Here is a 144,179-nt window from a genome sequence, read left to right as displayed (position 1 = left end):
CCCAGAAGTAGAATTGCCATGAAGCTGGTTCAGGACATTTGAACTTCAGGGCTCCTCCATCAAGAGCTCCTGTGAATGCCGAAGCCAGGTTATGACTAAGAGGAATATCTCCTTATAAATTTCCTCCAGTGATCTCAAAAAGAAAGGAATGTGTATCTCCAAGACTTTAGTATTTTGTTGTCTGCTTTTTAAGTGAATATTCACTTCCATACCTAAATTTGCATTATTTCTTACAGAAGAACACTCTCAGATTTTACAAGCCTCAAGCCACAAAGACTGTCTTTGGGAGGATCCTAACTGCCCTTCCAGAGACACTGATGAATTTGTTCTGAGATAGTGGATCTCAGCCAGGACTACTTTTTCTTACCAGAGGATAGATATTTAGCAATGCCCGGAAATACTTTTGTCTGTCTCAGTGTGAGGAGGCAGTTACTGTTTGGCATTTAAGGAGATCATGACTACTGTGAAACGTTTTACAATGCAGAGGAAGCACCCCACCTCAACACCGAAATTTCTAGCTCAAAATGTCACTTGTATAATATCAGAGAAGACCTGATCTGGGATGGGCTGTGAAAATCAGCATTTCTCAAAATCTTCCTCATTAGTTTGACATACCATGCTGTTTGAGAACACCAGTTCTACACATAATAACAGTTAATTTGTATCATGGGGTATTTACTGTGTGCCAGTCACTATTTTGAATGAATGAACTCATTTAAACTTTGGAATAAGATTCTGAGATAAGCACTATTATTTTTGTTCCATTTTCCATTTGATAAAGTGAGGGACACAATCTTAAGAAATGTGTCCTGGGCTTCAAACCCAGACAGTTGAGGTCTAAAGCCCACACTGTTAGTAATATTGTATAACAACCAGAACCCTTGACTGACTGGAGATCACTAGAGGAGAAGAAAGTGATTTCAGAGGATCTCGGCCTGCCTCTATAGTGAAATGGAACTGTAGATTGCAATAGGCACTGCTCTGCCTGTGCACCATACTTGGAAAAGAGAAAGGGTCCTGACATAGATGGGGAAGATGTGTAGAACTATTCCTTCCCATGTGCTAAAGGATAGGCTACAAGTTAGGAATGTGGGCATTTCTTCAAGTTTCTCAGAAATACTTGTCTAGTTCAATTTGCTGGGTGCAATTTCTTGAAAGGAAAGTTTTATCCATAAATGGCAGGCCCACGTTAACCATGCTAAAAACAGCGCTTTTATCCATTTGAGTGCAAATAATAATAGTAATTGTTGCCACCACCAACTCCAGAGCAGTAATGTGTCGATGTACTTTTACAGATAGATGTCTCTAATTGAAAGCCATGCCAAGCAGCTGTCAGAAATTCTGACTACCAGACTGGGGGAAGTGCTGCCAGATAGAAGAATACAGACAAGTATGACTACAAGAAATGGTAGAAGCCAATAATCTAAGATGGCTCTCACTTTATTCACTGTTATAAAATGCTCACACAAGGGAGCCAGTGGCTTATGCTTGTAATCCTAGCTACTCAGGAGGCTTGAGCTCTGAGGATCTGGTTCAAAGCCAATCTGGGCAGGAGGGTTTGTGGGACTCTTATCTGTAATTAATCAGCAAAAAGCTACATATGGAACTATGGCTCAAGTGATAGAGCATCAGCCTTGAGTGAAAAAGCTAAGGAACAGCACCCAGGTCCTGAGTTCAAGCCCTCGTATTGGCGCACACACAAAAATGCTGTAGCCAAAAAGGTGCCAGTACACTGGGACATCTTGGTTCAATTCCACCTTGTGGAAACTTTCACCTCAGGGATCTGTTCTCTAACTTCTTCAAGAGGATAACTTCCATGTTTGCCAGCAGCAGTAGATTCAGTTTTTGAAATGCAGTTGCCTAGGAGGAATTGGTTCATTAGCTTATCTGAGCCTCTTCTTGGGACCACAAAAAAAGCCTAACCAGGAATAAAATAAAAAATGAGGATGGACTGCTGATTCTCAATCACAAACAAAATTTTGTTCTTGAAGACACTCCTCTAGTACACTTACTCCTCCCAACTCTCCATCATATATTCAAGGATCCTAATCTCCAAGAGCCCCACTAGACTGCAAGCTTATCAAGGACCGTCAATTTTCTTTGTTACGTGCCTTCTCCTCCCATCCTGTTCCATCACTCTGGTACCCAGCACCATGCTGGGAACAATTTTCCAGTGAAAGGAAAACAGTAAATAATTTGAACAAAAATTGGATGGAGCTGGACACCGATGGCTTATGTCTATAATCCTAAATATTCAGGAGGCTAAGATCTGAGGATTGCCATTCAAAGCCAGACCAGGCAGGAAAGTATGTAAGACTCTGATTTGTAATTAACCACCAGAAAATGGTGCTGTGGCTCAACTGGTAGAATGCTAGCCTTGAGCTGAAGAACTCAGGGAGAGCACTTAGGCCCAGAGTTCAAGCCTCAGGATAGAGAAAAAAAAAGATTTGATGGAGACTTTCTATTTTCCTATTTCAAGGATGTATTTTATTCCCTTTACATCCAAAAGAAACATTGAATATCTTTTCTCTAATATGGAAAATATATTGAGAACACCAAATACATAGTGTAGGAAATTACTTGTGTAAAATGTTTCTTAGAAAAAAACAACACTTTTTAAGAACCAGAGAGGACATGTTTATTTTCAGAACCAGAAAATGTGACCCAGTCTCATCTTTCTGCTCCCGGTGGTTAGCTCTCCACAGAACTGGGAGAGGCATCATCTGTTTTGTTTCAGGCACCCTGGCAGCATTTGCACTGCTGGTGAAGTATATATCAACAACCATTCCCAGTGCCTCTGCCAGCATTCTCAAAAGCTCTGACTAAAGTCTTCCCTTGTTTAGCTCAATGATCATTGTAGCTAAGTGATTATTAGTGGCAATGGCTGTAGTCTAATTGGGGCTGTATTTCTGAACTAATGGGTCCCAGTCCACATTCCCAGCAAGAGGCTGCAAGTGTTCTGTTCTGTTTGATTGGCCTGGCCATCCCTGGGGTTGTAGCTGCCCTTCTAAGCCACTCCTCACCCAGGGGACGATGCCAGACAATGCTTTGTTCAGACTGGATTATGGATTACACAAATCCAGGAAGTTAAGAGTCTTACTCGGGCTAGCTAACATTTATTTTTGTAGCCCCTGGATTTAGTACAATGCCTGGCTCAAAAATGTTTCAATGAATAAGTGAATAGATAGAGGATGATGATAACCCTCCCCCACCCCAACACACAGGCAAATACGCCAGGATCATGAAACTCCAAAAGCAAGTCAGTCTGTCACACATGTGAGGCATTTTCTCATTCTTTGTAAAAGAAACCCCAGCTGGAGATTCTTAATTATTCCCTCAGAACACCGTGGCTTTTCCAACTCATCTTTCTTCTACTTTTTCCTTCTGAAAATGCAAATATCATCAGGCTTCATGGGGCAGAGATCTCTTTACCCTCTATCATTTTACTGTATTTGAACCCCAGGTCTACATTACTCTCTGGCCCCACAGCAATTCCTAGACAGGTCTTATCACTGGATTTAGTTCCCCTTAAAGTCTCTTTTTCAGATTTCTGTATTTCCAATCCAGGCACTCTCTACCCTAGGGCTGAGGTCACCAAGGTCTCTTAGCACACACTTTTCTGTCCACAGTTTAACAACCATCACTGTTCATTCCAGCCAAAGGTCAACTCATTCTGTCTTCAGTTATGTTAACCCACGAATCATTTGAGATTCCTGCTTTGCATAGCCAAGAGACTTTAATTTTTAACCTGTAAAGTGGCTTTGCACAACTCTGCTCTGATTTATTGTTTTTATATCCTCATAGTGTGCTTCACTGTCCAGTGTGTATAGCTTTCTCTCTGTGACTCCTAAGAATATGCATGGTGGGCTTCCTTTTGCATGCTCAGTATTGAAGATCATTCTAGCTTAGGCACAGCCTAGGCAACAAGGTCAATACATGCTAGTCATCCATGTCTGAGCTCCCCTCAGTCTATGTTCTTTCTTTACTTCCTAATTACTGGCTGCTGTGTATGAATGTGGTTTGCCACTGAGGGTTCATATGTTGAAAGCGTGATCCCCAGTGTGGCAGAAAGAGGTAGTAGGGCCTGTAATGTGAGGACTTTAGGTCACTGAGGGAATGCTCTTCAAAGGGATCAATGTTCTTGTGGGACTTCTTGAGTTATTCTCTTGTAAGAATGGAAGAGACAGGCAGTCAGCAAAATTTCTATGATACATGTAGTGTAATAGAAAGTACATAAGAGGAAAAAGTAAATCTGGGAAAGGGATTCAGAGTACACATGTAAAAGAGGAATTATTTTTTAAATATAGCAATTTAAAATATGGTAGTCATGGAACACTATTGATTTGACAGCAGCCATCTTGGTTGTAACTGCCATCTGTGTACCAGGTAACCCTGACAACATATTCCATACCTTATAGACTAAATAAAGTTGTTTGCAGCCAGCAGCGGGTGCTTCACACCTATAGTCCTACCTACTCAAGAGGCTGAGATCTAAGGATCATGGTTCAAAGTCAGCCGGGGGAGAAAAGTCCATAAGACTCTTATTGCTGATTAACCACCAGAAAACCAGAAGTAGTACTGTGATTCAATGTGGTAGAGCACTAGCCTTGAGCAAAAGAGCTCAGGGACAGTGCCCAGGCCCTGAGTTCAAGCCCCACAACCAAAAATAAAAAAAAAAATTTGTTTGCATAACTGAGTATTTCATGTGATCTTTAACATTTCACGCTAATATTTTTGAGGAATACCCACTTATATTCCAGTTGTCTGTGTCCCCACTTTGTCCAGCTTAGCATGTAAATCCTGCCTTCCTCCTGTTCTGCTGCTGCCAAGATACCCATGGACGCCTTAAATTCACCCAAACATGCTCACATTGGGATCTATCCAGGAATGAAGGGCCTTTCCAACCAGAACCCACCTAAATCACTGGAAAAGACAAATATTTTGATATTTTAAAAACGACCTTCACTTCCTGCCTGGGGGCTGGACTGCCTGCCTGCCTGATTGTGGGCCTCCTGCTTGGGGGCTGACCTGCTTGCCTGCCAGCCTGCCTGGGTGCCAGCCTTGGGGCCTACCTTCCAGCCAGGGGGCTCACTTGTCTGCTTTCCTGACTGCTTGCCTGCGGGCCTGCCTTCATGCCTGCCTGTGGGCCTGCCCGGGGTTGTGTCCCGGCCTGTAGGCATGCCTGGGGGCATGCATGGAGGACTCCCTGGGGGCATGACTGGGGGCATGCCTGGAAGATACCCTGGAGGCGTGCCCAGGGGGTGTCGTGGGGGCATCCCTGGGGAATGGCCTGGGGGCATGTTTGAATGGCCTGGGGGCATGTTTGGGACTTGGCTGGGGGCATGACTGTTGGATTGCCTGGGGGATTGCCTGGGGCATGCCTGGAAGACTGCCTGGGGGTGTGCCTGGGATATTGGCTGGGGGCATGCTTGGGCATGCCTGGGATCTTGCCTAGGGGCGTGCCTGGGATCTTGGCTGGGGGTATGCTTTGGGTATGGCCTGGGGGCGTGCCTGGTGGATTCCTGGGGGCATGCTTGATGCATGGCCTGGGGGCATGCCTGGAGAACTGTCTGGGGCTTGCCTGGGGGCATCATTGTGGATTGCCTGGGGCATGCATGGGGACTTGCCTGGGGGCGTGCATGGGGAGATTGCCTGGGGAAATCCCTGGGGGTATGTCTGGGGGACAGCCTGGGGGCATGGCTGGATAACTGCCTGGAGACATGTCTCGGGGCATGCCTCGGGCCTTGCCTAGGGCATCACTGGGGATTGCCCGTGGCCATGCCCGGAGGACTCCCTGAGGACGTGCCTGGGGGCATGCCTTGGAGAAAGCCTGGGGCATGCCTGGGGGCATCCCTTGGGGCTTGCCTGGGGTAATCACTGTGGATTGCCTGGGGGCATGCATGGGGCCATCGCTGGGTGATTGCCTGAGGGCTTGCCTGAGGCATCACTGGGGTATTGCCTGGGGCCATGCTTAAAGAACTGCCTGGGGGCATGCTTCGGGGCATGCGTGGGGATTTGCCCTGGGGGATGCCTGGCGTTGGTGCCTGGGTATGCCTGGGGGCATGTCTGGTGGACTGCCTCAGGTCGTGCCTGGGGGCGTGCCACAAGGCATCCTTCTGAACATGAGTTAGGGCATCCCTGGGGCCGTCCATTTCATGGCATTGGATACAAATGGTACAACCGGTATTGTGGTTCAAACACAGGAATTATTTTAAGATACATAAATGCTTTCAAGGAAATATTAAGAAATATGGTTGCTCAGTTAGGCCCAACATTTTAGACAGGTAAATGGTTAGTGCTAAGTAATTGAAATTAATGAACGGGCAGTGTAATGGCATCCAATAGTTATACAAATGAGCCACACATATTCTGCTTGAGGAAAATCAATTTAATTCCAAACATAATTTGCGTTGAAAGGAAATGTCACTTGTACATTGTCCATATTGGCATAAATTAAACTCATCAATTAAAGAAAGGGGGTGGGGGGACAGAGGAAGAATATAAATCTAAGGAGAAGGAAAGAGTGGGCTGAGGAAAGAAAGAAAAAAAGAGGTCAGGGAACTGTGAATTACCTCAGGCCACCTCAAAAATTACACTTCCCCAGGAGACTTCAGTAATGCATGCAAATGTGTTTTGAGAAGTTAAAGGTGTTACACAATTACTAAGTGTTGTTTTCTAAGATAGAAATGCCAGGCATTGTACCCTTTGTAAAGCAGTGCTGAAGGTTTTCTGGCAGACCTCTTCCTAGACTTTCAGCTAATTTTTTGTGGGGGGAGGGGCAGTGTACCTGTCCTGAGATTTGAACTCAGGGCCTGAGCACTGTCCTTAAGCTTTTGTGCTCAAGGCTAGTACTCTACCACTAGAGCCACAGCTCCACTTCTGCCTTTTTTTGGTAGTTAATTGTTGTTTAGAATTTAATGGACTTTCCTGCCTTGTCTGGCTTTGAACTGCGATCCTCATCTCAGACGCCTGAGTAGCTAGAATTATAGGTGTGAGCCACCAGTGCCTGGCTCTCTCAGTGAATTTTTTTTTTTTTTTTTTTTTGGCCAGTCCTGGGGCTTGGGCTCAGGGCCTGAGCACTGTCCCTGGCTTCTTCCCGCTCAAGGCTAGCACTCTGCCACTTGAGCCACAGCGCCACTTCTGGCCATTTTCTGTATATGTGGTGCTGGGGAATTGAACCCAGGGCCTCATGTATATGAGGCAAGCACTCTTGCCACTAGGCCATATCCCCAGCCCCTCTCAGTGAATTTTTAAGCCACAAATAGAATATGATTTTCTGTGAGTTATTAACCTCCTCTTCATTGCTTTGATGTTTCTTTTTCTATGTTTAATTATTAAGCATGAAGAAACTTCCAAGACAAATTAACTTGAACCCTAATCTGATTAGGAGTATCAGGCTATGTTTAGATGTTTCGCTTTTGTCTGAGTTCTTGCCTTAACTCATTCTCTTCCATTTATTTAATTTATTTATTATTTTTGTTGTTGTTCTTTCTGCTGTTGGGGAGGAGGTCCTGAGACTTGAACTTATCCTTGTTAGAGAAGCACTTGAGCGATGCCTTTAGCACTTTATACTTTAGTTGATTTTTCAGGTGCAGTCTGCTTTTGCCTGCAGCCAGCCTCAGATCACACATTTCCTACCTATCTCTGCTTCCCTCAGAATTAGTATTATAGGTTTGCCCCATCATGCTAAGCCCTGGTCTAACATTTACCGTGGCAATTAAGAAGATTCCAATAAATATCTCAATCTTGTGTCATGTTGCTTTAAATTCCTATGATAATAATTCAGTTGTGTTCTAGGATTTTCTAACCAGCAGTTCTTAAATCCTACCCAAGGCCTACCTGATATTAAAACTGACCAAAGTGACCAGTGCCTCACTCAGGAGGCTGAGATCTGAGGGTCACAGTCAAAACCAGCCCAGGCAGGATAGTCCATGAGACTCTTATTAACCACCAAATCTAAATTAGAATTAAATCTCCTTAAAATTAAATCTCCTAATTCTCCTTAGATTTCAATTAACCACCAAAGAACCAAAAGTGGAGTTGTGGCTCAAGTGGTAGAACATTGAGAAGAAAAAAAAAAAAGCTCAGGAACAATGCATAGTCCTTGAGTTCAAGCCCCTGGGCTGGGGCATGTGCACATGTGCACATACACAAGCACACACACACACTACCACCACCACCAACAACAACAAAAACAAAACCCTTACCCAAAAAAGCAAGTCTTCCCTTTTATCCTTTGGGATGAACTATTCACAAATCCATATATACCCTATCACCGTGACAAAATATCAGCTTCAAAGAGGAAAGATTTATTTTGGCTCAGAGCTCTAGAAGTTTCAGTTCATGGTCACTTGGTCCCATTGTTTCTGGGCCAATAGTTAGGCAGAGTATTGTAGCAGAGAGGTTGGATACAGTGGAGCTGCTTGCTTGTAAGAGAAGAAAAGACAGAGACAGACAAAAAGATTGAGAATGCTCCAGGGACAAGTTATAACTCCCAAGGGCATACCCTGAAAATCCACTCCTTTTAACTAGATCCCACCCACTAAGTTTTCATCACCTCCCCATAGCTCATGAAAGTATGAACTCACTAGTGGGTTCCTCCTTTGATAAGTTTAGAGACCTCATGATCCAATCCCTCCCCCAAAGTCTTGCTTATGAACATTGCAATATTGGGAACTAAGCCTTCAACACATGAGCCTTTGAGTGGCTTTCTAGACCCAACTTAAGCATTTTTATATGCATCTAAGATCTGTTTACTAGTAAACTTTCTAAGTAAATTGTTATAGGTAAGTCCAACTTGGAATTCATAAACAAAAACCAGTGAACTATGATGTTTTGAGCATTCTGATTTAGAGATTCCTCCAGAAGTTTGGTTTCTGGGGAAAACGTTGCTCAGCACAAAGCACTGAGGGACTCTCTCCTTCCTTGCCTGTTTATACATTGGGACAGGTGCTTTATCCTCAGTGTATCATCACCAGTGTTGTTGTGTGAGTCAAGGTCTCCAATTGCTATAATTCTGGCATTATAATAATAGTTTATCATTAATTTAATTCCACCTCTTGAAAGGTGACTAATGATACATATTTACTTCAGTTGTATTTTTGGCATTTAAGTTTCTAGTAATTATGCCTAAAGACAATTATGCATTGCCATTGGACTATAACCATTTATGCCCTGATTGCTAAAGCACATGTACACCCGATTCCCCCAAATGTACTTTACATGGGTCACTCAGTGGGGTCATTGAGTTATTTTTCCACTTGTATATGAGGAAGAATGGAGTAGGGTAACTGGGTTACTTTTCTAACTTAAAGTGATCTAGAGTAAGAAAAAAAAAAAAGGTTGATAACTACTTTTAGCCTATTGTCTGAAAACAGAATGTGCAACTGAATGTACTATACATTCTTGCAAATAGCTTGCAAACAGCATGTGCAAATTCTTTTCTTTTGGTAGATGCCTGGGAAAGAAATATCCATACTTACTTTTTTTCCATTTCTATTTAGCTGCAGACTCACAGTGGTTGTTGTAGGAAGTAATGGAGACTAATGACAAATTAAACAGCAGATCAGCGATCAGGAATGGGAACAAGTCAGGGCTCTTGGGAGCAAAGGTTTCAGGGCAACTGCAAATATGAGTGACAGAGTCACAAACAACACTGAGCTCTGCAAACAGTGATTACAGCTTGCAGCCATACGAGTCTCTTCAAGATTGTGAAAGCTGCTGGTTGTACATCAACAAATGGCCAATGGCCCTGAATACCTGAGGCATCTTTGGGGTTTCCTTGGATATCCAAGTAATTAGGAATTCCTTCTCTCGAACTGGATCTAGGATCACTTGAGGCAAAATTAATTCTTATATACTTTCTCCCCTGTGGACTATGCTGAATTTTGTATCTGTTATCGCCTTATGTTCTGTCTTTAGAGCTGTATAAAGCTCTCACTTGTAGACTTTGCTTTTTTGGGTCAGGACCAAGTTTAACCCATCTTTGGGAGGCAGCCTGGCAGAGTGCCAGCTGTGGAGAAACTTGAGAAGAACCCTGGATCCCTGGTGCCCTCTGCATGGTGCTTGGACAAGGGCCTTCTCCGAGCCTGTTGTAAGAACTGAAAGAATCTATCAGGATTCTCTCTACATATGAAAGCCTCAACTTAAATCACACACACACACACACACACACACACACACACACACACACACACACATTGCTAGGTTATATTATGACTTACTGTAGACTAAACAAAGGTGTCAGATCTAGGCAGGCAGGCAGACAGATAGATATAGAGTTAAATATTTCAATAACTTGCTGTCTCTATACTCACACACACACACACAAATCAATTTTGAGTCTTTCTTTTCTATAGCAAATGAGCTTTCTCTATATGAGGAACCATATCAATGGAAGTTAAATTAACCTGCAATTTAACTTCAGCTTCACAAACCTGGAAAGGGAGAATATCTCTCTTCCCCGGTAGTATTCACATAGTCAAGCTCAAGGATGGCTCTGCTGAACAACTCTGGTTACATATCTACCCTCAGTGAGGAGAGACATTTTGTGATGACTAGTAGTCATTCACAGGAATCGCTTAGACGGGAAGAGGAAACTCCCCAGAGAAAAGTGTATCTATAATGCTATTATCAAAAATAACGATTTGAGAGCAAAAGTGGATTTGGGCAGACAAAACAGTGACTGTCTTTTCGATTGATGGGACACCATCTATAAGAGCATCGTGCCTGGGACCCTTGATCCTTCTGTTCTTAGTGCTCCCTGCCTCCTTAAGTGTCCTGGACACAACTACATTCAAAGTCACTTCTGAGACTGTTGGGAAACTCCAGATTTGGGGGATGAGGGTGCTGAGAGGCCCCTGTCCCTCCCTCTTGCCTCCCTCTCCCTCCAGAAGCATGAGAGAAAATGTGACTTTGTTCAGAAATAGAAGGGTCACGGGAAATTCAGAAAGCTGTGGTGAAAAATAAAGGAAAGAGACCATTGAGAAACCATCCTGATAAAGGAAAGAGACCACTGAGAAGCCATCCTGAGGCCTGTTCTTTGAGCACCTAAGCATTACAGCTGAGGCTCAGCAAGTCCCATTCAAATTAGTGGCAGTGTTCAGACAGGTGTCCACAGAATGACATTCAGGGTTTCTTGCTGCTTCTCCTTTTCCCCCTTCTCTCACTCCTTTTTCTCTTCCTCTTTCTCTTCCTCCACCTCTTCTTTCTCTTTCTCCTTCTTCTTGTTCCTTTCTTCCACTCCCCAACACCTCCTGCCCCTTTTCTTCTCCATTGTTTTCACAGTATCAGATCTCCCCAGGCAATGTTCCTTCCCAGGCCAAAGGTTCGGTCCAGTCCAGAGAGGCTGGAGTTCAGAGCTAGTACAGAGTGGAGGGGTGCTAGCTGGGAGTGGAGTCATTTCATCCAGGTCCACCCAAGACCACTGGGGCCTAGCAGTTCTCCAGGTAATAATCTGCTCCAGGTGGCTTCTCTTTGAGTCCACATTGGAAGCATATTCCAGTAAAGCTGGAGGTGAAGAAAATGATGGATTCCTAAATTCTTGGCCATGGTAAGAGACTGAGTGGCATTTGAGATTGGGCACAGAAGAAAGTAAAGTAAATGATGAGGAGTAAGGACCCCCTTCTGTGTAATTATGATGTTTAGAAAAGAGAACAGGATGTGGAATTAGGAAATATGAGTCTAAAGCCTCACTAAACTATTTACTATATGACTGTGAGCAAGTAACTTAGCACTTTAGTTCAGTTTCTCCATCTGAAGAGAGTTGACCATGCTTCTGGTTGCTATCACTATTAATGCATCGTGCCATTTCTCTGGATCTCTGATCTTCACCAGGAAACTGGAGACTGTGATTATTTAAGAGTCCAGACTCTAGAATTTGGTAGTTCGATTTAAATCTCTGTTTTTGAATCGAAAATATAGTTGGTTGTGCATAAAATTGGTGGATGTCGAGGATTTGATTCAAAATAATATAAAGAGTGGAGAGTGAGTAGGGGAATATTGCAAAAAGATTTGCCATGAGTTAGGAATAGTTAAAGTGAAGTACTGAACACACAGGGGCATTATTTTACGAATCTGCCTACTTTGTATATACAGGTGGCCCTCACGTTGCACAGATATGATGTGCATGGATTTCAGTTACCATAGTTTAGTTAAATAACACTGGCCATCTCCCTATGTAGTTTGAATTTCAGTTACTATGGTATATACACTGGAAGCAATTGCACAGAGTAAACTATGCTGTTGGCACTTCTGTCTGCACATCACTGCATAAACAAATGCACACCATGCTCCCTGGCCAGTCATGTCACTTCTTTCAGTGCCTGTCTGACTGGTCACTGCCCTTCTGTTGTTCAGCTCAGACAGGAAGTATGTGGCTGTATTTCCTCATGATAAACCCACGTGACAGTTTACAAAAATAGAAAATTGAGAGACTTGTTTCCCACCCCCCCCAAAAAAAAATAAAACCATGAATATGAACCAAAGAAATAAAAAAAATGTTAACATTGGTCATGAAACTGGAGCTGCATGTAAATGAATGTAGAAAGTGCACACTTCAAAACTCAGCAGGTGCAGCCAGAGAAAACTCAACTGGGGAAAGTGGTTTTGATGAAAGGTCAAAAGGATGAAGAGGTCCCAGAGGAAGTGACACTGAGATGAAATTCCATATGCTAGTCACTCTTGGTGATGCATTGAAAGTGCAAAGGATAAAATGCTGGCTGCTGAGTCAAACTGAGGAGTAGGACAACTCACCAAGGCATGGAAGTAGTTCATTCCATATTGTGAGTCAAGCAATGAGAAGATGACTGCTGTTAGAACTATTTTGGATAAGCTACAAACAAATAAAGTAAGATATGGGTATTTAAATAATACTTTTGCCAGTCCTGGGGCTTGAACTCTGGGTCTGGGCACTGTCCTTGAGCTTCTTTTGCTCGAGATTCATACTCTACCACTTGAGCCACAGTGCCATTTCTGGTTTTTCTGAGTACTTTATGGGAGATAAGAGTCACATGAAATGAGGGAGGGGATAATACTGTTCAGAAAGAAACATACTTAATACCTGACTTATGATAACTGTAACCCCTCGTACATACCCTTACAATTAAAAAAAAAAAGTCTCATGGACTTTCTTGCCTGGGCTAGCTTCGAACTGTAATCCTCAGATCTCAGTCTTCTGAGTAGTTATGATTACAGGCATGAGCCACCGGCATGCGGCTGAAATATTTATTTTCAATGTTTCTAATGTTTTAGATTACAGTGTACTAAATAAATATTAGTCTTACCATTATCTTTGTTTTACATGTACTGCCAACAGTAAAAGAATGTTTTGAGATTCTTTTTTGTGTGTGCCAGTCCTGGGGCTTGAATTCAGAGTAGGGACACAGTCCTTCAGCTTTTCACTCAAAGTTGGCACTGTACCACTAGAGCCATAGATCCACTTCTGGCTTTGTGGTGGTTAGTTGGAGGTAAAAGTCCTACAGGCACTCTTGTCTCAGCTGGACAAGTCCCAGCTTGAAACCTCAGTCCTCAGATCTCAGCCTTATGAATAGCTAGGATTAGGCATGAGCCACTTGCAACTGGCTTGACATTCTTAAAACTTATTAAACAACTGTAAGCTACCCTGTGAATCATGAAGATCACTTTACATGGTTTCATCTTTTTTTTTTTTTTTTTTTTTGCCAGTCCTGAGCCTTGGACTCAGGGCCTGAGCACTGTCCCTGGCTTCTTTTTGCTCAAGGCTAGCCTAGCACTCAGCCACTTGAGCCTCAGCGCCACTTCCGGCCATTTTCTGTGTATGTGGTGCTGGGGAATTGAACCCAGGGCTTCATGTATATGAGGCAAGCACTCTTGCCACTAGGCCATATCCCCAGCCCCACATGGTTTCATCTTGCACAGCCATTTTTAGTCTTGAACTGAGAAAAGGAAGACTGTCAGCATTTGAAATTGACAATGCTATTTTTCTTCTAATCCCCATTCAACCACCTTCTTACAATAATTATTTAACCTTCCTGTGCTTCAAATAAAGACAATAATCACATCCTTTTCACTTGTAAAGATTTAACAAGTTAATGACTGTCAAGTAAGTGCTGGGGAGCATGCATGACATAAGGGGAAAAAAAAAGGAGTGAACATTGCCTGCTATTATATCTATGGATCAGAACCTGGTAGGAAATAGAATACACAAAATATTCAGAGAGGATAAAGCTGTTCCACAGAAAAAAATCTCTACCACCACCGTGAGGTGCCTTGCAGCTCTTCCTATTTGCATGTCTTTAACATGCTCGCTGATGAATGCACTCAGTCCTGCACTCTTTGGGTTGGCCAGGAGTCTTCACATCCTGATAAAGGCACACTGATATTCATCCCTGCTTCTCGACTTCCTTCTTTTCATGATCAATACGCTACGCCCAAAGAACCGATTTCAACATTTTTCCCTGACCAATTCCCTATGAAATTTTAATACCATCTTGCTATTCAGATACCCTGTGCATATTTGTGTTTTACACATCAAAAAAGTGATACCTTCCTTCAACCATTTTTTTCCCCTCTCAGGGGTGAAGGCACTGCCATTGACAATGAACTACACAGATCAAAGTGCAACAGATGTGCAGGTGGTCTGCCCAGTGTCCCCACTACCATATCTCATCTTCCCACCCCCTTCCTGTCCCACCCCTCACTCCAAACTTTTCTAAGAGAACCTTTCATTCTGTTATTGTTGTTGATGCTGTTATAGTCCACCGTCTTGTATATGGCCTTCCATTTTACTAAAGCAGTGAGACAACTCCATTCCCTTTGCTAGTGATTTTGCTAGGGGTTGATTAGGCATTGATAAGTAACAACTCTGGGTATATTTTTCTAGGTGGCTTTGGGGAAAGGTTTCTTCATGAATAAAGGGAGGGCACACCCAGGGGTTGCCTAAACTTTTCTCATGGGTTGTGTCAGTTCTTGATGTGTTGACTTAATCTTTGGCAGCTATCTTTTGTCTAGCAGGAGAGTTAGAAAGGGCTTAAGTGAGATGCTAAACATGCAGAGTGGATAGAGAAAATAAAACCAGGGCTCTTGATTACATGGAATTGCCAAAATAATCAACCCTGGAGGCTGCTCACCTTGCATCTTGTTATATGAGTCCATACTTTCCCTTATTGCTCTAATTTGCTCTATCAGTGTCATAGGTACTATAGCTTTAAGGATCCTAGGCGATATAAGAAAAAGAGAGAGCTTTGTACGACAGAAGAATTTTGAGCAAGTAAATTAGTAGTGTGTCAAAGCATTCACATAAATCGAGGACTGCTGTGCTTTGGAGATAAAGACTAGAAACACATTTCTTTTTCATTCTTGAATAGCATCATCCATGTTCACAGCTCCAGAACCAGACTCTTGAGTGTTGGTTGATAGTTAATACTATCAACTGGCTAGACAAGTCTTGGTAACCTACTCTTTTGAGAATTAGTTTCCTCTTAAATAAAATTAAGTCAGGAGTATCTGTACTGGGTTAAAAGTTGTTAGTAAAATACCTAGAATTAGCCTGGCATATCAATGGTATTTAATAATTAGTTGCTCATCTTTCATTTGATAATGGCTTCTACCATGACCTCTACAATCTTGTCTGTTCCCAGATTTCCTCCAGGTACTTCCATTTGGATGCTTTACTGTTGCTACAAATCAAACTCATGTCCTCCTTTTTCTTAGCTACCACTGTCCTAACCAGACATTATTCTGTGTTCTGGATCCCAGTAAAGGATCATGTTGTTTCCTGAGCCTAGAATGTACTTCGGTGTCTTTCAAACACCCACCTGCTGTGGCCCAGCAACTTAATCCCTGACGTGCTATAAGTAGCCTTGTCTCTAGTCTCCCATAGTGTGTATCTCACATGTCACTTTTTCATTAAGGGTAAATAACTACCTGTCTTCCCCACTTAACTATAAGCTTCTTGCAGACTCGGACTATCATGGACATGTGTAGTCTGAGTCTGTTTATTAGAAGAGCATCTTTTCTTTGTCATTTCCTGATAGTATATCAGTTTCACTCTCTGGGCATATCCTCTTCAGAGGAAGATGACTCCATTCCCCCAGCTTCAGGCAGATTTTCACTCTAGAGGGGTAATTTCATGTTCACCAAGGCAATAGGTTTATGTCTGAATTTCTGTATTATGTCTGCATTTCCCTGGACATGGGGGTTGGTTTCAGTAAGCTTGTATAATGTGGAGGATTATTAGTCTGTTTTCTTGTGGCTATAACAAAATACCTGAAGTGGGATCGTATATTAAAAAAAGAGACTTATTTAGCTCATAGTTATGGATTCCAAGAGCATGGAAGCTTGTACTCAAGTCTGGCGAAACCCTTCTAGCTATATCACATCATAGTAGCTTGTGGTCATGTGAAAATGAGCTCTTGAGGAAGGAGTAAGCCAGAGCATGAGAAAAGCCAATCTTCCGCTCCCCGCTTCTTAAATAGTAACCCTTTCCCATAGGAATTAATCTGAGTCCTACAAGAACTGTGATAATTCCTTCCTAGGGTGACACCCCTAGTAATGTAACTACATCCCACCAACCCCAATCTCCTGAAGGTCCCACCACTCTTAACAGCACACATTGGGCAGCAAACTTCTAAGAAAGGAATCCTTGGGGGACCAACTACATCCAAATGATAGCATCCACATGACAGTAAGGAAGAGGCAAACTTTGCTAGGGGTTTCTGGGAAAGAAACATTTTGGGTTTTACACGTGAACTCCATCAGAGATTTCTTCTCTTCTGTCAACCCTTGTGTCTAGAGAAGCTGTTTTGGCACAATGTGGGAAGCCAATCTGAAGATGACTGACCCAGGAGCCACAGAATTCATCCAGTTCTGAAGCCTGCCCTTCCTCTGAACTTGCATTTACATGAACCAGAAAAAAATTGCTTAGTAAATTGGAGCCAAGATCTCTAACTTGCAACAGGAAGAGCCCTCACTGATAAAGTGGCCCTGCCTGCAATGTTGTATCCATTACAGTATCTGCCATATGGCAAGCAGCCAAGAAGTGCTTGCTGGGTTGGATAAGCCCAGATTCCGTTCTGACTCTTTGCACAGTTTCTCTGTCAGCAATCTTCTCCACACAAGTTCCCATCTGCTCCCCTCCTTATTTGAGCTTGAGGCTTCTGGTAGGAGTAGTTTCTCATTTTCAAAAATGGAAGCAGAGGTTCCTAAAGTGACAGAACAGTCAGGCTCTCTTTTGGAAAACCCTTGATAAATACTGACAAATCTGAATTTATTCTCTCTCCTTTCTCTAGACTTTGGACTATCACCTTTCACATTGCAATCACAGTGATTATTTCAAAACCACTTCATGAAGTTCTACGCTTATTACTTCTTGGTAATAACTTGTAATCAGCTAAATGTAGACCAACAAACTGTCTACAAATCATGTTTAGAGTGGGTTATTACTATTAACAGATGGAGTTGCAAATATATTTTCCAGCGACGTTCTTTTGTCATCTCTGGTTGTGGTTTAAAAGCTTTGTTGCTATGAATACAATTTGTTTTTCTTCTTTTAACTTATGCCTACTAATTGAAATCATCAAAGGTGACTAATATCTCTTTAATCCTTCTACCCTACTCTCTGATAACCACCATTTTTCTTTGTTCTGTGAATTTAATTTCTTCAAACTTCACATACAAATGAGATCATATGATATTTGTCTTCCTGTGCCTGGCTTATTTCCCTTTGCATAATATCCTCCAGGATCTTCTATGCTGCTGCGAGTGTCAGGAATTCCTTCTTTTATTTTTTTTTCAAAGTAGGAATAATACTCCATCGATTTTGAAACATCTTGCTGAATCAGTGGGGAATTGCGATAGTAATCTTTAGAAAACCACACATGGGAAATGAAAATTGTGTGGGCCCATTATTCGTAATTTAGGATATATAACATTTGAGTTTTATGCTCTTAAACAGAAAGGAAGAAAACAATAAAAGAAGAAAGAAAAGCCTGGCCCAGCAAATGACATAAAGGCAGCCCTTAAAATGTTCGTTCCTCTCCCTGTGAATTCTTTCATGTATCCAGGGACGGATCTAGCTCACCTAAAGGAGGTGTTGAGATCCAGGATAGCAGAGAAAGCTGCTGCTGCTCTGCGAAGAGCCTAGAGACTCACGAGGAAAGGCAGGTGCGGCAGCAGAACATCCAGGGTTGCTTGGCAACGAGGTGGGTGCCGCCATGCAGAACAGTATCCTGAACATCCTGAGTGGATGACAGGCTGCCTAACCTCTGCAGAGCCTTCTTCTCAATCACAACCTCTCCTGGCTGCCTCCTCTTTCACCTTTCTCCCTCCTAATGCCTCATCATATAGCTTTTGGGCCACTTTTTGGGCCTTGCAGTGGGGAGGAAATGCCATCTGTAAGAACTACAGCATAGGTGAAGCAAAGGCACAGCACATATGCTCCTCGGGGAACTCAGTCATAGCACTTCGTGTACCTGCTGCGCGATGGGCAAGGATACTGGTAACCTCTCAGCAGCCATTTCAGCTCTTGATTGTTCTGTTCTGGAAAGTCAGAAAATATAGCAGTGTGGTGTGTTAGGTTTCCCTAAGTTCCATCAAGACAGCTATGTCTCTATTCATGTTTGAGTAAATTCCTACCTGGGTTTTCTAAGCCAAAAGGTCACTCGTTTGACTCTAAAGCATCTATTGAATGATGTCCACTGTCAAGAGGTGACTTAGCCACAAGGAGAGGAGGGAAAGGGACAGGACAGGAAATGAATTTCTATCTGAGAAATTCATTGCAAAAGAACAAGCACAAAGACGATCATTATTTTAGGCTCTGTATTTCAAAAACAAACAATACACACATGCCAAACCTATGAATTGATACCAATTGTATAGAAAATTTTGTGCTAGGTATGAAAAAGAGAGGAGATGAAGCCCTTTGTCTTAGAATTTTGCTGGTGAACAGGTACAAACAAGGGAAACAACTTTATTCTAAAAGAAGCAGCACCATCAGTATGTTAGGGTAAAGAGATGGTGAATGGAAAAAAAAAAAAACCAAGAGTTGGCTTAATCATTCCTTTGCTTATTCAATCATTCACTCCATAGACTCTTATTAAGTGTGCCATCTGATGCAACAGGGGACTGGAGACTACAAAACCAAACAGGACATAGACCCTGTGTTCCTGGGACTCTCAGCCAGAAGTGGCAGGCAGTTACACAAACAAGAGCAGGAATGCATCATGAGGGCTATTCCAGATGCAGGTACAAGGGTCAGGTAATGCTAACCAAGTGGAAGTCTGTGGGCAGAGGCCAAAGGTGGCTTGAACGAAAGGGTGGCAGGATGATGCTGAGGCCACTCCCAAAGTCTTAGAAGCCCAGGTTCTCTGAGGAACTGCTTTGGGGGCCTGCCACTGAAGTCTGGAAAGCAACCATATTAGAGGAAAGATCTCCATGATTAGAGGAGAATGTGATACCAGGAGACAGCTGAACTCTAGAAATGAGTTCCACAGCTGCTGGTCAACCCCTGTCCAACTCAGACATGTGTATCAGGCTGGTGACATGAACTACCTTGAAGGTCAGAGCCTGCTGTCCTACCTGACCACCTTTGAGAACTCGTTACCCTAAAACTGTCACCCTGGAACAGGCAGAAAGGTGTCAAAAGAGCCTGATGGATGATCCTCTGCAGGTAGACAAATCCAAGTCAGAAGCCTGTTTCTTTACCACTTCTATTAGTAAGCAGTGCAATAGTCATAGACACTCAGCTGACATAAGTGAAAAGGATCCATTTAACCTAAAGATATGGGGCTGACTTTTAATACTGGAGGGCAGGAAAGCAGCAGACCTCGGGTCCCAGACAGGACTAGAGCCAAGTGATGCCTCTCCTGTCTCTGCTTCTCTCTGGACATCCATTTCTCTCCTTTCCCACTCAGCATTGCAAAATACGCCACCCACAGTGTTTCCACCTTACAACTCCTGAGGCTGTAAGATCCTGTGGGAAGCTTGGCACCCCCGTCCCCCTCTTTTTACAACACAATTACAAATGTGTTGCCTCTGGGAGAGTGACTGTGTCTCAACTAAGGAGGAAATAGCTGGTTTCATGCTGAACGGATGGCTTCTGGGAACGGCCATTTATAAGCAAGGGCACTGAGGAGGACTCTCCCGAGTTTGGCAGGCACTAGAAAAGTCATCAGCCATGGTTCTTCCTATCTCTGGACTCTGTTCTCTAGAGATAATATTCATTGCTCTACGTTGTGGGTGAATTGATTTGGTGAGTGAATACATTAGGAAGACCTTTGCCCTCAGTACACAGAGGTGATTATAATTATTATAGTAGTCAATAAAGATAGCTGATGATCTATTTTTAGGAAAGCTCAACTCAAGAGACTGGCATGTAACCCTCTTTCCTGTAACAAAGCTGTCCACATTAACATGAAGATGTGGGTGAGGCCTCCCTTTCTCTGTCCTTCTTCTACCACTTCTTATGTCTCATCTCTTAGAGGTCTTCTCAAGCGTTCTTGGATACTACAAATCAATTATTTACTGTGTGAGGCCTTGTCATACTCACAGGTACTTATCCCTAATGACCATATTGAGGAATGTTATATTGATATGGTTACGGTATAACTGTCCTCTCAAACTGTAATGCTTTGGGCTGAAAGTGCTTTCTGAATATCCAGGACATTGCTGTACCTCTAGTGTTCACCTGATAACCTTTGCTGATGCATGATGTATTCACAGAGAGGGCAATATCCATTTACAAACTCATCAAAAGAATCTTAAGAACTCATTTACTGCAGGTCACTGCCCCTAGCGAAGATAAGGTGGAAACTTCTCAAACAAATGAGCAAATATTTTATGTTGTATAGACTGGGATTCTCAAAGAACATGGAAGGTCCTTTTGGTTAGTCTCCTCCTCAGGATGGGGTTTGGCTCACCGGGACCCCTGAAACATGGCCATCTGCTATCTGCTTTCCAGTTTCACCAGAAGTGTGTGGGAGGCTCACTTTCGCTTTGTTGATCATTAAGTGAGTTCTTTGTATGAAGAACTCAAGTCTGTTCTTTTTTTTTTTTTGGCCAGTCCTGGGGCTTGGACTCAGGGCCTGAACTGTCACTGGCTTCCTTTTGCTCAAGGCTAGCACTCTGCCACTTGAGCCACAGCGCCACTTCTGGCCATTTTCTATATATGTGGTGCTGGGGAATCGAACACAGGGCTTCATGAATATGAGGCAAGCTCTCTTGCCACTAGGCCATATTCCCAGCCCTCAAGTCTGTGCTTGTGTCATTGCCGTTTATTGTTGCCAGTTGGGTGGGCCTGACTGCATGCTTCTCCTCCTTGGAAGCCCTTTTTGATAAGCAGCGAGAGCCATGTGCATCCTGTCAAATCTCCTCACTCCAAGTGTCCTTGAGTCTTTACCGTAGGCCCTTCCTCTCCACTTTTGGGAGATTCTGTTACCAGCCCTGCAAATAGCACTCCAGTGCCTTCTGACTGGTGATCAGAGTGGGAGAAGGACCTTCTTTTGTTTTCTTTCTTCTTTGTTTTAGAGGTAGCTGCTGTGATTTTATTAATATCTAGAGGGTTTTTTGGTGTGTGTTTGTCATTTTCTCTTACTGGAAATATCACAATGTTGGCTCATATTAAATGTTTAAGTCTGCATGTAATTTTTCTAAAATAAGAAAAAAATTACTTTCTGTTATTATAAACATTATGTCGATTCATTATGGAATATGCAGTGGGGAGAGCTGGGCATGAGTTCAGTGGGAGAGAGCTTGCCCAGCACACACACACACACACACACACACACACACACACACACACACACAAATTAAAGAGAAAAACAGCATAACAGCTGAAGAAGAGAAGTAATCATCATATTGTAACCATACTTGTTTTTTGTTTTTCCTGGTCCTCAGGCTTGAATTCAGGGCCTGGGTTCTGTCTCTGAGCCTCTTTGTGCTCAAGGCTAACTCTACCACTTGAGACACAGCCCCACTTCTGGCTTTTTCTGAGTATTTTATTGGAGATAAGAGTCTCATGGACTTTTTTGCCCAGGCTGGTTTCAAACCGAGATTCTCAGATCTCAGCTTCATGAGTAGCTAAGATTACAGGTGTGAGCCACTGGCACCCAGCTTGTAACTGTACTTCTTAAAGATAATTATTATAGTTAACATTTTAGTACATATTCTTCTAGACATTTCCTATGCATCAACACAGTTTTACCAAAGTAGTAGTAAACTACTGTAGACTAAATGGCTTATAATCCTTTACAACCTGACATTGAGAGCTGAGGTCTGTTTCACTCTCTTTTATCTGGGCTAGACCTGGCACTTGTTGGAACAAATTGAATTATTGAAATAAACCCCGGGTAACTTCCAAGGCTGGCTGCAAGCAATCTCAGCTTCGGCTGTAACCCAATCACTATGTGAGGAGGCCTCACTGAAGGGGGGAATGAAGAGTTAAAGTAAACCCCATTTTTCAGGCAGCCCCCATTTTGTTGTCTGTTTAAACTATGAGCAAACCCAGGGCAAGCTTATTAGGGCCCAGCCGGTCAAGAACTCTAACCGCCTGGGAATGCTTAACTTTAACCGCCCCCAGAATGCCTCGAGCCCTGAGCCCTAATCTTGCTTGCTTGAACACCTGATTGCTGTAACTTTGTTCTTTACCTTTATAAGCCCTGTGCAATTGTAGTTTGGGGCTTCCTCCTGACCTCCACTGTGTCGGTGGGTAGGACGAGGCCCGAATTGTAGCCCGCCTGAATAAAGCCTTGCTTTTGCATTTCGGAATGTCTGAGTCTCAGTGGCCTTCTTGGTGGTCATTTCGTGACTTGGCATAACACTCACCAGCCACACGAGGCATCCAGAGAGAGGAAGATCAAAGCTGGATTGAGAACATGGCCAGAGCCACCCACATGGTGATCAGTACTAAACACCAACTTCATCTGTTGGAAGTATTGGCTGCCAACAGTCACAGGTAGCGTCAGGGCTGGGAATATGGCCTAGTGGCAAGAGTGCTTGCCTCATATACATGAAAGCCCTGGTTCAGTTCCCCAGCACCACATATATAGAAAATGGCCAGAAGTGGTGCTGTGGCTCAAGTGGTAGAGTGCTAGCCTTGAGCAAAAGAAGCCAAGGACAGTGCTCAGGCCCTGAGTCCAAGCCCCAGGATTGGCAAAAAATAAAAAATAAAATAAACAGTCACAGGTAGCGTAGAGGGATGTAGCCTATGGCCAGTGTCTGGCTAATGAGAAAGGATAAAGACCCAGCCCCACTGTCTTGAGTGGGTCACTTCTGAAGAGTGGTTCTTTGGGGCTGACCTGAGTTCCTTGCTGAATGCTCACTGCAGTTTGCTCCATCTCTCTGCTTTTTTCTCCTCCCTTCATTCTTTTGAAAACCTCTCCTCAACAAACTTCCAACACAGTCTCCAGCTGATTCTGTTTCCTAGGGAACCAACTGCCAGAATGACATTTGACTCACATTGAATTGGCAGATTCTCCTGAAGACCTTTTCAACTGTCTTGGACTTGAAGAACATTCTCCTTCTATTCATTTCCATTTACAGAACCACTTATCATACTAGTATTAAGTGCTGATTTGGTCTCCCACCCACACATGCAGTTTGGTTTTTTGAGCAGGATCTCTCTGTGTAGGACAGACTAGTCTTGAACCTATCATCCTCCTGCCTCAGCTTCCCAAGTGCTGGGCACAGTTTTTCAACCAATTCATTTGCATCATGTTGAAGAGCTTATTAACAAACACATGTAGCAATCTATTCTAAGAGCAGAAAGGACCCAAGTCCACCAATGCCACCATATACATAGGGAAACCAAGAAACATAAGGCCCAGCAACTTTCCAAAGGACACACACACAGGAAAAGAGGGAATCGTCAACAAGGAAATCGTACACGTATGGTATATGTGGAAGGGCTCTACCGGTGGAGGTACTAGTTTTTCAATGTTACCTTAGAGTATTATGCTTGATTACTTACCAGAGAAAACCTATTCTTAGTAGCAATGTGCTTCCCACCCCTCACTTTTTCCAGGATGGGTTTGAACTCAGGGCCTGGGTGCTGTCCCTGAGCCTCTTCGTGCTTAAGCCATAGCACCACTTGTGGGCTTTTTCTGCGTAGTTTATTGGAGATAACAGTCTCATGAACTTCTCTCTCTGCCCAGGCTGGCTTTGTGCTGTAATCCTTAGATCTCAGTCTTCTGAATAGGTAGGATTACAGGCATGAGCCACGGGTGCCTGGCTTAGCCATACTTCTTTTACCTACTATTTCTTCACAATGGATCAAGACCAAGAGCTAGGTTCCCTTTTTATTGGATTAAGAGCATAAGAAATGTTCTGGTCTACTGAATTCCACGATGTGCACTTTGGCCTCGATGATGCACTTTTAACTGCTATGTCCTTATTTTCCTAACCTGGACTTGTTCTCACAAGTTGTAGGGTATCAGACAAGACAATCTGTGCAAGATAAAGAGAATTTTGGTGTGTGAGGATTCATTTTTCCACCCTCCATGAAGGGGTAGGGGGAGTAGAGGTGGAGCCTGGTGCTTGGGCTGTTTGTTTAAACTCCTCTGATGATTTTGATACAGAGCCAAGTATGGAGACCTCTTACAGAGCGTAAAAGAAAAACAGAAGAGGTCCGCCTCTAATTATCCCATTAGCTAAAAAGCTCTTAGATTATCTGCACATTTTAAACTCTTATAGTGGCCAGAACAATGAAATTTCTTACCCTTTCAAGTCACTCCATATCCAAACCCAAGGTCATTGTCATCTCCTTAGAAATGATAATGTAGTTTTTCTCTCCCTAGTATTTCATACATGCACACACACACAAACACACACAGACAAACACACACAGACATGCACACACACACACACACACACACACACACACACACACACACACACTGAATCAACTCTGCTTGCCCATATACTGCCATTTTAATAGATTCCAAGTCCTGTCTTTTATTCTTTAGCCTCTGAGAAATTACCCTGCACCCTATTCTGTTCTTTTTGGTTCAGGAAAATAATCTGATCAGGCCCTGACAGATAAATGCACAGGAGTACAAATCTCCAGAGTGTGCTATGAACCACACTGTTAATTTATTCCATGGGGATAGTCTCTGAGAGTCCTAGTGCTCCTTTTTAATAATTGAGTGGGCCTCAAGCAAATAGCTTAATCTCTGTGGGTCTCTTCCGCAGAGACCTAGATTGTCATTGCTCAACACCCTCTCTGAGGTATTCCTTCTTGCAACAGTTCTCTTTGGAAAACCAGTTGAGCATCATTAAGAAAGTTGTTGCAATGGCCATACTATGAAAGAAAATTTGTCCAAATGAGAATGAATTTAGAGGACCTTTCATGTGGTCCATGGGACACCAAGGTGAATGGTGGTTACTTTGTTCATCTAACAACTCTTCTCCCTGTTCACTCTCTTCTGGCAATAGCACTTCCTTCCTTTAGGGGAGCCTCTCTCTTCTGCATGGTTCTGAGGAGACCGCTGATGAACATGCGGCCGATCCTCCTGGGACACAAGAGAGGGCATGTGACTCTAGCTCAACCCCAAGAACATCCTGCTCACCTGGCTATGGGACTGATGTGGGAATTGATCCAAGGGCTAGTCCAGAAAAAAAAAAAAAGGATTTTCTAAATAAAGAACGTGAGCAAAACGATGTTTCTCTCTGGTCAAGAAGCTATATGAATGTGACCCCAGAACCGCCCCCTGAGATGACTGGAGGAGGCCACGCCCAGAGAGAAGAAATGAGACAATGAGGGACGGGGTGGGAATGAGGGATGGGGTGGGAATGAGGGATGAGTACATTTTTGTATCAGGTTCCCAGATCTGGCTACTCTTCATATCTACTTCTGAGTTTTAAGCTACCTCCAAATTTCCCCACAAGTCAGTTTCTCTCCCCCCACCACAACCCCTCCTCCTCTGCCTTTTTAAACTCAATTTTAGAAACCACAGTCTTAAGGAACAACAACAAAAACCCTATGCTATCTTCCCCCTCTATCAAAGTTATGACAGTAATGTAATTATTTGTGGCTCTGTGTATTTAAGCAGTGAGTCTGTCTCTGATCAGCATTGGATATTTTTGTTCCTGGGCATTGAATTTTCCAGAACCGTCCTCCCTTGTATGGCTCTGGATTAGAGCAGCCTGAGAATGAAATTCCATGGGAGGCAGCAGTAAAGGGAGACGTTTTCCTTCCAAGTCATTGTTGGTGACAGGCGGCGAGAAACTGCTGCTTGCCTTCCCCTCCTCTGCTCTGTGACTGCCAGGCCTGTTCACTCGCAGGGACTCTGGGCCCACCTCCAGATGCTTTGCTGTGAACGCCCAGCAGTTGTCATCCACAATGTACTTCCTCCCAAAGAAGGGCCTGCTGTGGCAGCCGTCTGACCTGCTTTGCTTCCTGCAAGTTCCTCCTTATTCACCCATGTCGTGACTGTCACTGGCCCCCACCTCTCTCCCGATTGTATAAGTTTAACTCATATATCAACTTCCAAACTTCCCAAAATTCAGGGTGGCCCTGCATGAGTGGTGGATGCTAATGGAATCGGGTAGGCACTGACAAAGCAGCTTCAGTATCCTTTCTTTGATTTCTACTCATACCCTGACCTCCATCCGTTGTCCCCTCTTCTCCAGTCTCTATGTCTTTATTTTATTTTATTTTTTTGCCAGTCCTGGGCCTTGAACTCAGGGCCTGAGCACTGTCCCTGGCTTCTTTTTGCTTGAGGCCACAACGCCATTTCTGGCCATTTTCTATATATGTGGTGCTGGGGAATCGAACCCAGGGCTTCATGTATAGGAAGCGAGCACTCTTGCCACTGGGCCATATCCCCAGCCCCTCTATGTCTTTATCTTTCTCACTGTCTCCATGTTGCCTGTTGTTGGGAATACTGTGTACCGTCTCAAGCTCCTCTTCTTTCTGACCTCTACCTGGTTCACTTTCACACGATTTCCTCCTCTCTCCATTCCCAATCATAAGTTTAGGTCTGGCAAGCAGCCTGAAGGTGTGGCACAGACTGACACCAAGCTAAATCAAGTGCCAGGTCATCTTGCCCCATGCTTCCCACTTGGGATTACTAATTAGGAAATATTACAGAAGAACACTAACACCTTTGGATAGGAGTCAACGGGCACTGTGTGTTACCTAAGTGCCCAATAAACATTTTATTTATATATGATGCATTCATGTGTATATTTTCACAGGGGAGGGCACAGAACTCAAGGGAAAAAAGGGTGGAAAAGTGTAGCAGTGGAGCTCACTGGACACTGATGAAAATGAACTATACAACTTGTGGGTGGAGATGGGAGGGAGGGACTGGGAACAAGTGAGGAAACAGAAGACACTGTGTGAAAAGAAATATACTCATTACTTGACTCATAATTGTGATCCCTCAGCACATCACCTTTATAATGACAATAAAGTAAATTAATTTTAAAAAATTGCACTCTGCATCTGAGAGAGATTATGCAAGTTGCCTGGGCACCCCAAAATAAAGAAAAATAAATGTTTTATTAAATGAGTAGCAGAGTAAAAATTAGTTAAATTGAGCAGTATCAGTGGATAGTTTTTAATCAGTACAGTATATCATTGGTCAACTGGATACTTCATGCATGGATCTGAAATTTCTCCTGGGAGTTGGCTGTGTTTTTGATGGGCTCAAGATCTCTTCCAGCTCTATGGTAATAGCTCAAAGATCATAGCTACTAATCTCAGGTCAGCCATTGCTCAATGTGAGTCAGCTGGTTGAATCAGCTGGCCTTTCTAGGATTTGGCTAGGCTATTTGTATCAATGAAGTAAACAGAGATTTTTAAACCATGACATCTTAGGATTGGAAGCAAGTTTACAGACTATCCCTAATTAGGGGAGTTGTCCGTTGTAGCTTTGCTTGACTCACGACTTACCTAAGACTTCGTGGCTATATGTCACTGCTCCACCTCTACAGGAATGCTGGGAGCATGACTCTGGCCTCTAAGAAGTAGGACAAGTCTAATGGCAAGATTCTCTTGTAGAACTAGGAATGTTAATAAAAAGCACATTGTAGCCCAGCTCTCTATGAGACATCAATAGCAGAGAATAACCAGATGAAGGCTAGGAGAACTTGGAACATGCAGTCGGAAAAAACAGTTCACTATAGACAAGACTAAAGCAGGTAGCTATTGTCACTGGGTATGTAGTGGGTGCCTGTATTTTATACCCATGTTAACATTTGATCCTCACAACTCTGAGGTTCCCTTCAGTTTACAAATGAGGCACTAAGCTCCTGTGATCTCCACTACATTGTCTCAAGTTGCACAGCTTGTGGGCGATGCCAGACACCTTATAGTAACCTCTAGGCTTTATTCCCTTTCCATGCCCAACCCTGAACTTCTATACCCATCTCTCCGTTGTGCCTGATTAAGTCTTTTTCCAGTTTTCTGGTAAGAAAGGAACAGAGAGTGAATACATTTCATCATATCATTTCATAGCATATATCATTTCCTATATCATATCAATGGTTGATTTGGTAAAATTTTGATGAAACTGGAAATTATCTTTCAGTCAGTCATGCAGACTTGGTTATTCTTACCTCCTCCATACATATTTCATATATCTATATCTTTATTCATCACTGTCATATATATACATATATACTCTATCTATCTACCTACCTACCTACTACCTACCTACCTATCTCCCCTCTGGATATTTGGATTATGCTGGCCGTAGATACCAAGGCCAGGTATTCTAACCAGGTACACCAAGTGAACAGAGGCCCCTTCCCTGAAGCTGGTTTAGTAAGGTTGATTTGATCCTACTACATATCACATCTGTCTTACCTCTGTCCTCAGAACCTCCTAGTATACAGGAAAGACCAGTAAAGGCCTAAATTCAGATTTGCACAATTGTTAGCAACTGCACTCTCCCCTCTGTGTTCACAGCCTAACATATGAAGGTAATCAATGGTCAGATCTGTGTATGTTTGAATACACTTGTAAGAAAAGACAGTGCAGATTCCACATCAGAATGGATACTCACTGGGTTATTTGCTCAGCTGTACTTCTCTGGTTCTCTCTCTCTCTCTCTCTCTCTCTCTCTCTCTCTCTCTCTCTCTCTCTCTCTCTCTCTCTCTCTCTCTCTCTCTCTCATCACTATTGGATCCTTAGGTAGTTCTAGGTAGCCATAAGTGCTGTAATATGCCCAGATTCTCACTTCCAGGAATATGGAATCTGAGGCATAGAGCTCCAGATAAGGGGTTGTCTAAGGAGGCAGGCCCTCTGTGATCACCTGCTCAAGGGGAAGTCCACCACTACCTGCTACTGAAGACCACAGATCAATAAAAGATGCAGAAAAGTGTAGCTTGAAGATCACGTGACACCACACACACACACACACACACACACACACACACACACACACACACAAATAGAATACAGTTATTCATCACACAGTCACATTTTGGATAACCACAGGCCATATATACATTGGTAGTCCCCTAAGTTTTTAAGTGGAGTTTGAGTCCCTATTACCTAGTAACATCATAGCTGTCCTCACACGGTAGGGGAACACATTACTTGGGTGTTTGTGGGGATGCTGGTGTAAACACACTTACGACATTGTGGATTTTTTGTGTGTATGTCAGTCATGGGCTTGAACTCAGGCCTAGGTGCTGTCTCTGAGCTCTCTTGCTCAAGGCTAGCACTCTACCACTTTGAGCCACAGCTCCAATTCCAGTTTTCTGGTAGTTAGTTGAAGGTAAGAATCTTGTATGTAGACTGTCTTGCTTGGACTGGCTCTGAACCCAGATCCTCAGATCTCAGCCTCCCGAGTAGCTAGAAATTAGGATTATAGGTATGAGCCACCAGAGCCTGGCTGTGTTGTGTGTTTATGACTGCCAGTCAAATAAAGTACAGCACATAGCTTTACCCATGTCACAGAGGTACAGTGCATGGCACACATCCAGGATTTTCAACTACCAAACTGGCCTGGAGTAGATGTATGTCTGGGAAAAGTATAATTTATAGGCATGACCCTGCTACTAGCATTAGCCCTTGTTGAGTCCCTGAAGTCTTTATTTCTACATAGGGGAAATTTATTTAGGAAAACATAAAATACTGTTGCTGACTCATTGAAAGAATTTGATGGTCAGGATACATTATTTTCTCCCAGTTTTTATTTTGAGAGATTTCCAACATATAGAAAAGAATCTACACTGAGATCAGACAACTGCACCAAACATTTTACCATATTCTCTTCCTCTCTACCTCTGAACTATGAGAAAATAAGTTTCTAGATACTATGGTGTCTTACTGAGAGTACTCAGAACTCGTTCTCTAAGAAGGAAGTTATTCCATAAACCCCAGTAAAGTTATTAATAACTAATAAAATAATTCTATACCATCTAAAAAGAATCCACATTCAAATTTACCCAAACAGCCAGACAAAATTCATGCTTTTCATTATGTTAAACTATTGTTTTATCCTTTTGTCTACAACAGCTCTGTCCTATCCCCCCCAAAAATATGTATTTATGTATGAGTGATTTTTTTTGTGTGCCAGTCCTGGGGCTTGAACTCAGGGCCTGAGCACTGTCCCTGGCTTCTTTTTGCTCAAGGCTAGCACTCTACCACTTGAGCCACAGCATCACTTCTGGCTTTTCTTGTATATGTGGTGCTGAGGAATCAAACCCAGGGCTTCATGCATGCTAGGCAAGCACTCTACCACTAGGCCACATTCCCAGTCCCATGGGTGATTTTTTTGAAGATCCCAGGCATCTTTTACATTTGTCTGATTTCTTTTCTCATGGTGCTATTTAACTAGACTTCCATCTGCTGTGTCTTTTGCAAACTTCAAGTTAGATTTAGAGACCTGACTATGTTCACATTAAACAATTTTTTCAGGAAAAAAAGTATAGCACATACAGTGTGTATAGAACATAATACTTGATAACATCAATAAATGCCTAGGTTGAGTTATACATCTACTATACTATTCTTTTGCGGGGGGGGGAGGAGAGGGGCTTGAACGCAGGTCACACTGAGCTTTTATTATTTTGGTAGTTAACTGAAGGTAAGAGTCTCATGGACTTTCCTGCCTGGGCTGGCTTTGAACCTCCATCCTGAGATCTCAGCCTCCTAAGAAGCTAGGATTATAGGCATGAGCCACCAGTGCCCAGCTCTACTTTACTTTTATTATCATTTTAGAATGTATTCCTTCTACTTTAAAAAGTTTACTATAAGACAGCTGGCCATGATAATGCCTATGCAGCCCATCCATTTTAGGTTTACCACATGTCTTGATTCATCAGGAGGCCAGGGTGGGTAGATGACCTCCATCATGTAGGTTTGTGAACATACATACAATGACGAAATTAGCTAGTGCTGTGTGTGTCGGCACATGTTCCTGTCAGCCAGTGACACATGGCTGTTAATAATAGAATTCGGAAATGAGCTCACCTTTTTTCTCGTTGCTCTCTACCTTTCTGTGGGCATCATCACAGCTTCAGTTTTTATGTCCTATTTCAGGCATTAATATAAGCCCACACATGGGTGGGGCTCACAGAAGGCAAGAACATGTCTTACCTGTGAGAGACCCATAGGCCTAACTAATCCCTGACTCTCACCACCCTCATGAATACTGTACTTAAGTTAGATTGACTGGCAAAATGGTGAATTTGACCATTTATGGGGTAACCAATATTAGAACTACATCCAGACTTAATCACTTGCTCCTTTATTCACATAGTGTGCTATGATTTAGCAAGTAGGCAAACAATGCTCAGTGGTTGAGCAAGAGTTTAGCACATATCCACCCCTGGGCCATCCTTAATACCAGAAAGAAAAAAATGAAAGGAGGGAGGAATGAGAGGAGTCTTCTGTAGGACACTTCCAATTTCTTCTTTGGTGAGATTCCTTCTCTATGTTCTACCCTCATGCCCTTTCTCTGCCCTCTCCCTGTTTCAGATGCCCAATTCTGGATGGTGCCCTGTCCAGGAGCTTCCTCTCTGTCCCTGCCTGTGGCGGGTACTGAGTGGTATCTTAGGACCTGTTCAGAGGACAGTCCTGGGTTGCCATTCCAAACATATCACCGTACCTCAGCAACCGTGCTGAGATTTACAACCACAGGAGGGCATGGAGAATAGACAGGCTCAGGAGAGCGCTGAGAACCAGCTGGAAAACCAGAAATATGTTGGTGAACCTGGGGGTCTTTTCTTTCTTTCTTTCTTTCTTTCTTTCTTTTCTTTCTCCTTCCTTCCTTCCTTTCTTCTTCCTTCTTTTTTGGTGCTGGTACATGGGTTTGAACTTGGGATCTTGTGCTTGCTTAGACAGGGGCCCAATCATGGAGCCACACTTCTAGCCCTTCTTTTTGCACTAGATATTTTTGAGATGGGGGTCTCACTTCCTCACCACTATCCACTTATCTTATGCTTTTCCTTGCCCTCAGCTCTTAATGGAGATGAGGTCTTAACCAACATGTCTGCCCAGGCTGGCCTCATGCATTCCTCTCCACCTCAGCCGCCCAGGCAGCTCGCATTATAGACACAAGCCACCTGCCAGGTTAGGATGTTTTTATTTTTGAGACAGGGTCTTCTTATGTAGCCCAGATTGGCCTTAAACTGAGATCTTGAGTGCAAGGACCACACATGACTTTTGTAAATATGCTACTTCTTTATCTGTTATGAATGTTGTAACTATAGTTCCCATATTTTGTTCTTTTTCTTTTGTAGTTTTGTTTTTGGTGTGTTCCCCGACTTGGAAGTTTTTTTTTTAAAGTATTTGTACAATTACAGCCATATTTTCTTTGTTATAAGTTCTGCCATACCTGCTACCAGAGCCATGCTTGAAGATGGGTTTCTTCTCCACGATGCCATATTCGTGATGGTGACTTTTATTTTTCATAGACACGAGTACCTGTGTGGTTTCCCCAAGTTGCTGACCAGAGGAAGTATGACTCACATCAGATTTCTGCTTTGCAGATTTTAGAAGTGAAAAGTGGTGGCAAAAGAGTTTCCATTATCTAGAGACCCATTGGTATCATGTGGAGAATGAAAAATGAAGTGAGCTGTGCTAAGGGCAATTCTTTGCTTGTTAATGCAAAAGAGGTGGGAGTCATGGGCCTCCTTCCTACAACCCAGCTGCAGGTCCCACTCATTACGGTGAGGCAATGTCACCAAAGTGGGAACACCTGAGGGACAAAACTGGCCTGCCAAGATCCACCAAATGAACTCTCCAGCAATGCTTGGCATGGGCCCTCTCCCTCAGGGGCTGCTGATTGCTCAGGCTTTTTACAATTCTCAAGCCTCTGTTCCAAGGAGCTTTTGTGGTTTAAATCAATGTGCTTCTGGGAATAAGTGCCCTTATTATTTCCTAGTTCACATTAATTGCCTTGCTCTTATACCACTGTGACATAATACCCTTTGTACTGCAGCACAATAACAGTCCTTTCAGGAATCTGTAAGAGCTTTCTAATTAGGACTCACAACCTCAAGACAGAAGGAGAAACTGAAGTCCAGAGGCAGGGATGACAAAGCCTCACCTTGGTCACAAAGGAGAGGAGACTAAGTCTGGCCCCTACTTGGGGCCCGCTTTTCTAGTAGTGTTGGCAGCATGTGGCTGCCTAGATTCATGGCAGGGAATTCTGGGTCTTTGCAGTCCTGTGTTAGTGTCATCCGCTATTGGATTTGAGGACCCAGGAATTGATTAAGTAATAATTCTAATGTGTACAATCATTTCGCAGGGGCCAGGCTTCTAGGACAAGAAGTAACATGGAAGGCAGGCTATTTGACTATTCTACATTAAGTAAACTTTATTGACTACCTATTATGTGCCAGGAACCCTGCTGGACACCAAGAATGCAAAAACAAAACTTCCAAATCCTCCTTCAGCACAAGAAAAGGCCCATGTCTCCTTCTATTAGTATAGGATTCCTTCTTCCTTCTATCAATTAAATTACTTGTTTCAGGTTTGAAGTCTCCTTGTTTCATGTTCTGAGTTTGGGATGAGGGGTTGTGAGGATGACAGGTATGCAATGTCCGAGGCTCAGGGAACAATGTGTCTAACACGTCGTCAGTCGCTATAGTTAGCCAACATTAGTCCAAATCTTCCTGTTCTCTGAATCTTATTTTGGATGTTAAGAAGAAGATGGACAGTTGTTGCTTTTCTTGGTCTTTGCCTTATTGCTTTAACCTTGCCCTTCTCTCCATGGAGCTAAGGATCTCTCTGACCAGGGAAGATCATGTATCAGGGAGTGCTCAAAAGGAACACACGAAGATGAGTGTTTCACTTCAATGTAAGCACCCAGGGAGCAGGGAACCTCAGGCAAGGACTCAGCTGGGCCTTCCTTTTTATAACCAATGATGTGGCAGAGAATATGCCACAGGGCCAGACCCTCAAAGGGAGGCCTGGAGCTCCCAAGCTTGTTGCAGACACTGTAGGTGAAAGCAGATGAGGGTGCGTAGAGGCCTGAAGGGAAAAACACAAGCTGGCTCACAATCTAATACCTAGCCCACATGGTGGCAAAAACATCACCTTTGAGTTTTAGGAATGTGATGTGCAGCTGGCTTTAAGATCAGGCTGGATTATAGTGAGGAGAAACCAAATGCCACTTTCAAGCTTCCTCTCCCTCCTTGTCTTTCTCTTCCCTGGGCTTTCCTCCTTTCACAGGGTCCTCTGGGTAGTACTTGATTTTATTGATGTAGTACTAAAGTTTGACCTCAGGGCTTCAAGGTTTACTCTCAAATGTTCTGCCAGTTTGAGCCACACTTTCCTTTTTCCTTTTATTTTTCAAATAGTCAGGAGCTTTTTGCTGGAGTAGGCCTTGTGCTGTGATCTTCCTACCTCTGCTTCCCACATAGCTAGGATTACAGATGTGTGACTTTACACCCAGCTTGTTCTTGGGAATGGAATCTATTTTTTTTTCTTTCCCAGGCTGGCCTTTAAACCACAATCTGTGGATCCCTGCCTGTTTAAGCAGCTGGGATTACCCACCCACATCACTGTGTCCAGTCCCCGAGTGGTGCTTTATGTATCTTCTCAAAGAGAACAATGCATCATTCTCAGGTCTCTTCCCATGCACTTCTGCCACCTCTGCTAGACTGTAACATCATGAATGGTCACTGCTTCTCCTGACATGACACCGGAAGCTTCCCGAGGGCAGGGACTCTGTGTGTGCCTTGCATGTAACAGAGAATCCATGGATCCATGAAGAAACAGAGACAAAGGGAAGGAAAGATGAAGGATGAATGAGGAAGATCTAGCTGGACACTAAAACCCAAATCATCTAAAATACAATGTTCTCTAAAGAAAGATAATGAAGTCGCTTAAAAATAATTTTCTTGCAAGCCTTAACCACTCCCTTTCACCTCAGACCTCAGATCACAGCCTTGGCACCTCCAGGGCTCCACCGGGCCTCTGTGACACTGTGGGCCATGTCTACTTTTTCTCTGCTCAGCACTTGGAACCTGGAGGAGGTTTGGTTTCTGCCTCTCTCTGGTGAGCCATGGGTCCCCTCAGCAGGACAAGGGACAGTGGAGGGAGCTCTTTGATCCCACTGACAGGATATAGGAACATTAGCCACCACTGGTTCACAGATCACTTCAGACAAGGTTGAATGTGATGCAAACTCTTCTGCTTGGCTAAAGAACCGGCACACAGAGGCACAGAAAGGGTGTGTGTGTGTGTGTGTGTGTGTGTGTGTGTGTGTGTGTGTGTGTGTGTGTGTAGTAAAGAGCATTTAGGTGGAAGGAAAAATAGGAACAAAGCCACAAAGGTGCAAAGGTGAGAGAACGTGCAAGTCAGGTTTGCAGAATGTCCAAGAAGCTAGGTTTCCTGCAGTCTGGGTTATACACATAGGGGTGTCTAAGGCTGAGCTTGGCTGTTAGGCTGGCATGTCAGTGTGCAGGGTCTTCAGCGGTAGATGGAAGAATGTAGACTCTAGCAGGATCAAAGTGAGCACAGTTTTTGTTTGTAAAAACCAGAACAGTAAACCGAGAAACAATGGCAAGTAGTTTACTCAGAGAGCAAAATGAGTAGCAAGGAAACCAGGAAGTGAAAGCAATCCTCCAGGAAGATTTGAGGCTGTGAAGTAGGATGACAGATGACAGATGTGGGAACAGAAAGGGAGCATGCCGGGAAGGACAGGGCCTCCTGGCCTCCAAAGTAGGGCAGCTTCTGCCTGGACACATATCTCATAGAAACACGCAGACACACACCGTGAGGTGAGAGAAACACAGCCTCTTCACCCTCATTCCATTCTCAGCTGTCAGCCCTGACCCCAGTCCACCCCCAACACTTTCCTGTGCCCCTTCTCTTCCCTCCACCCCATCCTGGGCCATTGCTGGAGGCCTTTGCTCTAAGGACAGGAGTTATTTATATCTGCAGCTGCACAGCCAGAGCCTTCTACCAGACGAATTGTGCTTGGTGGGGAGCAGGCCCACACCCCATCTCCCAGGCAGAACCCCCCAGTAGGGAGCCTGCAGCTGTGACCACCATGTGATCCTAAGGGAATGGTGCCAAAGGGTCATATGACCCATCCATCCGCCTCCTGAGGTGCCTGGCAATGCCCCGTGGCTGGACAGACCTCCGGCTCTAAGGCTCTCAAACCACCTCTTTCCTTTAGCATATGGTTATTTTCACATTTCACCAAGTCCTTCCTCATACCCCTCCGAAACTTCTGGCTGAAGTCTCCTTGTTTTCAAGTTCCGGGGTTGGAGAACGGAGGACATGGCTGACACTCCACTATCCCATCGGTGGACAGATAACAAGTTCTGATCAGCTAGCCAAAAGTATCCATTGATTCATGTCCAATAGGTGTGATAGCACAAATTATCCTTGGAGCTAAGCCCATTTTTCAGCTGACCAAATCGTCTTACAAATGTGAGTGGGGGCTGGGGATATGGCCTAGTGGCAAGAGTGCCTGCCTCATATACATGAGGCCCTGGGTTCGATTCCCCAGCACCACATATACAGAAAATGGCCAGAAGTGGCGCTGTGGCTCAAGTGGTAGAGTGCTAGCCTTGAGCAAAAAGAAGCCAGGGACAGTGCTCAGGCCCAGAGTCCAAGCCCCAGGACTGGCAAAAAAAAAAAAAAAAAAAAAATGTGGGTGGCTCCCCATGCCAGTGATGCTTCTTCCAGCCTCAGCTCAGCTCTGGACCTGTAAAAGTTCTCAAGCCTGTGGACTTTTGGTCCTCAAATGATCTGGAACATTAGTTCTCTCAGAGGTACAGCTGACCACAAACCTAGCTTTCCAAAGGGCTCAGATAGCATCCACTTCTGAGGAGGTACCAGTCAGGTACTAGGCTGTGTGTATGTTGTCATCTCTAATCGTCACTACTTTTCAACAGGGCACTTATTAGCTCCTCTTGACAGATGAAACCCAGGCTGAGAGATGAGAAATACTCAGAAAATAATCAGGGATGGAAGTGGAGCTGTGGCTCAAGTGGTAGAGTGCTAACCTTGAACAAGAAAACCGAGTTCAATCCCTGGTACTGATACAGAAAATAGCCAAGTGTTTGCAGTGGAACAGGGGATACTAGAAGGAGCAGTCTGTTTCCATTAGCACGACATGGTGACATCTTTCACCATGTGTCCACATTTAAGTTAACCCTGAGGCTGGCTGTACACAACATGGAAGTGTATTGGGTCACAGAGGTACACAAGAGCACATACAGTTGGAGGGATTGGTGGTGTGTTCCCGCAGGGCCTGGAAGGGCAAGGTGCTTTTTCACTGTGGAATAGTTCAGAGTTAGAAGAGACCACACTCTGATCAGAGCTATTTCTGACAAGGCTTTGAGTTTTCCATCTCCCTCCAACAGATACCTGTAGCAGGTTTAATGCAGCCAGGGAGAAGCCTATTCTTCCTTTCTTCCCTGGAGAAGCTCATCAGGCACCGAAGCAGCTCCCTCGCTTCCTCGTCAGCCTCCATCCCAGTCTCCATGAGAACCAGAGTGGTACGCAAAGAACTTGCCTATCTTCTGTATTCCCAGTGCCTGGTGAGTTGTTAAGTGTCCAATAAACACTTGATGATTGAGTCTGAAACTGTGTGGCTTTGCTGGCTTTGTCTTTGGCATGGATCTGGCTACAACTAAGCTCACAAGCTCCTGCTCAGACAAATGCTGCTGACTGAGCTGCAAGGCCCTCTGATGTCAGCTGACTTAGCTTCCATGTTCAGGATGAGGAAATGTTTTCCACTGCCACTTGGGTGGGGGTGAGACTCAGTTGGGTCTCTCCTATGTCAAGGGCTCTCAAGGAGAGTGCAGAGGTGCTCCTTCCCTGAGACAGTGAACCTCGCCAGGACTAATACACTTTTGAGCATCCCAGGGGACACAGTAACCACTGAGTAGGAAAGAGCTGATGCTGCTTAAGTGATTCTGTGATTACAGTTATTTTTCCTTAATGTCCTGGTCCCTTGGAATGTGACATTGAGGCGTTTTAAGTCAGCCAACAGCCTGGCCAAAGCAGCAGCAATACATTTGTTTTGAGTATCAACTCCTAGTTCCTTTATGTATCTTATTCTTCAGAAATTTATCTTTTTTTCCAGATACTTTTTGCTCCTCTCTGATCATGCCAAGCAGAGACTGAGAAGGGACATAGGCTTTTTGTTTTGTCAGTTGTCGGGCTTGAACTCAGGGCCTGGGCACTTGTCCTTGAGCCTCTTTGTGCACAAGGGTAGCTATCTACAACTTGAGCCACTTCCATTTTTTTTGAGTGGTTAATTGGAGATAAGAGCCTCACGGGGCTTTTTCTGCTCAGGTTAGCTTTGAACTGCAATCCTCAGTAGCTAGGATTACAGGTGTGAGCCATGGGTGCCCAGCTGGGACATAGGCACTTTAAATGTTGCAAAAAGTTTCTCACTTTCCCTAATTACCGTATTTCCCTCTTCCTGTTACTAAAGGACCCTATCAAGATTCAGAGGACAAGGGTAGAGTGTCTGATGAGCAAGTACAATGCCCTGATTTTAAATCACAGCACTACTGAAAAAAGTAATTTAGAACACATGTTGGATTGTGCCTTGAGTGACAGAGGAACTGCCTAGCAAGCCCAAGTTCAATTCCTAGTACAAAAAAGAAACAAGCCAGAAGTGGCATGTTTTTGTGCTGCATTTCTCAGGTTTTATTATAGAAGCCTTCGTGATGTTCTCTGAAGTGAGAGGGCCAGTTCCATCAGGAAACTACACACCTTGAGGAATCTTCAGGTGGATTCTTCCATCTCCAGATCAGGCCTGGTTATATGCAGTTCAGAGCGGGACAGGAGCTGCTCTCTCCCCTATGGGATGGCATTTGCCTTTGCCAGTGGGCAGGGCCAAAAAAACCCAAGGGTGAGGGGATAGAAGCAATAACAGTTCACTCTGCTCAGCTCACTCATTCCATGCCATCAGGCGATGGAAGCAGAGAGCCTCCTTAGCTCCACTGTTTCACCTCTCTGGCAGATCTTGGGAAACAGAAGCTCTAGGCACTAGTAATTGTTCCCAATTCTCAATCTAATTTAGCTCTATTCTGAGAAATCCTAATCATCGAAACCCTTAGATTCACTGTCAAAAATAAGCTTAATTAAAATTCACAAGTGAAGCTGGATGATGGTGGCTCATGCCTATAAGCCTAGCTACTCAAGAGGCTGAGCTTTGAGGACTGCAGTTTGAAGCCAGCACAAGTAGGAGTCTGTGAGACTCTTCATCTCCAACTAATCACTCAAAAGCAGGAGGCAGAACTGTGGCTCATGTGGTAGAGTGCCAGCCTTAAACACAAAAGCTTAGGGACACAAGCACAAAAGCAGGTCCTGAGTTCAAGCCCCAGGATTGGCAGGCAGGTACACACACACAGACACACACACATCTCTGTAGTAAGAACAGGGTTTTGTGGGGCCACACAGTATCGCATTACCAGAAGCAAGGCAAACACACCAATCCATTGTTAGCTATATTCTTTGACATGGAACCATTACTATATCAAAAGTTTTCAGTGCCTCATTCAGTGGCCTACTTGAGGGTTTTATCTAGGTCTTAAGGTAACAGTCCTCATTTCTTCATCTTTCATTCCCTATACCATCTCATATTATTGGCAGTGGCTAAAAAAGGTATTCAACTGAACTAAAAGTAAAAGCTTGCATTTTCATTACACTAGCCACATTTTAAATACTAAGTACTTCTGTGTAGTTAGGGGCTATATTGGACAGTCTAGTCTTATGAACATTTTCATTATCCCAGAAAGTTCTATTGGCCAATGCTGCTTATACTCCATATACCAAGTGGTAGCTCATCTTAACTTCTTTCTCAACAATCCGATTTTTTTTTTTTTTTGCCAGTCCTGGGGCTTGGACTCAGGGCCTGAACACTGTCCCTGGCTTCTTCTTGCTCAAGGCTAGCGCTCTGCCACTTGAGCCACAGCGCCACTTCTGGCCATTTTCTGTATATGTGGTGCTGGGGAATCGAACCCAGGGCCTCATGTATACGAGGCAAGCACTCTTGCCACTAGGCCATATCCCCAGCCCAACAATCCGATTTTTGAATCAAAATAGAGCTCTTGAATTTTCTTTTCTTGTGGGGGAGAGAGGGAGACAGGACTGATGATTGAACTCAGGGCCCTTGGGCACTCTCCTGCTTGAGTCGTGTCCCTCAATATTCTGCTGGCATTTATTAGTTAAGTGACCTACTTAAGGATCCACGGCACATTAGTCTTATAAACAGAATTTACGAGGACATGTCAAGGATGTGCAAATCTTCAATGGTTGGTTAGTTCTTCACAGAAGAGTAACTTAGATATAGCCTCCAACTAAAATGATCTGCCATCTCAGTTAGGTGGAGCTAGTTAGGGTCATATCAGAAGATCTCCTGGTTTGAGCTGGAGTGCAACAGTATTTTCATCTCTATATGGTCAATACACTATTGCTATCATAGAAGGCAACCAGCAGAAAAGTATGTTACATAATTTTCTTTGTATGTTTACCTTGAAATATTTTAATGTGTTGTGTATGGTTTTTTGTTTTGATTTTTTTTTTGGCCAGTCCTGGGCCTTGGACTCAGGGCCTGAGCACTGTCCCTGGCTTCTACCTGCTCAAGGCTAGCACTCTGCCACCTGAGCCACAGTGCCCCTTCTGGCCATTTTCCATATATGTGGTGCTGGGGAATCGAACCGAGAGCTTCATGTGTAGGAGGCAAGCGCTCTTGCCATTAGGCCATATTCCCAGCCCTGAAATATTTTAATGATTTCCAATAAAAAATACTATTTTGGTTAGGTCAGCATTATGTTTAACATTCTATACTCAGATTGGGCATCAAGAAAAAATAGTGTGAATTTATATTTAGTAACGGAGGAAAAAGCAACTTTTTATTTGGACGAGATAAAATGGTAACAAGCTTAAGACCTATGGGCTGGGAATATGGCCTAGTGGTAGAGTACTTGCCTCATATACATGAAGCTCTGGATTCGATTCCTCAGCACCAAATATATAGAAAAAGCCACAAGTGGTGTTGTGGCTCAAGTGGTTGAGCGCTAGCCTTGAGCAAAAAGAAGCCAGGGACAGTGCTCAGGCCCTGAGTCCAAGCCCCAGGACTGGCAAAAAAAAAAAAAATAAATAAAGAACTGACCTAAAACTGAAAAATAGGAGGATAATAATACTAACAATAACTAAAATAAAAAACACACTTATCTGCTGTGGAGCAGGAAGCTTTTTGTGTGTTACACCTACTACCCTTGAAGCAACACCATTCCTATTACTGAGATATGGTAAGGGAAGGATTCCCATTAAGTAGCGTCTCAAAAGTCACAAAATTAGGCAGGGTGTGCCATCAGCTTTTAGGCTATATTAAAGTCACCAAACATTAAGAACAAATAGCCCTGTCTTCTTACATTCAATAAGTGCTCTTTCTAATCCACATTTCTAAATTCTTGGAACATGTTTCATAATTTAGAACATTTATCTTTTGTCTTTCCTGAGTAAGTAGTTTTTCTTTTTATTAATTGTGGTATTGAAATGATAAACAGCCCCCCCCCCCTTCTGATCTTGGGTCTAATGAACATACTGGGTTTTTTTTTTGTTTGCTCTCTATAGTTATTTTCATACTCTGAAATACTTGAATTTGTTCTTATTTTAATAATTCATTCCCAAACGTGCAGGGGTCCTGTAGTACACTAAGTCAGGTTTCATAATTAGTAATCAAGTCTTTCACAAAATCTGGGAAGGTCTCAAAGGAATTAGTGGCTTTCTAAATTTGTTTCTTTTTTAGAGAATTCTACTTTGAAAGTGCCAGAAACCTGAAATCCACACTGTAATATTAGATACTTAATTAAAAAATAAAGATTTTCCAGGAACTGATGGCAAAATATAGCCCAGTGGTAGAGTAGATGCTTAGCATGTGAAAGGTTCTGGGTTTAATCACCAGCATTAAAAGCTACCAAAAAAAAAAAAAAAAAAAAAAGCCAGGTGCTGGTGGCTCACGCCTGCAATCCTAGCTACTAGGAGGCTGAGATCTGAGGGTTGCCATTTGAATCAAAGCCAGCCTGGGCAGGAAAGTCTGTGACACTCTTATCTCCAATTATCTACTAAAAAATGGAAGTGATGCTGTGGCTCAAAGCAGTTGAGTGTTAGCCTTTAAAAATTTCAGGGGCAGCAGTCCCTGAGTTCAAAAAAAAGTTTTTCCAATTTTTCATTTTTAGTCTTTGGGCTACCTGATACTACAACATTGAAGAAATTTAGTTTAACTCAGTCACATTACAAAGAAAGTAAGTTTAAAGACAGAGGTAGAGTGACTTGGCCCAGTTCAAAGAGGCACATCATCAAAGCGAAAAGTAGAACCCAGGCTTTGATTCAGCTCTTTCCATACCAAAAAAGGCAAAGAATTCTGCATATCTTCCATACTACTCTGGTTGTTTTCTCCAAACCTTATGTTCCTAGATGCTCACCAAAGATGCAGATTGTATACTCTGTGAAAGAGGGGGTGCTTTCTACAGAGATGTGATCTACATGTGGACCCCGGATACTTGCACATGCTCATGAAGACATCTGGCCAGGGCAGCATAATATTCTATTATTCACACTCGAGCAATATACTGCTCACCAAGCAAAGTAATCTTGAAGGGACCAGAATAGGACCAGAAGGGACCAGGATCTTGTTCCTAGAGGCTAAAAGACAAATTTAAAAAAAATACAAAAAAAAAAAAAAAACCAACTCTCTTTTGCTAAAACTTGAACTCTAGACCTCTTTTGAATCAACATGATCTTGATGAGAAAAAGTTAAAACACAAGCAAAGAAACTGGGAGATTTATTTAAAAAGGGAACATTTCAAGGAATATGCCTTCTTCATATTAGTAGCTGCATCCAGCCCAATTGACTATTGTCAATATCTGCAACCCTACCAGCACCCTAATGTTCAGAATCCATGATTCCCCAGCACTAAATGATCTTCAGAAAGTTATGTTAACACCTACTATACTGTTAAGACAAGAAAGCATGTTATTATATGGTTTTCAACTAGTACTGTAATAGAAAAAAAAAAGGGGTTTTCTGGCTAACCAGAAAACTCTATTCCCTGAGCATCCCAACTAACTGAGGTTAAAAAGAGATTGTTCCTTCCACATGACCACAACTAGCATCACATACCTTGTCAAGTAAAAACTAGAAAAGATTTGTTCCTTTTAACTTAAAACAAGAGTAAATTTTTTTTCCATTTGTAGAAACAATGGAAAAGGTCTATACCAACCACATACATATCAGGAAATACAGCAAATTAATTTGCAATTTTCCTACATAATTGCTAGCTGCTCTTTGAGTCTATTAAATACCAAAGGTAAATAAATTAAGACTGCTTTAGTAAGGAAGAGACAGGTAGGTGGTTACACAGTGCAGCAGCATGTTTCGGTCCTCTGGACTGCAGGCCTCAGGCTGCGGAAGGCAGGGTGTTGTGGGTATGCACCGGAGCCTGTCTAGGGCATGACTGCTACCACACACAGACTCTGCACGGACTGGCCACACTTCCCAATGCCTAGCTCAGGATTCTAGGTTGGTGTCAAGCAGCAAGCCTTGTATTCTGATAGAGAGGCAGTCAAATTTACAAATTCAATCACCCCAATATGTGACCATTCTTGAAGTGAGAAGAACAAGCTCAGAAACCACCACCAGCACCCCCCCACCCCCGCCAAACAAACGAAAGAATAGCAATAAAAGGAAAATGTTAAATATGAAATAAAGGATTTCCTTTAGAAGGAAACAAGAAAATAAAATCTTTTTGGGCTAGGAAGCCAATTATTTCTCAAAATAAATTTTTAAGGAGCATTTTTTCCCCCTAGAATGTTACATCGCAGGAATCAATGAGTAAGTGGACTTCACATTATAACTTTCAGACTTGATGTGAAAAAGCAAACCCTTCTGTCAATTTGACTAGTCCCTTGAAAGTCTGCCGTGTGCTCACGGCATGGTTAGAACCGCGTGTAGGCGTTGCGCTGCTGCTGCTGCTGCTGCTGCAAGGGCTGCTGGGCTTGCTGCTGCTGTAGGCGAATCTGCTGGGAGTAAGGGTCTTCCAGAGATTTGACAAATATGGTAGTTCTGGGGCCCGTCTTCCACACGATGCCATTGGCATCTTTCACTGAGGATTCCACTGTGATGTTGTGTGTCCCAAGGATAGCAAAGTTCAACAGAAACTGGGTACTGAAGTAATCATTATGAGGCTCAACCTTCTGTTCCATCTCATTGGTCATATTGTCAATGGGTATCTGCAATGAAAGAATGTTAAATTAACAACAGTAGCTACATTTATTCAGAGCCTCCTAAGAGTCAAGGCCTGTTCTAGGTACCTGGTTCAGTCCTTGCAAACAACTAAGATACAAGGTACTATTATCAATCACCCTTGCTGTTCAGATGAGGAGGCCAAGACAGAGAGGTTAAGTAAGTTGTACAAGGTGATAAGAAAGCGGAGCAGGAATGTGCACTCAGGTGGGCTAACTCAGGCTAACCCATTCAACACTGCATCTGAACTCTCCTTAATCAGAATAAGCTCCCAGAGCCTTTCAACCCACTCCATGTTCTCTCTACCCCATATCCCAATCCCCATTTTTATTCTGTAGAGACATAGTCTAAAACCAACCAACCTAAGACATAAATAACCACCCATTTCAGGGAGTCTGAAATCTAAGAGACTAAAAGAGAACATAATACTAAGTTAGGCACCTTAGTTAGGTGCTTCTATAGCTCTAAAAGTAATTAAGATCATAACTGGATCTCTCAGATCTCTGTCTAGATTCTTTGTCTCAGCAGAGGAAAGGTAACTGTCTCCTCAAACCCCACTATCTGCTTTTATGTTCATGTGATCCCTCTGGAGGTAAACCTACCACCTGCTTATTCACAAAAGAACACTGACAAATTAAGCTTGGTAAAATTTGCATCACAATTCTGCCTGTTTTCAATATTACCTTGTAGTCTTGTCCCGATTTACTCTGTAGTGTCGAAGAAACATTCAGACAGACAGACTGAATTTTGCGGAAGAGTCCTGGCTTAGATCCATGTTGAACCACTCCCTCTACCTTTAGCGCCAGCTGCTGGTTATTCTGTACAGCAATGGGCTCTGCAGGATTCCGAGGGGATGGAGACAGTGCAAGCTGCAAGGTAAACATTAAATAAATGGCCAATAACCAAGAGCAAGCTTCCTTCTTCTAACCACTGGGAACAGACTAACACACTGGCCTAAGCACCCCACTATTCCCATGCTGGGATAACCAGGTAGAAAGACCTTCAAAGTCAAGCTTCCTTATGCCTTTTATCCCTTTTAAAGACCACAGAGCTTTTTATTCCAGACTTCAGTTTTGTTCAAGGGTAACAGGATTAGTGACTAGCTAGCTAAGAGTAGTCCTGTTAGGGCTTGTGGCAGGACTTTCCTTTGACAGTGAATTCCTTTTTGTAGGAAACGTACTGACATTTTCATGTCTAGCTGCTCTTTGCTCTTAGATAGTTTAAAATAAACTAAATTCAAAATTAAATTATCTTTAATGCTAGGATTACTTGCATAATGAAGTCATGATATAAAAATGTTAATTTCCACAGAGTACTGTCTCGGTGTGTTTTGATTAGTGGCACTGGGGGGATTGAACCTAAGGCCTTCTGTATGCTAAACAAATACAACAGTTTTTATTTAAAAAAATTAAATTTAAAAACAAAATATTTAAAGTCCCAAATATACTTTAATTGTAGAAAGCTCAAGTCTTGCCAAATGAAAAGATGATGAAAAAAATTGAGTTACAGATAATATTGTTGAGCCACTGAACTAATCAACCCTACAGTCAATTTACTTTAGGAGGAATTCTTGTCTAAATAACTAGGTTTCCTGATTATTTAAGTCATTCTGAAATGGAATTATGTTTTTTGTAATCAAAAATAAATGAAGGCAAAAGTTCACTGAAGACAGCAAGTGACAGATAATTCAGAAAATCTCTCAGAAGTGAAAATCTACTCCTTTCTCAACAGTTCCATTCTAAGATTCAAAAGCAGCTTTTGAATTTTTTTTTGAGGTATTTTGCTCTCAATTATTCTGGTATTTGGGCTTTATCTTTCAGCCCTTCTGGATTTTTTTTCCCCCCAATGGTGCTATTAATGGGGTTTGAACTTAGGGCCTAGGTGCTGTCCTTGAGCTTTTTCTGCTGATGTCTAGTGCTCTACCTCTTGAACCATAGCTCCATTTCCAGCTTCTTTGATAGTTAACTGGTGATGGGAGTCTCATAGACTTTCCTGCCCCAGCTGGCTTCAAACTACAATCCTCAACTCTGAGCCTAAGTAGCAAGAGCCACCAGTGTCTGACTTCTGCTTTAAAAATAAATAAATAAATGTTTTTTTTAAAGAGAGGTTATTGTGATAGTCTCTGACCACAATCTTCCTACCTCTGTCTTCTGAGTAGTTTTAATCACAGACATGTACCACCATGCTCTGAGCACTTTCGAATTTTGAATGGTTTAAATGATTTCAAAATAGTAACTATGTATTGGCCTGTTTTCCAAAACTTGTCACTCAAAGACAAAAGGACTTTAAGGTAGGACTGGTAATTTTTCCTAGGAGCTGTCCTTGAGCTCTTCAAGGCTAGTGCTTGACTGGTACTATTTATTGAATTTATTTCAGTCTAAGTGGGGTCTGAACAGTCTGGTCAGACAGACTCAGTTCAAGATCCTTCTGGGTGATTACAATACAATCATCAACTGACTCCTAGAGGTTAAGTGGCAATGAACTATTGCAGTTGTTCAAATGTATGTCTCAATATATTTGGCACCAAAAGTTTAAAAGGGAGTTTAGCTCTGAAATACCATTCCCTTTGCCAAAATCATTTGTTAAAGGGAGGAAAAGCATGTAACTAAGCTTACAAATTTTGTCAAAACCCAAGTTAAGACGCTGAAGTATAGCTATATCTTATATAAATAAAGATAGTCTTCTTTACCCCCAACCTATGTTAACCTTAATATTCTTCCTGTATTACCTTAATGCTAGTAGACTGCAGTTTCTGGAAAAAGTATCTCTGAAATGAAAGGGGTACTTTCAGCAAAGCAATGATGGCGTTGCAGAGGCATGCTGTATGCTGGGGAGAATAAAAATAAAGTCAGTTTCCAAACTTCATCAACAAATCATACGTTCAGGAATGCATTTAAAATTGTGTATGCTCATAGAAATTATCATAAAAGTTCACATCAATAAGCAACAGTCACAACATTCAGGATGTATATCAGTTCAATCATTCGTGGCAATGAGTATAATTATAGGTTATTGCCTTATCTTGAACTATATTCAATAAGAAATAAATCACAAAAGGGAAGAAATCCACATTGCTTAAGGCCAAGGATTAGGCAAACCTCTTGCTTCTGTAGAGCTTAGGACTACTAGGTATGTGTGTGAGTGTATGTGCGTATATGCTTATGTGATGGTTCTGGGGCATGAACTCAGCCTGGGCACTGTCCTTCAAGTTTTGTGTTCAAAGATCACATTCTACCACTTGAGCCACAGCTCCACTCTAGCTTTTTGGGTGGCTAACTAGTGATTAGAGTCTCATGAACTTTCCTGCCCAGATTAGCTTCGAACCACAATCCTCAGATCTCAGCCTCCTGAGTAGCTAGGACTACAGGCATGAGCCACCAGTGGCCAGGCATATATATATATACATACATATATATACATATATATGTATATATATATAATAGAATCATTTTAGATACTAAAATGTAGGACAACTATCATTCATACAGCAGAGTAAAACAGAGTATGGTAAAGGAACCATACAGAGCCTTGGCTTTGAGGGAGTTCATTTTTTCATCTTATCTCCACAAGTTATAGCATCTCTGTCCTAACAGCTATGAAGCCCAGAGTAAGCAATGGTACAAACTGACTACAATTCAGATTAAAGTTAAATATTTAATTGTAATTTATAATTATGCCTTTATGGAATTTTGAAACTTTTATTAAGTACTTTATTCCTAAAACTGATTTCACACATTTTAGTGAGTTTTGAAAATCCTAGCATAACTACAGAGGCACAGAAACACTGAACTTAAATGAAAGAGGTCATACAGTTTAGGAGCCCAAAGAAAGCTGGTGTGGTGGTACATGACTGTAATTACAGTACTCAGGAGGCTGAAGCAGAAAGATGAGCTTAGTCTGTCTCAAAATAAATAAATAAATGAAAAAAAAAGTTTACCTAGGCTAACCTTCCAATTTACTAATGACATAGATCACACAGTTAGATAATGTAACAAGGTGGGCACAGAACTTGTGCTCCCTGACTCTTCAGTGATTATGTTCTATTTCATCAATGATGGACAAACTTAAAAAAAATAAATTAAAGCCTCATCAAAATGTTAGTAACTTGGGACAAACCAGCACCATTCCTGGTTGGTCTACTATGCTCTCCTTAGTCTACTCAAATCTCTATGTCCTGTTCCTATTCCCAGAACCACCACAGACTGAAAACCACTAGACAGTACAGTTTGTCCTAAGCTATGCTTCCAGGCAGGGTAGAGTGCCATCTAGTTGCTCATGTTGTGCACATAGCTTTAAAAAGCTGGGTATTATGGAAAAAAGACAGAAAAATCCATTTGTTACTGGTTTCAGGCAGGTGAGCTTTACTGCTAATGCAGCACTACACATTCTCCTGAACTAAGGATTCCAGAAGCTGTGGAGGATTCATCATATCTCGGGTGGAACCAATCTCTGACATGAATGAATTACTACCTCTCTTCCCCACCCCGCCTCTCTCAGCAGTGCTGGTGATCAATTATTTCCAGGGCTTCAAACACACTAAACCAGCAATCTTCTCTTTCGTGTTACATTGCTACCTCTTACAAAAACTCTACTAATGTACATGTGTTGCCCTGGTTGCTTATCAAATGTTTCCTTCTTAAGATTATGGAAACTTGAGGAAAGGTTGTCTGTGTCTAGATCATTTTTCTTTTTTTTGTTTTTGTTTTTGTTTTTGTTTTTGCCAGTCCTGGGCCTTGGACTCAGGGCCTGAGCACTGTCCCTGGCTGCTTCTTGCTCAAGGCTAGCACTCTGCCGCTTGAGCCACAGCGCCACTTCTGGCCGTTTTCTGTATATGTGGTGCTGGGAATCGAACCCAGGGCCTCATGTATACAAGGCAAGCACTCTTGCCACTAGGCCATATCCCCAGCCCTAGATCATTTTTCAATTCCCAGGACTCAATAAATGTCTGAGCTACATTTGGGGGTTCAGAATATCAGATACAATTTAGAAAAATGGAAGAAGAAAATTAACATTTATTAACTATTCCCTACATATCAAGCACTGTTAGACATTAAGAATGATTTCACTAAACTTCCTAACAATCCTATGAGGTAGACTTTCCCATTTCAGATAAAAGGATGTTAAGTAATTTATCCAAAGTCACAGAATTTGCATGGCTGAGCAGGAAGTTGAACCTAAGCTGGGTGTTGGTGGTTCATACCTATAATCCTAGCTATTCAGGTTAGAGGACTGAGGTTCTAAGTCAGCCAGGGCAGAAAAGCCTAAGACTTCATCTACAAAATAATCAACAAAAATCAGAGGTAGTAGAGGTGTGGCTCAAGCGGTAGAACAACAACCTTGAAGCCTGAGTTCAAACCCCATTACTCCTTCCCCTTCCTCAAAATTAAAAAAAAAAAAATAAGAGGAAATTTGAATGTAGATCTGTGTGAGCCAGTGTTCTTTTTCTCTACTATATTTCCTCCTGGACAGAAACTTCTCATTCTCTCCATTACATTCAGTGAGGTTATTGTTCAGTATCTATTTAATTTCTCAGGGTAGCACTTAAATCTCACAATCTCCCCCGGCAACCAGTCTCAATGTCAAAAAAGTTATATCAATTCAACAACTACTGCTGACAATTTTTACATGAAAAGCATTATGTCAAGGAGGATATTCACCCCTAGATTTAATCTATCTCTTTAGGGTGGGCACAACTTTTCTACTTTCTTCTAAAACACTTGACTAAGGATGAGAGTACAGAAAAAAGAGCAGAAGCCAAGAGAGCTTCAGAGAAGAACACCTAATATATAAGCAGAAGAGAAACTCTTCAGGCCTCAAAGTTTAAAGAATGGCTATTACTGACTGAATTTCTGTATCCTCTCAAACTCATATACAGCATATAACTAACCTCCAGAATGATATCCGGAGGAGAGGCTGCTGAGAAGGGATTAGAGTACTTTTAGAAGAGGAAAACAAAACAGACTTTTCTTCTTCCTCTCCCACCCCTGCCCGTCTCTACTTCTCCCAGTCTCTCTACCACTGTCATGCCTGTAGCCCTTTTTAAGTAGTGCTTACACCTGGACTATAACCCTACTATTTTTCATTTCCTGATATAGCGAGGAATGAGTAGTCAACATCATACCAGCTTGAGTCTTGTGGATTTTAATGCCGGGACGAGGCTAGCATTGTGATCTTGATCTCAGACTCCTACACAGCTAGGATGACCAGTGAAGAGCCACTGGTGCCAGGCTTGATGTACTTTTATTTAAAAAAAAAGCTTGCTTCCATTTGAGTAGAGAAGATTTGAAATATTACTGTGGCTTTGTAGCGATTAGAGATCTACCAAGTGGTATCATAGACAGTCTCAGTTAATCCTTACAATGCTATGTTGTAACATTGTATACGTGTTATATTAGCCCTGTTCTGCAGATTAATCAACAGGAATAGGTTAACTTGATGGGCTCATCTGGTAAGTATCAAAGATTTATTAAAACAAAACAAAACATGTCAAGAGCTGGGAATATGGCCTAGTGGCAAGAGTGCTTGGAGCCCTGGGTTCAATTCCCCAGCACCACATACATAGAGAAAATGGCCAGAAGTGGCACTGTGGTTTAAGTGGCAGAGTGCTTATCCTTGAGCAAAAAGAAGCCAGAGATAGTGCTCAGGCCCTGAGTTCAAGGCCCAGGACTGGCCAAAAAAAAAAACAGAAAAAAAAACATGTCACAGTAACAAACACTCAACAGAATGAATGCAACTTGCCATATAAGAGACAGGAGTATACTTCCGATTGAGTGATTCCACCTCCTCCAAGACATGATTATATACAGACATCATTCTTCTCTCATATTCACTATCAGCCTGGGCTGCTCCAGCAGATCCATATTCCTGGAAACTGAAGCAAAGATTGGTAAACAATTAAGCAAGCAAAATAGTAACTTGAGGGTCTAAATGTGTTGTTAAGCACATTCTATATTCACATTACTTTAAAAAACAATGAAGTTACTTCTGGAAGTGGGGATGTGCCTCAAGTGGTAGCGTAAAAAGCCAAGTGAGAACATGAGGCTCTGAGCTCAAGCCCCAGTAAAGGCACCAAAACAAAACAGAAAACAGTAACAATAACTTGCCTATGCTCAGATAACCAGTAAATGGCAAGCTGGAATTTAAACAAAGAAATGCTTTAAATAATATAAATCTTAACCACTCCAGTTGCTAGGAAAGAGTGTAAATGTGTCACGGCCATGTGGTGAGAAAGATATTTGTAAATATAACAATCAATAAAGTCGGTAGACAAGTGCCAAGTTATCAACAGAGACATATAAATAACAGACCAGAATATAAAGAGAACTGAGGAAAGCCATAGAACAGAATGATCTTGAACAAATCACTGGGTAATAAGCATGATGGACAGGGAATTATGATAGAATAGAAATGGCAGGGAAATGGTATGAATCTAAAGCACGGAAAAAACAGGGATGTGCAAAGAGAGCTGGTCTACAATGGAGTATTCTAGGAAAAGTTTCACCTTGGTTTCTTCTTTTTTCCTCTACTACGACAAGCCCATAACTTCTAAAAATATCTCTGAAGTGAGTTAAAGGCAGCAAAACTATTTAATAAAGAGGGCAGGGCAGTTAAGAAAGTGCAATGTAATTTAAATATGCTGAGCCTAACACTAATATTATACATATTTAATGCCTACTACGTGAAAAGCATTTCAACTAGGAACCTTATATACATTATTTCTTTCATCTTCACAATTACTCTGGCATGACTCCTTACATGCAGTCTAGGCCTATGTGGCTTTGTACGTGATAAGGAATTCATGTTCCTATCTGCTGCTCTCCAAAACGCTCTACTGTAAGTTCCACTGAGACAAATTTGTTCTGGCATGAAATGGTGAGCCAAGTCTTTTGCGTAAATTTAACTTGTTTCACTGATGATAATCTGTTGGAGAAAGCTCATCTTGGAATCTGAGGCTTCACGAGGTTCAAATTATAAATGATGAAATGCATATTCCAAAATATAATACTCTCGTGAGGAAAATAATGCAATATTCTTTACAAAAAACAATTACTTTGAAAAATTAATAGTTACTAGGGGAGAAGAAAATAATTTTTTTCTTTTTTGGTTGGTTGTGGGGCTTAAACTCAGGGCCTGAGTGCTGTCCCTGAGCTTTTCTGCTCAAGATTACCATTTTGAGCCATAATACCACTTCTGGTTTTCTAGCGGTTAATTGGAAATAAAAGAGTCACAGACTTCTTGACCGGGCTGGCTTTGAACTGTGATCTTCAGATCTAAGCCTCCTGAGTAGTTAGGATTACAGGTGTGAGCCATTGGTACCCAGTGAGGACATGAATTTTAATAAAGAAAAATGAAGACTATCTTTTGGTTTGGGAAACCAAATAAAAATTACAAGTTCAAGCTTAGTTATATTAACTCACATTTTTTCAAATCAGTGCTTTGCAAATAGAAGGCAAAATGTTTCCCTATATCATTTGGAGTGAGGAAATTTAAATTTTCCCCTAACTATGTGACCCTGGGCAAATGTTAGAAGACTACTTCCTTTGTGCTTTTTCTTTTAAAATTTATATTCTAAGACACTTGTAAAAATTAGGTAAAATAACACATTTGAAAATATTTTTATGATACAAACTATTATTGGAATTACCTTGCTGATTCTGGATCCAAAATTAGGGCTTCTATTGCATGAGATATCAGCAAACAGCTCTGCTGCTGCCTAAATTAATGTTAAGTTAGACATGAAAGCACAGAAATCCACTTTATATATGACCAGAGTATTAAATGAGCCAAGAGGAAGACTGAATGGAGTGAAAGTAATAATAATATTACAAGCTCAAATGATGTAGAGCTGTGTTTTTTCCTTTCAAGTGAGATATACTGCCTATCCTAGGGACTCTCAAATTCTGTTCCAGGAAGAATATTTCCAAGGCTGCTCGATGTGAGATTTATTCACAGAAACTGTTTTCGTCTGTAAGAATTGAAACAAATAAAGCAACAGAAGTTTTCTTGGGAAAATTTTAAAAAAGAAAAAAACCCTATTAGCTATGGTGCCTTTACCTTGGTGGTTCCTAAGCGGGGGCTCAAGGGATCTGTGAACTGTCTTAATATTATTTTGGAGTGTAACTGGATATATTTTGTGTGTGTGTGTACTGGGTCTTGAACTCAGGACCTGGTTGTTCTTCTTACCACTTAAGCAACAGGCCCACTTCTGGCTTTTTGGTGGTTAACTGGAGATAAAAGAGTCTCATGGGACTTTCCTACCCAGGCTGGCTTTAAAGCATGATCCTGAGATCTTGGTATCCTGAGTAGCTAGGATTATAGGTGCCTGGCAACATATGCATTTTGTAAGGTGGAGAGTCCAAAGCTCTCATTAGGTTTCAGTTAGTAAAACAAAAGTGAAGTAGCAGTAAGTGAACCATGATATAGCGAGGGATGACTAAATAATGCCGCTACTTCACGATTTTCACCTACCGTGGGGTTCTCTGGAACGTAACTCCCATGATAGGTCAAGGACCACTGTAATTCTAAATCTCAAAATTATCTAATATAGATTTTGAAGAGTTGGTCTACATTTAAAAGAACAGTTCTCAAGAACAAGAAATACTGGGGCAAGTTAGGATACAATTCTACATTCCTCAAAGTTGCAGAATCAGCATCAAAAGATGCCTGATAAAGATCCCCGTATCTTGAAGCAAGGCTTCGGAATTCTTCCATGGACTGCTTCATCTATAAGGAAGGAAAAGAAATTAACTATAATAAACAAACATGTTACTGTCACTACATAAAAAAATATAAAAACAGGGCTGAGAATGTGGCTTAGCGGTAGAGTGCTTGCCTAGCATGCATGAAGCCCTAAGTTCGATTCCTCAGTACCACATAAACAGAAAAGGCCAGAAGCGCTGTGGCTCAAGAGGTAGAGTGCTAGCCTTGAGCAAAAAGAAGCCAGGGACGGCGCTCAGGCCCTGAGTCCCAAGCCCTCAGGAATGGCCTAAAAACAAAACAAAACAATATAAAAAAATCTTCAACAAAAACTCAAAGAAAGTTGTATATCATTATTCATTTTCATAAACTCAAGATAGCAAATGAAACGATAAATAAATGTTCACAAGATAATTTATACACAATATTTAGAAATAAAAATACATTTGTAACTTCCACTAGAACAGTTATAAGCACTCCAAACTTCCTCATTGTAATTCAATTCTCTTCCTATAACATGTAGTACAAACTGTGGCATCATCAGTCACTTTGTTGTCCCCAAACACATCAGTTTAGTTGGCAAGACAGGAGAGTTAAGACATCTGACACCATGTCTGAGTCAAACCACTGATTTTTAACTTTTCAGAATTTCCCATTTCACAACCTCAAAAGCCCCATGAGTATAAATGAAAGTTACACTGAAAAGAGAGTTAAGACGTGCCTGATTGGAGATTCGACCACATCTCTGAAGGTCATTTCCTAATGTCATGGCAATTGTTGTGGCAATTGCAGGTGGAGGGCTTGTCTTGAGACTATTACAAGTACATATAAGTTGAGAGAAGGCTTGGAGAAGATCTATCCTGAGTTTCACAAATTCACACTGAAAACTTAAAGGATTCAGTGGTGTACTGGCAGCCTGGAATAAAAAAAATATACATATATATGTTTAGGTGATATGATGAAATAGTGTGAATTAAAGTATGCCTTTCAAATTTGGAGGGTATGCATCTATGTATTTACCCAATTATGGTTCACAGGAAGCCAGATGCTAGTGGATCACACTTTTAATCCTAGCTACTCAGGAGGCAGAGATGTGAAGGTTGATGCCAGCCTAGGTAGAAAAATCCAGGAGACTTCATCTCCAAAATAATCAGCAAAAAATAGGGTTGGAGGTGTGGCTCAAGTGGTAAGGCCAGCCATCAAGCAAGCTAAGCAAGAGCAAGGCTTTTACTTCAAATCCTGATACTAGTGAAAAAACCAAAACAAGAACAATAAAAAAAACTAACCCAACAGTATCTCACATTTGTACTAAATCCGCACAGACTATTTGTAAAAATGTATGCTTGTCCAATATGCCTCTCCAAGTACAAAGAGCCTTTAGATAATAAAGGTAATAACTATACTCAATATATTTACTTTGTGGTTTTCATCTATATATAAATGATATATATATATGATCTATATATGAAACAGCACATGTTAAGATATTAAAGATAACCAATTTAACTGTTTTAATTTATTAATTTAATCAATCAAACGTCTGTTAGTTTTTTTCCTTCAAGACTGGCATTCTACCACTTGAGTCAGAGCTCTACTTCTGGCTTTTTGGTGGTTAACTGGAGATAAAAGTCTCATGGACTTTTCTGTTCAGACTAGCTTTGAACTTCAGGTCTCAGCCTCCTAAATAGTTAGGATTATAGGTGTGAGTCACTGGAACCCCACCAATTCACCTATCTTAAATTTTCCTTTCTTCCTTCCTTCTCCCCCTCTCCCCCTTTTCTCTCCCCACCCTCTCCTTTATTTTTTTTTTTTTTAATGCTGGTCCTGGGCTTGAACTCTGGGCCTGGGCACTCTCCCTAAGCTTCTTTTGCTCAAGGTGAGCACTCTACCACTTGAGCCACAGTGACACTTCTGGCCTTTTTGGGAAGTTTATTGGAAATAAGAGTCTCACGAAGTTTCCTGCTTGGGCTGGCTTTGAACCATGATCCTCAGATCTTAGCCTCCTGAGTAGCTAGGATTACACCTGGCTTGTCTTAAATTCCTTATGTGATCTGATTTTGTTCTTGTAGGAAGACAAATTTCCTTACCCCTTCCTCCCCACTAGAGCTGTTACATACTATATTTAATTCACTGCTTATCAACAACTCCAGAAGTGACAAGGATACACCGATGTATAAAAATACTGGCATTACTGTTCTAACACGATTAAAAGAAAAGCAAGATGTAGTTTATGACAGAAAATTGTTGCTATACTAATTTATGACTAAAAAGAAAATAGAAAAAAAAAGACCTCTTTTGTAAAGGTCAAAGACTTTTTTTTTTTTGCCAGTGCTGAGGCTTGGACTCAGGGCCTGAGCACTGTTCCTGGCTTTTTTGCTGAAGGCTGGCACTCTACCACTTGAGCTCCAGTGCCACTTCCAGCTTTTTTCTGTATATGTGGTGCTGAATAATTGAACCCAGGGCTTCATGTATGCTAGGCAAGCACTCTATCACTAGGCCACATTCCCAGCCTCCCTGACTTTGGGGCCAGTGGCTGTTTCTATGGGTTAGACTCCTTTTTTAAAAAGTTTTTTTTGGAGAGGCTGGGAACATGGCCTAGTGGAAAGAGTGCTTGACTCGTATATATGAAGCCCTGGGTTCAATTCCTCAGCACCACATATACAGAAAAAGCCAGAAGTAGTGCTGTGGCTCAAGTGGCAGAGTGCTAGCCTTGAGCAAAAAAGAAGCCAGGGGCAGTGCTCAGGCCCTGAGTCCAAGCCCCAGGACTGTATGTAGTGCTGAGGGCTGAACATAGAGTTGTGTCCATTTTAGGCTTTGCCACTGAGTCAAAACCCACCTCCTGAACACTTTTACAGTTTTTATTTCTAAGAAGAAAGACAACTCCATTGTTAGTCATTATATTAGCAAATTAAACATCTAGTGTTGTTATGGATCCCCAATGCACAGAATTCTGAACTTTTGTTTAGAATGGCTGAAACAGGTGAAAAGCATGAGTCTTAGTGTTATACATTTTTGGGTCAAAATAATTTATGTCAGGAAGCAGGGGCAGTGCATGCTCATATCCAGTTTAAAAAGGTAGGAAACTGCCTTCAAGTCTATACTTGTCAAGTAAACAGATCAAATAAAACTGCTCAACTTCCTCCTCACACACACAATCCTGAGAAGCATAGTACAACTAAAAATTCTGGAAGTTTCCAAGGACTGTAAAGATCATCCTGCCTTCCCCTCTAAGATGACTTATAAGTAGAAAACATTTCTTTTAATTCTTGAGATCAGAGTCTTACTATGTCTCTCCCAGGTTGGCCTTAAACTTGGGCTCAAGTGATTGTCTCATCTTATCTCCCAAATAGCTGAGATGACAGGTCCATGTCATCATGCATGGCTCTTGGTATTTATTTTTTAATCTTCAAAGCACAGACCTTGGTGCACAGAAAGTTCTTATGATCTGGTGGATAAAAGAATTCCATTTCAAAAGGGGAAAATCTGAACTCCAATGTTCTACTTCCAGTTACACTGTATGAATAGCAGAACCAGACTAAGTCTTAGTAGCTTACCTGTTAGTCAACTATATAACTGCCTATGTCAGAATAGTGTTTAGTTACTGCTAACACTCATTATATATATATATATATGTACATATATATGTATATATATATAATAAAGAGTACTATTCAATACTTTTCAAAAATTAATTTCAGGTACATCACTGTTTTGTGAGTCTTAACTGCTTGACAATTTATCTTTATTACAGTGAATGATTAATAATTTTCTCTATACAAGGCAGAAAATGAAAAGATTTTTATTGATCTGACCAAATAATTTTGTTGTGGGTGGTTGTGGGGCTTAAACTCTGAGCCTGGGTGCTGTCCCTGACCCCTTCAGCTCAAGGCTAGCATTTTACCACTTTGAGCCACAACACCACTTCCGGTTTTCTGGTGGTTAATTGGGGGTAAGAGTTTCATAGACTTTCCTGTCTAGGCTGGCTTCAAACTGTGATCCTCAGATCTCAGCCTCTTGAGTACCTAGGATTACAGGTATGAGCCACTGGTGCCCTGGCACCCAGCTTGAACAAATAATTTTATCTTTAAATTTTTTGTGACTTTATCCTAATATAGAAAACAACAATATTTCCTAGAATAATAAGATAGTAAGAATCGTAGTAGTCAATGCTACCCTTTAAAATGGAGAAAAGGACTAGGAATATAGTTCACAGTGAAGCATGAGCTCAGAATGAGTTCTGATCCCTGGCCCAACTAAAAACAAATCAAATAATAAACAAAAACAGGAATCTTTATGAATTCCTATTTTAAGTAACTATCAATCAATTCTAATAGGAATCAATTCAAGCTGGGCGCCAGTGGCTCATGCCTGTAATCCAAGCTACTCAAGAAGCTGAGACCTGATGATCACAGTTCAAAGCCAGTCCAGGCCGGAAAGGCCGTAAGATGCTTATCTCCAATGAACCATCAGAAAACTGGAAGTGGTGCTGTGGCTCAAAGTGGTAGAGTGTCAGCCTTGAGCAAAACAGCTGAGGGACAGTGCCCAGGCCTTGAGTTAAAGGCCCAAGACTGACAAAAAATAATAATCAGGGGCTGGGGATATGGCCTAGTGGCAAGAGTGCCTGCTTCATATACATGAGGCCCTGGGTTCGATTCCCCAGCACCACATATACAGAAAATGGCCAGAAGTGGCGCTGTGACTCAAGTGGCAGAGTGCTAGCCTTGAGCAAAAAGAAGCCAGGGACAGTGCTGAGGCCTTGAGTCCAAGCCCCAGGACCGGCAAAAATAAATAAATAAATAAATAAATAAAAAATAATAATCAATTCAAAATATATGTTCCCTATAGAAGCCTGAATTTGTCTCTTTTATGCTATTTGTTTTGTTCTCATTCGAAGTACTACTTTTGAGATAGCCCACGATTAAAAATAATTTAAGGATAATATAAATGCACAGACACAAGTATTAAATAATTTGTGTCTTCTATATATAGTTTTTTTTTGGCCAGTCCTGGGCCTTGGACTCAGGGCCTGAGCACTGTCCCTGGCTTCTTCCCGCTCAAGGCTAGCACTCTGCCACTTGAGTCACAGCGCCACTTCTGGCCATTTTCTGTATATGTGGTGCTGGGGAATCGAACCTAGGGCCTCGTGTATCCGAGGCAGGCACTCTTGCCACTAGGCCATATCCCCAGCCCTATATATAGTTTTTAAAGTTGCGGTGAAATACCTTTAAAATGTTCTATGTTGCCAGGCATGGTGGCTCCCCCCAGTGTGTAATTCTAGCTACTTGGAAGATTGGAAAATTGTGGTTTGAGGACAGCTTGGGCGGAACAAAAAAGTTTACATGATTTGTTGGGCACTGAGATCCACACCAGTCATTCCAGAGGTAGGGAAGGACAAGTAAGAAAATCATAGTCCAGGTCAACCTGAATATGAAGAAAGACTACCTTAAAATAACACAAACGCCTGTAATCCTACCTACTCAGGAAGCTGAGATCTGAGGATTGTGGTTCAAAGCCAGCCCAGGTAGGAAAGTCCGTGAAACTCTTATCTCCAATTAACCACCAAAAAACTGGAAGTAACACTATGGCTCAAGTGGCAGAGCGCTAGCCTTGAGCTGAAGAGCTCAGGGACTGCATCCAAGCTGAGTTCAAGCCCCATGACTGACAAAAGACACACACACACACACACACACACACACACACACACACACACACACACACCTCTGCCTAGCAAGTATGAGGCCTTCAGTTGAAACCCAGTACCAACACAAAAGTTGAATGCTGACTGCAAATCTTTACTTTTAGGGGGAAATGCCCTTTAATGTAGAAAGAGTTCATTTTGGGGAAATGGATTATTATTATTATTTAGGAATATAGCTTCAAGAAATTAGTAAAATTTTCAAAAGTGAAGAATGTTAAGAATCTCCGGGGCTGGGGATATGGCCTAGTGGCAAGAGAACTTGCCTCATATACATGAGGCCCTGGGTTCGATTCCCCAGCACCACATATACAGAAAACGGCCAGAAGTGGTGCTGTGGCTCAAGTGGCAGAGTGCTAGCCTTGAGCAAAAGGAAGCCAGGGACAGTGCTCAGGCCCTGAGTCCAAGGCCCAGGACTGGCAAAAAAAAAAAAAAAAAAAAAAAAAAAAGAATCTCCCACCTCTATCTCTCTTTCATCTTGTTGGTGGCAGTGAAAATGAAAGTTGTAGGTAGCTGATCATTAATTTGGATATCCAAAGGATAAAAAAAGGTGCCCACTAGAATTTTTTATTTAAAAAGCTCAGAAATTTACTGGAAATGACACTTAGTGGGAAAGTGCTTACTGAGCATGCATAAGGTCCTGGGTTCAATCCTGAGGACTGAGGGAAAAAAAAAAAAGGCAAGAAGCTCTGTTTTACTTCATGGTGAGCAGCCATGTAGGAGATGTGGTCAGAGGTTCATGTCTGAGGGTGGCAGGGGGCTAGGGGGAGATGACTAATGGAAACCTGGAGAAAAAAAATGCTGTGTCTCTATGCCACATGACCTTTATGCATGAACTCAATTTTCCTCACATATGGTACTCCGAACTTTACTGAAAAACAAAATGCAAACTTTCAACAGTCTATGAGTATTAAAAAGGTTAGGAGGGAAGGGTTAAGGCTTCTTTCCATTTATTACCTTGATTATTTCTATTTATTAGATTGATGTTGATAAATATACCTGGTAGCAGGATTCCAAACAGTTAAAACAAGATTAAGAAAAGGGGGAGACTTACACAAATCATGACTCCCAAGGTAGAATTAAGAGTACTCACTGTTAAGGAAGCAATCCCTTTGTGGTAGAATTTTAAAGAGTCAGCAATGCAAGAAAGTGCTGAACTGTAATTCTCTTCCTGCAATCCAGTGAGACACTGCTCTGCATGTGAGAACTCCTTCAAACTATTCAGCCAGAAGTAGAAGTGTTCTGAGGCAACTTGAGTCAGCAAACTCTGATAAAGCTCTCGGGCCATGTCATGATTACCCTAAAAAAAGAAAGAAAAAGAAACTGAAGAAGCACATGATGAAGTTCTTCTATAAAAGAGTTGATGTAGCAGATAAAAGATCAAGCCCATACTCTGGATATACTTGTACAATCGTTCCTCATATTACATAATTGTTTGAGACTCACTCTAAATTTCTTCAGTGAAAATATGCTGAGCTGCTTTTATGTAACATAATGCCTAAGGTTCTTTACTAAAATAGTTCCAAAGAGAAAATTACTAGAATTAACTACAATCCAAGTCTAGAATTTTAGTTTAAAATACACTGTCTGTCATTCTAGATGAGCTATTTAGTGGGGTGAAGTGAAGCCCAGGGGGTGCTTTTCAATGCCTCCAGGGAGGGGAAGAAATGTTTGAGATAGTTTGTTACAATGAAGAATTGGCTGCCAATAATGCCTCTCCTGCATGGAGCAAAGTAAAACAGAGAACACTCAGAGTAATGTTTTATTTTTTTTAATTTTGTTGTCCAGACTTATCCTCAGAGGATTTATGTACTAACCATGCTTTGTAGTTAATAAAGTTAATAAAAATTGTTAGGATTTTCACATGACTCAGAATATTACATCATATGAAAATGTTCCCATTTTTATTAAAGTTTAGGGAGAAAAAAATGAAAAAAAATATTCTATGTTGATAAAAGAAAAGAAACAGCAGGTGAGGTAGCCTTGGTAAAACAACACAGGGCAAAATGAAAGTGGTACTAACACACAACAGCCAGACAGCAGTCACACTTTCACTTACTCAAAACAATAATATAGCGCAACAACATACCATTTTTTTTTAATGAAAAAGGTTAAAAAATAAGATTATTTCCTTCTATCAAAGGACTTGGACTTGCCTCCCCTTCTTGGCCCAGATCCTTTTACGTATCTAAAGATGGAATGTGAAGGGTTGATTCCTGCTTTATTCCCCAAGGCCAAGCAAGACAACAGGTACACATGAACAGGCTTGACCACAGGCCTGTCTGTAGGCAGGTTATTCCAATCTGGGCCTGGCCAAGGACATTGCCCTGGGCCCCCAAGAGACCATATCCATTTTCTGTTTCTTGCTTCCTTGCTAAGCCCTATATATAAGCCTACCCCAAAATCCACTCCCAGGCACAACCTTCAATACCATGGAAAGGTCTGTGCCCCTCGAGGTTCCTCAATAAACAGTCCTCACCTGTTGAGGATTGAGTTTGGCTTATTCCTTCTCCTCCATTTTCCCCAACATCTATATATTTAGAATTTATGACTTATGGTATACAATGTGAAATTTCCATGAATCCTGGTCACTCAGAAGGGAAGTACATACCATTCTGGAAGCCTGTCTGGCAATTCGGTACACAGTCCATCCATTGGAGACACTTTCAAGCTGCTGCTTAATTACTGCCTTTACTTCAGCAGATAATGCTTTCTGGCTGGCTACAAAAATCACAGTGGCCAAACTCACCTAACAAAAAGAAAATAATGTAATTTTTAGCCAACAGTTAGATAACCTATCCAAAAGAGAAATGAATTAGGGCTCCTAAAATAGAACCAATTTGGCCAGGCACCAGTAGCTCACGCCCATAATCCTAGCTACTCAGGAGGCCAAGATCTGAGGATGGAGGTTCAAAGCCAGCCTGCGCAGGAAAGTCCATGAGACTCTTTATCTTCAATTAACCACCTGAAAACTGGAAGTGAGGCTTTGACTCAATTGGTAGAGCGCTATCTTTGAGCTGAAGAGCTCAGAGACAGCGCCGAGGCCCAGAATTCAAGCCCCACCACCAAAAGAAAAAAGAAAAAAAAGAACCAATTTGTTTTGCAGTGATATTTAGTTTTCCATTTGACATCATTAAGCAACTTATTCCACTAAGAAGGCTGTTTACTTGTAGCTTAGAGCTAAGATAAACAAAGTAATATTGTATATTACTAAAGGATGGATGCTTAAGTCCCCAAAGTATAATATGCATGTGATAATGAATACCAAACTCAGGATGGTTGGTTCCTATGGGAAAAGGAAAGAGAAAATGGTTAAAGAGATACACTAGGGGCTTCAACTATACTGCTAACACCATTAAGCTAGATTAAGAAAAGAATTTGTGGTTAAAAAAAAAAAGAATCCTGATACTAGTTTATTATTATTTTTTGTGGCATTGGGGATTCAACTCAGGACCTTGCACATTCTAGGCAATATTTGACCATGGAGCTAGATCCGAGCGTACCAATTTTATTTTGACTTCAGCATGCTTTTGGTTTTGCTTTTGTTTGCCTGTGCCAGTCCTAAGGCTTGAACTCAGGGGCCTGGGTGCTGTCCCTCAGCTTTTTTGCCCAAGGCTAGCCCTCTATCACTTGAGCCACAGGTCCGTTTCTGGCATTTGCTGGTTATCTGGAAAGAAGTGTCTCACAGACTTTCCTGCCTAGGTGGCTTTGAACCTCGATCCTCAGATCTCAGCCTCCTGTGCTGCCACAATTACAGGCACAAGCCACCAGTATGGGGCTTGTTTTGCTTTGTAAGTAACGTCAACAGTAGTACTGACTTCTTTAAACATTTCCCATTAGACCAGATCGTAGTCATTTGAAGGAGACTTAAAAAATGGCTCTTTACCAGAAGTTCCTGTTGTTTGTCTGTGGCTGATCGCCCAATGACCTTGTAGAGTTCCATGAGGTCACCAAGCATTCCATCACCCAGCACGGGCAGCTGCATGGCAATGGCTGCCAGGCAATGGCACATAAGGATCCGGGCAGCATCCTGAGCACTGTGTAACTGAGTCAGCAAAGTTTCCACCACTGACTGGCTAAGATGGGGCCGGCCCTTGGCCAAGTTCACCATACAATTTAAAGCCATCTGCACACCAAGAAGAAAATGGATGTTACACTTTGAAGGTATTAAATGAAACTTAAAAGAACACTATTGTAAGTCATTGAAGACATAAAAGCAAGCAACAAGCAGTAGTAATACTTTTCTTCATAATACACATGGCATACTGAATCCTACATTAGGGTTGAAAAGTTAGCACTGTACATCAGCATTTCAACTACTCATTTCAGCCTAAGACTATTAAAGAAAAAAGATGAAAATCCTAAGAATTAATGCTAAAGAGTTTATGCCAAATAAAACGTCAACACAGTGTACTTTTATTACTTTTCAGGAAGTGCCTCTAACGTGGTTCAGAATGCCAGCATCTCAGGATGATTTTTAAAATGCACATATTCACTTGGGCACTGGTGAATTAATGTCTGTAATCCTTGTTACTCAGGAGATTGAGATCTGAGGATGTGATTAAAAGCCAGCGTGGGCAGAAAAGTAACCATCAGAAAGTCAGAAGCATGGGGCTGGGAATGTGGCTTAGTGGTAGAGTGTTTGCCTAGCATGCGTGAAGCCCCAGGTTTGATTCCTCAGTACCACATAAACAGAAAACAACAGAAGTGGTGCTGTGGCTCAAGTGGTAGAGTGCTAGCCTTTAGCAAAAAAGAAGCTCAGGGATGGTGCCCAGGCCCTGAGTTCAAGCCCCAGGACTGGTGGGAGGGAGGGAGGAAGGGAAGGAAGGAGGGAGGGAGAGAGGGAGGGAGAGAGAGAGGAAGGGAGGGAGGAAGGGAAATGGGGAGCAGAACTGTAGCTCAAGTGGTAAAGTGCAAGTTTTGAGCAAAACGGCTAAAGGACAGAGCCTAGGTCCTGAGTTTAAGCCCCAGTACTGGCACCAAAAAAACCCAAAACATCAACAATCAAAACAAAACATAAAAGCCACCCCCCCCACATTCTCAAATGCAATGAATTAACTTTTGTGGGCATTCACAATTGCTGTTGGTGACTATTTTTCAACTGAAGTCTAAAAACCAACTAGTAGGGAGAGGAAAGGGAGGAGGGAAGGAGAAAATTGAGGGAGGTAACAAGTTTGATAGGAAATGTATTCACTGCCTTACGTATGAAACTGTAGCCCTTCTGTATATCATTTTGACAATAAATTAATTAATTAATAAGAAACAATTAGTGGGCTGGGAATATGTGGCCTAGTGGCAAGAGTGATTGTCTTGTATACATGAAACCCTGGGTTTGATTCCTCAGCACCACATATATAGAAAACGGCCAGAAGTGGCACTGTGGCTCAAGTGGTAGAGTGCAAGCCTTGAGCAAAAAGAAGCCAGGGACTGTGCTCAGGCCCTGAGTTCAAGGCCCAGGACTGGCAATAAATAAATAAATAAATAAAATAAATAAAATAAAAATAAAAAACAACTAGTGTATGATCTTTCCCTCTCAGGCCCAGGTTATGATGTGGCTAATCACACAGCTAACAAAACCAGAAAAATGGAAATCCTTCAACTTTTTCACAGCTGATTCTTTTGTCAAGTATCTCATATCTACTATTAACTCCTTCCCACTTTTTTATCACAATATAATTTTTAAATCTAATTTCTTGAAAACATGGGCCTAACAACTATGCTACATACTACCACTGGTTGCTATCTGTGTGGTGTACAAGCCATCCTAAGTGTGAGAATCTGACACACTAAGGGCTGAGGTTCAACTTGCCCCTAATAATTAGATGGATGGCTTTGAATAAGTTCATCTCTCTGAGCCTTAATTTTCTAGTAAGTATAAGAGGGAGAAAAGGGCTGGGGATATGGCCTAGCGGCAAGAGTGCTTGCCTTGTATACATGAGGCCCTGGGTTCGATTCCCCAGCACCACATATACAGAAAATGGCCAGAAGTGGCGCTGTGGCTCAAGTGGCAGAGTGCTAGCCTTGAGCAAAAAGAAGCCAGGGACAGTGCTCAGGCCCCGAGTCCAAGCCCCAGGACTGGCAAAAAAAAAAAAAAAAGAGGGAGAAAAATTTCATAAAGACATACATAGATGTAAGCTCTCGACAGTTGGGCACATTAATGCTCTTAACAAATAATACTAATTACAACAAAGATTAGAGCATGCCTATTATTTACATTTTTTTAATCTTTTCACTATATACAGAATCATGTCCATGTTCTTTGGCATGGTATTTGTTATCTTCCATAATTAGTTTTCCAACCTTATATAACATTATCCAGACACGAGGCTACTTGCTGTTGTTCCAGTATAAAAGGCAGATTCCTACTTTCAGATCTTTTGCAACAGTGCCCCATGGGCTCAAACAATCTTTCCTCACTACTGAAATTCTAATAATACACCTTTCAAGGCTCAACTCATATTGACATCTACCTGCTGAAATCTTCCTTAATATCCTTGGTTGAAATTATTCACTTCCACTCTTGTCTTCTCATTAGAATTGCACCTTTATTTATATATTTAATTATTTCTGTGTTCTTTTTGGTGTTATAGCCCTTTAGATAAACGTCAGTATCCTAGTCCATGAAGGAAGTGTCTCTAATATAGGACCTTCCTTGATCATCTACTAATGACCTAATGTACAGTCTAATGTTCTATGAAAACTTGCACTTGTCAGCCAAAAACATTTTTGCTTAAAAAAATAAAAAAGTAAATACATTGTGATCTAAGGGGAATCTTTCCAAAGTGAAGATCGAGGGTAAATGTAGTCAGGGGCAGATTTGGCTTCTGGGTCAAATCTAGCCTGCTGCTTTGTTTTTGTTAACAGTCTTACTGAAATGCGGAAATCATCCCCTCTTCAATTTAAACATTTGTCTGTGCTATTTTTGTTCTATGATGTTAGGATTTAGTAGATGTCACAGATAGGGGATGGCCTACAAACTAGGGTTTGCCACTCCCTAGTTTAGGCCATGAAACCAGGCATTACACTGGGTGATGTTTTCACCTTTAAAGTGGCTTGAGCACCTGGGCTATCATCTTGACTACAAAGTACCAGAAGAGATTCCAGGCCAAAGACAGCATCTTGCTCCAATGCTGAAAGATCTAGAAGAGAAACATTAAGTGTTAGGGTGATTGAGTAGAGGATTAAAACTGGAACCTTCATTCACCCAAGGGAAAAACATGTAAGATCTAGGAAACAAATGTGTAAAGCTAACCTTTCTTGAAAAAAACATACAGGACATTTGTTCTGAAATGTAAAAGGTATCTTCAGATTTATTTCCACCACTTTGTTAAATATTATGAAAACATATACATTAAACCATAAGCTTAAGCTACAAAGCTAAAAAAATAAAGTAGAATGGAAACAGCAGTACCAGCTCAACTAAGGAAAAGAAAAAGAACAGAAAACTATGCAGTATGTGTTAATCTACTAATGAGATGTAAGTTATACAGGTCTATTTTTACCTTGGAGATAATGCTTTTCAACTTCTAATGAAAGTTACCCACTTTTAGGAAGTAATGAAGACTCCACATAATCTTATTAATGTTTAAAATTAACCTTAAGGAAAGTCTGTTAGACAGTTCATATAATAGCAGTATTTTAGCATCTTTTCACTACCGTACAGTGATCATTTCTCTGTAGGTTCTAGAATATTATGAAATGCCTTAGTTGGCTATATTTAGGTTAACATATGCTAGCATTGAGAATATATAGCAGTTATTCATATTACATGGAGGAAATATTCTTACTATGTTCCAAACAAAATAGGCTTAACTACTCTAATCAGAATCAACATAAAACTTTGCGAACTGTTTCCTGGGTTAGTAAAAGTCTAGCAACAGTGTAAAGACCAACAAAGGTCCAGGTCCAAGCAGTACTGAAGGCACTGGGCTGAAGGGGACAAGGAAGGCTATTGAGCTTGTGATCTTCATGAAGATCAAACCAAGTACTAAAACAGACGGACTGTCCAAAATGTACTTTTGTTCCTGAATATAATATAAAAAATTTCAAATCATTAGGTCAAAATATGTTAGGAATATAATAAAATATGTGCATTGTTTTCTTTGCATGTTCTTGATGATGCAAATCTTTACATATATCTAGAGATGGAAATTCTACAGAAATTAAATTTGCATTGCTATGTTAGTCCAAATAAATGGCTTTAAGCTAAACATCTTGCTATCTGACTATCCTGATAACCTAAGTAATTTTTCTATACTTATGAATAGTATAAATGGATGTAGTATTTGCAATTGACTCAGAAATTCCACTTTTGGGAATCTGTCTTTCTTATATTCGCATCGTAATGTTTTTCCCTTGGGTGAGTGTTCATGTAGCGTTGGAGGTAGTCTCTATGCACAGTACCTACATGCAAAGGTTACGTAGTAGGATGAAATGGTCAATGTTTTATAAAACCTCTCTAGTCTACAATCCCAAGACCTTCAGATTTTTGTTATTTTTACAGGATTAAGAAGCTTGCTCTAAGACTATTTTAGGAGGTAACAGTAGATCAATGTCCGTAGGTTAAAAAAAAAACCAAATCCACATAGAACACCGTCCAAATTCCAATTCAAAATTCATATGTCAGTATTGGTCAATCTCACCTTTTTCTTGACAAGAGACGGTTATGTTAGTTAGGACTCTAACTCCATGCACAGCAATGCCTCTGTTATTATGGTAACAGCACTCTTGGGCTAACTTGACTAAATCAGAAGATCTGGGAGAAGAACCTACATTTCCTAAACCAGCAGAAAAAGAAATATAGATTAGGCTATAATTGAATCATGTAGTTCAAAAACAGTATGGTTTACAGTGTGCTTTAGTTTTTTTTTTTGGCTAGTCCTGGGGCTTGGACTCAGGGCCTGAGCACTGTCCCTGGCTTCTTTTTGCTCAAGGATAGCATTCTGCCACTTGAGCCACAGCGCCACTTCTGGCCATTTTCTGTATTTGTGGTGCTGGGGAATTGAACCCAGAGCCTCATGTATATGAGGCAAGCACTCTTGCCACTAGGCCATATCCCCAGCCCAATGTGTACTTTAGTTTTGAGAAAAATCTCTGACATGAATTTCTTTTTTTTTTTTGGCCAGTCCTGGGCCTTGGACTCAGGGCCTGAGCACTGTCCCTGGCTTCTTCCAGCTCAAGGCTAGCACTCTGCCACTTGAGCTACAGCACCGCTTCTGGCCGTTTTCTGTATATGTGGTGCTGGGGAATCGAACCTAGGGCCTCGTGTATCCGAGGCAGGCACTCTTGCCACTAGGCTATATCCCCAGCCCCTCTGACATGAATTTCTAATAAAACTTTCTATCTTAGCCAGGTGCTGGTAGGTCACACCTGTAATCGTAGCTACTGAGGAGGCTGAGATCAGAGGATCATGGTTCAAAGCCAGCCATGCAGGAAAGTCTGTGAGACTCTTATCTCCATTTAACCATTAGAAAACTGGAAGTGGCACGGTGGCTCATAGTGGTAGAGCACTAGCCTTGAAAAAAAGAGCTCAGGGACAGCACCCAGGCCCTGAGTTGAAGCCCCGTGACCAACATTAACAAGCAAATATTTCTACCTTAACCCCATTACCAATATATGTCACCATTTCTGTTCCCTCTGTCAAAGTACTTAATATAGGTGTGGTCCTATTACAGTTATACAGTATGTATCTATGACATCATTCCAGTTTTGTAATTGTATTAAGTCACTGAACTTTTATAATGAAAGCCAAAAACAACCATAAGCTATCCTGGGAGTTCTAATGGATTCTAATCAAAATGGAAGCCCTTATAGGCCTTTTGTCAGATAAAGCCATCCCTTTAAGAAAGATAAATGTTTGTTTGCTTTTATTCACCTCCAAATTATTGATACATTATACCTTAAAAAGTTTATGTAAGAATCAATGATTATAGAATTGGAAAGGTTTGGCGATCATGTAATACAATATACCCTTTTTATAGAAGAAATCAGTTCAAAGACTTTCAGTATGCTTTCATCAAGGTCATAAATGTAGTAAGTTATATACTACTCCTGTACTTTATACTTTAAAGGTAAGGGTGCTATAGATTATAGCACTTCTTCAAATTCACATTTGAAATTCTCTAATATAAAATTTTAATTTATGAGAAGTTCTCAGTTATAACTGGGTGAGCTTTAAGAACAATCAGGACAATTAAGCTTGTTTGGTTTCTTATTAGAGGCTTTCTTCATCTGTCTTCCTTTCTACTGCTTATTTTTTCATAATCCCTGTCAACTTCAACTCTGTCTTTCACTCCATGACTGACCACATTTTTCGAGGATAAAGGGAAAACCACCAATAACTACAACAGACATAAACCAAGATTATTCCAGACAGTGTAGGAAAAGGCAAACTGATATTTTTCCTTTTATTTCCCTATTTCATATATGATTTTGTACCTAGTTATAATTTCTTTAAATATTTCTTTATGGAGATTGTTCCATGCTATTTATTTTTTTTAATAAATTGCATCAATTTCTAAGGCAGTGATCTGTCATAATTTCTTTAGTAAATTTCCTGTCAATGGATCTTTTTATGATGCTATTACATCCTCCATTAATGAACAATATTCTGCTCTTACATAAACTGATGCTATCAGTAAATCTGTACATATCATTATTCAATGTGTAAATACATATAAGTAAGAAAAATTCCCAGAAGTGGAATTTCTGAGTCAATTGCAATTAAATGAGTATTTTCAAACTGCCTATGCAGAGATTTAATAATTTATGCTCACATCAGCAATGAAACAACTCACACCCTTGTCATCATAACATATTAACAAACTTCTGAATCTTTGCTAGTCTGATGGATGGATAGTGTTTTAGTATCTGAATTTGCATTTTCTTAGATATATGTGGTACTGAACATCTTAAATGCATAAGAGATATTCATTACTGGCAATTTAGAATTATATTAAATATTATTGTATTTATATACTACTTCTGGTTATACTGATAAAGATCTCATCAATAGATACAAATTTATAGTAATAACCTAATTTTGGAAAAATCTTGGACTTTTTATCACCTATGAACATTACCTAGCTTAGCACCTAATATATTTGCTTAATTCCGTACAAACTAGACTTTAAGAAATTTCAATGAAAGGTCAAATTTCTTGCTTTAAGAATACATATTATATCTGACATAAATACTTAGATTAAAAAATTTTTAAGGCTGGGAATATGGCTTAGTGGTAGATTGCTTGCTTAGCATGTATGAAGTCATGGGTTTGATTCCTCAGTACCACATAAACAGAAAAAGCCAGAAGTGGTGCTGTGGCTCAAAAGAAGCTCAGGGACAGTACCTAGGCCTTGAGTTCAAGCTCCAGGACTAGCAAAAAAAGAAAAAGAAGAAATAAATAAATGTCTACACAAACATATTTATATATTACTTTGGATGCATCTCTGAACTTTTGTAAGCCTGTTTCAATTTTATAAACGCCCTTGTATGTACCTGTATGAGAAGGTCCTTATAAATTGTAAGATATTGTCAAGACCTAGTTAAATAGCTCTTTTAAAGTGTAATGTTGTTAGTCAAGAATGTTAATTATAAGCTAAGAAGAGGAGTAACTGGCTGATTTATGCAGCAAAGCAATTCAGTGAAAGAACACTGGATAATGACAGTTTATGAAAAGGCAGTGAAAATCTCTCCTAGATGCCATACAGATATGCCTGACACATCAAGAAGTATTATTTCCCCGCCCATCTGGGCTTGGTCATGTGACTTGCTTTGGTCAGCAGACAGTAAATGAAAGTATGCTGCAAACAAAAGATTGAAAAGAGCTGTGTATTGGTGGAAAGAAAGCAAACCTGCTTTCTTCTGAATGCAGCTAGCTAGCATCCTGAGAACAAGCCCAAGCTGTCTCTCCATGAGTTACATGAAGAATTAAGACATCTCTTCTATAAACAGATGCCATCTTTGACCAGTCTGGTTAAAGCTCCAGATATCATAAGTGACCTCAAGAAGAGATCAGTACAAGAGCCAACTCCTAAGTGACTGACTCACAGAATAAGAGCAAATAAAATGGTCATGGATTTAAGCTACTAAATTTTGGGATAATTTGTTACATAGCAACCAGTAACTTTCTATCAGTTACAGTTACAATTTGCAGAGCTGCTGGAAAGGCTGGAATATTAAGGTCACAAAGTAAGGGAAAAGGAGAGGCCTGTGTGTAAAAGCTCACAGCCCCAAACCATGCACATAATTAGTGCAATGAAGACACTAAATCCCTTGTTACTCGTTACTTGTTTACAAAGCTATCACAGGTATCAGACATGGCAAACATCTACTGTGTATACTGGAAACTGGATGTTGCTATGGTCACTGCAATACTATGACCATTGGTGCCTACTTCTTGTTATCGGTTCCCAATACAGTCTGTAGCATTGACATGATTATCTGAGTCCAGGGCATGTAATTGTATCCTAGCTGAAAAGGAGGTACAATGAGAGCATATCAGGTCTTCTCAGCTTCCTATCAAAATTTACATGACAGGGAATTTCCCTTACCCAATAAACTCATGCTATACAATTTACAAAAAAAATGCATTTTCAGTTAATATTAAATGACTAGAAAAAGTAGCAATGGAGGTTCAGTAAAACTTTGATTAAAACACTAAGAACTACCAGGCACCAATGGCTCACTACTATAACCCTACCTACTCAAGAAGGCTGAAATCTGAAAATCATGATTCAAAGTCAGCAGGGACAGTGAAGTCCTTGAGAATCTTATCTCCAATTAATTACCCAAACACCCCCAAATACCAAAAAAACAGGAAATGGAGCTGTGTCTCAAGTGACAGAGTGCTAGTTGTGAGTAAAACAGCCCAGTGACTCTGTCCAGGCCCCAAGTTCATGACCAGAGGGCAGGGCGGGAACCACAACTTTGTCTTAAGTCTGTGAGGTAAACAAGCTCCTCAGATGGCATTAATAAAGGCATTTCTGAATCAATCATTTTTGGAAAGCACTACTGCTCTGGGGTAAGTTTTCATCATTTTCCAGAGAGATAATTTATACCTAAAAGGAAATATATAACATTTTCTTTTAAAATTAATCAATTGATTGAACGTACCCTTGAAAGATAATTTAAATTCAAGGGAGACTTTTGAATCAGATAGATAAAACCCAACCAATTTATTTTTGTGGGTGTGTTTTTGGGGGGGTGGGGGGTTGAAGATAGTCCTAGGGCTGGAATTCAGGGTCAGGGCGCTGTCTCTGAGCATTTTTGCTTAAGGCTAGTGCCCTACCACTTGAGCCACAGCTTCACTTTTAACTTTTTGTTGGTTAAGTGGAGATAATCTCACAGGCTTTCCAGCCTGGGTTGGCTTCAAAACACAATCTTCAGATATCAGCTTCCTCAGTAGCTAGGATTACAGGCGTGAGCATAGCACTCTACCACTTTGAACCACAGTATCACTTCTGGTTTTTAAGTGGTTAATTGTAGATAAGAATCTCAAGGACTTTCCTGACTAGGCTGGCTTCACAGTGTGATCCTCAGATCTTAGTCTCCTGAGTAGCTGCGATTACAAGCATAAGCCACCTGGCTACCTGGCTACTAATCCGTTTTTTAAACATCCTAAAACATTTGCTTCATTCACATATATTAAAAAAGGGCAAGCCATAAAAATAATATTCTTGAGTTAAGAAATTGATAGCAAATATGAAAATAAAACAATGACCTCCCCAAATTGTATTATAAAGGGGTTGGCAGGATTGATTGGAATTCATTTGTTTTATACATGCACAGACATGTTACAATTAAATTGCCCGTTGTGTAACTAATGTATGCTAATAAAAATAAATCAAAAACTCATTTTAAATACATCATTAGCATACAATAAAATTATAACCTTCTCTAGGTTAAAGCTTAAGAGAGGAAACAACTTGAGACATAACCGCGGACAAAGGATTTAGCACGTTATCTCTACCTTACCTGGAGCTGTGCTGAAGTAATGTTTGATAGCAATGGTCCCTGATAGTGTGGAAAGGACAGACAACATCCCTAGCTTTAAGCTGTCATAAGGAGTTTGGAGAGCACATTCACAGAGTGCCTGAAATGCAGAGAAGAAAGGAATTTAAAACATCAATCTACTTCTCAGCTATTGACTTGACTTTAAATTTTATAGCTCTTAGAAAAATGATATTAAGATCAAACTTTTTTCTTCTTCTTTTGGTCAGTAGTGGGGCTTGATCTCTGGGCGTGGGTGTCTCCCTGACTGTCTTTTGTACTCAAGGCTAGTGTGCTATCACTTGAGCTACAAAATCACTTTCCCTTTTTTTTAAATTAATTAATTTATTGTTAAAGTGATGTACAGAGGGGTTACAGTTTCATATGAGTACATTTCTTATCAAACTTGCTTCTGAGTGGTTAATTAGAGATAAGAGACTGACAGGGAGTTTTCTGCCTAGGCTGGCTTCAAACTGTGATCCTCTGATCTCAGCCTCCTGAGTAGCTAAGATTATAGGCATGAGCCACCAGTGCCTAGCCAAATCGCCAAATTTCTTAAAGGAGCCTAAGACAACGTGATTACTAAGTGTAAAGTGATCTTCTGGATCAGAAAAAGAACACTAAGTAAAAACCAAAGAAACCTGAATAAAGTATATACTTCAGTTAATAATGACTCAGTGTTGGCTCATTTCTTTTTTGTTGCTGTTGTTACTATTTTGTGTGCTGAGAATCAAACCTAACATGCTAGGCAAGAGCTCTACACTGAGCTTATATAGCCCCTCACCCCAGATTGGTTCTCTCACAACAAATATTAGCATAATACAGTAAAGCATCAATAACAGGGAAAGCAGGGTATAAATGTAAAATTGTTCTAAAATTTTTTCCATATTTTACTTACCAAGAGATTATGAGCACTATTTCATTTTAAAAATGGGGGAGGTACTCTATCTGTAAGGGAGTAGAGCTATGATTCTTCCATTTCTGGTTGTTTACTCCTGATGCAGAGTCTGAGGTATTAGCAAAAGGCTAAATCTTTTTCCACTGCAGTGAACTGTGGATAAGGGCCCATAGTAAGTACAGTGACTCTTGCATTCTATCTTGTATGATATGAATTTATAACATATGACTGCAAGGAATAAACAACTGTCTTGTTAAACTAATTTCTATTTCCTGCAAACTTTAAGGAACTGTACAAAACTTAATGTCTAGCAGAAAAATCAAAATTTTGTAAATGGTCTAATTAAACTATAAATGTAGTTAAGATTCCAGTAAAAAAAGAGTAATGAATTCTGTTGGTAATGATTCCATAGATTATACGGAAAAATAAAAGTTCTGACCAACTGCAGGAGATGTAAATGTATTTCAAATCAGACAATCACTTAATAAGCTTGAAGGGACGTGTGGGTAGTCATCTGAATACAATTAAATCCTTTTTTTATGGTTAATTAAAAAAACACAAAGAATGCAATAAGCGCTCAGAGTTAATATGGAAAAACAAAATGTAAAACGATAGTTAACAAAATTGGAAAAAATTCCTGTCATATATCAATAAAAGGTCAGTAATTTTTCTTATATCAATTTTGGGGCTTGAACTCAGGGCCTAGGCACTGTCCTTGAGCCTCTTTGTGCTCAAGGCTAGCACTCTACCACTTGAGCCACAACACAACTTCTGTTTTTCAGTGGTTAACTGTAGATAAGAGTCTTGTAAGGACTTTTCTGCCTGGGCTGGCTTTGAACTGTGATCCTCAGATCTCAGCCTCCTGAGTAGCTAGTATTATAGGCTTGAGCCACCAATGCCTGGCCAAGGCTAATAATTTTAAGACAAAAACATCTTCCAAAAAGTAAGCAAAGCCCAATGTAATGGTAGTTTATAGAAATAATTTATACAAATCCTTTAAAAATAAGATGTTTAACCTATGTGTGGTTTTTCAAATTAAAAGAAGTGCTGCTTCTCACTTATTATACTGGCCAATGTTAAAAGCATATAGGGAAATAGACACATGTTGACAGGAAGTAAAATAGTATAAACTTTAATAATGAGTGGATCTGGTATTTCCCCTAACTTTTAAATATGTATTCTTGGGCCCACCAATTCCTCTTTTGGAAAATTACACAGAAGTGATTTTTACAAGGTACTCAATATAGCGATGTCAACAGTAACAGTAAAAGTATTGGAAACAACTTTTTCAGAATACAGAGGGAGGACCACACAGCTTGTAAAAGAATGCAGTAGCTCTACCTGCTTAATATGAGATGCTCTCCAAGATGAAGTATTAAGTGGCAAAGGGTTCAGAAAATGCATAGAGTATATTTTCATTTGCACAGAAAAAGATAGTACATGTATATCCTTGTACATGGGTGAAAAAAGTTTACGAAGAATACATAAGAAACTAGGTTACTGTGATCACTTCTGCAGAGAATACCTGTGGGAAAAGATGGAAGAAAGACTTATATTTCACTCACTGTATGCCTGGTTTATTGGTCATAGGGATTTGAACCCAGGTTCTCTTACTGCTGAGCCACACTTCTAGCCCTGTTTGCTGCTGGTCATTTTTTTTTGTTGTTTTCTTGGCCAGTCCTGGGGCTTGGACTCAGGGCCTGAGCACTGTCCCTGGCTTCTTTTTGCTCAAGGCTAGCACTCTGCCACTTGAGCCACAGCGCCACTTCTGGCCATTTTCTGTATATGTGGTGCTAGGCAATCGAACCCAGGGCTTCATATATACGAGGCAAGCACTCTTGCCACTAGGCCATATTCCCAGCCCCGCTGCTGGTCATTTTTGAGATAGGGTGTCATCATCTGCCTGGCTGTACTCCCGTGCATAGTTCATCTATGCTAGGCTCCCCAGGAGCTAGGATGACAGGCACATGCCACTGCATCCAACTCCTTGTGGAGAAGGAGTCTTGCAAAGGTTTTTCTGCCTGAACTTCAACTGCAATTCCAACAAGTAGCTAGAATTATAGGCGTGAGCCACCAGTGCCTGGCTTCACTGTACACTTTTGCGTCCTACAAACTTATGTGTATGATACATTTTCAGCTGAAAGATAAACCTACTTAGTAACTATATAAAAAAAAAAGAGTTACAGCAGCAAACATTTTCATGGATGGAATGGAAACATACCTACCCATAGGTTTTGGTAATGGAAGGGGAAGAAGGTCCAGGTTAACACACACAAAAACTCTGGTAATTAGGTCAGGCTATAAAGCATTTATTTGTGGGCTGAGAAGAGGCATTCAAAAATGGATGAAGACTAAGAGAAATAGGGAGAGCTGCTTCAGATTATTAAGAGCCTTGCAAATTAGGCTGAGTAATTTTAACTTGATGAAACAGCTAGAAGAAAGTCATAGAGAAGAATAATGGTATGTAAAGAGTTAAGTGATTATTCCGATGATGGTAAAATAAGTTAACAAAGGGCCATCTTATAGCCAAAAGTAATTATTGAGGTAGGCGGTGAAGATTGCCTGAACCATACTTTGAGCTTGGTGGCAGGAAAAGAGATTAGAAGATAAAGATGAGAGATATGTTGGGTTTTCTTTGGGGGGTAAAAGGAATGCAAATGATTGAACTCAGGGCCTTGTGCATGTACTCTTGACATTCTCAGGCCATAATAAATATTTTAAAATGGATTATACAAGACAATATATAAGACAGACTCAATAATCCTTAAGAAATTTTAAAGATGAACTATGTAACTTGACGCTACATACAGATGGAAAAAGGAAAATGGAGAACAATGGATGGAGTTGATCAAGCAATACTATACTCATAACCTGTCTTATGGATTTATATGTAATCTCTTTGTACAACTACTTCATAAAAAAATTTAAGTCTGGTGACCGTATAATACTTATTCTGATTATGCAGGCTGAGAATTTATGTAGTAGGAGCCAATTTTAAGGAAAGACAGAAATTAAAGAGTTATGAAATCTTAGAAAATATTCATTAGGCTTTTGGAATCTGAGATGCAGCAGACTTTTAACTGGAAAACGCCTATCAGAATTCTGGCTGTATCACTTGTCACTTCTGTGATCTGAGCCAACTACTGCAATCTTTGTGTCTCAAATTCTTTGTGTAAACAGTGGGAGTAAATATTTATTAAAAATTGCTAGTTTTCACAAAAAGTATCTGTAGAAAGACAGGCATGAAACTACACTGCTTGCCACTATGTTAAAAAAAAAGTTGTGTGCACAGTAGAACAGTAACAGGAATAGTTCATTACAGAGCCTTTTATAGCTTTTAAGTGCCAGTGAATGTGGCTAAAATCTACATTTTAAATAAGAAATTTTCAACAAGAATTCAATAACTTTGAATAAATATTAATAATTTTCAACAAGAAGAATTTTACCATTTGAAAAATGAAACATTAAAAATCTTATGGTAAATAATTTACAATGTTATCTTCTGATTTCTGTCACATAGCACATTATTGGATACCTAAAATAGACTTGGTAAGTATAAAATGATTTAAAGGCTCATTGATTAAAGTAAGAAAGCTTAACAGAGAAAATGAAGTTCCCTGGGGATGGCACATCAATCATATCTCAATGATGAAATCTGGTTCAAGTTTCTGTTTCAAGGACATTACATGGTACACAATTACTCTTACCAAAACTATTTTTAATATCAATAATAACAACAGCCATCTTTTCAAATGGAGTCCCTGCCTCACTGGTGGCCACCTCACTGACTGTGTGGTCTGAACTTCTCCCTCTACCCTAGCTTAACTTACTGTTCAACTAGATATTGTATCCTGGGTTAGTGTTTCCCAGTTCAGTTTCTGAAGAGGGGCATCTTTCCTGCCCTGGAATGGAAACCGCCACCAGGAATTTGTTCCAGGAAAGAACAGTGAAAAGCTTCCTAAATTTTCCATGTCTCCATTTTACTAAAACAGATTATTAGAAAGAGCTCTCAGGCTTAATTTGTCCTTCCTTAGTACTGGGTCAGGTACAAGTCAGAAAGGTACAAGTCAGAAAACCCTTCTAAAGACAAGAGTTCATGTCAAAAATAAAATTATGTCTTTAAGGGTATACTCAACAAGTAAGTCTTTTGCTTTATGTGAGAGAAGTCAACTCTCTCTGCATATAGAGCTATGAGCCAGGGCTGTAGATCAGTGAGGGAACATTTGACTTGCATGTGCAAGGGCCTGGCTTCAATCCCTAGCACTGCAAGAAACAAACAAACAACAAAAAAAATAAACAAGAGTGAAGTATTAAAATATTACAAACTATTAATATGGCTTAATACTATTTATGTTAGCAAGGCATTAAAAAATCCAAAGGAAAATTGATACATTAAAAAATTTTGGTTCTAATATTATTACTGTGACTATATTAATGATATAACAGGGCCTTGATTTAGGCTATTTCTCTCTTTCTAGTTCTTACAACATCCATAAATTCTTTCCTCTAAACTTGGGATATTTGGTTTCACATGGAATTTTAAAAACTAATAAAATGATAAAAAAAAACAACAGTAATTGAATGGATACAACTTGAACTTGAAATATTAAAAATTAAAAATCAATCAATAAGCCAGGTGCTAGTGACTCACACCTGTAATCCTAGCTACTCAGAAAGCTGAGAACTGAAAATCGTGCTTCAAAGTCAACTCTGGCAGGAAAGTTCATGTATCTCCAGTTAACCACCAAAAAGCCAGAATGAAGGCATGGCTCAAGTGGTAAAGCACTGGCCTTGAACAAAAAAGCTCAGAGATGGCGCCCAGGTCCAGAGTTCAAGCCTCAGGACCCCCCCAACCCCCCTAACACACACACACACACAAATCAATCAACAATAATATTAGCTAAGAGGAAGGCAGAATGGAAGGAAGAAAAGAGGCATGAAAGGAAGCCTAGGAAGAATAAAATTCTAATTTAAAGAAAACATAGTATTGTTTTATACAGGTACGTTTTGAAACACACACTTTAGCTTTAAAAATGGTTAGTTGACTACCTCTACTTAATCAAAAACTACATGCTCACGTTTCTGTCACAATGGTTAAAATAATTCTTTGTGGGAGAAACAAACATTAAAAGAATATGTGTTCAAATGGAGCCAGGATGGTGGACTAGAAGCAAGCAAGCAAGCACTTTCAGTCAAGGGTAAGTGGACATTTTAATGAGGTTATGCTAAGTCATTTTCCTTGGAAATCACAATGGCCCAGTCAGTGTCTACTTAGAACATGGTGTGGCCCCAGCAGAATGCCACTGAAACAAGCTAATTGAAAAATACTGCACCGAGATTCAGGATGGAGATACAGATCTGACTGGGGCTTGCTGTCCCTTCAAGACTGGTGGCCCATGCAGCCAGCTTAGTCAGAAGACTGAACAGGCACTAACAACTGAGTGAAGGGACTGGGCCATAGAGAACAAGCAGCTCTCAGCCTCCTGAGTAGCTAGGACTACAGGCATGAGCCATCAGTGCCTAGTGAAAGCTCACAATTCTTTAGCAACGGACTCCAAAGATGTTGAACAAGATAAATGCTAGACAAAGAATTCAAAAGATTGATTTTTTTAAAAGGTCAATGATTCTAAGAGAGAAAAGAAAACCCAGTTGAATGAATTAAGAAGACAATACAGGATATAAATCAGAAGTTCAATAAAAATTTAATTTTGCAAGGGGAAAAGAACCCCAGAAACTTTGGAAACAAAAGTCCCTAAGTCAAATTAAAACTCACTGGAAAACATCACTAATAAAATATGCTAAGCAGATGAGAGAATTCCAGGCTTTGAAAATAAGGTTAATGAATTAGAACATTCAAACAGTAATAAGAAAAAAAAATCATGCAAGACCCCTGGAACATGATTAAAAGATGTGCATGTGCGCACACACACACACACACACACACACACACACACACACACACACTATTTTTTCCTGTGTCAAGGCAATCAGATATACCCTACAGGAACAGAAAACTCATGGAGTAAAATAGTAGAAAATTGGGGCTGGGAATGTGGATTAGGAATAGAGTACTTGTCTACCATGCAGGAAGCCCTGGGTTTGATTCCTCAGCACCACATAAACAGAAAAAGCTGAAGTGGCGCTGTGGCTCACGAGGTAGAATGCTAGCCTTGAACAAAAGAAGCCAGGGACAGTGCCCAGGCCCTGAGTCCAAGCCCCAGGACTGGCCAAAAAAAAAAAGTAGAAAAACCTCAGGAAATATCCAGGTCTAAGTGGTATTTAGAACTCCAAGTAAACATGACCAGAAAAGAACCTCTCCCTGACATATAATGGTTAAAATGCCATGGGTATAGAACAAATAATATAAAAGCTCCGAAAGGGAAGCACCAAGCCATTTATAAAAGCAAGTGCATGTGAATAAAAGCAAATTTCTCAAGAGAAACTCTATAGGCCAAGTGATCTTAAAATAATATATTTCAAGAAAATAATTGTCAACTTAGATTACAATATCTAGACCCTTCAGAATTGAAGGAAATATAAAGACCTTCCATCACAAACATAAACTAAAGGAATTCATGACCACTAAGAACTATGGAAGATACTAAAAGGAATCCCATAGGAGAAGAGGAAGTTAAACACAACCACAAGAGGAAAGAATAATCTGACTAGAAGTATAGATAAGCAAATGAGAATTATGAACAAGCATTAATTAACAGATACAACCTTTACATTCTTGCCATAAATGTAAATGGTCCAAATTCTCCAATTAAAAGAATAGTGCAGTGGACTGGATTATAAACAAGATCCAGCTGGGCATAGGTGGCTCACGCCTATAATCCTAACTACTCTGGAGGCTGAGATCTGAGGACTATGGTTCAAAGCCAGCCTGGGCAAGAAAGTATATGAGATTCTTATCACCAAAAAACTACAAAATGACAACAACAAAACAATAATCAAGGGGCTGGGGATATGGCCTAGTGGCAAGAGTGCTTGCCTCGTATACATGAGGCCCTGTGTTCAATTCCTCAGCACCACATATATACAGAAAACGGCCAGAAGTAGCGCTGTGGCTCAAGTGGCAGAGTACTAGCCTTGAGCAAAAAGAAGCCAGGGACAGTGCTCAGGCCCTGAGTCCAAGCCCCAGGACTGCCCCCCCCCCCCAAAAAAAAAAAAACACAACAAAACCAAAAGCTGGAAGTGGAAATAGAGCTATGGCTCAAGTGGCAGAGCACTAGCCTCGAGCACAAAAGCTCAGAGACAGTGGTCAGGCCCTGAGTTGACGTCTCAGGACCAGCACCCAAAACAACAACAACAAAAAGTTACCCCCACAAAACAAAACAAAACAAAAATCCTACAAGTTCCAAGGATTTTTTTTTTTTTTTTTTTTTGGCCAGTCCTGGGCCTTGGACTCAGGGCCTGAGCACTGTCCCTGGCTTCTTCCCGCTCAAGGCTAGCACTCTGCCACTTGAGCCACAGCGCCGCTTCTGGCCGTTTTCTGTATATGTGGTGCTGGGGAATCGAACCTAGGGCCTCGTGTATCCGAGGCAGGCACTCTTGCCACTAGGCTATATCCCCAGCCCCCCAAGGATTTTTTTTTGCCTACAAAAAACAAATCTCATTGGCAAAGACATACACAGTTTGAAAAACAAAAGGATGGAAAATGGTATTTCAAGCCAACAGACGTGTAAGCAAGCAGGTACGTTTTCTTACATCTGAAAAAAGATTTTAGGCCAATATTAGTCATTAACAAAGAAGGATACTACATATTGGTAAAGGAAATACATCAGAAAGATACCATAAAGGCTGTGCATGTGTTTAAGTAGTAGAAAACAAAGCCCTGAGTTCCAACATCAGTACCAATTAAAAAAGTGTGTGTGTGTGTGTGTGTGTGTGCGCGTAGTACCCAGTACAACAGTAGGTGATCTCAATACCTAATTCTCAAAAAATAGATCTTTGAACAAAAAAAAAAAATCAAAAAAGGAGCTTCATAGTTAAACCATAAAGTAGATTTAACAGGTATCACAGGATGTTCCATTCAACACCTGCAAACTATGCACTTTTGCAGCAACTGCCTCTAAAATAGATCATATAGGACATAAAGCAAATCAGAGACCATGTACTCCAATATTGCTTGTACTCCATCATTTTTCAAAGGAAATTTTAAGCAGGGGAAAAGAAGAGAAAGCCTTCAAAAGAGCACTGCCACTTCTCAAGTAGAACAATATCAGTAAGGCCCATGGAATTCTATTGGAGAAAGTATCTTTCAAAACGGAGGATAAAATGAAAACCTTTACAGACATGTAGGTTTTAGGAGAGTTTATTACAATCTATTCAGTGAAGGACTTCCCAAAGACAGAAAAGTATACCAGAGGGGGAAAAAGTGAGATGAAAGACAGTACAAGGTTCAAACAAATACTCCACCTATAAAACGGTAACAGAACTATAATGAAAAGACAATTAAAACATATGATGAAAATGCATAAAAGTTTAGAAGCATGTTTCCTTTGAGTTTTTTTTTTTTTTTTTTTTGGCCAATCCTGGGCCTTGGACTCAGGGCCTGAGCACTGTCCCTGGCTTCTTCCCGCTCAAGGCTAGCACTCTGCCATGTGAGCCACAGCGCCGCTTCTGGCCGTTTTTTCTGTATATGTGGTGCTGGGGAATCGAACCTAGGGCCTCGTGTATCCGAGGCAGGCACTCTTGCCACTAGGCTATATCCCCAGCCCCTCCTTTGAGTTTTGATTAGGAACAGACAGAGGAAAAAAGAAGGTCTTCAACCCTGAAATGTCCTATATAATGACTTACATGAACTTTCATTTTCTGTTTTCATGATCTACTGGCACAATAAGGAAAAATGCGAAGAAACAATATAATATGCCCTAATTGATCTTTTAAAATAAATAGGTCTGGGTCCATACATGAATTTCAGTAAACGGCTAAAGTAATTCAGCACATTTTCTTCTTAGAAAGGCAGTAATGTCTAGTAGAAAAATCACTAGATAAGGACTAGATGACACAGTCTCTCAATTAAATGACTAAGTTGTCTTAAGCAACTCTTGTAAGTATACTAAATCTCTTGAACCCTAATTTTATCTACTAAATGCAAATACTAATAACTGTCCTTTATCTCTTGAGATGTTTGTAACTATCAAATCATAATGTAAACAGGCTGAGAAAATTAAAAACAAAAACAACAACAACAAAGAAAACAGTTGTTAGAATTTGGATATAAAGATTTGCCCCCCCCCCCAAAAAATAAAGATTTGCCCCAAACTGTATTGAAGGCTTGGTGGCCAATGCAAACAGTATTCAGAGCTGTGGCTTTCCAAAAAATTAGTATTATCTTTAAGTACTTGTACAAAGGGGCTTTAATTTAACATGCCAGTTTATGAATACAGTGCACTTTGATCAATGCCACTCCTTCCAGTATTGTTTAGAGTTGAGCTTTTGAGAAGCAACTGGATGGAGATTGTCAGGGTCTGCCTTCACTGAGGGATCCACCCACTGATGGTTTTGAAATCTGAACAGGCTACTGGGAGGCAATGGAAGTGAGGAAAGTGGAGTCTGGTTGGAGGAAGCAGACCGCTGGAAGGCAGGAAATGTGTTTGAATGGTCTATCTGTCCTGGTCTTTCCTCCTCTATGCTTCCTGCCACCATGAGATAATTAATTTGGGTCCTCTACACACTTTTACTATAATGTTCTATTTTACTCCAGCTTAGAAATAATTGAGTTGTCTGACCACGGCCCAAAGTAAGTTTTTTTCTCTATTAAGTTCATGTTTTCTCAGGAATCTGTCATAGTGCCAAAAAGCTAACATACATAGCAGCTTAGATTTCATAACCTGGAATTTAGGGGTTGTTTCTTGTTTTTTATTTTTGGTCAGTCCTGGGGCTTGAACAGGGCCTGAGCACTGTCCCTGGCTTCTTTTTGCTCAAAGTGAGCACTCTACCACTTGAGCCACAGTTCCACTTCTAGCTTTTTCTACTTACATAGTGCGCTAAGGAATTGAACCCAAGGCTTCAAGCATGCTAGGCAAACACTCTACCACTAAGCCACATTCCCAGCGCTGAATTTAAAGATTTTTGTTACAACGGAGCTGAGATTATGCCCAAAGGAAAAAACAAAACAACCTGAATATATGAATATACAAAGGTCAAATTCTAACAGTCTTCAATTTTACTAGAAGTGTTTTTGTTTTTGGAGGTTCTGGGGATCAAACCCAGGGCCTTACACATGCTACATCCTTCATACATTTTTCAATTTCACTTTAAATAGCGTTATTTAGAAAATGGAATAATTGTTATCAGACATGGATAAACAGGGATTATTTTGAGAAAAATATGAAACATTAAGAAATGCTTTAGGGCTGGAAATATGGCCTAGTGGCAAGAGTGCTTGCCTCGTATACAGGAAGCCCTGGGTTCAATTCCCCCGCACCACATATATAGAAAACAGCCAGAAGTGGTGCTGTGGCTCTGGCAGAGTGCTAGCCTTGAGCAAAAAGAAGCCAGGGACAGTGCTCAGGCCTTGAGTCCAAGGCCCAGGACTGGCAAAAAAAAAAAAAAAGAAAAAAGAAAAGAAATGCTTTAAAAGGTATCATTTCAGTCTACAATGAGATCACTTCTTATTTTCAGGAGAGAAAACTAAAGAATGCCTTATGCTCTCCCAGAAAAGGAGAAAAAATACCCTGTCAACTTACTCATTCCACATTTTCTCCATAACAAATAATAGTCTGCACTTAAACTGTTCTTCTTAAACTGAAGAGGACAATATCAAAATTGAACTTTTCTGATTTAGCCTCAGTACAGACACAGGATGGTTAACAAGAAATTAAGCTGGGTGCCAGAGGCTCATGCCAGAAATCCTAGCCACTCAGGAGGCTGAGATCTGTGGACAGCAGTTCTAAGCCAGCCTAGACATAAAAGTTTTTGAACTTCTCATCTCTAATTAACTATCAAAAAGCCAGGAGTGGAGCTGTGGCTCAAGTGGTGGAGTGCTAACTTTAAGCAAAAGAGTTCAGGGACAGCACCCAGTCATTGAGTTCAAGCCCTAGGACTGTCACAAAAAGCAAGCGAGAGAGTGAGCAAGAGAGAGACAAAGAAAGAGCAAGAGAGAGAGAGAGAGAGAGACAGAGACAGAGAGGGAGGGAAGGAGAAAGGTAGGGAGGGATAGAGGGAGACATCTCATTCATTAAAACAAACACAAACACTGAAGAAAAGAAGCTTTTTACTTATTGTTTTGTTTAATTTTGGCTTTTCTGTAGCCCAGGTGGCTTCAAACTTGCAACCCTTCTGCTTTAGTACTAGGATTACTTCTCCAAATGGTAGAATTATAGGCACGTATCACCACACTTGACTATCTTTCAATATATAAAATAACTTCTGGGCTGGGAATGTAGGCTTAGTCCTAGTCTGCTTGCCTAGCATGCATGAAACCCTGGGTTCAATTCCTCAGTATCACATAAACAGAAAAAGCCAGAAGTGGCTCTGGGGCTCAAGTGGTAGAGTGCTAGCCTTGAGGCAAAGAAGCTCAGGGACAGTGCCCAAGCCCTGAGTTCAAGCCCCAGAACTGGCAAACTAATAATTTCAGTCACATATATAACAATGTAAGTTTTTCATATTCAACCACTTTGGAGAAACACAATATAAAAATATAATGTAGGGCTTGTTGCTACAGGCAGGCTACTCATGAAGCTAGAATCGGGCAAATGGTGGTTTGAGGTCAGTCCTTTTGGTTTTAGTTCTCTTTTGGATAGGGTCTCAAGACTTTTTTGCTTGGGACTGGCCTTGGACCATGATGCTCTACCTATAATTCCTATGCCTCCCTTATAACTGAGCTAATAGATTCTCCATGGCTGGAGAAGCTAGGATTATATGTGTATACAATTATATCCAGCCAGAAATGATGTGCTGTAATGTTATAATATTTTCCTACATAAAATATTAATGCCCGAAGATCTACATACCTGAATATTGTCCTTGCTCCAAGTATGTGGTGTTTTATTGGCAAGTAATTTCAGATCTTGAATAGCAAGTCTCTTTACTGCTTTCCTTGGATCATTTTTCAAATATTGCAGCAAAAGCTGAATCTATAAAGGAAGTTGTATCACCCCATAAATAATACTGTCACCGAAATTATCATTATGCACAATGAAACCACCTCATTTGTACAACTAATGTATGCTAAGAAAAAAAAAACCCAATATCACCAGGGATGAAGTACTATTTAGTAAAACTTAAGATTTGAGCAAGAACTCCCTTCAAATCAAAACTGTCTTTTGTTCACATTAGCGGCATAGCCAGGTTTGGGCCTTGTTCTCCTTGTGTTGAAAATACTACCTTCTATATAAGGTTCTAACACAGCGACTATCATTAAGAGACATTCCTTTATTGCCACGAACTCCCCAACAACTCATTTTTCTCCAGAGCTTCCAAGAACCTATACTATGAATTTAAAGAAAAAAAGAATTCAACTGATTTTTCTTTTTTCGGGGGGGGGGGGAGGTGTCATGGGGCTTGAACACAGGACCTGGGTACAGTCCCTGAGCAATTTTGCTCAAGGCTATTGCTCTACCACTTTGAGCCAAAGCGCCACTTCCAGTTTGTTAGTAGTTAAGAGTTTCAGAAACTTTCCTGCCTGGGTTGGCTTTGAACTGTGATCCTCAGATCCAGCCTCCTGAATGCTTAGAGGTGTGAGCCACCAGCACCCAATGCAACTGACCTTTATGAGAAAAAGGAACCTTAGGGGCTGGGGATATGGCCTAGTGGCAAAAGTCCATGCCTCGTATACATGAAGCCCTGGGTTCAATTCCCCAGCACCACATATACAGAAAACAGCCAGAAGTGGCACTGTGGCTCAAGTGGCAGAGTGCTAGCCTTGAGCAAAAAGAAGCCAGGGACAGTGCTCAGGCCCTGAGTCCAAGGCCCAGGACTGGCAAAAAAAAAAAAAAAAAAAAAGAAATCTTAAAATCACCAACTACTAAGAGCTACTTCCTCATTTTTTTATCATATGTATTTTGCAAGTTTACCGAATAAGAATAAGAAGGCCAAAAAGGTTAGGATTACCTGCTTAGGTGTATCAACCAAAGATGAAGCTGCAAGCAGAGTAAAAGTGTGCAAAGAAACAATCACCATTTTGGTGGAAGGATAGGATGTGACTAGTTGTTGTAAAAGCTGACGAGCACTGGATGCCAAGATAGCATCATGGTGCATGTGCTGTAGGATGGGGATCAACTTCAGCTTCAAGTCTACAGGTGTAGCTAAACCTAGACACAAAAAGAATTTCCAGAGGTCTGATGATCATTCTTAACAACGGTACAGACTTAGCAAAACTGCTCATTTGAAAACAAACAGCATAACATCGCTTATAACATTAAAGATAATTGTGCTACAACGATTCTGTAAGCTCAAGGTTTTTCTCCCCCCACCCCCGAAGTATTATCTTATTAATGATGATAAAAGTACATGTCATCCAGGCACTTATACTTCACACGTGGAATCCTAGCTACTCTGGAGGTAGAGATAAAAAAAAATCACAGTTCAAGGTCAGCCTAGGCAATAAGACTTCAAACTATTTTAACCTAGTATCTGGATACAGTGGTACATGCCTGTCATCCTATCTACTCACGAGGCTGGGAGAGGGAATACTGGGATTCTAGGCCAGTTGTGGTTAAAAAAAAAAATCTGTTGCAATGCCATCTCAAGAGGAAAAGCTAGATGTGGTAGCATATTATCAGCTATGGCTGAAAGTGAAAATAGGATGATTGTCATCTAGGCCAGCCTAGGCAAAAGCGTAAGACTATCTCAAAAATAACCAGAGCAAAAAGGTCTGGAAGCCTGGCTCAAGCAGTACAGTGCCTATCTAACAAGCATGAAGTCTTGAGTTCAAACTCCAATACCACACATACATATACACACTCACTCAAAAAAAAACCCCAAAACAGTACATATTGACAGTAGAATTTACCCCCTCCCCCAAAGGCACAGTAGAAAGTGGTCTTATTTGCTACCTATTTCTTTCTTTTTTTTTTTTTGGCCAGTCCTGGGCCTTGGTGTCCCTGGCTTCTTCCCGCTCAAAGCTAGCACTCTGCCACTTGAGCCACAGCGCCGCTTCTGGCCTTTTTCTGTATATGTGGTGCTGGGGAATCGAACCTAGGGCCTCGTGTATCCGAGGCAGGCACTCTTGCCACTAGGCTATATCCCCAGCCCTATTTCTTTTCACATTATGTTAAAAACATTATAAACATATACAGTAGCTACAATTTGATTAAATTAACAATATTATTTTCAGTAACTTAATCAAAATCAGGATGTGAACAGACAGTGTGAGCAGCTCTGAAGTCCTTTGTATAGAAATGCCTTTCCTTGATTAAATAATACAGTTAAGAATCCACAAAATCTAACACCAATGTATCATTTCCTCTCAACATTGGACCTAAATACCTTTCTTCTATAACATAGCTTTGTGGGGATAAAGAACAAAAATTTATCAACTATAATACACTATAAATCATGCTAAAGATAATTAATACTCTGTAGACCGTTGGCTTTCCCACTGTGACATAACTGTAGTTATGAACATAAGATAGCATTTGATAAGCAATGTTGGTTTGTATTAACAAGCTCTCTTTATCATTTAGGCTTGGTCTAAGCAGAGAGCTCCAGCAGGAAATGCAAGAATGAAATCAGAGTACTTATTCCCTAGTTTCTTCCCTGCGGTCACATGATGCTCATCATGTGATATTATTTTGATCTTTAGGATACAGAACACATTTCACACACTGACAATTCTGTCTGTCAAAACTCTCCTCTTGGCTTCTGCTTTTCACTTGGTTCCTGGTTTCTTTCTTCTTTCTCTGGTTCTTCCTTCTTCATCCCTTTCAGTCTCCTCTTCTATCCATATTTTGATTTTTGGCATTCCCTTAAAATGGCAGTAAATTTTCTCCTCATCCTTTGTACCTTTTCTAAAATGATATAATCCCTTGGTATCCATTATTAACTAAATACTAAAGACACATCCCTCTTCTCCATCCCAGAACATATTATAACCCATGACTCACTGGTTATCTCTACTGGGGTATCTTAGAAGCATTTTATACTTAATAGAGTCTAAAGAGAACTTCTAATCTCACCCCAAAAGTGCATCTCTAAAAATTTTCCCATCACAGTAATTATGGCTCCTCAGATTTCAGAGTGTGTCTCCACATCTTATGATCCAGTTTCTAAATTTATAGTAAATCTTATTGGTTATACTTCTAAAATATAACCCAAATCTGACTATGCCATCCCACTTGTTATCATGTTGATCCATTTCCACTACCATCTCTTGACTGAAATTGTTCTAAGACTCTCCTAAGCATTTCCCTTACTCCAGGCCTTCCTCATGGCAGAGTGTGGCATGTTTCTTGATGAGATATTATCTAATACAGCAGACACTCAATTTAAAAAAAAAAAAAGCTCGGGCTGGGGATATGGCCTAGTGGCAAGAGTGCCTGCCTCAGATACACGAGGTCCTAGGTTCGATTCCCCAGCACCACATATATAGAAAATGGCCAGAAGTGGTGCTGTGGCTCATGCGGCAGAGTGCTAGCCTTGAGCGGGAAGAAGCCAGGGACAGTGCTCAGGCCCTGAGTCCAAGGCCCAGGACTGGCAAAAAAAAAAAAAAAAAAAAAAAAGCTCAATTAAAATGGACACTGGTGGCTCATGCCTATAGTCCTAACTACTCAGGAGACTGAGATATGAGCATAGCAGTTCAAAACCAGCTCCAGCAGAAAAGTCTGTGATTCTCATCTTCAATTAACTACCAAAAAAAGCAGCAGTGGAGCTGTGGCTCAAGTGTTAAGAGTGCTAGCCTGTGCCCAAGCCCTGAGTTCAAGCGCCAGTACTGTTACAAAACAAAAACAAACTGAAACAAAAACTTCTCAACGAATGATGCTTCCTTCCTGTATCATGAAGATAACAACCCTTTCTACAAGCATGCATTTCCGGCAGAAGAAAAGCACATGAATAAAAAGGAACAGGATAAAGCTCAACGGCAGTATCTTGGTCCTCAGTTAAATGTTATTTCTATTGTTTGTGCAATGTAAGCAAGTTCACTCCTTTTCAACTGAAAGAGTTTAAAGCAGGTAAAATATAACTTACCCTAAAAAAATTCATAAGTCAGAAAGGTACAATAGTATAGTGATTAAAATTATGATAAGGGGCATGACTTTGGATATATTATTGAGCCTTATTGTAGCCCCACTTCCTGTACTGTAAAATGGATATAAAGCATTTTCTATCCAAGGCAGCCACATTACATAATCCAAAAGAATGCCATTTATAAGCATACAAAGAAAATAGTGTTCTTTAGAGTTGTGCAATGCTGTAGACTCAGAGCTGCCTTTAATGAATGAATATGAGGTTAATACACAAGGGATTTAGAAAGTGAAATTAGAAAAATAGGTCCCTATAGCCTATCATAAGGGATTTGGGTCTGATTCTAGTTGCATCTGGAAGACACTGGAAAAACATTAGCAGAGAGCCCCAAAGCTCCTAAGGAACACTATTTTCTACCAGATCAGAACATTTTCCTATTCATCTTCATGCCTTACTCCTTCCCTTTTCCATGTCTCACTGTATCAGAGGGTTTCACTGACAAATTCATGTAAAATACAAATATCCCTCTTCCTACCCTGCATTGATTACTGGGACTTTCTACCCTTCATATCTCCCTTTTTCTCCATCATGTTAGTTATGTCATCTCTGTACTTGGCTATTGCCTATTCCTTCTCTCAGAATGAATATCAGTTACATGAGGATAAGGGCTTTGTTTTGTTCAATTCTATATCCTAAGTACTTAGAACAGTTCTAGCATATAGAAGATGTTTAATATTAACAGAACAGTAACTCCCATGTGCTAACTACTTAACATATATTATTAAGATAAATCCCATTAAGTTGGTTCATATTACTAAATAAAGCATACATACCTTGAATCATTTCACTGATTTTGTTACAGATTCCAACAGCAAAATCCCTTTGGAAAGAAAGAGAAGAAAAAACTTTGAAACCAGAAAATTAAAAGTTGCTGAAGTTTTCTAAGAACTTAAAATAGAACACAATTAGCAGAGGAGGAATACAATACTCCAAATCATAATGAATCTGCCAGGGTAAGGTATCAGACAAGCAACAGAAAAACAAATGAGAGGAAAAACAAAAACCCCCCAAAACTTCCAACTACCAAATAGGCTCATGTCAACACCACTCTAATATGACCTTTAAAGAAAGATTCTCTGATTTGTGAATGTTGCTGAAATTATATCTCAGCCTCCTGTGTAGCTGGATTACAGGTCTGAGCCAGTGGCACTTGACTAGGACCTGATCAAGAAGAATCTAACAACTGGCTAGTGCCACAGAGCTGCTGACCCTTTCTGAGGGAGATAGCTCAGTTCACCAGCTACCACTAGAGGGCACCAATCTCACTGACAATGCCTGCCTGGTGTCCCTAGAGGCATTTGGAGCTTGCCACTCTTGCTTTTTGACCTAAGTCCTAGCTCTTTTAAAAGTACAAATTCTTTTTTTTTTTTGGCCAGTCCTGGGCCTTGGATTCAGGGCCTGAGCACTGTCCCTGGCTTCTTCCGGCTCAAGGCTAGCACTCTGCCACTTGAGCCACAGCGCCGCTTCTGGCCGTTTTCTGTATATGTGGTGCTGGGGAATCGAACCTAGGGCCTCGTGTATCCAAGGCAGGCACTCTTGCCACTAGGCTATATCCCCAGCCCCAAAAAGTACAAAATTCTTAACCTCTTAACATAGTAAGTTAGGATAATAAATTAGATATAATTATCATAGTATAGAAAGGGAGAATACAATGTGATAAATTCTTTATGTTCTATTTAACTAGTTAGTCTGACCTATCTAAAATCCAAAACCAACAAAGAATGCTAAGAGAAAAATGCATCAGTATTGATTAGGAAAAGAGGTAAGTAAACCATGGTCTCAAAATCACACATTTCATTTATCTCACACTTCAATATTTTTATTGCAAACCCTTCAGGCTTTCTTATGAACTATAGTACTTCAATTTTTTTTAAATATCACAAATGCAAGTGCATCATATTGAAGCATAGTATGTTAAAAGTTTCTACATGAACGTTAATGTATTAACTAACTCATCATCAATTCCATAAGCCAAGTTCTATGTTGTCTTAAATCATCTTCCAAAACAGATCAGAAATTCCACAGCTGAAATAAAAATAACTTGATAGCACAAGAGGAAAAGTGAACAAAAATTGATTTTCATATATAACCATTAACAGAGTGCTCGTTTTGAGCAAGAAAACTCAGGGACAGAGCCCAAACACTGTAACTATTTAGGATTATAGATGTGCACATGTGTGAATGATTTCTCAATGGACAAAGTGGCTATCCAATAAAGCTTTCTCAAACTCATCTATTCTGATCTTGTCCTTTTGGAAACCAATATTTGATGTAACCTTTCTTATCTTATGTACTTCCCCAACAAGTAAAACCTCTTGAAAAATAGTTATTCTTTCAAAACCTCTTCTTGGGATGCTCAATTATTTAAAAGCGTATGCTTACTTTGACTGTGCAGAGAAGTTCGCAGCAGCAAACACAGCAGCTTCCACTTCGACATTATCATGCGAATCCAAACTCTGACGAATACTATGATGAGCATTCTTCCTCTCAGGAATTATAGATGCCAGACTTCCCAACATCCTGAGGGAAGAGAGGAAGCCAAGAAGAATGGAAACACGGTGAACTCCAAGGCAGGAAAAAAGAACACAAAGCAGCCAGATTATCATACTATAAATTTGTAGATCATCCACACGTCTTGAGTTAATAAAGCTTAAACTGATCAGGAATCAAAACTTAAATACTTCTACATATTTCGATATATCAGAAATGATACAGTGGGCTATCTAATGAAAGCTAAATTTATAAAATAAATCATTAGGTACCAAATAGGGGCTAGAAAACAAAATTAACTTATTAAGGCATGAAATTACCAATTTGCAATGTTGCACGAAGAAGTCTATTTCAGCAGAGCATCAAGAACATGATATTTCTTTGCTACTGAGACAATTCACAAAGTAAAATAGTAAGTCTTCCCAGTCCTTTTCCCCACATCTATATATATTGATATACTTTTCCTATCTATCCTCAACAGCAAGAACAGAGCCAAAGGCACCCTTGGGGCTCACAATATCTGCAACAGCAAGGAAAAATAAAACTTGGAAAACAATATAGTATGTATTGAAAAAGCATAGGTTTGAAAATAAAAATATGTTTGCGATGTCAACTACAAAAAAGCAAAGCTTGAATAATATTTTCAGCAGAAAGGCATGTATTTTGGAAAACTGTAAAACACTGAAACAAACAAAACGTAGTATTCCTACATATCCTAATTATGATTATATAATCACCTGAACATAGGTACTATAGTTGAGCTCATATCAACAAGACAACAAAAAGGTCTAAATTTTTAATTTTTATTTAATTTCAGAAGATATAACAAATGGTCACTAATCTAATATTCTTCACCAGACTAAACTAATATTAACACATCCCTATTAATGTGTTATTATGAACTATCACGGGGCAAAATCTCCTTTTATAACTCAAGAGTACTATATTTAAAATACTATGGGTATCTTCCAGCTTGTTTTCCACTGTTGTTTCAATTTATATGTTTAACATATCAGGTAAAAAGAACATTTTTATTTCTTCTCTATTATCCCCTTGTTTTTATTTATTTATTTATTTAATAGTCCTGGGCTTGATCTCTGGGCCTGTGCATTATCCCTGAGTCTCTTTGTGCTCAAGGCTAGTGCTTTACCACTTGAGCCACAGTACCACTTCCTGCTTTTTCTGAGTAGTTTATTGGAGATAAGAGTCTCACAGACTTTCCTGCCAGGGCTGGCTTCAATCCTGATCTTAGCCTCCAGAGTAGTTAGGATTATAAGCCTGAGCCACTAGTGCCCAGCTTCTCTTTTAAATCAATCTACCTGGGCCCTGTCCCTGAGCAAACTCAAGGCTAGTACTCTACCACTTGAGCCACAGCACCACTTCCAGCTTTTTGGTAGCTTACTGGAGATAAGAGTCTCATAGACTTTCTTGCAGGATCTGGCTTCAAATCATGATCCTCAGAACTCAGCCTTCTAAGTAACTAGGATTACAGGCATAAAATACCAGTGCCTGATTTATAACGGCTTTTAAATATAAAAATTTTAACTTAAGCCGGGTCCTGTTGGCTCACACCTGTAATCCTAACTACTCAGGACACTGAGCTCTGAGGATCATAGTTCAAAGTCAGCCTGAAAAGAAAGTTCATGAGGGGATGGGGATATGGCCTAGTGGCAAGAGAGCTTGCCTCATATACATGAGGCCCTGGGTTCGATTCCCCAGCACCACATATATAGAAAACGGCCAGAAGTGGTGCTGTGGCTCAAGTGGCAGAGTGCTAGCCTTGAGCAAAAGGAAGCCAGAGACAGTGCTCAGGCCCTGAGTCCAAGGCCCAGGACAGGCCAAAAAAAAAAAAGAAAGTTCATGAGACACTTATCTCCAATTAACCACCAGAGAGTGGTGCTATATAGCTCAAAGTGGTAGAGTGCTGGCCTTGAGTGAAAGAGCTCAGCGATGGCACCCAGGACCTGAGTTCAAGCCCCACCATTGAAAAGAAAATTTAGCTTAAATTTCCTTTAAAACTTTTTGCATCAAGTGTTATATTAAAATTAAATTATTCATCTTTATTATTCAGATAAGCCTAAATAACCCTTGTTTGCAGAAAATAACTCAAAACTATAAAATTGCATGGAAATTTTTATTTATTTATTTATTTATTTAGCCATTCCTAGGGGCTTGGACTGAGGGTCTGAGCACTGTCCCTGGCTTCTTTTTGCTCAAGGCTAGCACTCTGCCACTTAAGCCACAGCACTACTTCTGGCCGTTTTCTATATATGTGGTGCTGAGGAATCAAACCCAGGGCTTCATGTATACGAGGCAAGCACTCTTGCCACTAGGACATACTCCCAGCCCATGGAAAATTCTTATAACTCAATGACCTCTGTCAAAAATAATTAAATGCATGCTGACAATTCATAACTTGTTTACCTTAGTAGCTTTCTGTTTGCATATCCAGACATATGCCATTCCACTACGTAATATTTTAAAATTAGCTATTCGCATAGACACCTAAGCATCCCCATTGTTTCCTTTTACAAAAATGTTCAATATACTTTATCTTCGTCAACTTTTTAAAAATCTTCTATATGTTACCTTGTAAGAGGTAAGTACATCTTAAATTGTACTACTGCATATATTTATTTTTTCTCTTTTCTTTCCAGTAGTTCTGGAGATTCAACCTAGTACTTCAAGCATGCTTGGCTGGATAAAGTTTTTGGTGGTTTGGGTTTTTTTTGGTGCCAGTCCTTGGACTAAGGACCTGGGTGCTGTCCCTGATCTTTTTTTGGTTCAACATTCTACCACTTCCACACACAGCTCCACTTCCAGTTTTCTGATGGTTAATTGAAGATAGGAGTCCCATGGGCTTTCCTGCCTGGGCTGGCTTCCAAATGAGATCCTCAGATCTCAGCCTTCTGAGTAGCTACCATTACAAGCAAGAGCCACCATTGCCCGCCTTTAGATAAACTTTTTGAAAGATAAAAGTCTTTTAAAATATTACACAGTGCTCAATTTATTCATCTAAAGGGCTTAGGAATGATTTTTAAAAATCTCTGAATTCTGAACAAGGAAGAACTGAAGTGGACGTGGAGAAAGTTAACTCAGGGAAAAAATAACACCCTTGACTTTCTGGTTATAAAGAGTATTGTTTAGGCACTAAAAGCCAGAAATGAAAGCTATAATTTAGGAAATTTCAAAAATACCCCCCAAATTATACATATAATTGCATAAACAGCAGAAATAAAAAGAATATGATTCAAGTATGATAGAAAGCCTACAAAGAGAAATTTTAACAAAATATCTTTAAATGCCAAGAAAAAAAGGGAAAGATTAAAGAAACTACAGTGATATCTGGTATTTTCTAATAAATTTAAATGTAAACTATCACATACATATGGGCACATAACCAAGGATGAATACTGACATAAGAAAAAGATTAAGATGGCAAGAGAGTGGGACATCTGGCTTTCGAGCTACTGTCTGCTGTAGTAGCGACAGAGGAGCGAATTTAAAATGGGTGATGTTGAGAAAGGCAAGAAGATTTTTGTTCAGAAGCGTGCCCAGTGCCACACCGTTGAAAAGGGAGGCAAGCACAAGACTGGGCCTAATTTCCATGGTCTGTTTGGTCGGAAGACAGGTCAAGCAGCTGGATTCACTTACACAGATGCCAATAAGAACAAAGGCATCACCTGGGGAAAGGATAACACTGATGGAGAACCTGGAGAATCCCAAAAAGTACATCCCAGGAACAAAAATGATCTTCGCTGGCATTAAGAAGAAGGGAGAAAAGGCAGACTTGATAGCTTACCTCAAAAAAGCTACAAATAAGTAATAGCCACTGCCTTATTTATTTATTGCAAAACAAATGTCTCATGGCTTTTAATGTGTTCCATAATTCAATTGATCTCTAATACCAGATTTCACATCATGAATGGCTGGCAGAATATTTTTGGGCAGTCCTGATTTAAGTAAAACTGGCTTATGGTTAAGTGAATGTGATCTTTAAAAAAAAATACTGTCATTTGTTCCCCTTTCTATGATATGACTGGACTTACTAATGTTCAATTTTTCAACAAGTTAGGGAATAACATCTCCGAATCTGTCAGATTGGTTTTATATTCAGATTTATATAGCTAACTATGAGAACATCTTTTAAACATGGGAGGAAATCCCTTCAATGTCTGATAATCAAGCAAAATTAACCTGCTTGAGTTTGTGATCATTAACTTGTTAAAGGCAGTGGTTGAAGATGAGGAAGCAATGTCTATATTTTTGGTCTTCACTAAGCCAATTTAATTACAATTCCCTGTCTCTGAAATCTGCCTTTTACTTATTGAAAGATATTTTAGCGTGGCTTATGTATAAATGTCAAATAAAGAATATTCAACACTTCTCACATTTTACAGTTGGTCTGTAAGTTCAGATGCTTTTAAAAGTGACTGTGATAGATACAATAGCAACTTTATTTTTGAATACTAAGACAAAGTTATAATTCAGGATTTTCTTTATGCAGCTATTCACAAGTTTTTGTGGAACTATTATGTATGTGTGATTGATAGTGGCGCTTTTTGCCAACTTCTTAGAGAAAAGGATTGAGATTTATGTGGCCATAAGACTTAAGGTAATTAAAGACAATATTACGCGAAAAAAAAAAGATGGCAAAAAATTTTTAGAAAGCTGAAACTAAGCTATGTTAGAATTTATTTAGATTTTTTTTTTTTTTGGCCAGTCCTGGGCCTTGGACTCAGGGCCTGAGGACTGTCCCTGGCTTCTTTTTGCTCAAGGCTAGCACTCTGCCACTTGAGCCACAGTGCCACTTCTGGCCGTTTTCTGTATATGTGGTGCTGGGGAATCGAACCCAGGGCCTCATGTACACAAGGCAAGCACTCTTGCCACTAGGCCATGTCCCCAGCCCCGCTATGTTGGAATTAACCAAGTTGTTACGTCAGAATTCTTACCTACCCAAGAGGGATTTTTTTTCAAACTCAAGTTTGATAACAATTTAGAATCCAAATAGAACAATAGACGTTAACTGGAATTTACTGTATGCGATGATTAGCATTTTTTTCAAAGTACTAAAAACAAAAACAAATATTTAAAATGACAAGCTGGGAATATGGCTTAGTGATAAGAGGGCTTGCCTAACATGCACGAGGCCCTTGGTTCAATTCCTCAGTACCACATAAACAAACAACAACAACAAAAACACAATAAAATGACAAAAGTAAGTATATATTGCCTTTTTGGTATACACATCACAGCTGAATCATAAAGTGAATTACTAGAGCAATGCTATACCAGAGAATTACTAGAGCAATGTTATACCGGAGTGTGATGGCTCTTGCCACAGGGTCGTTACTGTGAATCACAGAGAAAATCCTCTTCACAAATTCATCCACATTTAAAATCTTCTCCAAATGCTTCTCACTTTGTTGGGTAACTTTAAGAACACACAGTCTTAGGAAGTTGTTTCTAGGAAAACCAGAGATAAATAAAAATAAATTAGGTCACTTCAGGAAAGAAATATTTACTTTGAGGTTAAAGACATGCTGATATTAAGTGTTCATAGCAGGTAAATGTTCAGTCTTAAAATCTGTCTCATTACTAAAAGAATTACCTGAAGTCTACACTTTAGGTGGATACTGAGCTAGAGCAGTAACCTATGGTCTACAGTGTTGCTATAAGTTATCTATGACAAAAGGAAAAACCTGGAGTCAAACTAAACCTCTTCAATCACCCTGTAACCAAAGCCAAGAGGTTCTATGGTCTTCCTCCTCTCTCCAGCTAATCCCATCACTTCTTTTCTCTGTCAAGTCAGATTTGGTGTATACATATACATATACATATATACTTATATTCACATACCTACATGTTTCAGAAACTTCTCAGGACATGCATCTCATGTTATATTCCACTATATTAAGTCAGAAAGTTCTCAGAACAAACTACACAAAGCAAAAGATTTCCAATATACACATTACTATATCAGGGTTCTTCTCTTGGGATGAATCTTGTTCCCCAACACAAGTATTCTCCAAAGCATTCACTTCACTTTTTTTTTTGGCCAGTCCTGGGCCTTGGACTCAGGGCCTGAGCACTGTCCCTGGCTACTTCCCGCTCAAGGCTAGCACTCTGCCACTTGAGCCACAGCGCCGCTTCTGGCTGTTTTCTGCATATGTGGTGCTGGGGAATCGAACCTAGGACCTCATGTATCCGAGGCAGGCACTCTTGCCACTAGGCTATATCCCCAGCCCTCACTTCACTTTTGCTAAGATAGTCTTTGACACCAAAGTGTGACACAATGAAATATGAATGCACCAAAATGATAACTAACCATGTGGAAAAGTTAAAGGGCAAAAAGGAGAAGACCATAAATGATACAAAACAACAACAACAAAATGCACGAATATGTGCTTTGGGGAAATGAGGTTTTATACTTACCCAACTCTGAAAACATCTGCTAACTTAAGGAATGCAGAATTGATGAGAATAGGGAATGGATACTTCTGGAAAAGCCTGGGAAAGCGAACAACTGCTTCACACTGTTCACCAAGTTTGCCAGATCTTAGACCTATCAAAAGTAACAAAGAAAGAACAACTTACAAATTCGTAGCTGCAAGGCAAAATAGCAAATGTTAACTTATCATATGGTAAAGTAAAAGTTTTCTCAACAATACAACTAAAATTCCTCATTTAAAAGGATAATGGTATATACATCAATAATTTGGTAAACTGACACTCATATATAGTCCAAAATAAAATTAGAATCATTAGAGAAAAATATCTTATTTAGTAATTAAGCAATGTGCTTCTAAATAATCCAAAGGCGAAAGAAGAAATCAGAAGGAAAATTAGGGAAGTATCCTGAGTTGACTGAAAATAAAAGTACAATCTGTGGGTCATATATCAAAGTGCTTCAAGGACATTTGTAACACCAAACACATATTAGAAAAGAAAGGAATTAAATCAATGACTTAACAAAAGTGCCAACACAGTTCATTTTAATTTTTGATTGTGAAAACCAGATAGCCATAAGAAAAAAATGAACTTTACACTACATATAAAAACCGACTCTAAACGAACCTAAAACATAAGACACACATGTAAGAGCTTATGAGCTTGGGTTAGGCAAAGAATTCTTATAAAACATAAAAACCATGTCTTATAACATGAAAGTGTTGTAAATTAGCTTCCACTAAATTAAAATTTTCTTAATGTCAACTGAAGAGAATAGATTTTTAACTCTGCTCTTCAAAAGACAGTACCAAAGAAATAAAAGCCATACATGGGAAGAAAATATTTATAAAACATGTATCTAACAAAGAACTTCATCTACAGTTACCATAACTCAACAATAAACCACCCAATTTTTCTAATGGGCAAGACTGAAGAGAAATTTCACTAAGTATGAACTATGGATGACCAAAACACATAGGCAGATGCTTAACAGTCATCAGGGAAATGAAAATTAAAACCACTATTCACTATAATGGCAAAAACTTAAAATTCAAAAGAAGTCTGGTAATACCAATAGCTGGTGACGGTATAGGTGGATTCTAAGTCTCATATATTGGTGATGGGGATATAAAACTCTATTGTTCTTTCAGAAAATACTGGCACTTTTTAAACTAAAGATAAAGACACCCTTACCATACACTCAGTAATCCTTCTAGGTATTTACCTAAGTGAAATGAAAACATATCCACACAGAGATCTATCTACACATAGATATTCACAGTAGCTTTATTCATAATAATTCAGAACTGGAAACAACCCAAACATTCACCAACTGGTAAATGAACAAACGAGTTGCTATATATCCATACAATGAACTACTACTACTCAGTAATACTTCTTTTAAAAGGAATCACTGATTCATGCAACAACATGGGCAGATCTATTAAGCTGCTTTGAAATGATTCCAAATGCGCACAGAATGAGTAGCATATGCAATACCGTAATACTCCTTCCCATGAGATTGTTATAGTTCACCTATCAAAGGTGTGACTTAATGTGATTTATGTAAGATAAGGAGATCTACAAAAGTTTCCTTCTGATTTTACAAGTTACACAGTTTGTCATAAAAAGAGGTTTTTCTTTGTTTAAAGAGGGAGATGAATACAGAGGAGAATCTCACAAGTAACACACTCAATAGACAAGAGTCCTGTTCGGGAATTTATGAAAATATACTTTTAGTATCTCTTTATTTTAACCATATAAAACAAATTTTAAGTAAGCAGGCCATGCTGGGCACCAGTGGCTCATGCTGGAAATCTTAGCTAACTCAGGCTGAGATCTGAAGATCACAGTTCAAAGCCAGCCAGAGCTGAAAAGTCCATGAGACTCTTAGCACCAATAAACTACCAAAAAGGTGGAAGAAGAGCTGGGACTCCAATGGGAGCGTGCTAGCCCTGAGTACAAGAGCTCAGGGACAGCACGTGAGCCCTGAGTTCAAGCTCCAGGAATGGCAGGGGGGAAAAAAACCCAAAACTAACTAAATTAAAACAAAAACCTATACAAAAAAGATTCAGACCCCAAAGACTACGTATTTATTTATTGCATTATTTTATATGGACAATTTGACCAAAAGAGTGATCAGTAGTTGATTATAAAAAGTATATTAAAGCACTGGACATCATACAAACCTAAGGTTTTGGCAGATTTTAGACTATGATAAGTTCTCTGTTCACTCCTTTTCCAAAGACCAATTGCTCAGGCTATAGTAGGACTACGTACATCCTGCCAGCCTTCCAGCTAGTCTTTGAATCTTCTTCAGCCAACACCAGCAAAGATGCTTCAAAGTTGCTTTTGCTGAAAAGCACTGATTCCTTAGGTAGGCTCATGAAATAACCTAAACTCAGGAGAAAAGCTTGGCATCCCTGCCTTCGTTTTGTATTAGCTCTTGTTCACTTTGAAGGGTGATGGTGTGTGTGCACTCACACATGTACACACACACGTGCATGCGCACCCTCCCCCCCCCCCCCATGGAAACAATTACCTATAATGTCCTAAGTAACCACGAGACACACATGTGGGTGCATCCTCAAACAGGAGTCATCACTTTTGGGAACCAGATTACTACCCTCAAGTGATGTCGGTTATAAATAACTTCTCAGGAACCCTCAAAAATTTAAGTGTTTCTTTTGGTATTTCACCATTCACAAACTGCTAATTCTATCGCCATACAACACAAATAACAGGGATGGGAATGTGATTTAGCAGTAGAGTGCTTGCCTAGCATACATGAAGCCCTGAGTTCGATTCCTAAGCCCCACATAATCAGATAAAGCCAGAAGTGGTGCTGTGGCTCAAGAGGTAGATAGAGTGCTAGCCTTGAGCAAAAACAAGCCAGGGACAGTGCTCAGGCCCTGAGTGCAAGCCCAGTGGCAAAAACAAAACAAAACATAGAAGATGTCTGTACAGTAACCTCTGCTTGTTAGAAAGCAAAAAAGAAAATCTGAAGGCTTTTTCCTAGTTGCCACAATATTTCAGTACAAAAGACAACCACTAAGTGAATCTGTGCAGGCACAGACAGTAATTTGAAAACTAATAAATACTTAACAATAAATGCTTTTGTGGGAACACAAATTTCTAATTGAGGTGCTTAGAATATATCCCTCCTTCACCCATTCTCTGCTTATATATACACAAAAAGAACAACCAAGGAAGCTCCAGGAATCTTTTCCCTACCAAAAATAGTGTCAATAAAGATAGTCTAAGTAACTAGCAATGGAGTATTAAAGTCTTCACACGGGGTAGTGAAGGACAAAGGGAAGGGAAGAGAAAGGTTAAGTTTGAGGATGGAGGTGAATGGAATAGAGTTGGCTTAGATATGTATGCTAGGAAGAGGTTTTTGGGTTTTTTGTTTTACCAAATTCTACAATAACTGCTTTTTCCCCTCACTACCAATTAGGTACAAACTGTAAAATTCTGTATGTAGTGAGTTCCTCTGAGTTGGGCTGAAAAAAGCAGCGTAGGAAACAGACCATGTATATAGTAGGGCTACTGAACATAATTTGAGTTTCCTTCTCTTGAAAAAAAGACCCACAGGCTGGAGATGTGGCTTAGTGGAAGAATGTTTGCCTACCACGCATGAAGTCCTGGGTGGTGCTGTGGTTCAAGTGGTAGAGTGCTAGCCTTGATCAAAAGAAGCTCAGGGACAGTGCCCAAGCCCCAAGTTCAAGCCCCAGGATCAGCACAATGATGATGATGGTGATGATGATGCCAATGAAATGAGGCTATGCACAGTAAAAAGAAGCAAAAACAAACAAACACACAAGGAGAAAAGGGAAGTAGAAAGTATGGAAAAAGTAGAAGTGATAGATGAGTTTAAATGAAAAGAAGTCAAAATAGCAGTTAGTCATAATAATAATGATAAAACATACACCTTAGATGTTTAGTCTGTGCCAGCAGAAGCACTTTACACGTATTGTCTCATAATTACAGAAGTTAGGCAATATTATTTCCTTCTTTTTTTTTTTTTTTTTTTTTTTGGCCAGTCCTGGGCCTTGGACTCAGGGCCTGAGCACTGTCCCTGGCTTCTTCCCGCTCAAGGCTAGCACTCTGCCACTTGAGCCACAGCGCCGCTTCTGGCCGTTTTCTGTATATGTGGTGCTGGGGAATCGAACCTAGGGCCTCGTGTATCCGAGGCAGGCACTCTTGCCACTAGGCTATATCCCCAGCCCTATTTCCTTCATTTTTAAGATAAGGAAATAAGCAATTATTTCTTTTCAGAGTTAAGAGGACCAGGAAAACTTCCATGGATTCTTGAGAACTCTGATTCATTACCAAACTCATTCAGGATAATGAAAAGAGCAAACATGAATGGACCCAGAACCAGTCAATAGCCAAAGCAGAATACTGCACTTTGCTTTTAGAATTTAAGAACTAGTATTTTTAAAGTCTTCTTGTATACCAGCCTCTACCTCCACCCTACCATTCCCCCTTCTCCATATACTGTTTTTTCCAACAAGCTGCCTTTGATATACAAGTAGGCATCATATACCATCATCCCCTGTTCTGCTGCTGACACCATGTAGTCTTGAGAAAGTGAGAGAGGGGCTCATGCCAAGAACCAGTCTATGATAGCTATGCTACCTTCCCTCCAGTGTGACTCCTGCATAGCCTTTTATGTGTCCTTTGCTTCCTACTTCCCTGCCACCCAAACCACCACCCACTTAAGTCTTTCAGCTTTCCTTCTCGCTCTGCCCCTTTTCCCCCCAACTCCCAGAACCTGGGTTTGAAATTAAAAAGCTTTGCATCCTCAACTGGCTTGCTTGCTCGTGACTGGTGATTTACCTTGAGCTATGCCTCCAGTCTGGCTTTTGCTGGTTAATGATAAGGCAGTCTTGAGGACTCTTCTCAAGCTTCCCGATTTCAGCCTCCTGAGCAGCTAGGATTATAAGCATGAGCCACAGGTGCCCAGCAAGCTCTGGTTTTATCAAAATTTCCTATGTTCTACTTGGCACCTGGCCTATTCAATATCCTTCTAACTTGGAAGAGTAGTTTGTCAACTTTTGTCTAATCTCACTTAATGTCTCTGGAATGTTGCATTTTCAGGGGTTTTCAGTAACCAATACTTCCCTTCAAAGTAAGAATCACTAGTGTTATTAAAAGGGCCTTAACTAATCCCAGACCAAAATTCAAGATTCTGTCTTGAGTTTTATACAAAATTCTTTACAAATTTTACCCTTGATAAATGGTAATAATGGAAGCCGCAGTCAGGTTCTAATGCAAGTCTAAAGCATTGAATGTATTTTATCATAAGATGTCTGGTTACATTCTCTTCTTAGCTCCTAGTGTAGACCAATGCAAATCCTTTAGAAAAAAGATTTGGAGCTGAGTGCTGGTGGCTCATACCTGTAATCCTAGCTACTCAAAAGGTTGACATCTGAGGATCTCAGTTTGAAGCCAGCCAGAGGAAGGCAAGTCCATCGACTCTGATCTCCAATGAACTACTCAGAAAAGACCAGAAGTGGCACTGTGGCTCAAGTGGTAGAGGACTAGCTAGTCTTGAACACAAAGAAGCACAGAGACAGCACCCAAGCCCAGAGTTCAAGCTCCAGGAATAGGAGAGAGAGAGAGAGAGAGAGAGAGAGAGAGAGAGAGAGAGAGAGAGAGAGAGAGAGAGAGAGAGAGAGAGAGAAAACAGGAGAGACAGGAGGGGGGGAGAAAACAAAGGAGATTTGGCACTAGAACAACCTGGGGTAGTATCCCAGGCCTTTGAGGAAGCCAGAGCAACTGTTTTGCCAAAGCTGGCTTAGTTTATTAGTTGTCATTCACCTTGGCTGACTTTCTGACTTAGTTTACCTTGGCTGACTTTCTGACTTAGTTCTTGCTTGCTTGCCTGTTTCCTTGCTTTGGAAAGTTAGCCAAGATGTTTAAACAAAACTTTAGGAAGGAAATTACTAAAAGTAAAATAAGAAAAAAAAAATCAGACTGAAAAGGGATAGGTAGGAAAAAAATAGGCTGAATAGTTCAAGTATAAAGGAATGAGGGATTCTTTAGGAAAGAGTATCATTCTGATTTTGGAAATTGTATAAAAGGGAAGAACTTTTGATGTTGATCATATTCGTACTTCAGAAGCTCCTTAGTTTACATATTTAAAGTTCCTAAAATTTTGGCTTTCCTTCCCTCCAGATGTACAGCAGGTTGTTTTAATCCAGTTGTGCCTACTGTCCCATTAAAATTGTATTTTTGTTCCATCAATAAATATTTGTGCTTAAAATAAAACAAAATCCAAGAAACTCTTACCTAGACCAACCCAATACAAGTATTACAGCCAAAACAAAACAAAACAAAACTCAAAAGACTCTGAAAAGAATCAACAGGCACTGACTGTCCAAGTCAGAGAACCAAGAAGTGGATCGAAGATACTTATGGCTTCCAGTCCAGCTATTCAGTATACATGATTGTAGCCACCATGCACTAGCTATGTAGTTAACCAAGAATTAACTGTATACTAGCTGATAAAATGGTCCCCTCATACAATAAAGATTCTTGAAGCACACTGAAAAAAAGACTTCATATTAATACTTGAGTTCTTTACTGATAAATACCCCCTCTTGCTTCCTATAGCCAACATGGAAGGTCTACCTCTCCAATACTTTATTGAACACATCTCTTGCAAGCCATTGTGTCATTTAGTATTTACAACTCTTGCCGGCCCCTTACTCACATTGTAGACAAGAAGCCTGAAATTAGATCGCTCGTCTAAGATGACAAAAATCATTTAAATTTACCTCGCTCTAACTCCAAAGCTCTACCAGTACGCCCCCATCCCCATCCCCACCCCCACCCCAACTCGTGGAACTTGTCTGTAAACAAGGAGCAAAGACCACGCTTTTTGGATGGCCTACAGCGTATTTAATCTGTCAGCAGTTATATAGAAGACAAAACAACACACACACACACACACACACACACACACACACACACACGGAAAAAAATCGCTATACGGTGCAAATATTCTTCAGGACTCTTAATAAAGATCTCGTCCAAACTGAAGGTCCCGAAAAATAATCCCACAATGTAGCAATTTTAGGAAGCTAGCCACTTGGACTGCCGGAAATTGGAACACGGTGCCCTCAAGTGGTCAAAGCGGGATCCTCGCTAGCGATCGGTGAGGGGCCAATCCCGAAATCTTGCTGCAACCACCCGGGAGCCTCCAAAACCCACGCGCAGCCAACCCAACAGGCGCTCCCCGCCCAGGAAACCTACGCGCATGCGTCTCCGGGCGCTCCCGAGGCCGCCACCACCACGGGGTGGCGCCATTTCCCCCAGACGCGTCCCGCCCGCTCAGCCCGCTCTTTCCAATACCTTTGTCCAATTCCATAAGAGCAGAGTTGGCATCCAGTTCCTGCTCACCATACCCGGCATCTGCCAGGAAAGACTTAGTTGAGTTTGACGCCATGGCCCGAATAGTTCCTCGACTAGCCTAATCAGAAAGATTGCAAACTCTGCCTCTGCACCGCCATCTTCTCCAGGCGCCGTCTCGCGGATTTTTTTTCCTCCGCTCTTTGTGGAGAGGTATTACGCATGCGTCACGGTCTCCCCGCCGTTCGCAGGCGCCTCCGCGGGCCCCCCGCGCAGGCGCTCAGGGAGCTCCTGAACCCAGAGTTCCCGCGGCCTAGCAAAAAGAAGGCGGGGATTCCAAGGGGGAAGTGACTCGGAAGCGCACGGACGCAGCGGTGGGAGCCAATCAGAGCGCGTGACGTCAGTTTGGCGCGGAGTTTGGCGGCCGGGGCTTACAGTGGCGGGAGTTGGAGGCTCTTAACGGGTCGTGTGGCGGAGGGCGCAATCCACGGTTCCGCGGAAACGTGGCGTCCGTTTTTCACGGCTTTCTTCCCAGCTGCGCCCTTTTTTTCTGGTCCAGATGCTCTTCAATTCAGTACTCCGCCAGCCTCAGCTGGGCGTCTCCAGGAATGGTGAGTAACGGTCTTAAACAGTTGCTGATGGCTGGCGGGTTTCACTTCCACCCCCCCCCCCAAAAAAAAAAAAAAACACAACACTTGGGATCCGGGACCGGCTGCGATCCGTTTCGCGGCCCTTCCGAGTGTTCGGTCGGCCAGATTTGAGCTAATGTTGGCGAAAACGACCGAAAAAAAAAGTTGTGCTTTGATGCCCTCCGGACGCTTTTCGTGGTACTCGTGCTTTTAAAAGTAGCCATGTAGGCCCGAAGGCAGGACGTTGAATTAACTGGCCTCCCGGGCCCCTCGCTGCTGACGTCAATATCGCGCGTTAGCTAGCACACGCACGGATGGGTGTATGAGTTTGGGGGGTGGGGGGGTGGCCGGGGGGACGCGTTCTCGGAACAACTGCGGGAGGTCGCGGACTTGGATTCGTTCTATCGCTGCAGAATCCTAGTGATCCTTGTTATTTGCTTTTGCACCCTCCACACCCCCGCCCCCTCCCAGGACCGTGACCCCGCTGTTTCAGGAACTCGGTCCTTCGGACAAGAACAACTTCAAAATCTCCCCCTCCTTCCCCCACCCCCTTCGTCACTACTGGTCATAAAAAAAATTCTCAATTACAGAGTGACAGACGCTTAGCACCCCACCCCCACCCCCACCCCCAGAGATGACCATTGTCAATAGATTGAAGTGTAATTATTCCAGATGTTTTTCCATGCCAGAGGTAATCGAAGGAGTGGAAACCCAAAGCATTTTGCTTCCTACTTGACGGTGGGCCTTTGGAAAGTCTCGTGCTAGAGTGTAAAAATTCAACTTTCTTTGTACAATCCCTTAGGCCTCTTGGGTGAAAACGTTTGGCAGTAAGAGACTTGAGCTCAAGTTTGGGGCTTCATCAACTTTAATCTGATAAAGAAGTTAACGATCTGGATTAACCTGAATAGAAATGAAATCTTGCTCGTTTAAAGGTCAGCCATACCCAACTGTCTTCCCCCTATCCCGAAACCACGTGGAAGACAAAAAGAAAAGAATCTGAGCACTTTTTATATTTAGGGAATGGGCCTAAGAAAAGTATATTGAGAAGTGGACCGAGTGGTCTTTTAACTTCCAATGCCCTTCTAAAACTACCATCCTTAGTTCCCTATTCGTAATTACAGGCAAAATGGCCCTTTTCTCCACCTCTCCTGTAAGTTTGAGTAACTTTGCCCTCGTCAGGAATGGCAGCACTGCACAGTGATTAACTGTAGCATTACAACGCCATGGTTTTATTCCATCCTACTCCTTTGTGTCGGTGTGAAAAATTGAAAAGGTATTCATTCACCCTTTATTTTGTGACTGATTCCTCTAGTTTCTTCTTCTATTCACAAACATTCTATGTGGGGTAGGCACTGAAAATGATTCATTATTATGTTACCTATTGAAAACTATACAAACATTTTTCCTCCAGTTTTGGTGTCACCCTTTCTACTTGTTCTCATAGATAATTACATCCATAAATTAGGCTTCTACCTATAACCTTTCATTCTTTATATTTTAGATTCATTTCTATAAAATCTATGTGTCTTAACCTTCACCCAAGTGGTCAGACAAGCATCTCAAATTTAGATGTGCAAAACTAAACTCACTTTTCCTCCAGACCTGTTTTAGTGAGTTACCTTACTATTTTAAACCTGAGTCACTCCATGACTTTATCTGCCTTGTTATTTATTACATATTCAGAAAGTTCCCTTAAATTTTCTTGAATTGATCATCTTCCCTTCATCCCCACTGATTTTGTGTCTTTACAACATATTGGGTCTGCTCTATATTTACCATTCCATTTTTCTAGCCTGGGTTCTCATACTTTCTTATCGATGACTACAAAATATCTCCTAAATGAATTCTTAGTTTCCCTCCCTTCAAGTTTAATTCTTCATTGTTCTAGTGATCTCTACACAGTGGAAATTTGATTATTCTCCTGTGAATTTTTAAATGTGTATCTGGAAGTTTATTACAAGTTTAGACATGTAACATATAGAATTTCTAGCCATATCATCTTAAATAGAATATAAATATGATTTTATATGTCATCTATTTTAACAAACTTTATTAGCCATTGCTTTTCCCCCTTATTTCCATTTTATTTCTCATATCCTAATGCAATATAAGTGTATAGTGGGAAAAGTTCATTTACTAATCTCCCTTAACTCCTGTGTCCAATATATATGTGTATGTATCCTTATGTATGTATGTATATTTCTGCTTAATATGAACATAAGATTTCAAGAGCTAAAGGTTTCCCTTGGATTGAATTTTCATGGTTGTTAGGAAAGGTATGCAATTGGTACAAATATAATTTTGATGGTTTTTAAGAAAAAAGTAAAATTTTATTGGAAGTATGTCTTTAAAATACCTTGCAAGGTGTAAGATGGGGTTATGTGAATGTCTTTTGTAAAGTATAAGAAAGGAAATAATGAAGGTGGAAGGGAAAGGGAAGCACCTCAAACTTTTCAGACCAGTTTTAGAAATGTGTGTGTGTGTATGCATGTGTACATAAATATATAGAATATGTATGTGTGTATATATCTGCATATGTGTATAATACATATACATATACATATGTGTGTATGTGTATATACATATAATGTATTCTATATATGTATACATATACTACGCACACACAAGTTGAGCATCTGGAAATTGGTTCTCTAAAAACTTTCGTATTGTGTATACTCCTTGGGAAGTTTACTTGTAACCCCAGGGACTTAAGCTATAGAATGAGTAAATAAAAGGCTTTTAGATGAGTATTGTGGGAGTTGCAAGTTAACGTGGTTTTGTTGTTGTTGTGGTTTTTTTGTTGTTGTTGTGGTGGTGGTGGTTTTGCCAGTCCTGGGGCTTGGATGGCCTGAGCACTGCCCCTGGCTTCTTTTTGCTCTAGGCTAGCACTCTAGCTCTTAAGCCACAGTGCCACTTCTGGCTTTCTCTGTATATGTGGTGCTGGGGAATCATACCCAGGGCTTCATGTATGTGAGGCAAGCATTCTATCACTAGGCCATATTCCCAGCCTGCAAGTTATGTTTCTTACACAATAAAAGTTCTAAAGTAGGCTGGGATGTATGTAGTGCAGTGGCCCCGTGCTTACCTAGCAAGTGCGACATTCTGGGTTCAATCTCAATACCAAAAAAAAAAAGAGACAAAAATAACAAAAGTAGCTTAAGGAGACTTATCAAGATTGTGTTGTGGGGAATTGCAAAAATAGAAAAAAAAAACATTCTTAAAATGAAGGCTTTTGTTTTTAAATTGACTTTGTAAGTGGATATTTTTGAGCCTAACAAATGATTATTGCATACATTTAGTGGCTTCAACAGCTTTGTTTTCTTTGTCTGACACTGAAATTATGAGGTAGTGCCTTCATGAGTAATTGTTGTGTTTAGAGTAAATTTCTTTGCTGTCTTTCTAATAACTCCTTTAAACTTATTTCTCACATCTTGGACTGGATTTGTCTGAGCTAGGTCATGCTAAAATGTCTAAGCAAAACTTTTTATTAAAGTGATCCCTAAAAGTCCCCTTATTATTTAGATAGCGAACAAATTATAAACTTGTTGTTTCCTAAGATGCTAAATGGGAAGATTAGTTTTCAGTACTTTTTTTGTCAAATGAGTGCTTCTTTTACAGATTGAACATCCCTAAACTCAAAAGTCTGAATTCTGAAATTCTATAAAATCCAACATTTTTGAATACTTAATCCAATAGTCAAGGTTTCAGATGCATTAGGAGTGTGGTTCAAGCTGGTACTTGCCAAGCAAGTACCAGAAACCAGTACAACGAAAAAAAGGAAAGAAAATTTTTGAATTTTTTAAGATTAAGGATGCCTACCAACTAAAATCTATGCAAATATCCCTGAAATCTATAACATTCTTGGTCCCACATTTTGATATGTCAGCCTCTGTGTTAACCTAAAAACAAATCTCTGAAAGTGGGCTTGCTTACCATTTAGGACCATGGTACACATTAACAAGATTGTTGTAGTATGCTTTAGGATACTATAATTGGCCCTTAGTTTTGTAATCCTAAAATTTCAGCACAGTAAAGAAAACATTCATAAAACAATTTTATTATATACTTAGGGAATATATTACTGACTGTAATAGGCACACTAGATTATGTATGGTGGTTGTGGTAACTTCAGAGTTTGTAGTTATGTTGGCTTAGAGACTCCCAAGAACATAGCAAGATTTTCATTCAAGAGAATAATAGTTTAATGACAATGCTTCTGTAAGACAGCAGACAAGATGTCTTTGGGGTTTGTTTGTTTTTTGGCCATACTAGGGTTTAAACTGAAGATCGGGTCAGCCTGGACCGTGACCTTCCTTACTGGTGCTTCTCTGAATAGCTAGGATGACATTGCACCCAGCCATTCCTTGAGTTGAATCTTTTGGACCAATCTCTACCTACCAAGTAGCTAGGATTATAGGCTTGAGCCACTGCATCCAGCAGACAAGATCTTTTTTATTTTATTTTTATTTTTGCCAGTCTTGCGTCTTGAACTCAGGGCCTGGGCACTGTCCCTGAGCTTCTTTTGCTCAAGGCTAGCACTCTACCACTTAAGCCACAGTTCCACTTGGAGCTTTTTCTGTGCATGTGGTACTGAAGAATTGAACATGGGGCTTCATACATGCGAGGCAAGCAACTCTACCACTAAGCCACCATTTGCTTCTCTAATCTTAGTATGCTAATGAGAATTGAAAACCCAAAGCTATGCCTTACAAGAAGTTGGGAGTACACTTTAATTTTTTCCACAGTGTCTCAATAAAATGCCAGAAACTGCATTCTAGAGGAGACTATAGTTAGTAAACAGATCCATATTAAAAATATAATACTGTAAGAACAAACAAATTTATCTGCATTTGTGAAAAGTGTTAAAATGTGATCCTACTTTGGAACTTCAAAGGATTCCTTTTGTTTTAGGGTGGTCTTCATATTACCCTCTGCAGTCCCTTCTAAATGGCTATCAATGCAGCTATAATGATGAGCATACTTCTTATGGAGAATCTGGAGCCCCAGTTCCCCCTTTTGGATGCACCTTTTCTTCTGGTAAGAAAATTACCAGCAAGGCTATGGACATAAATAATTTATTTCCTAACATAGAGGGAAAACATACTACAGTGTCTGTCTTTGAAAGAAAACTAAGGTAGATATTAGAATTTTCTAATAACTTTTCCTGGTTTATGAAGTAGACATTTTCTTAATCTCTATGCATAGTTTTATATTTCCTCTAAGGCATAGGACTATTATAGCACCAGTTTTTCAAAGAAATATGGAAAAGGTTACTAAGGTTCAACCACCATGAAAATGATTTTTCCCAATAGATCTCTTTCATCTGTTTGGTATCTTCCTGTGATTCACTGGGAAAATACCGACAGAAAGAAAAATATTTCTCATTTGTAATCCTTTTAAGAGAGGAAAGGTAAAAGGTTGTAGAGGAAATTTAAGGTTCATAGACTCAGCCCATTTATATCATATACTTTTACATGCTATCAGCCAGTACCAATTTTGATTTACTCTTTTTCTAAGAGTCTATGTGAAGATAATTTTTATAGTTTTGAATCATTTAATACCTTGATAGTCAAATGGAAACATTTGTTACTTTTTTTGTATTCTCTTATTTAGCCCCCAACATGGAACACATTTTAGCAGTTGCCAATGAAGAAGGCTTTGTTAGATTATATAACACAGAAACACAAAGTAGCAAAAAAAAGTGCTGCAAAGGTAAGTCTTTTATTTTCCCATTTCCTATGTGCTGCATGCTGGTGCTGATCCTGGGGCTTGAACTCAGCTCCTGGGTGCTGTCCCTGAACTTTTGTGCTCAAAGCTAGTGCTATACCACTTAAGCTTTTCCAGTGTTTAATTGGAGATTTGAGTTTCACAGACTTTCCTGCCCAGGCTGGCTTTGAACCTTGATCCTTGAGCAACTAGGATTACAGGCTTAGAAGTTAAATTTTTTACACTTAGTGTGGTTGGGGAAACATGTTTTAAATATTGAGCTCATATATTTTCCACATGTAAAAACAATTTCTGACCTTGAGGAGCAGATCATCTAGAACAAAGAAGTATATTGTGGAATTAGCTAAAGTAAAACATAGGCCATAAATGTAGATAGGCAAAGTCAGATCAGGAATTTTTTTTTTAATTCAGGATAGAACATTTTAATTAAAATGTTGTATATAGGGCTGGGGATATAGCCTAGTGGCAAGAGTGCCTGCCTCGGATACACGAGGCCCTAGGTTCGATTCCCCAGCACCACATATACAGAAAACGGCCAGAAGCGGCGCTGTGGCTCAAGTGGCAGAGTGCTAGCCTTGAGCGGGAAGAAGCCAGGGACAGTGCTCAGGCCCTGAGTCCAAGGCCCAGGACTGACCAAAAAAAAAAAAAAAAAATGTTGTATATAGACAAATGGAAAGGGAAGAGGGCATTCTAAGTAGAGGGAAAAAGAATTAACAAAGACCTAAAGGTTGGAAAGCATGAATATAATAAAAAAATAAGGAGTGATTTGGTTTGGTTGGAATAATAGAAAAATGTGATTACCAAGATTGTTCCATTTAGAGAGCATTGTAAAGATTTTTAAGCAGGAGAATGTTTCAAATAGATTCCATGTTAGAGAGTACTGGTCTATTCATGAAAAGTAATTTGGCATGCGATGAAAGTTCTCCTATGTGATAATGAAGCTAATGTGTAATATGATTCTCCTTGGCCCATAGACCTTACAGTGCTAACTATTGATTTTTTTCACTAGGGTTCAAGGCATTTAACTTGCTTGTAATAGCTCCAATAGCACGATCTAGATGATTCATTTTATATTTTCTTTATTTAGAATGGATGGCTCATTGGAATGCTGTCTTTGACTTGGCCTGGGTCCCTGGTGAACTTAAACTTGTAAGTAGCTTTCATTTCATTTGATTCTGGATAAATATTGATAAACGGTTACTTTTTTAAAATTGTATTTCTTTATTATTTAAAGGTTACAGTATCAGGTGATCAATCAGCCAAGTTTTGGGATGTGAAAGCCGGTGAGCTGATTGGAACATGCAAAGGTCATCAGTGCAGCCTCAAGTCTGTTGCCTTCTCTAAGTTTGAGAAAGGTAGGTTTGTGCTTATCCTTCTATCTCCTTAAAATCTTTTGTTGTGGGGAAATTTGAAGGTGTAATTGTTTCAACCCTTGCCCCCATTATTATACCTACCTAGGTGATTGAGATTCTGATATGAATGGGAACCTTAAAGAAATTAAGTTGATATTAGGCCCATTCTTATAGTCATTCTCTTCAGCTTGTCTTTAAAAGCCAAGGAGTCTTCTAGTAATTTTTTTCTGGTTATAATCTTGTTTATAGGGTGAAAATTTATGAACACCCTCAATATCTCTATTTAACATTGAAGGTCCATTGAAGTCAAATCTGTTGTACTGGTCACTCGTTAACTCTCATAATATTTAGGTAGAAGCCACGCTCATTTGGCTCATATCTATAATGCTAGCTATTCAAGAGGCTGAGACTTGGAGGATTGCAGTTCAGAACCAACCAGGGCCCAAAAGAACAAGAGATTCCATCTCCAAGTCACCAGCAAAAAGCCAGACTTATGGCATGACTGAAGTTGTAAAACATGAGGTATGAACAAGCAAGTAGCGCAAGTTTGAGGCCCTTTGTTCAGACTCTGCTACCCCCCTCCCAAAAAAAGAAAAGGGAGAGAATGTGAGGTTGAAGTAAAAACTGGGTGTGATACTTAAAGTTTTTTAGTCATTATTACCAAATTCAGTACCTAGCTAAGAATGAATGCTCTAGAAAATTGAAATGTTGTTGACTGATTTTGTTAACATCTTGATAAATTGTTTTCACAGCTGTATTTTGTACAGGTGGAAGAGATGGCAATATTATGGTCTGGGACATCAGGTGCAACAAAAAAGGTAATTTTATTCTGGTTGTATTTTAATTTTGATAGAGATTAACCACACTTAATTATTTTGAATGAAAAATGTTAGTGGTTTCATCTCATTACCACTAGGGGGCATATGTGTCATAATCCTCCATTTCTGCTCTGTTCAATTCTCAGGATAGTACTTATTATTGAAAGTATAGCTACACTTTTGTGTTTAATTTATATCATCTGAATTATAGCGTCTTTTACCTAAAATGTTGGTGGCATTAAATTCATTAATCATAGGTTCTCTGGGTCAATGTTATGTTTAATTTTTCCTTTTTTTAGTTTTAAAGAAATAGATGAAGTTAAATATAAGCTTACATTTCCCTGTGGTGCCATTAATATGACTTTATTTTGTAGAGCAGTTTTAGCTTCACAGCAACAATGAGCAGAAAGTACAGTTTCCATATGCTCTAAAACCCTACACATATAACAGCCTCTCTCAGTATCCTGTGCCTAACTGGTATGTTTACACACTACCTCAGCACATTACTACCACCCCAAATTTGCTTTGGGGTTCACTCTTTGGTTTGTACATTTGTGTACAAATGTATAATGGTATATCTTACAGAATAGTTTCATTGCTATTCATACCTGCCTCGTAACTAAATCTTAGCAGCCACTGTTTTTTTTTTTGTTGTTTTTTTTTTACTGTTTCCATGGCTTTGCCTTTTTGTGAATGTCATGTATTTGGAATCATAGCATGTATCCTTTTCAGATGGGCTTCTTGCATTTAGTAATATTCATGTGATCCTTTTTCAAGTCTTTATATGGCTTACCAGGCTCATATCATTTTACTGCTGACCAGTAATTTGTTGTCTTGATAAATCACAGTTTATCCATTCACCTGCTTAAGGATACTTCATTTGCTTCCAAGTATTGACCATTATGAATAAAGCTTCTATAAACATTGGTTGTTTCGTTTTTGTGCCAGTACTGGGGCTTAAACTTGGGGCCTGGGCACTGTCACCTAGCTTTTGCTCAATATTGGCACTCTGCCATTGAGCCACAGCTCCCCTTGTGGCTTTTTGGTGGTAAATTGGAGATAAGAGCTTCATGGACCTTCCTGTACCAACTGACTTTGACCCATGATCCTCAGATCTTAGCCTTCTGAGTAGCTAGGAATATAGGTATAAGCCACTGGCTCCTGGCTATTGTATTTTTGTTTTAAATCTCACCAATACAACTGCTCTCTAATTTCATTTATCTGGTTTAAAAAAATTACTTAGTATTGAGATCTTTATGTTCAGATGTTACATTCAGCATGAGATTGAAAACAGCTAAACCAGTTTTCATGGAATATCTTTCAGATGGGTTTTATAGGCAAGTGAATCAAATCAGTGGTGCTCACAATGCCTCAGACAAGCAAACCCCTTCAAAACCCAAGAAGAAGCAGAATTCAAAAGGACTTGCTCCTTCTGTGGTAAGGTTTCAGAGATGTACACACATGGACAGATTCTTATAACAGATTCTCAGGATGTAGTGTAGGCTGGCTGCCCTTGATCTCATCATCCCCTCAAATATAGTTTCCCAACTAAGGACTTATTTCTGAAGGATTACCAACATACATCACCACACCTTATGTGTTTCTCTTTTAGGGAGTTTGTTGGGCATAAAGATATGTACTGTGGATTAGGTAAATGAAAATAATTTCCATTTGATATCAGTACTTTAGAGCTTACACAGCACCTACTACAGTGGCTCTCAAACTGGTGAGTTATCTAGGAAACATTTTAAAAAATTAGCTTTCTGAAAGTTATCCTTAGAAACCTTCATACATTCATATATGTGCAATATAATGTGGTTCATTAGGAAAGATATAGGGTACCTAAGGGAAACTATAGGGATACAGTTTTTCTATGGAGAAGAAATCCTTGTCTACATAATAAAAGCTATAGAAAAGATGCTAATTTTTTATACTTTTTAAACATGTAGCAAAATACTAGATGTACTTAAGTACTATTTTATTAATAGCTCAAACTATGCCTGTGATACAGCTCCTTTTTTCTTTTTTGGAAAAATATCTGCTTTCACTTTAATATGTTTCTCTGATATTACTTGTTTTGTAGCATCCAAGTAAATATTTGAGGCAATATGTAATTGCTAAACTATTACAACTTAAGCATGTATCCAAACATAGGACACAGCATGATTGGAAACAGACTGGTGTGTAGAGTCCAAATAAAGATAATATATAACCTTCTAGTCATGTAGTGAGATTCTGATCTAGAAGAACTTCTCATGTAGTAACAATTAAAACCACCAGGTTGTCCCTTTAACTCTTAGAGGATGCTATCTTTTCACTCATAATTCTTTTTTTTTGGGGGGGGGGCATTCCTTGGGGCTTGAACTCAGGACCTGGGTGCTATCCCTGAGCTTTTTCACTCAAGGATAGCACTCTACCCCTTTGGGCTACAGTACCACATGAGATAAGTCTCGTGGTCTTTCCTGCCCATGTTGACTTTGAACCATGTTCCTCAGATTCAGACTCATGACTAGCGAGGAGTAAGTGTGAGCCATTTGAGTCCATCTTCATAATTCTTTAGTTACACATATATGTTAGCAACATTTTATAAATGAAACAGGCACAGTTTTTTGTTTTTTGTTTTTGCCAGCCCTGGAACTTAAACTCAGGCATTGGGAGCTATCTCTAGCATTTTTGCTCAAGGATAATGCTCTGCTACTTGAGATACAGTTCCACTTCTACGGTTTTTTGGTAGTTTATTAGAATAAAAGTCTCACAGACTTTCCTGTCCCCACTGGCTTGAAACCACAGTCCTCAGATCTCAGCCACCTGAGTAGCTAGGATTACAGGCATGAGCCACTAGTGCCTGGCTTAAATCAGTTTGCTATGAATAAATGCAGCTCATTAGTAGGGAGAATTCCAAGTAGACTCAGACAAGTAAAATCTTTTAGTCACCAGTTTATTTCTTAATGAAGTGTTAACATAAATGCTGTAACTTGATGTTTGGGTTATTTTCTGGCACATACATTTAGGTTTATTGGGAAGAATATTCAGAGTTGCAGGGGAGCCATTTTTAAATACCTTGTTCTTTTGATGGTAAAGGTTGTGATACTCAAGACACAATTTCCTTCTTTTTCTTTCTTGTGCTATTAGGATTACCAGCAAAGTGTTACTGTGGTCCTCTTTCAAGATGAGAACACATTAGTTTCAGCAGGAGCTGTGGATGGGTAAGAGCCTATATATGTCTTGGTTCTTTTGCTGACATATCTTTCATGAGCATGATAAGACAGTCACATAGTCCTATTACAATTGAGTGTGTATGCTTTTAACTTTTGACATAGTACCCCAGCTGAAAAAAGGAACTAGAGATCACTAGAAAATAAGGAATTAGAACTCTTGCTCAAATAAATATGAGCATACATGTTTTATACATACACATTGTCTAGCACATAGGTCAAGTATTTGCTTATAAAGAAGCTGGATAGGTAGCTGTTTGCCTCTTTGCAATATAATTTCCTGCTATTTATAGGATACATTTTTATTATTTTTGGATTTTAACTTTTCAGGTCTAGGAATACTATTAAAAGAAGAAATCTGATTCTGGGTATGAAGTTGGTCATTCTGGAGTAATTAACAAGATTAATAGTAAGGCCTAAATACTTCCACATACTTGCCATCTGAGACAGTTATCTGAATTTTGGCTTCCAAATAAGTTTGTGGTATTTGTTCATTGGCTCATGCTTCTACCAAACATTGTAGTAGAGTGGAAAGGGACTCTTGAAAGCATACTTCTTTGTCCATTATATCTCCACACACATTGCTAGCTTCAAAAATTTTAATTTAAACCAAGCACCATGACTTGTGCTTATAACGCTAGCTACTAAGAAGGCTGAAATCAAGAGGCTCACAGTTTGGAGCCAGCCTAGGCAAAAAGTTTATGAGATACCATCTCAACCAGTAAAATGTTGGGCATGCATGAAATTATGTTTCCCCACATGGGAAACATAAACAGGACCACAGTCTGGGTCAGCCTATGCAGAAAACAAGACCCTATTTGAAAAATAAGAAAAGCAAAGGCTGTGGGCTTGACCACACTCGTAGAATGCCTGCCATACAAGCCTTTAGTTGAAACCCAGTACAGCCAAAAAGAACTCATTTTAATTAAAAAAAAAAATAGTGCCTCCTTACTAGACTAGGCTTTGTGTTATCTCTTCAGGACACCAAAACCATTCTGTGGACCACACTCTCAAGCAGGAATGAGAGGTTATCTGAAGTTATTACTGTGGAAGCTGGGCACAGTGTCTCAAGCCTGTAATCCTAGCTACTTGGGAGGCAGAAATGGAGGATTGAGGTTTGAAGCTAACGTGGGCATAATGGTTAAGAGATTGAATCTCCTTCAATGGCTGAGCAACGTGGCATGGGTCTGTCATCCTGACAATGGCAGGAAGTACAAGCTGAATTGCAGTCCAGACTGGTCCCATAAAACCAGAGCCTACCTAGAAAATACCGAAGGCAAAAAGGGACTAGAGGTAGAGGTGTAGCTGAAGTGATAAACTGACTGCCTACTTTGTGAGCAGTAAACCTTGAATTTAGTCCCAATCCAGTACCACCAAAGAGAATAAAAAGTAAAAGTTAGTACTGTGGTTATAAATGGTTGTGAAAGCTTGCTTGTTTAGTATCCAATGATACTGCCACTTTATACCAAGCTTGTTTGCCTATAAACTAGAAGTAGAGGAGTAGACAATTCTCTATCTATAGGATAATGAAAAATACTTTTCTCCTTTCACAGGAAAACGTGTCTGCGTTACTTAAAGAGTTATGTATAATGATATAACCAAAGGAGCAGACTTTGCTACTTATGAAGTCAAAGGGCAAATGCAGATTATTAAAGGATTAGGAAATGTTTTTCCTAAAAACAATGGAACAGTTACTATCAGAATCCAAACTTTATCTTCCTTTTCCGCTTCTTTGGAGTAAACTGCAGTGACCCATCACTGGGTCAAATAACATCTGTTTCCGTTCTGTCAGCATTATAAGCTTGACATTGGAAATAATAGTGTGACATAAATTTATTTCTCTATGTCCTTGCTGTACCTGGTAAATGTGGCAGAGGAGGTAGATTAAAAATCATCTCACAGTGTAAGTAAAATTCTTTGGGTTAGAAGAAGACCTAGAAAATAGAAAATAACTATTTGTATTGGGTTTTAGGATAATCAAAGTCTGGGATTTACGTAAGAATTACACTACTTACCGACAAGAGCCCATAGCATCTAAATCATTCCTGTACCCAGGTAGCAGCACTCGAAAACTAGGTAAGTCTTTTCACTGTTGTAGTACTTTTGGAAGGAGATAGGAATTTTTGTTAAATTGCTTTTTTAAATACCAGGCTCATTTTCAGCAACATACAGTTGAGAAGCTTTAATATATAGTTGTGTCTTTGTAAAGTTCCGATGTTTCTTCATGTGCTGTTTGTGTAACTAGATTTTAGCCTTAAGTCTACTCACCGTCATGAGGATATGCTCACTAAAGTTTTCTTTTAGGATACTCAAGTCTGATTTTGGATTCCACTGCCTCTACTTTATTTGCTAATTGCACAGATGACAACATCTATATGTTCAATATGACTGGATTAAAAACTTCTCCAGGTAAGATATTAAGCCATTCAAATTCCTTTACCCAGGAAATTAACATCAGGTTTTTTGCTAATGATAATGTTTTGTTTTGTAAACAAAACTTGTTAAATCATATGAGGACTTTGGTGTCTTTAATTAATTCCTTTGATATTGTTATGGGTATACTTCTCGTGATTATATACAAGTATAGAATCCTGTATTTGTGATGACTTAATAATCTGAAATTATGCTCTTTGATCTATTTGGATTATCTGAACTTTCTATGTATTAAGCTTACAGAGTAAAAATTGCTTTTCTGTTCAACTCTGGTCTTTCGGAACTGTTACTTAGAGGGTGGAAGTTTTCAACCCTTCTCCCCTCTCCATGGTCTTCTTTTTGTGTTAGATACAGGCCATTTTATCTCTGGAGATGTTTTCTCATAACCTCACCTTTCTTTTTTTCTCCTCAAAAATATAAAAATAAAATCTGATACTTAAAATTAACAGATAATGGTTTAAGGGAGTTATTTAGGTTACATTACTTCTAAGAATATTATCCATTATTTAGCCTGATTTTTCCTTCAGTCTAGCTACTTGAAGAGATGCTAGATATGCTGATAAGATTTTTTTTAAAAACACAAAACTTAGATCCGTTTATCTCTATTCTTAGAGAAATTTCCAAATATTTCTCCAAGCCAATTCTGTTAGGTTTTTGTTATTTTCAGCAGCATCACAACTAGCTTTTCTGATTTCTCAGATTAGGTCTAGTATTCCTTAAACAAGAGTATAAGTATTTGGAAGAGGGGAAAGACTTTATCATTTCTGTCGCCATTTTCCTTAATGGAATGAGAATTAAGTCACAGTTTTCAAATTTTCCCCTCAAAAGATAAAGCATAGAGGCTAGAGATGTGGCTCAAGTGATTGTCTGCCTAGCAAGTGTAAGGTCTTGAGTTCAAATCCCTCAATACCACAAAAATAAATAAAGCCTTAAAAAGTCTTGAGTCTTTTGTCTGATGTACAGAAGTTTTGTTTTTGTTGTTGTTGTTTTCGTTCTTGCCAGTCCTGGAGCTTGAATTCAGGGCCTGGGCACTGTCCCTGAGCCTCTGTGCTGAAGGCTAGCTCTCTACCACTTGAGCTACAGCACTACTCCCAGCTTTTTCTGAGTAGTTTATTAGAGATCAGAGTCTCATGGGCTTTTCTGCCAGGGCTGACTTCCAACCAGGATCCTCAGATCTTAAGCTTCTAGAGTAGCTAGGATTACAGGCGTCAGCCACTGGAGTGCAGCTTCCCCATCCATGTCCCTCCCTCCCACGTCCCCATTTGTGGACCTTGAATTGGGATGCCTAGGTGCTATCCCTGAACTTTTTGCTTAAGGCTAATGATCTACCACTTTGAGCCACACTTCTGGTTTTCTGGTAGCTAACTGAAAACAAGTCTCACAGACTTTCCTTTCCCCAGACTGGCTTTGAACCACAATCCTCAGCTCTCAGCCTCCTGAAGTAGCTATGTTACAGGCATGAGCCACCAGCATCCAGCTCCGAAGTTTTTGTATATGCTTTTTCCTAAAGTATAACAGTAAAGAGAACTTGTGTTTAGTTTGTCCCTCCTCCATTAAATACTTCGCTAATAATTAAATATGCGTTTCTGTACTCCTACAACAGTTTGATTTGTTCTTATAAATAAGTAGATGAGTTGATAAATTTGTTCCTTAGACACTGAATGCATGACAGTTGCATATGGACATGTGTGTATGTATGAAACACATCTGGCAATTATTTGCCTTTTTTTTTTTTTTTTTAGTTTTAGCAAGGATTTAATAAAACAGTTAAAGTAGGGAGAAGTGGAAATGAAACATTTCCTGCTGTGCATGCAGAAAATGGAAATGAAGGTTAAGAACTTAAATTACTTGCCTTTTCAAGACCTTAAAGTCTGGACTTGCAAGGCACGGATAGTTCATGCCTATAATCTTAGCTACTTGAAAGGCTGTATGATCTCATACACCTGGGGCCCCTTCCCAACTAATAGCTTGGCACATTCCACTCACCTGTCATCCTAGCTAGGGCAAGAAGAGAAAGATAAGAGGATTGTGATCTGCATGCATGCCAAGGCATGTCCTGTCTAAAATAACTAGTACAAAAGGGCTGGTCAGTGGTAGCACTCACCTACCAAGCCAGAGACTCTGAGTTGTCCCCCCACCAATAAAAAGGTCTTGAAGTAAAACTACTTGCTATGTGTTATATTGATAGTATTGTATTAGACTAAGTAATGTTCATATCCCATACCCAAATCATCACAGAAAAACTAAGTGGAAACCTAGCATGCTGGTGCATACTTATAATCTCAACACTGAGTAATCTGAGACAGTAAGACCGGAGTTTAAGGCCTCCTAGTGCAACATAGACCCTGTATGAAAGCAAACAAAAAAACCCAGCCAGCTGCTTTAGAGGTAAAGATGGAAGATCATAGTTTGAGGATAGCTGAAGCAAAAAGTTATTGAGATGCCCATTTTAACAAAGCTGAGCGTGGTGGCATTTGTTTGTAATCCTGACTACAAGGTAGGTTGTAGGTAGGAGGATTATGGCTCAGTCTAACCCCATTCAAAGAACACAAGGTGCTGGCTAAAAGATAACTTACAAGCAAAAAGGGCTTGGAAGTGTAGTTGAAATGAGACAGCACCTGCCTAGCAACCACAAGGTCCCAAGTTTCAGCTTTAGTACTGCCAAAAGAAAAAAGCTAAACTAAATTGAGCTAACTAAGGCTAAAGTGGGTATTAAAGGCGTTGCCAGTCCAGCAGAGGGCAATAAAAACAAGCTTAGTAGGAAATTCAGACTATAATTGCCATTCATAGTTTAGAGCCAAGGATGAATAAGTACAATTTGGGAGCAGTGTTCAAAATAAAGGGAGCGCTTTATTTTGCAAGATTTATCTTTCATAGCAATTTATATTTAAATTGAGTTTATGAGATTGGGTCTAATATAAATAGCCTCTTTAGTGAATGTTAATAAAACTTAAATATGTGTATGCTGTTTGCGTTCATTAGAACACTGGAAGCAACAAGAAACAAGTAATTGGTTTTTCCCCCCCCTCTGGCAGTGGCTGTCTTCAATGGACACCAGAACTCTACCTTTTACATTAAATCCAGTCTAAGTCCCGACGACCAGTTTTTAATCAGTGGCTCAAGTGATGAAGCTGCTTATATCTGGAAGGTAAGTTACCAAATTTCCCCCATGAATGTGAGACGAATTACCTCTTGAACATTTTTTTCCTGTCTAATATGAGGTAAATTAAACATAAATATTATTGGCTTTTCCTGATATTTGATAAAGGTTGCTTAGCTTATTTTACAGGCACTATCAGAAAATATATATACTATTGTTTTTGATTATAGCTTATCAGAAATTAATATTCTATATCCTCTGTACCATCCTTTCTTGCTTGTCAGACTTCTTCAAAACAGTCAATTTCTAAGATCCAGCACTTAAATCACCCATAGAAGATCCTTGCAAAAAAGTTACGGAAAATGATTTATATAATTGTATTCTTGGATAGAAAATGTGATGTATATGTACATACACACAAGCCATAAAGAATGAAATTAAAACATTTGCAGGAAAGTGGATAGATCTAGAGCTCATGTTAAGCCAAATTAGATTCAGAAGCCAAAGTCTGAATGTTTTTTTAATAACACAGAATCTAGTCTTAAAAGATAGGCTTATACAGTATATGTGTGTATACACAGAGAGAGAGAGAGCTTGACTGTAATTGTGGGACCATTTGGAGGGAGAAAATAAGAGAATGTTAGAGGGTAAATAATATGGAAATACATTGTGCATGAAGGTGGCTTAAGAAAACTCACCAAAAGCTGGGATGTGAAGAGAGAACATTAGAGGGGTTAATCTAACTACAACATAAAAATGTGTGTATGAAATTATACATTGTAACAAAATATACAATTGCATATAGTATACAATTAATATACACTAAAGAAAATGAATGACAGAAATGTGTAACAAGTTCTATTGAGAGGTAGGTACCTGTGAGAGTGAGTAAAGAGTACCAACCAAAAAATTTATATGCATATATATTCAAAATAAGTATAAGTAAAAAGTGATATAAACAAAGCGGTCAGTGTACTTATGTATGTATGAAAATACAAAAATTAAATCATTTGTTTTTAAGAAGGGTGAATATATAGAGGACATGGTATACATTTATGTAAATATCAAAATAAAATCCCTTTGTACAACCAATACATTTGAAGAGTAAAAATGAAAAATAATAACAATATATTATTTTTTCTCTTGGGGCTATTAAATAGATAAGATTATTTTGTTTGTACAGTTTTTACTTACATATAAATTTTTGGTGCTGAGATTTGAACTCAAGGCCTTGCATTTACTCTACCACTTGAGCAATGTCGCTCCATATTCCTTCTCGCAGTGGTCAGCGTACCTCCCTCCTTTCCTTTGTTCTTGCAGTACTGGAGTTGAATTCCTTTTTACTGTAGTTATTTTTTGGATAGGGTCTTCTACTTTTTTTCCTGAGCTGGCCTATCAGCCTGGCACTGATGGCTCACACTTGTAGTCCTAACTGCTCAAGAGGCTGAGATTTGAGGCTCACAATTCCAAGCCAGCCCAGGCAGGAAAGTCTATAAAACTCTATTTCCAATTAATTAGCAAAAAAGCTGGAAGTAGGGCTGTGGCTTAAGTGGTAGGGCCCTAGCCTTGAACAAAAAAGCTTAGGGACAGTGGCCTAAACCCTGAGTTCAGGTGAACCCTGAGTTCAACCCTGAGGACTGACTGGCACGTGTGCGTGCTCACACACACACACACACTTTAATACTGTTATTTAGTATTTTAATTAAAGCTGTTAATTTGAAGTCTAAAGGAGAAAAAGTCCTAGGAGGAAGTACGAAAAAGTGATTTCTGTATACCTAGAGTTGGAAAAAGGCAACAGAACCTTATATTATTTGAAAGCTTTTAGTAACAATATCCTAAATGATCAGAAGGTGGAGATACTATTCTACCCAAGATACTTTTATGTGGTGCCTGCCTCTTTCCACAGATTTTTGAAAAATTGCTCTTATATTTTTCAATGAAGATTTGCTAATAAAATGTATACTTGAAAGTCCATCTTATAAAATAGTAATTGCCTAGTTTATCATATTCTTCCTTTGGCTTTAAACATTATATGTGTCGCTAGTACCTTAAGGCTTCTGTCTTACATTGAAATTTGAGTCTCAAATTTGGACTTGGGCTTATTTTTCCTCACTGTTGTACCTATATATCTACTTTGGCCCCCCAATTTACCTAGAGAATTTTACTCACCACAAGTCTATATCTTTTGAGATCTCTTAAAAAAAAACAAAAAGCCAGAAATTTCAATCATACCAAGAATTGTAGATTATGCAAAAAAAACCCCACAATAACATATAAACCATGTGTTCATATGCAGTCATACTAGGTACATTCTTTATGCATAGTAATATGCTTTGTTTTATGTGTGTGTACATACATGGAATTTTGTTGTTAGTTGTTAGTTTCTCTAGTCTTCTCTATCACAAAAGCCTTTTTAAACTTTTCTTTTAGTGAATGAGAGTTAAGGGGGGTTACTTCTTCCCCTTAGAGACACATGCTAAAAAAGATACTTGGCTGTTGTTTCTAACCCATTTTCAGACATCCAATCAGTGGCCACCACATACATCATTGACCCTTTCTAGAGTCTAGGTTGGGTCACATGTCACCACTGAATGACGTGGTTCAGACGTGATGTTCCCTTGCCTGTACCCACAGTCCAACTCAATGTGCAAGTCTTGATATTTGAGATCCTGGCAAGCTTGCTGCTCCTAATATTGAATTTGCCTAGTGAGGTAGTTCCGTTTCTCTTTTTCATGATTAAAATGGGTAGGAGGGGTGGTAATTTATAATTTCATACAAGCTGATTGTTTAGACTGTTGTTGCTGAAATATTTTTCTGTGCTTAAAAGCTATAGTCACAAGTCAACAGTAAAAGAAAGGAGAGGGTGGCTTTTGTTTCATCTTGCAAACAGAAGAGAATGACATTTTAGTCCTCATTATTTAGTCCTCAATGGAGAGATGTGAAGTCTTTAATTTCTTACCCATTGTCCCACCTCAACTCCTACCTCCTCCTCCCTGATGTGTTTATGATAGAACTACTAAATAATTTTGCAGTGGTTATAAATAAACTGATTTGGCATAGCCATTCTACCGCTGACTGACAAAACATTGAGCCTGACACTTTAGGAAGTGTAAATGATCTCATGGCAGAAATAAAGATTAGATTTGGTTTCCAGCTAGGTAGCGTGAGACTTTGTGAGGAAAAGTGATATTTTTTTGCATGTTTAAGTACACACAGTGCTTTAAAAACCTGAAGGTTAGATTTATTTGCTTCTAGAGGTACCTTTGTCATTTCAGCTTTGAGATTCCTTGTGCCTTTGAATATCCTTTGAAATATGTAAGAGAGGACATTTTTTGTTTGACTATCTCCCAAATGCTTAGATGGAAATGTCTCTTAGACTTTAAAATATTAATCTCCTTCCTACTTAAAGGAAAAGAGAGCTTTAAGAAATGAAGTAATTATAGTAATGTTTTCCAGCATACTTTTTTTTGGTCAGTCATGGAGCTTGAACTCTGGGCCTGGGTGCTGTCCCTGAGCTTTTTCAAAAGGCTGTCACTGAACCCACTTCCAGTTTCCTTGTAGTTAATTAGTGATAAGAGTCTCATACACTTTCCTGCTTGTGCTGGCTTCAAACCAGATCTCAGCCTCCTCAGTAGCTAGGATTATAGATGTGAGCATCTAGTGCCTGGCTTAATATACAAATCTCAATGAAGATGAAGATTCTAAAAAAGCATCTGAGTTACATTAGAAGAGATTAGTCATCAGGTATCAAGAATCAGTCACCAAGTATATACCAGTACTAGGATAGACCTAAACTGCCTTAATTCTGTTGGAAGCTATTCATTTTTATCTTAAAATTTACCTTAGTCCTTTGTATACTTATTTTGGTACTCCTAGGTAAAATGACACAGAAACTAGAGAAGAGGTAATATGAAATGAAAAGTTAGAGGCAGGGTAAGCCAGTAGAGAATAATGTGTTCCTACCTGGGATGTTCAGAGAGATATTAGAATCCTCTCTCCCTTGTAACTTGTGGCTACCAGACTTGTATGGGCCCTAGGTGCAGAGAAACAATGACCTTTACAAATGGAAGAAGAATTCCTGTGACAACCAAGATAGTCAAACACTACCTTAAAAATCCTTTCTAGAGTATGTTTCCTGGGAAATAATGACACTCTAGTAAACTACTGAGAAAAAGCCAGAAGTAGCACTGTGGCTTCAGTGGTAGAGCACTAACCTTGAGCAAAAAGCTCAAGGACAGCAACCCAGGCCTTCAAGCCCCAGGACTGGCGCACGCGTGCGTGCGCGCGCGCACACACACACACACACACGAATTGGTGTCAGATCTCTTAACTGTAATCTAAGAAATCTATTAAATAGTTTACCAAGTCATTTTTACAGATGCTTTCCACAGTTATCTCCACTTTATACAAATGAACTATATGTCAAGCCTGGGAAAAATGAATAGAGAATAACTCCCTTGCTTTTTTTTCAAACTTGTGGTAATGACAGTTACGTAGGTTTATATTATTTGTGTTAATTCCTGTGGCCTATAAAATATATTGAATGAGTTAACTATACAGTGTTATCAAATCATATTACTAGTAGCATTCAATGATGGTATAATGTGTTTCTTAGTCACAGGCAGTTCAGCATAATGATCCTTCTTTAAGACTTACTTGAAAATTTAACTTTTCTTTAAGTAAATTAACTGGAAATATTATTCTACAAAAATACCAGGTAAATTTCAGCTTTTATATCCTTTCAAGCCTTCAGGTATCCAACTGAAAATGAAAGGGTCATGTAGGGTCTTCTGGAAGGAAGATGTCCCCTTATCCCAAGACAGCTGGTAGCATGTTCCAGATACCTTCAGGATTCACTGTTACTTTTCCTGGAAGTAACTTACTAGAGAAGATCTGAAAATACCCAAGCCATGTAACAACAGGACTAGCTTGTCTATGTAAAAGTGTAGTACCTAGCAATTGAACCTCATCCTTCCAGAAAGTTTACTCACTAAGGGACAATGTCAATCTTGAATTTTAGTCAAAACATATATTTAGCTAGGTAGTCCTTAGTGGAAGTAAACTGTTTAGATATCTAAGTTCATATTCTTTCACCTGTTTTGAACTACTTCCATTGTGTTTTCTCAAATCAGTGACAAGAATTACATTGCTCATGGGAATTCATTTTTGAACTATAACTAAGCAAGTGTTAAAGGCTTAGTAGTAGCCCCAAAGTCCTCAAAAGGCCCAGGATGGTAGAATAAGAAGAACCCTCTGGGGGAACCTGACGCTGTTTTACTGACTTGTTTCCTTTTGATTGTGTTAGGTCTCTCTACCCTGGCATCCCCCCACCGTGCTCCTGGGTCATTCTCAAGAGGTCACATCTGTATGCTGGTGTCCATCCGACTTTACAAAGGTTTGGAACAAGTATATAATGAGAGTAAAAAGCAGATCACAAGTTTGTGGATTTTCCCAAGGTTTGAGAGATTAGAAATAAAAGATATGGAGAGTACCTGGGTATGAGTACACGCATACTATTTTCCACTGCCAAAAGAGAAATTACATTATACATTATTGAATTTCTACTTTAATTCAGTTATTCCCTATGTAGGTATAGCATTAAGTTCTTAAGATTCATCTTAAATCTAAAATGAAAAAAAATAGCGTAAGGTGAAAATCACTTTGAGCAAGTAAATGTCCCATTTTACAGATTTGAGTTTCAGGTTTTTTAAATAAGATAAAGAATGTAAAGGGGCCAGGAGTTTGACCTAGTGGTAGAGTGCTTGCCTAGCATGCATGAAGCCCTGGGCTCAATTCCTCAGTACCATATACATAGAAAAAGCCGAAAGTGACACTATGGTTCAAGTGGTAGAGTGCTAGCCTTGAGCAAAAGAAGCTTAGGGACAGTGCCCAGGCCCTGAGTTCAAGCCCCAGGACTGGAGGGGGGCGGGGGAAGAATGTAAATTACCGGACATAAGTAGATGCTCTGTAAATAATTTATTGTTATCATATGGAGTGATTGTGGGATTCAAAGTATTTCTTGTTGAGCACTAAAATATGTGTATCTTCTTTTGACCTCCCAGTAAGGAAAGGAAAAAGTTGCCAGTCTCTTGGGGGCCAAGACTTAGGAGAACGTGTGTTCTTTTTTCTCTTTAGTGACTGAAATAGAGAAATTATATAAACAAGTGCTGGGGAATAGCTCTGGTACCAGTGGCCATTTGCCACAGGCTCTTCAAGCTGGGCTTTCTCTGCCTTAAAAGGCCTGGGACCAAGATCAAAAAATGGTCAGATATTTTTAAAGGGGCAAAGGTTATTTTAACTTCTTTTGGTCTACCAAGCTTACTTTCCCAGATTGCTCCTTTACCTATCTGAAAAGAATCTCCAAGGAATGCTTTCATTGTATTTGTCACAACCTACTGGGATTGTGATCTAAATCTGATTCGAAATTATGCCATTACTTTAGCAATAAGACAGAGCATGCAGAATTCAGATGAAAATTGTAAAACCTGAAGATTGATGATACACCATCATTGATCATTTCACAGAATACAAAGGATATCTTAATTAAGTGTTTCATCGTTGAATAGATGGTTGTAAAGACAATGAGTTATCCTACTTCATGAAAGAAAATGAAATGAGCCTGTTATAGTAGAGCTTTGGGTAGGTAAAAAATTACCAATCATGGGCTGGGGATATAGCCTAGTGGCAAGAGTGCCTGCCTCGGATACACGAGGCCCTAGGTTCGATTCCCCAGCACCACATATACAGAAAACGGCCAGAAGCGGCGCTGTGGCTCAAGTGGCGGAGTGCTAGCCTTGAGCGGGAAGAAGCCAGGGACAGTGCTCAGGCCCTGGGTCCAAGGCCCAGGACTGGCCAAAAAAAAAAAAAAAAAAAAATTACCAATCATGAAAGTCATACCAGCAGAAAATACATATAAAAAATAAACTAGAGAATTTTCTTCTTTGGAAATCTGAAATGATTGCTGAAGTCAAGGAATGGAGTTCTGCTATACATTAGGTATAATTTTCTATATCATATTAAAGCAGGCAAAATAATTCTCTTGTCTTAATCCCTTCTGGCACATTTATTTTTCACTCCCTTCCTGTTGTTTTTTTAGATTGCTACCTGCTCTGATGATAATACACTAAAACTGTGGCGCTTGAATAGAGCCTTAGAGGAGAAACCACTGGGAGATAAACATTCCATAGTGGGTTGGGCCTCTCAGAAGAAAAAAGAGATAAGAGCGGGCCTGGGTAAGGCTGTCATGAGTTTTCTAATTTTTAATGGTTTTATTGGTTTAATCCTACCAAATATAGTGAGTCACTAAATTTAGTCTTAGTACATTTTTAAAGAAAAGCACCATCTTCTTGGCATTCATTCTGTTTTAAAAGAAATACTGTCTAAGCAATGCTATATCATCTACACAAGGCACTAGGATATAGTGATGGACTTAGAAACCTATTACTGGGCACTGTTCATAGTTGCTTAGTTTTGCTCAGCAACAAGCAAAAGATATATAAAGAGCTTACATATTAGGAGAGACAACAAATATGGTAAGAAAAAAATAGTAAAATAAAATATATGTTAAGATTGAGTGCATTGGAAAAAAACCAAAAGGAAGAATGGCAAGGCATGCTCTTAAATTTTTCTACTAGATAGACCAGAAGCCCTCAGTGAAAATGAAAAAAAGACTGAGTGAAAAAAAAAAAAGGTAAAGTAACTAATGAGCCCTGTGGATGTTTTGATAAAGGTATACCAAGCAGACAAAATAGCAAGTACAAGGCCCTAACGCAAGAACAACAAGCCTGTCATACTTGTTCAAAGAGGCAATAGCACCTGTGGCTGGAAGGGGCAAAGGAAAGGGAAGAGGAAAGTAGTTAGAAAGAAGTTCTTGTCAGACTTTGGCATTTATTCTCACAGACAGAAAGCCACTGGAGAGTTTTGAACAGAGGAATAGCATGATCTGACTGTTAAGTTGAATGTTCTTGCTCCTGTGTTGAGAACAAATTTTAAGGGAATCAGAGTTAAAGCCTAAGGCTAACTTTAAAAACCATTGGAATAATCCAAGATGTGTTCATGGTAACTTAGACCAGAGAAGTAGCAGAAGCCGTAAGTCATCCAAGTCCAGTATAGTGATGCACAGGATGATCCCAGCACTCGGGAGGCTGAGTTAAGACCAGTCTGGGCTACCTACTGACACCCTGTCATCACTTGCCCTGTAAGCGCACAATCTAATCTAGGAGGCAGATGCAAAAACTACAGTGCATTGTAAATATTTCTCCTAGCTGTATTAATGAAGAGCTCTAAACACCCACTTCCCGTGGGAGAGGAGGAAAACAGTTTGTGAACGCTTCACAATGGAGAGCCTTGAAACATGAGAAGAATGTTTGCCTGGCAAAGAACTGGCCAAGAAAACCACGTGCACAAAACAATGATGTGACAGTACACAGCTTGTTCAGGAAGCAGCAATAATCTATAACAGGATCCTAAAGGAGCCTAGTAAGTGATAAGACTGAAAAGGTAGGGTAAGACCAGATGGCTAGCCTTCATATATATATAGAAAGAAATTGCAGATTGGCAGATTATTAGTGAACTCTAGGACTCCTCAAAGGAGCTGACTTTCAGTAACCCTCTGCTATGTGTTAGAGATCTCATACTTTACCTATAGGGGAATCTCCAATGTAGTGATATGCTGTTAGAAAGAATGCAGTGCGTCTATACTTTTCTAAAGAGATACAGAGAAAATGATAAAGAGCAAGTTGCTAAACAGGTACATGTAAAGTATAAGCTATTAGTGTCTGAGTTATTTTAAGAAAATATACATATACTTATATATTGATAATTTCACACATAGAAGATTATGGTGTACCTATGAATATGAATGAATGAGAAAATTCCAAGAAGACTTTTAACCCATTACTTTCTTCCTCTTTATACTGTTTGAATTTGGAAGGGGATATTGTGGAAGGAGGGTCTTGGGGCTTGAACTCTGGGTCTGAGTGCTGTTCCTGAGTTTTTTGTGCCTCAGATCCACTTCTGGCTTTTTGGTGGTAAATCAGAGGTGAGTCTCACAGAATTTCCTGCCTAGCCTGGCTTTGAACCACGATCCTCAGATCTCCACATCTTGAGTAGCTAGGATTACAGGCATGAACTACAGGTGCCCAGCTACTGTTGAATTTTTTATCATGAAATTTTACACTCTTATAATCTAGCTACAGTTTAAACTTTAAACAAAAGTTTAAATTTGACCCAAAGTTTTGCTAACTTTCAGAGTTAACAAAATCTTTGCTTTGACCTCCAGGGTCATAACATCCTGAAGAAAGAGGAAGTGCCCCAACTTTGTAATACCTTAGGTATTACAAAGGTATCTGCTGACCTATAGTAAATACTTCCTACCTAAGTTTTAGATAGCTGATTTCTCCCTGTGCCCCTTCATTTCCCCTAATCTTGCTCTAGAATTGGTATATTGTAAGACCCATAGTATATTTTTAATGTCAAAGTGTGATACAGAGGGGTTACAGATTCATATGAAAGGCAGTGAATACATTTCTTGTTCCACTTGTTACCTCCTCCCTCATTTCCCCTCTCCCCCCAAGAGTTGTGCAGTTGGTTTACACCAAATGGTTTCTAAGTGTTGCTTTTTGAATAGTTTGTCTTTTTGTTCTTTGTCTCTCCATTTTGGTAGTCCCTCTCCCTTCCCCATTTCTATTACCTATATAGACAATATCCAGGGTACTTGGATGTAATACAGTGGTAGCGAGGGTACAGCCACAGGAGGAGACTACAAGAGAGACAAAACTAGACAAACCACTCAGTCAAACAAACTGACAAGGAAAAAGAGAAAAAAAGTAGTGCGAGTCCACATGGCGTGTTGAGAATAATTACAGCAGTGGTATAACTCTTGTTTCCGTAACGTATTTTAGGACTTTGGTCCTAACTGTACGCCCATTTAAATGAAGCACATGACTATGGCAGCTGTACAGTGACCTGCTCTGAGGAGTATAGTAAGTGAAAAACTTCCTTCCTCCTGAAGTAATGACTGTCATCAGGGTTTCGAGCAGTATATGAGGACTACAACCAGAAACTCCATAGGCAGATCACTATTATGAAATTCTTTCCATAACACGTTATGACAAAGCAAGCGTTTTCCAGTGGTGATTTCAACAAAAGAGCAACATCACTTGGGTTGGTTTTAAATGTTTGAAGAGAAAGTTTAGGCAAAAGTCAATTTATAAATTTTTCTGTCCTGAGACAGAAAATTCACTACTGTTTGTATCGTAAAAGGCATTGGATAGAAAATATCGGGACAGTGGGCACTGGTGTCTCACGCCTATAATCCTAGCTACTCAGGAGGCTGAGATCTGAGGATCACAGTTCAAAGCCAGCCCAGGCAAGAAAGGTCACTAAGACTCTGTGTGTGGCTCAAGTGGAAGAGTACTAGCCTTAAGCAAAAAATATTCAGGAATAGCACCCAGGGCCTGAGTTCAAGCCCCAGAACCAGCACCAGTGATTACTTGACTTAAAGTTAGTATGTACAGATATTTAATCCTACTAAAAGATTTCATTTTTATAACAGCCCATTCTAAATTTAGCTGCATGTAAATGCAATTCAGAAGCTAAGCGGAATAAAAAATATTGAAGTTACAATTCAAAGACTTCGTGACTGAGAAATAGATAGATGCCTATTCTTGTTATTTGAAGATAAGAACACAGTTTTAGAAATGTAGAAAGCTCAGAAGTTAAATGATAAAATACAGTGCTGTTTGTGGTTTAGCTTAAGAGCAAAGAAGCATAAAGTTTTTAAGAATTTGAAGTGGTTGCCATTGTGTATAGGATACACAAAGGGATAAGGATGCTAGTCTCTAAGATGGATTTGCTTTGTAGACAGCAAGCTTTTGAGATGCTGAATGTTCCTTGTATTCTTGGCTAGTTGATCATTAGTAGTCTTCGTAAATTAAACTGAGAGTCATGTGAGGCTTGATAATATTAACAGATAATTGATAGCATTATTTTTATTTAACAGATTTGGAAAAATGAGTCAGATGAATGGTCATGCCAGAAGTCACATTAAATGAATAAGTGATTGTGTCTGGCTATAAACCTGTATGTTTCTCTTTGAGAGTCCGTGTGTGTTGCTGTTTTTCCATACCATGGGTCCAAAGTACATATAAAAATGTTAATTCCGCTTTACTCATGAAACTGAAATACCATAAAAACCTGTGTCTTAATTTATAATCTTCTATGGAGTGTATGTTAGATGATTACAAAGCACCTGTTCTTTGTATGCTTTGTGGCCATTATAAATGACAGTATAAATCCATATTAGTGTGGAAAGTGTTTGGGAAGCTGGTTGATTCTTGATTTAAAAATGGGCAAAAGATGTTAATAGGCATTTCTTGAAAGAAGGCCTAACTGGCCAATGGGTATGTAAAAGAAAAATTGAATGTCACTAATAATAAGAATATGTATTTATACTACAATAAAGGTGTATTCTGTGTTAGAATAACTTATCAGGAAGACAAAAAGTAGTGATGTGAAGAAAAAGGAAGCTTTGTAAACTGTTGATGAAAATATAAGTAGCTCAGCTGTTTTGTGGAAAACAGCATGGAAGTTTTTCAAAAAAGTAAAACTACCATGATCCAACAATTCCACTGGTTGTACAGCCAAAGGAAATGAAATGAATATGTGGAAGAGATACATGCACTCACATATTCACTGAAGCTAAGATATAGAAGCAACCCAGTTGTCACCAACAAATGAGTAAATAGTGCTCTGGCCCTGAGTTCCAGCCCCAGGACTGCCAAAGAAAAAAGGAAAATAAACTGCACGCAGAAAGAAAAATACTGGAGGCTGGGAATGTGGCTTCGCGGGAGAATGCTTGCCTAGCATGTATGAAGCCCTGGGTTCAATTCCTCAGCACCACATAAACAGAAAAAGCTGGAAATGGGTCTGTGGCTCAAGTGGTAGAGTGCTAGCCTTGAGCAAAAGGAAGCCAGGGACAGTGCTTAGGCCCTGAATTCAAGCCCCAGGACTGGCAGGGGAAAAAAAAGAAAGAAAAGGAATACTACATGATCTCTCAAATATGTAGAACCTAAAAATGTTGCACCCAGAAGCAGACAGAATGGTGTGGATGTGTTAAACAATACAATTGTGTGTGTGTGGTGTATGTGTGTATGAAACAGATTAAGCTTGAGGATGAGGTGACGAATAAGTCTTGAAGTCTATTTTGTGACTACTGTTAATAATATGCTGTCTGTATCTGAAGGCTGTTAAGAGAATAAATTTTTAAGTATTTATGAGATGATAGATATATTAGCTTGACAATCATACTACAGTGTGTATATAGAGCATCACATTGTACCCCATAAATACATATAACAAAAATAATCTTAGATACAAAAGATTATCCAGTAATGTATACATTAGTCTCATTTGCATAGGAAAAATTTGAGGTATAGATTATATATATAACATTCAAATGTATAGAAACTACTGAAAGTGACTTGGGCACTTTGAGAGTTTTCTTTTTATTTTCTAGATTTTTATAAGTAAATATTTTACCACAGGTGGGAGCCTGATGATTAGGAAAGGTAAAGGAAAGTGCTAAAAGGATCTATGGTAGGAATCAAATGATACATGTTAACCCACTTATTGGCAGATCAAGCCTTGGATGGTTAGCTTAGCTGCTGTTGTCTTTAAGAATTTGGGGAGTTTCTACAGGTTTCACTTCTGATTTTCATGATCCTGTCTTCATTTTGCAGTAGCAGTAACAAATAACCAGAGTACTCCTGCCAAAGCACCCAGGGCAAAGAGCAGCCCATCCATGTCCTCCCCATCATCGGCAGCTTGTGCTCCAAGCTGTTCTGGAGACCTCCCACTTCCATCAAATACGCCAACATTGTCCATTAAGACCCCTCCTGCCAAGGTTTGGTCTCCTGTCAGCAGAAGAGGCTCCACCTCCTCTGTCTCTCCCAAGCCACTCCCATCTTTCAAGATGTCTCTTAGAAACTGGGTGACTCGAACGCCTTCCTCGTCACCTATAAGTCCACCTGCTTCTGAGACAAAGATCACATCTCCAAGAAAAGCCCTCATTCCTGTGAGCCAGAAATCATCCCAAGCAGACGCCTGCTCTGAGTCTAGAAATAGAGTGAAGAGGCGGCTAGACTCAAGCTGTCTGGAGAGTGTGAAACAAAAGTGCGTGAAGAGTTGCAATTGTGTGACTGAGCTGGATGGCCAAGTTGAAAGTCTTCATTTGGATCTGTGCTGCCTTGCTGGCAACCAGGAAGACCTTAACAAGGACTCTCTAGGTCCCACCAAGTCAAGTAAGAGTGAAGGAGCTAGTACAAGTGTCTCTGAGCCTCCTTCTCCGGTCAGTCCTTACACTTCAGAAAGCTGTGGAATGCTACCTCTTCCTATGAGACCTTGTGGAGAAGGCTCTGAAGTGGTAGGCAAGGAGAATAGCTCCCCAGAGAATAAAAACTGGTTGTTGGCTATGGCAGCCAAACGGAAGGCTGACACTTCATCTCCACGAAGTCCGTCAGCCCAGACACCCAATTCCAGGAGACAGAGTGCAAAGACATCACCTGGCCCGGTAAGTGTCCTGTGGCAGTAAGATACGTTTCCTAACCTGAAGGATACTAGATACATATTTCAAGTCAACACTTAAGTCTGTTTATTTTTAAGAGTTGCCAGATTGAACATATAACCAATGAAATGGCAAATTTTGCATAGGATTTATTTATACTACAGGGTTTTTTGGTCATCATGGTACTTGAGCTCAGAGCCTAGGCACTGCCCCTTCGCTTTTGGGCTCGAGGCTAACACTACCATTTTGAGCCACAGCTCCACTTCTGGTTTTCTGGTGGTTAAGAGTCTTATGGACTTTCCTGAACTGGGCTGGCTTTGAACTGGGAGCCTTAGATCTTGGTCTCCTGAGTCACTAGGATTATAGACATGAACCACCAGTGCCTGCCTTTATACTACAATTTTTTATAGTAAATTACATATCTGAGATTCAAATTTAACTAGGTATGGTATATTTTATCTAGCAACTCTATTCCCATTATAGTCCATCCTTTCAGCTGGCACAAATGGCTTGCACCTATAGTCCTAGCTACCCAGTAGGCTGAAATCTGGAGGATTATAGTTGAAGGCCAGCCTTTGAGGAAAAAAGGTATTGAGATCTGTCTCAAAAATAACCAGCAAAAACACCCATATGCCCTTAGCAGCTCAAACATTGTTTTTAAAATCTTTACTGAGCCAGGTGCTGGTGCCAGCTACTCAGGAAGTTGAGATCTGAGGATCAAGATTAAAGCAACTTCATGGGCTGGGAATATGGCCTAGTGGCAAAAGTGCTTGCCTCATATACATGAAGCCCTGGGATCAAGTCCCCAGCACCACATAGATACAAAACGGCCAGAAGTGGCGCTGTGGCTCAAGTGGCAGAGTGCTAGCCTTGAGCAAAGAGAAGCCAGGGACAGTGCTCAGGCCCTGAGTCCAAGGCTCAGGACTGGCAAAAAAAAAAAGCAACTTCATCCAGAAATCACTTCTTTAATGGGCTGACATTTCAGTGATTTATAGACCCATGGATTTCTAAAAAAAAAAAAAAAAAAAAAAAAAAAGATTAAAGCAACTGTGGCAGGAAAGTTCGTGGAACTCTTACCTCCAGTTAATCATCAAAAAGCTGGAAGTGGGGCTGTGGCTCCAATGATAAAGTGTTAACCTTGAGCATAAAAGTTCAGGGACAGTGCTCAGGCCCTGAGTTCAAGCCCCAAGAGGAGTGTGGGCGCATGTGTGCGCGCACACACTTTTCTTCTATGTGATAGTGATAACTTAGAAGTTTCTGTGTCGCTTATAAATTGGAGAGGCTGATTGAATTCATTTATTCCTAAATTGATAGTAATTAAAACCTCTTTCCTTCTTTTTTTTCTTGTCAATTATGGGGCTTGAACTCAGGGCCTTGGTACTGTCCCTGAACCTCTTTGTGCTCAAGACTAGTACTCTACCGCTTGAGCCACAGTGCCACTTCTGCTTTTTGAGTGGTTAATTGGAGATAAGAGTTACATGGGGACTTTTTTGCCCTGGCTAGCTTTGAACCTCAGTCCTCAGATCTCAGCCTCCTGAGTAGCTAGTATTATAAGTGTGAGCCACTGGCACTTGGGCTAACAAAACCTTTTTGGTTCCTAGTAGACTTACCTAGTAAATACTTTGTCATTCTAAGATAAGGTATTAGGGGTAACTTACTGAGATACCTTTGAACTTAGAAAAACTCTGAAATCTAAATTTTCTTCTTCTAGGTCACCATTACTCCCAGCTCCATGAGGAAGATCTGTACGTACTTTCATAGGAAGTCTCAAGATGATTTCTGTAGCCCTGAACACTCGACAGAACTATAGATTCCAATCTTGAGTGAGTTAACTGAACTTTGGCCCACTAACAAGATGAAGAGAGTAACTCTAACTTTGCTCTTTAAAAAAAGTTGCCATCTTTCATTTTGAGAAAATCTTTTCTACTCTTTATTACACCTAGTCTGGTTCTACTTGCCGTGAATATCAGAGTGAATAATAGCTGTGTTTAAATGTCATAAAGTAACTTTGTCACTCTTGCATTGTGAACGGATAATCTTTACCTTTTTAAATTACACATTTTATATAATAATGACATCTCAGGTTATAGAGGCAAAAGAGGAAGACAGTATCTCTTTAACCTGAAAGTTCACTTAAACAGTGGATGTCTGGCAGCTGCAGGACAGGCCTGTCGGAAGGCAAACTGCTGAAGACATGCCCCACACATCTGGATCTTTTCTGCCTCAAACAAGCATAAGTTTATTTGAAATATATAAGCTAAAGTGTGTATAAAAATGTCATCAGATTAGTTCATTTATACTGGTTCATTGTTAAAATAAAATTTCTTGATTAAAACATCTTTACTTTAAATGCAGTAATAAATGAATGTGCACTCTGGACAAACTAGGATACAGAGACAGAAAGCTCTGATTCATCGTTTTTCCCTGAAATAAGTTTATCAGATTTTTATTTTTTTTTTTGCCAGTCCTGTGGCTTGAACTCAGGGCCTGGGCATTGCCCCTGAGCTTTTGCTCGAGACTAACAACTCTACCACTTGAGCCACAGCACCACTTCTGGCTTTTTCTTTTTATATGGGACTGACTGAGGAATCCAATCCAGGCCTTTATGAATGTTAGGCAAGCATTCTACCACTAAGCCACATTCCCAGCCCAGATTTTTTTTAAGTAATGATTTATTCATTGATTTTTTTTAATAAAAAATGATAGCACTAAACTGAAAATCCAGGCCTCAAAAATAAAGCTTGGCTTTTTCTTGATATTCTTTAAAAAGAGTAGCCTTCTCAAATACCCTTGAGGTATTCCCCAAAAAGGAACTTGATCTGGGTGTTTAATACAATGATCAATTGACTCTTTAGTGATATGCATAATACTTTAAAAATTTCTCCCATTAAACAACAATTATGTATCCGTCATTTTGAAATGAACCTGGGTTCTATTTTTCCCCTGTATACTCATGGAAAGAAGCTTTGTGTATTTGGAAATGATCCCCTTCCAGTTATCAAACTCAATTCATTTTATTCATATCCCAAGGAACAGTGTAGACCTTATTGCCACTTTTGTCCTGATTTTAAAAATCTCTTAAGAAGGTGGTGTGTGCCTGTAATCCCTTTAATCAGGAAGCTGAGGCAACAGGATTGCAAGTTGAAGGCCAGCCTGAGCTACATAAGATTCTATCGTATCTCAAAAAAATCCACTAATGAAAATTCTTTTAGTTCCTTTGAGTTAACCATGTCTGCATAGGTTCTTCATGGTTTTATCCAAGGTAAAAATAAAGGGAAGTCATAGAATTGCTGTGATCAACACCAAACACACCATACCCTTAATTGAATGTTTAGGAAATCAATTTATTTGATGCTTGATTGACCCATACTCACCATTAGTGCTAAATATCACTCATACTCCAAGATGGTTAGAAGATCCATAGAAAAGAAAATTGTCAGTCAAGTAGATGGCCTTGTATCTCTGCATATCTTCTGGCAGTACTAGGGAGTGAAACTGGGGTAAAATGTGGCTGTCACAAACAGCCAAGATACTAGTGTATATAACTAACCTGTCCCACTTGGAAAACTCCTACTGCAAGTAAGTGCCAAAGGTTAAATGTAATGAGATAATAATTATCCTCGTCTGTGTCCCTGTTAGGCTTTGTGCTGATCTTGAATAATCAAGCCTTTTACCTTATCTGATGTCTTTTTCTGAGCCTTTTACATTAACCCAGAATCAATTTGCACAAAAGAACTGTAATAAGAGTGAAGAATCTCCTCTACTTGTTCATTGAATGAAATGCATTCCCAAGGATATAATCTTTTACTAAAACCTGAAAGAGGCCAGGTCTGTAATCCTAGCTACAAAGGAAGCTGAGCTCCAGAGGATTGTAGTTTGAAGCCAGCAGGGCAGAAAAAGTCCTTGAGACTTCATCTACAAACTAAGCAGCTAAAAGCTGAACTGGAGGCAAGACTTAAATGGTAGAGCAACAGCAAGCCCCAGGATCAACACACACACACACACACACAAATTTAGCTGAGCATATTATGCACCCTGTTCAAGTCAGTATAGCTGCAGCATATATACACAGCACGGATAAGTCTGATTAAAGATCAGGCTTATTTGATCCTAGATGCCAAGTCCTTATCTTCCTTGGCATACTATTGAAGAGGATTTCAAGGAAACGTAATCAGGGTCTTGATTTGTAATTTTTGAGCTTTAATATTCTATTTATACTCCATTTTCTTTAATTTTCTTAGCTTGCCACATACCCTTTTCTGTTATGACATTCTAAATTGTTTTCAAGCCATTTTGTAGAATAGGAATAGCAGTAGAACATTTTAAAATGCCTTTGATTGGAAGGCGTTCAATTCAGCCATTCATTCATCTCCTAGATGCCAGGCTCTGTGTGAGGCACCTGTTTGCAAAGTTTCCTGTTTATTTTTAGTTCTCAAAGAAGTTGCTCTTATCTGTGGCACCTTCGGTAGGCTAAAATCATCATTTGAGAGACACTGATCAGATTTTTAGGATTGGGGTTTGAACTCAGGACCTTGTTCTTGCTAGGCAATTACTCAACCACTTGAGCCACCTACCCCAGCTGATCAAATTTTTATTTTTATTTATTTATTTTGTACTGGTCCTGAGACTTGAACTCAGGACCTAGACACTATCCCTGAGATTTTGCTCAAAGCTAGCACTCTCCCACGTGGGTCACACCTCCACTTCTGGCTTTTTGCTGGTGATTGGAGATAGCCTCATGGATTTTCCAGCCTAGGCTGACTTTGACCCTTGATCCTCAGATCTCAGCCTCCTTGGTAACCAGGATTATAGGAATAACCCTCTGACACACAGCTGCCTGTAAGTTTTCAAAATGTATGGTTTAGATTTTTAAATGTCCCCTAAAGGCCATGTGGTAAAGGTTTGATTACCATTCTTAACACTGAAAAGGTGGTAGAACCTTTAAGAGGTGAAGCTTAGTAGAGGAAGTTAGATCATTGGAAGTATGCCATTGAAAGAGGTTATAAGACCTTGTCTCTTGCTTTATTGCCATGAGGTGAGATTTCTCCCCCATGTGCTATACCACTGTGGACCTATTACTATGCCACCACAGGCCCCAAAGCAGTAGACCCAAGGTACCATGGACAGAAACCTCTGAAACTGAATTTTATACCTTTTCTCCTACAAATTGATTTATTTCAAATATTTTGTTATGGCAGTGGAAAGATGACTAACACAAAATGCCTATCCATGTTTTTATTACATTCTTTACTCTTATAGTCTTTATATTCTGTTATGTTCTTTACTAGCTGTGAGTCCCAAACCCTAGTTTTGACTTTGGATAAGTTTCTTAACCTATTTCCTGTCTATAGAATGGGACTATGTGGTTATTGCATGTAAAATTTAGAACAGTGCCTTAGCGTGGTAGCTGACATTTATTGAACACTTACTGTTAGCCATTATTCCCATAAGGTAGGAGGGCAGGACTTAACGATCCATACTTGACCAATTCACATAAAAATGTACTTAACTCTTTCCTACTGCCTTTCCACAAAATCTTCATTCAACCCAGGTACAGGAACTAAATAAGAATCACCTTGCAAGCTTGTCCTTGTTTTTAAGCAAGTGCAGGGCCTTCCAACCCCAGTTTTTTCAACAGGAAAAGTAGGCCTGTGGGAAGCTGGAGATTCCAAGACATGCTGAGACTTTGTCGTGTTTACATGGGCACAGGTGTCATTCTGGACATTATTTCTTCAATGGTCACAGTTTAAATGTGCTATAATCGGCAAATCTACATCCTGGCCTTTGTTCACACAAAGCCCACCCTCCCGTCTCCTGCTTCCAGCTCTGATCAGTTTTAGAGAGGAAGCTACAGGTGTTCGTTAGGTCTTTCTTTGGTGCCAACTCAATCACTCCTTGCCTGACCAGTAACAC

At 40.0% G+C, this 144,179-nt stretch overlaps 2 protein-coding genes and 1 pseudogene across 4 annotated transcripts; 2 read left to right on the top strand and 1 right to left on the bottom strand.

Moving 5' to 3' along the window:
* Positions 1-44,120: 44,120 nt before the first annotated feature.
* On the bottom strand, positions 44,121-107,747 carry Ints7 (integrator complex subunit 7). Its single transcript, XM_048356791.1, has 20 exons — positions 107,432-107,747; positions 100,055-100,184; positions 98,939-99,085; positions 93,512-93,649; positions 91,903-91,949; positions 87,998-88,197; positions 86,899-87,021; positions 74,023-74,140; positions 68,691-68,825; positions 67,090-67,187; positions 63,935-64,174; positions 62,660-62,797; positions 61,142-61,348; positions 55,075-55,269; positions 54,277-54,380; positions 53,302-53,370; positions 51,396-51,528; positions 47,386-47,484; positions 45,341-45,526; positions 44,121-44,644 (listed from the first exon to the last, which is right to left on the bottom strand). The coding sequence occupies exons 1-20, from the start codon at positions 107,523-107,525 to the stop codon at positions 44,351-44,353; spliced, it is 2,895 nt and encodes a 964-aa protein (XP_048212748.1). The 5' UTR covers positions 107,526-107,747; the 3' UTR covers positions 44,121-44,350.
* LOC125359201 lies at positions 97,098-97,694 on the top strand (annotated as a pseudogene).
* A 116-nt stretch (positions 107,748-107,863) lies between the features above and the next one.
* On the top strand, positions 107,864-140,596 carry Dtl (denticleless E3 ubiquitin protein ligase homolog). Of its 3 annotated transcripts, XM_048356792.1 has the most exons (15): positions 107,864-108,039; positions 112,969-113,094; positions 113,671-113,769; positions 114,872-114,933; positions 115,019-115,139; positions 115,889-115,954; positions 117,279-117,391; positions 119,087-119,160; positions 121,142-121,245; positions 121,474-121,578; positions 124,638-124,750; positions 130,008-130,097; positions 131,799-131,934; positions 137,443-138,272; positions 139,978-140,596. In XM_048356792.1, exons 1-15 carry the CDS (start codon positions 107,988-107,990, stop codon positions 140,074-140,076), a joined length of 2,190 nt encoding a protein of 729 aa, XP_048212749.1. In that variant the 5' UTR covers positions 107,864-107,987; the 3' UTR covers positions 140,077-140,596. The 3 variants fall into 3 exon arrangements, with proteins under 3 accessions (XP_048212749.1, XP_048212750.1, XP_048212751.1); XM_048356793.1 differs by lacking the exons at positions 107,864-108,039; positions 112,969-113,094; positions 113,671-113,769; positions 114,872-114,933; positions 117,279-117,391 and having other exon boundaries at positions 115,032-115,139; XM_048356794.1 differs by lacking the exons at positions 107,864-108,039; positions 112,969-113,094; positions 113,671-113,769; ... (3 more) ...; positions 117,279-117,391; positions 119,087-119,160 and adding an exon at positions 121,017-121,048.
* Positions 140,597-144,179: the final 3,583 nt, after the last annotated feature.

This window comes from Perognathus longimembris, chromosome 11 (genome assembly GCF_023159225.1).
Source record: "Perognathus longimembris pacificus isolate PPM17 chromosome 11, ASM2315922v1, whole genome shotgun sequence".
NCBI lineage: Eukaryota > Metazoa > Chordata > Mammalia > Rodentia > Heteromyidae > Perognathus > Perognathus longimembris.
The sequence above is the reverse complement of the archived record's forward strand: the minus strand, read 5'-3'. Positions and strand labels throughout refer to the sequence as shown.

Excerpts from the sequence above, each read along its gene's own strand:
- Ints7 (XM_048356791.1), bottom strand. The coding sequence starts at position 107,525 with ATGGCGTCAAACTCAACTAAGTCTTTCCTGGCAGATGCCGGGTATGGT. Across the intron at positions 74,141-86,898 it reads GGAGCAAGGACAATATTCAG|GCACTCTGTGAATGTGCTCT; the intron begins GTATGTAGATCT and ends TCTGCATTTCAG. Across the intron at positions 47,485-51,395 it reads ATACTCCTGTCTCTTATATG|CATACAGCATGCCTCTGCAA; the intron begins GCAAGTTGCATT and ends TATTCTCCCCAG.
- Dtl (XM_048356792.1), top strand. The coding sequence starts at position 107,988 with ATGCTCTTCAATTCAGTACTCCGCCAGCCTCAGCTGGGCGTCTCCAGG. Across the intron at positions 108,040-112,968 it reads GCTGGGCGTCTCCAGGAATG|GGTGGTCTTCATATTACCCT; the intron begins GTGAGTAACGGT and ends CTTTTGTTTTAG. Across the intron at positions 115,955-117,278 it reads CATCAGGTGCAACAAAAAAG|ATGGGTTTTATAGGCAAGTG; the intron begins GTAATTTTATTC and ends AATATCTTTCAG.